Raw genomic sequence first — 144,179 nt, forward strand, 5'->3', positions numbered from 1 at the left:
TTACAGCATGTTTTGAAATCTAAATTTCGGATATTTACTCGGAGACATGAATTTCAAAAATATCATATTAGTGATCACGGGTATCTGTCTTTTATGAAATCACCAATGATCATTCCAAAACGTCTCCGATAACCCTAGAATCGTTTAGAATGTTTTGGAAAAAACGAAAACACGAACGCCGAAGTGAACTTTCCGCCATATTGGATAGTGTTTACAAAATCACGTTTCAGGTACACCGGTTATGAGACGCCTGTAACATCACGTATATTTCAAACTTATCTGCGATACCTACATCCTTGAAATCCTCATACATTTTAGAATCAAATGACCAGTGGTCTTTGTCACCAATACAAAGTGGCTAGATGAAATCAAGCAAAATAACTTAGGTGTGAAAACGAACGCTGTGCTCGAAAAACTGCACATGGTTGAAATGTAAACAAAGCAAAATTCAGATTTTACACAGTGTAGCATATTCTCCTATTTTGAGCTATCCATTCGTCTATTCGTTCAAGATATTGGCTCAACATTTTCAGAATATGCATGGGAAGAGAATCGTAGGAAGAATTAGGGAATTTCAAATAGATACATTGCAATGATTTGATATTTTCAACAGAAGTTGTCAAAGTTACCGTTCTGGTTGACGCCATGACTGACGCAAAATCACGCACAACGACAACGGTATTTATCGGAATTTCTGACTATATCCGTTTGTTTCAATGAAAATTTTGACAACAAATAACAGTTCATAGATTGTCAGAATGTTTCTGATTACTTACATGTCACATGTATGTTTATACGATCCCTGAATCAACGAAAGTCCCCTCGTACAATCCCGCGTACTGTTGAAAGTGTACACGCCATTTTGTAAAAGTGGGTCACAGATATTGATGTCATACGTCAACATTGTTGTACATATTTGGTAATTTCTTTGAGGTGAAGGTCCTTGAATGGGAGTGCACACGATCACTGTATCATGCTGTTTACAGTTTCAGTTATGGTGTATATTTTGCATGTCTTTTATACATTTGTTCACACAATTAATTTCACTTTGGATATTTGTCAATGTTCAAAATGAAATCATACGTACATATAGGCCACAACATGTATGAACGAACCTTTGATAATCTCCTGTTTGTTTGAACATTGTTTACATAACAATGTGATAGGTTATAGTGTCGACTACGATATTTATTTCCTTTGGACAAGTGTTACAAGATGAAGTGTAAATGTAACTGCAGCATGTACGTATTTCTTGGGATGTGTAATAAGTCAATATTATAAGTTCATATAACCAATGTCCATGAATAGCCGTTTCATTTTATTTTATAACTAAAACTGAATATATTATTTTAACAAAATTGGTAATATTTTTCGGTAAAATATATGCACACATTTCTGAAATGTCTTGGTCTTGGATTTGTCTTTTATGTCGTTGGATACAGATATATTTTATAACTAAACGTGTACAGTTTCAATATCGATATTTGTGTTGGAATAGTTTGGTTCCTCCTGAACAAAACACCACGAAAATATATTGTCCTTACCCACAGCTAATTCTCACCAAGTGACCAGAGTTACAACAAACTAGAGCTAAGCATAGCGGAGTTATGCCCCCTTTTCTTTGTACGTGTGTAACCTCTCTGTCACCTTTTGACGTCATAGAGAAAAATCAGTTTTCGTCATTTACGGCATGCTATTTTTGGAATTGAATGTATGTCGTTATACATACGCATATAACTCCATTTGATATGTAGTTATGTCGTTCAGATATTAGGCAGTATTTTGTTCGCTCACCGTTTCCGTAAAGCTTCTTAATAATTTTTTTTGTCGCACAGTACTTTTATCGGTGTACGATAAAAAGCCGAGAAATTTACTGTTTTTCAACGCAGAAACAATTCTCGGACAACACTTAGGAGTGTCTTTCTTAAAAACCGGTTTGATATTTACAGTTAAATTTACACTATCAAATAAGAAATTTAATATTCTCCACCTCTGCGTAATTTTATAGCCAGAGGTAGATCCAGTTCCGCGTGAGCGCAATTCTCGCACAACCTTCACTTTTCCGATCTTAAAAAAATGTGCGTCAGAAAAAAAACTCCAGACAGACAGGGTAACAAAAAGTACCATCTTTTTTCACGTCTTTTGGTATGACGCTCTCCGGGCGGACGCTCTACCACTAGACCACGGAGGCGGTCGTGTACAATGATAAGCCAATCGGGAACATGTATCTGTATAAATCTATCCTTCGAGCATTAATCCTTCCGTCAAGAGATATATAAATGCAATTATATATAGATATAAAAAACAATAACGTATTATGTCATACAGTCAAAATGAAATTATATATATAGATCTATATACAGTCAAAATGAAATTTTCATTTCGTTTTTGAATGGAACTGAAAATATTTTACTCATCTAATTTTACTCCATTGCATACATAAGCGAATGAGTGAATATTGCTGATAGAAATACGTGTTATTAAAACTTTAGTAAGCCATCCGTTTAGGGCTATGAGACACTATCATTTAACTTAAAAAATACATGGACTATTTACACAAAATTCGGTCAGCACAGTAGTATTTATAATTGTAAAAATAAATAATAAACAAAACAAACTATAGCCACCACGGGATAATTTAAAAAAATCGTTTGAAGGGATCAAGGATCGTAATGTTTACTTTGATAACATAGGGACCGTGTCACTAGCGGGGACCAGTGAACTGACGTTGCCGACGAACAGGGCCCACTTGCACAAAGCGATCTTAGCGCTAAGATGATCGTAACTCCCATACTTTAACATAGGCTTACAATAGTCTTAGCGCTAAGGTCGCTTTGTGCAAGTGGGCCCAGGTCCCTGTAACGCAAAAGATAGCAGCTACAAGATATATGGTTACAAGAGTGGCTCTGGTTGTGGCCTGGGCCCACATGCACAAAGCGATCTTAGCGCTAAGACTGGTGTAAGCCTATGCATGCTGAAGTATGGCAGTTACGATCATCTTAGCGCTAAGATCGCTTTGTGCAAGTGGGCCCAGATATCTTATGCGACGAAAGCCCCTATGCGTTTATCAGTATAGTTTCTTGAAATGCTGCATTTTGAGTGAGCTAGAATTACCCATACTCGTTAGTCGGCTCTTTCGGACTTTTTTCAAAATGTTGCAGAAGCTGGGATGGGGACAGTCGATGTAGTTCAACTGTGAGCCAGATACTAACAGTGAGTGATTATGGGTTTTTTTCACCGCTTTTAGCAGTAATCCAGCAATATCACGAAAGGTGACACCAGAAATGGGCTTCACACATTGTACCTATGCACCATGTGGGGAATCGAACCTGGGTCGTCGGTGTGACGAGCGAACGCTTTAACCACTAGGCTACCCCACCGCTCTAGATATTCACAGATAACACCTCGCCTGTTCTTCAAATATACCGCTCAAAATAAAAATGTGGGATTTGTATTTTTTGTTGTTGTTTTGTTTTGTTTTTTGTTTGTTGTTTTTTGTTTGTTTTTTTTGTTTTTTGTTTTTTTTGTTTTGTTTTTTTTGGGGGGGGGCTCATCCGAAGCGCGGATGCAGGAGCGCATTTTATAAAATATAATATTTGGCAAATCGCGTTTTAAGTCGCGTGACTGTTTAAAAGTACATCGCCAGCTGAGTTAGTCATAAGTTACTATAGCTTTACCATACCTTTACTTACTCCTTATACGAACTCTTAGAACCTGTACCTGAGGAATATCTAGACTTGCTTTATTTAGGGCTTTAATGTAACAGAAAGTGAGTGCGTGAGTGAGTTGGGTTTAACGCCGCTTTTAACAGTATTCCAGTTATGTCACGGCGTGTCAGCTTAATGTGGGAGGAAAGCCCTAAGTGATGCAGGTCGCAGACGTTAACCACTTCGGTGAAACCCAGGAGCACGTTATGGTGCTGACAAACCTAGAAACATAATTGGGGCGAACCGGGATTCGAACCCACAATCATAGGTTTCTGGCGTGCCCAAGAGACGCAACTCTGCACAGCGAATCGCGGCGCCTTAGACGACTGGGCCACCCGTGCCCCCCTGTTACAGAAAGAGCTGGACGGAAGGGAAAAGTGAGATAGACTACTAACTCGTATATACCCAATCACATTCACAATTTTCGAATGTATACACGCTTCGTAATCTCATTGTTCACCCGACCGCCTCCGTGGTCTAGTGGTAGAGTGTCCGCCCGGAGAGCGGAAGGTCCGGGGTTCGATCCCCGGCCGCGTCATACAAAAAGACGTTAAAAGATGGTACTTGTTGTTACCCTGTCTGGCGCTCGGCATTAAGGGGCTAAAACAAGGACTGGTCGGTTCGGAGTCAGTATACTGTGTCTGAGTGGGATATTCATGTTAAACTGCGGCATGGTATCTCAGTGGGCTAGCACTATAAATCGGCATCAGTCTGGACTAGTACAAGCAGCCACACACACACACACGTGCATGCACGTCGCTATATAAGTGCAATAATCTTGACGCGACGTTAAACCCCATTTCACCTCACATCACCACCTCATTGTTCACCCCTGAAATTCAAATCATACTTAATGCAAATCTCGAAACCAGTGAGAAAAGGGTCTGATTACAAGTCAAATCACTGAAACAATATCGATGAAATAAAACATATAAAAGGAAATGTTTACCTACGCCATTATTATCTCATCAATGTTGTATCTGCCAACAAAACACGGTTGAGACCCGAATACCCTCTAAGTATACCAGCGAATACCGCGTACTATATTTAAAGGGGCCGGGTTGGCAGACTCTTCGGGAAAGCTGTGATGGTTCATCCACCTGCACACTCCTGGATCCGGGTCATTAGGGCGCATGCGCTGTGCTTTGTACATATACTTGTACATATCCTGAATCCTTGTTGCCTGTTTGGTTGTAGTGTGCATCCTATTGTGCTGAATGCGTGTCGTCTAGTGCCGAAAATTGTCAGCAATATTTACATTTTTGTCCATCAATGTTACTTTTCATTGACATAATAGAACAGAAAATTATCACTCATACTGTCAGCGAAATCAGTGGTACATACATTCCATCAATATATGTATTGAATCATATGTTTTTATGTACATATAAATAGTATATAAATATATCATATATATATATATATATATATATATATATATATATATATATTGTGCTGACGAAGTAATGTTTTTGTTTTAAAATTCAATACTTGAAGACCTGTAGATTAAATTAATTATCAAACGTTTTCATTTCAGTACCCGTAAGAGGCGACTAACGGGATCGGGGGGTCAGGCTCGCTGACTTGGTTGATACATGTCATCGTATCCCAGTTGCGTGGATCGATGCTCATGATATTAGTCACTGGATTGTCTGGTCTCGATTATTTACAGACAGCTGGAATATTGCTGAGTGAGGCGTTAAACAAACGAAGAAACGAAACTTTTCAGTACCCACGTAAATATATTTACCCTGAATAAACTACCTTATGAATTCATACCAAATCAGATAGATCTATAGGCATATTAAACCAACCCAACATAATATACAGTGTATGTCTGCTCTTGGTACGCTATCCAGGCACTTAAACCAGGACCATATACCGATATAGGGTCTCTGCTAAAAGGTACGTACACATGGATTGTTCTGTGCTTGGGAAAAAAACCATTCTATATCCGTTTGCTTTTAACTTATTCTCTTATTCGCTGAATGTCATACATTGTGCGCATTGCATAAACCATCCGCATTTAGATCCTGTCGGAAACGGTCGCGCCAAACGCGTAGATCCTGTGTCGTCTAACGAAATTGATCGAATATTCGTGCACCTGTACTGTTCGTTTCTAACATGAAACAGCAACTTTACTGTGACGTCAGAAAGTCACGTGACGGACGGCAAGAGCTCAGTGTTCACAAGGCTGTCGCTGAGTGAACAATATATAAAATAATGTGAGTATGACACAGATTTATCAACGTTGCTTGATAGCCATTAACCTATTTTATTTCCTTGTTTTGTATTTGTTTCTATAGTTATATTTGGGGAGATCTGAACCAATGTAAACACGTGTGTTAGGCCTAGCCTAGTTTTTGTCTTGTAAGGTTCGCGACGATCTGTGAGTGTGTGAGAAGGTATCCTGTTTGACATTGCTTGGATATTGGTTATACGAAGTTCAGTCGGGTCACGATAGCTGTGCGTGCCCTATCTGGACTAGGCGTTATCGTGTGTCGTGTAATCTGTCCACTTTCATATGAACGATGACAAGCACATTTTAGCATGTCAACCTCGTTCTTTTCCCGCCGATATGTCTGCGGTATCGATTTGAGAATCTGTTTACGTTGAAGAGAAAAGGTAATTTGATTTAATGTCTTGTTGATATCAGTTTCAGTTTATTATTGTGGATAATCATTTGACTGAATTCCAAGACTGAATTCTTTAAACAAACCTCTCATCCCTCATATGTACCGGAGTTACCTCCCTTTGCTTCGGCTCCCACCAGCAATTTCTGTTCTTTTTGTATTTATTATGTTTTGTTACTGAAGCTTATGATTATATAACTTTATTATAAGGCAGTGCCTAATTTTATGTGAAATAAGAAGTCAGTGTACACGGATAAGAGTGGGCTAAACTTTTGGGTGTTTTAAATATAAACAACATATAGAGATCTCAAGGGCGGATCAAACAAAATAATATAAATGTTTTTATAAAATAAAAGATGTTATTTTCCCCTGTCATGTGTTTCAAAGGCATGAAAATCCCTGAAACAAAATATTTACATGGATCCAGTATTAATACAAAGTTAGGTTTGGGATTTTGAAAAAAGTTGGATGTATAATACCCAAGTCACAATGTGAACAGATCACGATACTTTGATAGAACTAGACGACAGGTTAACACATAATGTCTAAGCGTTGCTCAACCCTATGTCCCCATCTAGTTCTTCAAAGTATAATATATATGTATAATATTATTTAAATTTTCTTTGTTTCAGTGATCATAGTAATCTGGAAGCACTTGGAGCTTGAGTCTACCTTGTGGCCAGGATGCCACCTCTCACAGTCAACGGGGACATGAAGTCCACCCTGCAAGACTACATAAGCAAAAACAAGGTTATGATCTTCAGCAAGACAACATGTCCATTCTGTCAGAAGGTAATTCATCCACTGAGTCCTGCAGAGTTTTTTTGTATAGCTAGCCATCAAGCACTTGTTGCCTGTCAGAACAATGCACATGTTTGTTTCCCGGGTGGTCCGGTCGTCTAAGGCGCCGCGATTTGCTGTGAAGAGTTGCGAGAAACCTATGGTTGTGGGTTCGAATCCCAGTTCACCCCGATTATGTTTCTAGGTTCGTCAGCGCCATACCCGTGCTCGTGGGTTTCACCAAAGTGATAAATGTCTGAAACCTGCATCACTTCAACATTCCTCCCAAATTAAGCTGACACGCCGTGATATGACTGGAATACTATTAAAAGCAGTGTTAAACACACCTCACTCATGCTCGTTGAGTTTACCAAGGTGTAAACGTTTAAGACCGGCATTACTTCAGGCTTTCCTCCACATCAAGTTCTCATGTTGCAGTGTTGCATACTTAAAATAAGCTTCCCCTAGATCACAGGACTGGCTACTTGAAAAACTTTCCAGTCCTTCTCAAAAGTTGTCAGTCCCAAATATATGCATATCATTTTCTTTGTCTATTACTTAGAATTTGAATTAGGGTTATTTATGGATATATGTATCATTAATTGAAAGAAAATATGTGACTGTCCACAGGATGGATAGACTTTGTATTTCATTTGTCTTTCCTGAAATTAACCCTCCACGGACGGTGTGACAGGCTATTATTTTCAACTCTGCATGTTGTGATATAACTGAAATTCTGTTTAAGTGGCGTTAAACCAAACCTTGCCAGTCATCTCAAATTCTGATGGCAGGGATAGTGATATTATGTATGTAACGGGAATTCTTGTGGGCACACTTACATTCCTAAAAGCATACACATGTACATGATAAAGGACCCGTGAAGATCCGGGGTAGATTAGGTCTTCAGCCACCCATGCTTGACGTAAAAGGCGACTATGCTTGTCGTAAGAGGTGACTAACGGGATCGGGTGGTCAGGCTCGCTGACTTGGTTGATGCATGTCATCGTATCCCAATTGCATGGATCGATCCTCATGGTGTCAATCACTGGATTGTCTAGTCCAGACTCGATTGTGTACAGACAGCCGTTATATCTGGAATATTGCTGATTGAGGTGTTACACAAAAACAAACAAGACTTGGTTAAAAAAGTAAATTTCTGAGCCTGGCTTGAATATGTTTTTTAACTATTGTAGGTGAAGGACTTGTTCAAGACGCTGAATGTTGAATACACAGCTCTTGAAATAGACAAGTTAGGTAAGTGGTCTGATTCAGCTATTGACTGATAGGTGAGGTGAAATGGGGTTTAATGTCGCATCCAAGATTATTGCCCTTATAGCGACGTGCATGCATGTGTGTGTGTGAGTGGCTGCTTGTACTACTCCGGACAAATGCCAATTTTATAGAGCTAGCCCACTGAGATACCAGTGAATGCCTCACTCAGACACAGTATGCTGACTCTGAGCTGCCAGTCCTTGTTTTAGCCCCTTAATGCCGAGCGCCAGGCAGGGTAACAACAAGTACTATCTTTTAACCTCTTTTGGTATGACACGTCCGTGGTTTGAACACCCGACCTTAGGCTCTCCGATTGGACGCTCAACCACAAGACCACGGAGGCAGTCTCACTAACTGAAAGGAAGATGTGTGATGGTGTGACTTGATTGATTTACCTGGCCTATTTTGGCATGCATGGTATAGCTGGAATAATGCTTGTGTGTGAGCTGACACACACAGACACACGTACATTTTACAGGGTGTTTGGCCAGAGGACCCTCAATGATCACTTGTAAGGGTCCCTACAGGCAATGTGAGGGTCCTGTAAAGTAACGTAATGGTGTACTGTACGTTCAGATAATTACTTCAGAGCCTGGACAGAATCAATGATCATGTGGACAGTGGTCATGATTGATGGATGAAATAACAGACCCCCATAACTGCTCTTACTGCACTGTAGGTACAGTGTATATAATTGTGCATCGCGAGGGACGGAGTGTATAATTTTTCTACATTTGTGCATACTGGACGCACATTTGTGCATCACGTAAAACCCTGACTTTAGTTAAAATATGGGCATATATTATCTTTTTTCTAGTTTCATCATATTCATAGTTATTCCCTTTTTTAATTATACTTGATGCTGTCTGAAAAAGAATGATTTGTTTTTCTAAACATCCTAAATGGCATTAGTTTGTAATAATGGAAATGGCATACACATCGTCTTCTTTATTTAGCATCATCAGCTGAGACTGAGGCTGTAGATAAGTTGGTATATATTGTTACAGACAACATGAGCGCTATCCAGGCCGGTCTGTTCGAGCTCACAGGACAGAAAACTGTGCCTAACGTCTTCATCAATGGAAACCATATTGGTGAGTCAATGACAGGGGAGGTAACTCTTTGGATGCCCTGTGTGAGACAGCCATTGATTTGGACTACCGTATTTGACGTAATAAGCGCCCAGGGCGCTCTCAAAATTAGGAATAGGGGGCTCTTATTAGAATATTTTTTTGGTGAAAAAAACCAGAGTTGAAAGATAAATTTCGTGGTTTATGCTGACAGCCTGAAGTGTTTATGTACGACAGATATATTTTTCCAGAATTAAATTGCCCATAATTAAGGATGCATATAACACACGAGTGTGTATTATACGCGAATAAATAAGTCTTGTGTACATTGATCAGTTGGAAGGGGTGCTAATTGGGATTGTTCACTTGCCAATATATTAACAAATACCGCCCTGGGCGCTTATTGGAGTGGGGCGCTTATTCCGTCGAATACGGTATTTACTATTTGTAAATATGAAAAACCTTTATGAGAAAAGATTATGTTAAATATTTTGAAGAAAAAAAGGTATTACCTTGGAAAGCAATATTTGCAGAGGTAAATAAGCAAATCCCATGTTATGCTTCATACCCCTGCCTACAAGTAGAAAAGTGCTTTTTGAATGTAGGCTGCTGTGAACAGCTGATGTGGCGTTAAGCAATTCTGTATTCGACGTAATAAGCGCCCTGGGCACTCTCAAATTTAGAAATAGGGGGCTATTATTAGAATATCATTTTGGTGAAAAAAAACGGAGTTGAAAGATAAATTTCGTGGTTTATGCTGACAGCCTGAAATGTTTATGTGAAACATATTTTTCCAGAATTTAATTCCCCATAATTAACGATGCATATAACACACGAGTGCGTATTATACATGAATAAATAAGTCTTGTGTACATTGATCAATCGGAAGGGGATTGTTCACAAGCCAATATATTAGCAAATATCGCCCCGGGCGCTACTAGAGCTGGGCGCTTATTACGTCAAATACGCTAACCGCTTACTCACTGAGTGTAGGAGTTGCTTCTAAAGGTCTCATCTCGATCGCTGACTTGGTTGATGCATGCCATCGTATCACAGTTGCGTGGATCGATGCTCATGATGTCAGTCACTGGATTGTCTGGTCCAGACTCGATTAGGGGCGCCTTCGGGTAGCCTAGTGGTTAAAGCGTTGGCTCGTCACGCCGAAGACCCGGGTTCAATTCCCAACATGGGTACAATGTGTGAAGCCCATTTCTGGTGTCCCCCGCCGTGATATTGCTGGAATATTGCTAAAAGCGGCGTAAAACCATACTCACTCACTCACTCAGACTCGATTATTTACAGACTGCTGTCATATAGCAGGAATATTGCTGAGTGCGGTGTAAACAACAAACAAACAAACATTATTGCAATATGAATGTCAGGACAACACCCATCACAAGCTGTTGGTATATATAGTGTTGATGTAGTGTATGTTGAAGGCTCTGTTCATTGCCAGGTGGGTGTGACTCTGTGCTGAAGCTCCACTCCGACAACAGGCTGATGGTGACGGTGTCCACACCAAGCACTGCCTATGAATATGATCTGGTTGTGATAGGAGGGGGGTCAGGTGGACTCGCTGCTGCCAAGGTAAGAGGACCGATCATTGTGGGACAGGGTTGTTGCACCAGTTTACAGTGTTAAAGGAAATAAGTCAAGGAGTCCAAGGATAAACTTAATGTTAAAAATTAAGATAAAAGGTTCCATGGATTTGAAAACTATTACATTAGACCCAGAGGACTCCCCTTTTCATTTTGAACAATGAGTTCTCATTTTCTACTCCTGCTGAGAACACTTATCTTTAAAAACATCTAACCTTCAGTATTATCTTTATTATGCAAGAAAAATAGAAATGTTCAATTTTACCAAGGCAAAGGCAGCAATTTTAACTGTTTTAAAGTCACTGTTTGAAAATAAGGGTTTGGATCTAGGATGGTAATTGAAACGCCTTAATTTTTAACTTTTAACAACGGGGTTCTGACCCCTCGACTTTCATGGTTAATTTCGAACACTGACCTTATTCTGGTGACAGTGTGTATGGAATCACTCACTGTCGCATAGTATAAGCAAGAAGATTAAATACTTTCAAATGTAAATTTATTGGACAGAATTTTTAGTTAAAATGTATCTACAGTCAAGTCTCGTTAATCCGACACTCGGCTTTATCCGACACAAATGATGGGAACCGATTGATTCAGTGCTATTTAGTCCCGTTAATCCGACATTCTCGCATTCCGACTCCGACACACCTAATTTGCAACAATTACCGAAATCACTCATTAATCAGTCTCGTTAATCCGACACAGTGGTCAGCGTAGTCCGTGGTCATCTGCCCGCGAGTACACAACCCCATGTTTTGACACGCACTGGCTGCAGAGATTAACTTAACAATTAACAGGAAAAAGCTATTCAATCCTGTATGTATGTCATTAATTATAATGAATGAATAAACAACATAACAATATAAATATTCCTTTTTTAATGATTTTATTACAAGGTACACAGGGTTATTATCTATCGTGAAGACGTCCAATTTTCGATCACAAATCACTTAATTTCGTTAATCCGACATACTCGTTAATCCGACACAATCATGTGCAACCAACGATGTCGGATTAACGAGACTTGACTGTATGTAGCTATGTGTAAGTGCAATAGAATGAAGGCAACGTTAAACCCCATTTCTCCTCAACCTTTCCTAAACTTGTATTCCAGGAAGCTGCACAGTTAGGAAAGAAAGTTGCCCTTCTAGACTTTGTAAAACCAAGCCCGCAGGGAACAGCATGGGGTGAGTACATGTGTATTAAAAGGGGAAAAAATAATGATATTAACAATTCCATAATCATGATAAACCACATAGACTCGTCATTGAATTTCATTCTATTGTCACGGACAGTAGTGTCAGGACTCTGGTGTTGTGATGACACGGAGGTGACTATGCTTGTCGTAAGATTCGACCAACAGGATCCGGTTGTCAATCACTGGACTGTCTGGTCCAGTCTTATGTAACAAATGTTATATTTGGGATAACACTTTCTTAGTAAAGTACAGATTCTCGTACTTTTTGGGGTTGAGTCCGTCTGGGATTTGAACTCACACTTGCCAGAGTGAGGCTCAGAGGGGTACTCAAAGTACGTGATCTAGACTACCATTTGTCAGACTTTCATTTTTGTGGAAGCCTCGGTGGCTGAGTGGGTTAGATCTCTGACTTTGTGTGCTGGCGATTAGGTGCCTCACTCTGGCAAGTGTGGGTTTGAATCCCGGACGGGACTCAACCCCCCAAAAGTACGAGAATCTGTACTTTACTGAGAAAGTGTTATCCCAAATATAACATTTGTTACATTTGACCACTTTCTAAATGGTATTGTGTATTCATGGTCCAGTCTTGATTATTTACAGACCACCATCATATAGCTGGAATATTGCTGAGTGCGACGATAAACAACAAACAAAATAAACACTCACAGACAGTAGCGTCATCATGGTCATGATTCTGGCATTGTGATGATTTATTTTGCTTTCTCCCACATTTAGGAAATAGTGTTGTGAATACAGGCTTTAGTGCTAGGATGTTACTAAGGTATTGTTAAACCTAACTACTGTCATGATCTATAACATACAGTGTCTGAAATACCTGCCTGCCTGCTGTCCAATGGTTGGTAACATGTTATGTTGGAATAGGTGAAATTTAATCGTACATGCCCAACTGTTTTTGAAATGTCACTCACTTTCAAGAGCACAAGAGCTACCTGTGGTCATGAATGCAGAATTTTAGACAGGCTAGTTACATTCATGAGTCACCAGCCCTCCTCGTTAGTGGGATTAAAAAAGGATTTATGACACTGATAACATTATCGGTATTAAATAAGTTTATGTATTGTTTGGAATATTTTCTTTGTATTGAATATGAGAACAATTTCCTGTAGATGCTTGTGATATATACCATGTTCTTCTGTGCCCAGGATTGGGAGGAACGTGTGTAAATGTCGGATGCATCCCGAAGAAGCTGATGCACCGGGCGTCGGTACTAGGTAAGGTTGTTTATAATATGCTTCAATTTTTATCCCCCGCCGCGCGAAAGCGCGAAGCGGGGGATATAGTATTCACGACCGTCCGTACGTCCCACCTGTTTGTTGCCGCGATATCTCAAGAACTAAACACTGGATTGTCTTCATATTTGGAACTATGGTGTATATACAGACTCCGCAGACACCAGTCGGTTTTGGTGACCTTGATCCCATTTTCAAGGTCACAGCAGACAAATCTGCTTTTAGAGTTGGAAAACGGTGTTGCCGCGATATCTCAAGAACTAAACACTGGATTGTCTTCATATTTGGAACTATGGTGTATATACAGACTCTGCAGACACCAGTCGGTTTTGGTGACCTTGATCCCATTTTCAAGGTCACAGCAGACAAATCTGCTTTTAGAGTTGGAAAACGGTGTTGCCGCGATATCTCAAGAACTAAACACTGGATTGTCTTCATATTTGGAACTATGGTGTATATACAGACACCGCAGACACCAGTCGGTTTTGGTGACCTTGACCCCATTTTCAAGGTCACAGCAGGCAAATCTGCTTTTGGAGTTGGAAAACGGTGTTGCCGCGATATCTCAAGAACTAAACACTGGATTGTCTTCATATTTGGAACTATAGTGTATATACAGACACCGCATACACCTGTCAGATTTGGTGACCTTGACCCCATTTTCAAGGTCACAGCAGGCAAATCTGTTTTTGGAGTTGGAAAACGGTGTTGCCACAATATCTCAAGAACTAATCGCTGGATTGTCTTCATATTTGGTACTATGGTGTATATGGCGGGGGATATTTCGTCACTCTGTGACAAATACTTGTTCTCCTTCTGATAAAGATGCCGTGATATAATGTTAAAAGCAGCGTTAAACCCAACTCACTCACTCCTTGTGATAACTAGTCAGGGCTATGATTTTATCACATGATTTAACCTAGCCTCTTAATAACAAAGGACATAAGCTTACTGATGCAATATGCTTGTGTGTGCAACATTTGATTTAAACTGTTGATTTTGTGATGGAAAGCATAAATTTAGCTCTCCAAATAATCATGATAATGTGCTGTTTGATAATGAAAGTGGGTCCTTTATTGGTTGCCGTTTCTTTGCTGATGTATTGGTGTATCAATGTTGTAACCATGGTAACATAAGGCTCTACCTCAAACTCGTGTAACAATGTGACATGCACCAATACGCATGTTGATCATATTGATATCAATACAAGATCAGGTATTATTCTCTCTGATATGTGTTCTGATCAACAACTTCTTTGCCCCGCGAAGATTCTGGGTTAGAATTGATCTTCAGCAAGCCATGCTTGTCATAAGAGGCGATTAACGGGATCGGCTGGTCTGACTCGCTGACTTGGTTGATTGTGTAGATCGATGCTCATGATGTCAATCACTGGATTGTCTGGTCCAGCCTGTATTATTTACAGACCGCCGTCATATAACTGTGACATTGCAGAGGGTGGTGTCAATCAACAAACAAACAAGCAAAAATCTTAGTGTTAGAAGAACTGGCATTGAAATGACTTAATAATGTTGACAGCTAGGGTGAAGGGGGTGCATAGTAATGCAATGTTCTGAACTCAACCTTAGTTGTCTCCCTTAGCTACACCAGGATCCAGTGGTCACAGGTGTTGGAAGATTTGCTCTGATTTGGTTGCACAATACCAAATGAAGGCCTGAGCCAGCATCAGCTATCGATCAAAATCTGGCTTGCCATGATATGACTGAAATACTGGGAATAGCAACATGTAACGCACTCACATCCACTCAAGACGTATTGCACTTACATGTGTATTGCATTCCTTGTTGCAGGAGAGGAACACGAAGACTCCAAGAAGTTCGGCTGGGACTATGGGGAAACAAGTACGTCGGCTGAAAATAACTGGACTTAAATGCTGTGAATAGTTGTTTTAGTTATTACAAATTTAGTGGTTAAAAGTATGTAAGACGTTTCAGACCATGTTTATTACAAACGATTCTGATCCATGGACAGCATGATAATAAATCATTTTCAAATATTTTTATTGCAGAGCCAAATCACAAATGGGACGTCATGCGGGACGGCATTCAGGTAACTATTGTGTGGTTGCTCAAAGCTTTGCTTGGTAACGCTATAAAAAATAATAGTCTTGGTTCTCAGGCACCGCCCACATCATCATAAAGTTTGCAGCATGTTTCTTTTAATTTCCATTTTTAAGAAAAACAAGAAAATCCTTAAAGATTCCAAGTCCAACAGTTGTCAGATACTGTATTCCAGTTATTACGCATCAAGAAAAACATTTATGTAGGGTGGCCCTTTCCCAAGTTGATTGTACACAACTGTTTCTTTGGTTAAGTACTAGTTTGAACAAAAAAAAAAACAAACAAAAACACTGCCTGCCCGCACTGTATTTTCAAAAGACATTGCCTGAGAACCAATTTGTTTCATTTTTTTAAGCCTAAGGAAGGTTTAAGCATGTTAAAGTACATTTGTGAAGTGAACACTATGCAGTGGGTATTATATCGCTGATTTGGCAGTTGTTTGATCAACGGGGCAATCAATTAGCCTTCTGGTTAAAGCGTTCGCTCGTCATGCCGAAAACCCGGATTCGATTCCTGACATGGATACAATGTATGAAGCCCATTTCTGTACTCCCTCGCCCTGATATTGCTAGAATATTGCTAAAAGCGGTGACCAGATTGTTTAATACATGTATCTAAATACATTTTGCAAGGGCTATGCTTAAGAAGTTCCCAATTGGACGTTTTGAGACATCTCCTGAGACCTACAGTGGGTACCCGGGTAGGGTAGGGTAATAGGGGGGCGGGTACCCGGTTAGTGAATTTGGACTCGTCCCAGCCCTAGTGTTTAGTGTATTCCCCTAGATAGTAACAGCCCAAGACCTACCTCTGTCTCCCACTTGAACCTGACAAATTGGGAATAGACTGAAATACTGTTCAAAGTTGAGGTCAACCAATCTAAGCAGTTTGTCCTCGTGGGTTTCACATCAGTCTTTGTTAACAGATCTGTGATATGACATTTACTTTGTTGATGTTTCGGGGCGGTCGGGTAGCCTAGTGGTTAAAGCGTTCGCTCGTCACGCCGAAGACCCGGGTTTGATTCCCGACATGGGTACAGTGTGTGAAGCCCATTTCTGGTGTCCCCCGCTGTGATATTGCTGGAATATTGCTAAAAGCGGCTTAAACCATACTCACTCACTCACTCATTGTTAATGTTTCAGGATTACATCGGTTCTCTCAACTGGGGTTACCGGGTGCAGCTCCGGGAAAAGGACGTCACCTACATCAACGGATATGGGGAAATCCTCACCCCTCACAAAATCAAGGTTTGTCTCCTGAACATCGATCAAATCTTGTTCTTGTTATGTTGTAGTAGCATACCGTGACGTGTGAAAATGGAACTTTGGAGATCTGGGTTATCCTATATTTTCCAAGAAACATTGTTCCCACATATTACCTGCAAGTGTCAATTATTTACCACGGAATAATCAGTCCTTAAGGCTGAAAAAAATAATAGTCTTCGTTCTCAGGCACCGCCCACATAATCAGAAGGTCTGCCGAATGTTTCGTTTTTATTTCCTTTTATAGCACACAGTTCTTCGATCCCCGGCTGTGTCATACTAAAATACGTTAAAAGATGGTACTTGTTGTTACCCTGTCTGGCGCTCGGCAGTAGGGGCCAGGACAAGTGTGTCTGAGCGAGGTATTCGTGTTAAACTGCGGCATGGTATCTCAGTGGGCTTACACTTTCAAGTCGGCATTAGTCGTGACTTGTACAAGCAGACACACACACACGTCATCACATCTCACCACACCACACGCATCGCAACACAATCACAATCCAATGCATCGCATCGCAGCCCAGCCCAGCCCATGATTGTTGACAGGCTGGTTTACATTTAAGTTTCAAGGAGGTAGTTTTATCTCATAACGGATGCATGATAGGCTCCTCAGATTGTTGTGAAAGTTTTTTCTGATGGGGTGCCGATGTTTGTTTACAGTCCACAAACAAGCGAGGGAAAGTCCAGGAAATCACCACAGAGACCATCGTCATTGCCACGGGTGAAAGACCTCGCTACCCGGACATCCCTGGGGTCAAGGAGTACAGTATAACAAGGTACAGGGGAGACATCGGGACAACCTTACTGCTTGTGTCACAATAGCCAGATCCACTACAGCTTCACTGAACTTAGTTAATCCTCTCCTGTTAATCTCACCGTCTTCGTCATCATATTGTTACCATTGTACATTATGTTGTTATCTTTGTACATTCATCCCATCTTGTGTTGTGTTAACATCATGATATATATAAAGTACTCTATGCACTTGCTAGGCACATAGATATTCATGGAAAATATAAAGCAGACTCACTGGCGAAGCTAGCTCTAGACAAAGCAGATATACAGCCTATTCCCTTTAGTAAACTAGAGATAAAAAGCAAAATCAAAGCCTCCATAGCAGAAAGATGGCAAGCCCAGTGGGACGCAAGTAAGATCGGCAGATGCCTATACAACATTCAACCCAAGATCCACCAAAAGCCAAACTTATACTCAAATGAAAGAGAAATTGAAATTGCCATCTCACGCCTCAGACTCGGTCACAAAAAGCACTATGACAAGGTTTGTTTATCTTGCAATCAGGCTGAAACCATTGCTCACGTGTTACTAGAATGTCAAGACGATGCACCAGCCCGGGCTAGGTTAAAACAAGAATTGCAGTTAGATCCGCTATCTGTCATAGATCTCCTAAAGCTAAGAGATGCAATAGCGAAGGCCAAACTAACTCTATTTCCTAGAGATGGACAGCTAGTCGAACGTATATAAACAGAGCAGCCAAGGATAAAAATGAAATCATACCAATATAAGAAAATAGAAATCATATCAATACAAAACCAGAAATTATGTGAATACCAAACTCACAATAGATATGTGTACCCTACTCACACACAGGACAGGTCAGCCTAAATTGCTTAGGCAGAAGGCGACCTCTTTAACACTTAATGCATCAACAACAACACTTGCTAGGCATTCACCTGATGAAGGAGCAAGAAGTAGCTCTGAAACGTTGTACAGAGAATAAAAGAAGTTGCTATCCATAAAAAGTGTCATGTATTCAAGTTCTCCCAACTTCTAAATGCCTATCAAAGATTTCAACAAAATATTTGGTGGTTATAGCAACTGCATATTAAATTATCCCTTGTTTATATTGCAGGACAAATTTACAAAGCTAAAAATTATTTACCAATCAAAATGCTTGTTTCTGAGTAAAATAGGTGGTTTCCTATGAGTTCATGCTTGGTGAACTGTTGATGCTACATAAATGTTCATGTAACCAATGACGATATTACCATGGATCATGTGATCACATTTGATTACGTCATTTCAGTGACGATCTCTTCTCGCTGCCGTACTGTCCAGGCAAGACACTCTGTGTTGGGGCCTCGTATGTGTCGCTAGAGTGCGCTGGCTTCCTCCACGGGCTGGGACTGGACACAACGGTCATGGTCAGGTCAATCCTCCTCCGAGGGTTTGACCAACAGATGGCAGAGAAAATTGGGATCTTTATGGAGAAGGGCGGAATGAAGTTTGTCTGGAACGCTGTGCCACAGAAGATAGAGCGACTCGAGGAGGGCACACCGGGGAGGTACAGAGTTACTGCCCTTGGACGAGAGGGCCAGGAGATTGTGGAGGAGTATAACACTGTAGGTTGATAACTTTAGACCCCTGTACTTACTTCCCTTGGACGAGAGGGCCATGGGATTGTAGGTTGATTACTTTAGACCCCAGGAGTTACTTCCCTTGGACGAGAGGGCCAGGCGATTGTAGGTTGATTACATTAGACCCCAGGAGTTACTGCCCTTGGTCGAGATGGCAAGGCGATTGTAGGTTGATAACTTTAGACCCGAGGAGTTACTGCCCTTGGACAAGAGGTCCAGGCAATTGTAGTGATATTGATCCAAGGTGTCAAAATGAGTAGTTTCAAATTTTGTATGTAATAAAATTCCTTATGTTTCCTGCTAAATCTCTGATCATTATTATTGTCATGGCAATGCGCTTATAAATACAATACTATTTGTATTCTGCTTTGTGTGAGTTATCGCTGTTTGTTGCAGATCCTGTACGCTATTGGCAGAGACCCTTGTACCTCAGGCATCGGACTGGAGAACGTCGGTGTTAAAGTCAACCCCAAGTAAGTAGGGCACAGGTAGCCAATTGGTGGATCACTGAGATGTGCTTGTCCTCGGTTGAATATCGGGTTAGCACTGATCCTTGGTCTGTGGCAACCATACCTGTGCTAGTTTCAGGATGGATGTAGAGGTGCATGCCAGTATGATTTTATCACAAATAATTACAGTAAAAATATATACATCATATTATTAAAAAAAACATACCCATAAAGATCCGGGTTAGAATGGGTCTTCAGCATGCATGTGGTAAAAGGCGACTATGCTTGTTGTAAGAGGTGACTAACGGGATCGGGTGGTCAGATTCGCTCGCTTGGTTGATGCATGTCAACGATCCCAATTGCGTGGATCAATGCTCATGGTGTCAATCACTGGATTGTCTGGTCCAAACTCGATTATTTACAGACTGCCATCATATAGGTTGAATATTGCTGAGTGGGGCGTTAAACAACAAACAAACAACAAAAGTATCAGTATCAACTGACTAATTATTTTCAGTTAAAGACATGATTGTGTTGTTGTTCCAGAAATGGGCGAGTGATCTGTGATGACCGGGAACAGACCAGTGTCCCCAACATCTACGCCATTGGTGATATTGTAGACGGGAAGCTGCAGCTGACTCCCGTGGCCATCCAGGCAGGGAAGCTCCTGGCTCGGAGATTGTATGCTGGCTCGAAACTCCTGGTTAGTAGTCATAGTCTTGTTTTTGCAAACATTTCAGGCGTTTAACCATCAATGCGTTTCTCTTGCTGAGAGACTGATATTCTGTAGTTATTGTAATGGCAAGAAATGGCGAAGGATTCACACCTCTGCTTCCTGGATTGCTTAACGCTATGTCTATCCTCCCAAGTCCCAAGTGCGCTACAGACCTCCTCCCTAATACCAGGAAACGACAACAGGCTCATCGCCTCAACTCCTGTCCGAGCCCAGGCATAAGATTTGTTTGTTTGTTTGTTTGTTTGTTGTTTAACCCCGCGGTCAGCAATATTTCAGCTATATGACAGCGGTCTGTAAACAATCAAGCCTGGACCAGACAATCCAGTGATTAATATGAGCATCGATCCACACAAATGGAATCGATGACATGATCAACAAAGTCAGTGAGCCTGATCACCCGATCCCATTAGTCGCCTCTTACAGGCATAGTCGCCTTTTACGGCAAGCGTGGGTTGCTGAAGACCTATTCTACCCTGGATCTTCACGGGTCGCCCAGGCATAAGACATGATCCAAGCCTACCAAAGGCCTGTCACCTGGGCTCTACAATTGATGGGACAATTCCAAACGCTGTTACCTAAGGTGGCAGCAGTTAGAAAACCAACAACTCACCGGACAGGCGTACCCTCAACCCTCTTTAATAATGCCACAGCGCCAGTGGCAGAACAAGTCGAGAGAAGTGAAGATCGCCAGGCCACTCTCTCCAACCTCAAGGTTATGAAGGATAATTTCAGCAGCCGCCATGAAGGCAACCAGCCACACCGTAATCTTACCAAACGGGTTAAGGAGAGACACGACAAGGATTCTTTTTGAGGCAAGGATTGTGGCGTCTACCCCAGGAGCGGATCTAGCCATAGCTGCTGATCGGGGTTCTCCGGGAGGATAGGCTCGAAGAAGTGACTTACCAGGGGACAGGCAAGACTAGGAACTTCCTCCCCTGGCCGTCCCTATGCGCAACTCACTGTAAGACTCTGGTTTGGCAAAATTGGATTCCTCTTGGGGACCACTTGTAATAAAGTTATTAAAACACAGCTATCAACTCGCATTCCTAGATGACACCCCCATTTCAGGTTCAGTTCAGATCACGCCCAGCTCCTTGCCACCAAAATCAGTCATCCTGCTGGAGAAGGAGGCCAAAGATGACCTGGACCAACAACTACGGTCCCCAGTATTTTCGTCCGCAAGAATAATTCAGAGAAACTATACATAATTCACAACATGACAATGTTCAGTCAGCGCCATTTAGAGCCTCCAGCGTGGTTCAGGATGACGGCGCTTCTGCTGCTACGTCTGTCCATCACTCCTGACGAGTATCTCATCTCCCCAGACATCCGAGATGCCTACCTCCATGTCCCAATCCATAAACGGGAGGTACCTGAGATTCACCTTCAACAACCACCACTACCACTGGGCCGATCACGTGGTTGTACGCACGTTATGTACGCCGATCGTCTCTACCTACACCTGAGGGGATCGGCTTCATGTCGTACATCCTCCCCATGAACCACCTAGAGATACAACAACTCATTTCTCAACGAGATTTCATGATGCGCCTGTGTTCAAAGCGTCTCAGGGCTGTGGTCTGCAGGAGAAAAACAGTGCCACAAGGCACAACACTCAGTAACCTACGTTAATGTCTCCAATCCCTAACCCTCAGGCCTGGACTGTCGATGCCCTGCCCTTAAACTGAGAAGATCTCAGCGCCTATGAGTTTCCCCCACAAGGGCTCCTACCCGGGTGATCCAAATGATCAACAACCAACCTGTCCATGATCCTTTTGGCACTGCATTGGTCGACAAGAACCTGGTTCCCAGACCTCTTCCACATCGCCTGGAGGACCTACACAGCTACCGCCACCAGACATTCCTTCTTTGGCCTTGCAGTGTCATGTTCCATGAATGAAGCTTCGATGAATGCATTTAAAATATACGCAGACAGACTGTGAAAGAAAGTTTTTGTGTTGGGAATTTAGGGTTGTACCAATGAATAGAAATGTTGCAAGTAATTTTTGGCATTGGATTGGTTAACCAAGCAATTATTTTCACATTATGTTTCTATGAACTGATAAAAATAATTAGGCCACGCCCACCAATGTTCTACTGTTTTCTGATTGGCCTATGTTAGAATGGTAGGGGCATGTGTTCCATTATTGTGCTGACTGATGTCACCGATGTCGTACTGTTGTCTACAGTTTTGTGTGTGTTAATGGCTAAACAAGCAGTCTGTGAAGTTACTGTTGTTGGTATTTATTTATAAGAATCGACCTCAGTATTTTTGCATGTTTATGGAGGTATGATCGTAAATAACAGTGTGCACCTTTTGTGTTGATATAACTGTTTATGTTATGAGACTTACCTTATATATATCGTTTCAGTGTGACTATGTGAACGTAGCTACAACAGTGTTATATATATCGTTTCAGTGTGACTATGTGAACGTAGCTACAACAGTGTTATGTATATCGTTTCAGTGTGACTATGTGAACGTAGCTACAACAGTGTTATATATATCGTTTCAGTGTGACTATGTGAACGTAGCTACAACAGTGGTATATATATCGTTTCAGTGTGACTATGTGAACGTAGCTACAACAGTGTTATATATATCGTTTCAGTGTGACTATGTGAACGTAGCTACAACAGTGTTATATATATCGTTTCAGTGTGACTATGTGAACGTAGCTACAACAGTGTTATGTATATCGTTTCAGTGTGACTATGTGAACGTAGCTACAACAGTGTTATATATATCGTTTCAGTGTGACTATGTGAACGTAGCTACAACAGTGTTTTATATATCGTTTCAGTGTGACTATGTGAACGTAGCTACAACAGTGTTATATATATCGTTTCAGTGTGACTATGTGAACGTAGCTACAACAGTGTTATATATATCGTTTCAGTGTGACTATGTGAACGTAGCTACAACAGTGTTATATATATCGTTTCAGTGTGACTATGTGAACGTAGCTACAACAGTGTTATGTATATCGTTTCAGTGTGACTATGTGAACGTAGCTACAACAGTGTTATATATATCGTTTCAGTGTGACTATGTGAACGTAGCTACAACAGTGTTTTATATATCGTTTCAGTGTGACTGTGAACGTAGCTACAACAGTGTTTTATATATCGTTTCAGTGTGACTATGTGAACGTAGCTACAACAGTGTTATATATATCGTTTCAGTGTGACTGTGAACGTAGCTACAACAGTGTTATGTATATCGTTTCAGTGTGACTATGTGAACGTAGCTACAACAGTGTTATATATATCGTTTCAGTGTGACTATGTGAACGTAGCTACAACAGTGTTATGTATATCGTTTCAGTGTGACTATGTGAACGTAGCTACAACAGTGTTATATATATCGTTTCAGTGTGACTATGTGAACGTAGCTACAACAGTGTTATGTATATCGTTTCAGTGTGACTATGTGAACGTAGCTACAACAGTGTTATATATATCGTTTCAGTGTGACTATGTGAACGTAGCTACAACAGTGTTATGTATATCGTTTCAGTGTGACTATGTGAACGTAGCTACAACAGTGTTATGTATATCGTTTCAGTGTGACTATGTGAACGTAGCTACAACAGTGTTATGTATATCGTTTCAGTGTGACTATGTGAACGTAGCTACAACAGTGTTATATATATCGTTTCAGTGTGACTATGTGAACGTAGCTACAACAGTGTTATATATATCGTTTCAGTGTGACTATGTGAACGTAGCTACAACAGTGTTCACTCCTCTGGAGTATGGTGCCATCGGCTACGCGGAGGAAGATGCCATTGACAAGTTTGGATTTGAAAATATTGAGGTGTGTACCTACAGTATTGTGATCTACATGGTCTAGATGTGTACCTACAGTATTGTGATCTACATGGGTCTAGATGTGTACCTATAGTATTGTGATCTACATGGGTCTGGATGTGTACCTATAGTATTGTGATCTACATGGGTCTGGATGTGTACCACCAGTATTGTGATCTACATGGGTCTAGATGTGTACCTACAGTATTGTGATCTACATGGGTCTAGATGTGTACCTACAGTATTGTGATCTACATGGGTCTAGATGTGTACCTATAGTATTGTGATCTACATGGGTCTAGATGTGTACCTATAGTATTGTGATCTACATGGGTCTAGATGTGTATCTACAGTATTGTGATCTACATGGGTCTAGATGTGTACCTATAGTATTGTGATCTACATGGGTCTAGATGTGTACCTATAGTATTGGGATCTACATGGGTCTAGATGTGTATCTACAGTATTGGGATCTACATGGGTCTAGATGTGTATCTACAGTATTGGGATCTACATTGGTCTAGAACAATACAATACAACTTACAGAACAATACTTATCTTTAATGTCAAATACATTGTAATTTGTATGTGTATCATGTTTGGGAAAGGCATTCAGATAAGCAAAATTTGCTTGTTTGCCAATCCCACCACCTTATGGAAATAAATATGTTTATATCATATGATAATCAGGCGGTTTTGATGAGTTACTTAATTAACAAAATCAATTTAGGGAAATTGTAATGTTTCTGATCTTTTGGTTCGGTCTCAAATGACGGGACAGTGCAGTTATTTGTCTTATCATTCAACAAATATTTAAGGTGAGGTGAGGTGAAATGGGGTTTAACGTCGCGTCAAGATTATTGCACTTATATAGCGACTTGCATGCACGTGTATGTGTGTGGCTGCTTGTACTAGTCCGGACTGATGCCGATTTATAGTGCTAGCACACTGAGATACCATGCCGCAGTTTAACATGAATACCCCACTCAGACACAGTATACTGACTCTGAGCCGACCAGTCCTTGTTTTAGCCCCTTAATGCCGAGCGCCAGACAGGGTAACAACAAGTACCATCTTATAACGTCTTTTTGTATGACACGGCTGGGGATCGAACCCCGGACCTTCCTCTTTCCGGGCGGATGCTCTACCATTAGACCACGGAGGCGGTCTACAAATATTTTAAGATATTCTGGTGTAATCATGTTATTAACACTAGGAAAGTAAGGTCAATCTCAGGAACTAGCAGACATCATTTGAATGTTTAAAGGTCACGTTTTTAACTGCTGGAATAGTACTGTTTGTGGAGTTAAACAACAAACAACAAATCAGCCGATTTAAGAGGTCAAATGACAAAGACTTGTTTCAACAAACACTGACTGTGATGTGACATTTGTCTAATCCATAAAAAAATGTCCATCACTCTAATGTAAAATCTGTTATGTTTGCCTTGGGGCGGCGTTATTGGAGAACACCCTTCCAAAATAGTTCTGGTTGTAATGCCATTATGACAATGCAAATTTCTAATGCAGGTGTACCATTCCAACTTCAACCCATTGGAATGGACAGTGCCGGGTCGGGCAGAAAATGCCTGCTATGCCAAGATTATCTGCCTTTTGTCAGAAAATGTAAGTAGGAAATGTACAAAGATTTGGCTTAAAATTGGTCATCAGCAACCCATGCTTGTCGTCAGGCTCGCTGATTTTGTTGATGCATAATGTATCCTGATTGCTTAGATCGATGCTCATGATGTCACTCACTGGATCGTCTGGTCCATACTTGATGATTTATGGACAGCCATCATGTAGCTGGAATATTGCTGAGTGCGCATTAAACAACAAACAAACCAACAAACCCTATCAGTAATATCTGGATAAAATAGAAGTACAATACTGAGGAAAAACATATTATAAAGTGGTGATATATATATTCCATAATGGTGTATTTGTTGGTGACCTGTGAAGATTCCGGGGTAGAATAGGTCTTCAGCAACCCATACTTGCCGTAAAAGGCGACTATGCTTGTCGTAAAAGGCGACTAACGTGATCGGGTGGTCAGGCTCGCTGACTTGGTTGATACATGTCATCGATCCCAATTGCGTGGATCGATGCTCATGATGTCATTCACTGGATTATCTGGTCCAGACTCGATTATTTTACAGACTGCCGTCATATAGCTGGAATATTGCAGAGTGTGGCGTTAAACAACAAACCAAACCAACCATACTTGTTGGTAAGATGAAGTCAACATTGAAGACCAATGTCCTGGCAAACCTTACCACATTAACCTCTTTGTTTATAGGAGAGAGTGATAGGATTCCATGTTGTTGGACCTAATGCAGGGGAGATAACTCAGGGATATGCCATTGCTATGAAGAAGGGGGCGACGAAGGAAGACTTTGACAATGCGATAGGCATTCATCCAACATGTTCGGAGGTGAGGTGTATTTGTATGTTTGGGTACTTGGTTGCTTGTACCAGTGTTGTGATAAGAACGAACTGCTATGCTAGAAAACTATCAACAGTGTTTTATGCTTGTCAGTCCCAGACGAATTCTGTGATGTTGCAGAATTTGCCTCTTTCTTTTTTTTAATCACTCTGCGCTAATTTTCATTATTTTCAAACTGTTCTATCAAATTTTGCACTTGTATTATGCCCAAACATTTAATATACGATTCAAATATGAAAGATATGAATCATAATAAATTTAAATTTGAAATGAATAATTGTCTTTCAAAGGTTCTTTTGTTATGACTACATTAACAATGTTTACATCTAACCTTAAACTAACAGGGGGCACGCCAGGCCCAGTCGTCTAAGGCGCGGCGATTCGCTGTGCAGAGTTGTGTCCCTTGGGCACGCCAGAAAACTATGATTGTGGGTTTGAATCCCGGTTCGCCCCAATTATGTTTCTAGGTTTGTCAGCACCATACCCGAAGTGGTAAACGTCAGTGACCTGCATCACTTCGGGCTTTCCTCCCACATTAAGCTGACACGCCCTGATATAACTGGAATACTGTAAAAAGCGGCGTTAAACCCAACTCACCATGCTCACTCACTCACTTTATCTAACATCAGTGACACTATGCATATTTGGTTGCATAATTTTATGTCTTATCCAATGATAACTGTTTATGATGACAGAATTTTGATAATTGTACCGCAGAATTCGTCTGGGACTGCCCTATTAGGTTTGAAATGCGGCATATGCAATGTAATTCCTGCCAGTCTGTTGTTCTATGACTAATTTAGTATTGAGTCCTCATCCTGCTTGTGCTGCATCAAAGATGTTGAAAAATAGGTTGTTTTCCTATAACCATGATTACAGACCAATCTCGTTAACATCAGATCTGTTACGCCGATACAATACCTCTCTGCGTGAGGATCCGATGACTCCTCCATAGGATGTTGATCAGGTGTACTTCTAATCAGTCAAGACCCATGAAGGTCTGGGGTAGAATAGGTCTTCAGCAACCCATTCTTGCTGTAAAAGACAACTATGCTTGTCATAAGAGGCGACTAACGGGATCGGGTGGTCAGGCTCGCTGACTTGGTTGATGCATGTCATCGTATCTAAATTGCGAAGATCAATGCTCATGATGTCAGTCACTGTATTGTCTGGCCCAGACTCGATTATTTACAGACCACCGTCATATAGCTGGAATATTGCTGAGTGTGGTGTTAAACAACAAACAAATCTAATCAGTCAAATCAGGTTCGAGGCTTCTAAATTGGCTTAACTTAAGTGTCATAAGACAGTCATGAAACAACTTGAAACATCTCTTGAGCATGTTGATATTATGATAGCATTGATGAAGGCGTACTTCTTATCAGTCAATCAGGGTCGAGGGTTTAAAATAGGTTTTATCAGGTGTCATAAAACAGTTATTTTGTAACAACTTGAAACATTTCTGGAGCATTATTAAGATTGTGATGGCATTGAAAGCAGCATGAAACCAACCTCACTCCCTCACTTGATCTTTGGAAATTCAGTCACTTTCTTTTAATGTTAAGATTGAGGCATAGGAAACAATAATTACTTATACTGTTGTTTTTGTTTGCAGATTTTCACGACATTGAGCGTGACAAAACGTAGCGGGGCGGACACCGCGGTGTCGGGCTGCTGAGGTTAATTCCCTGCTGCTAACGTCTCTCACTCCTAACACTGTACCTGCAGACAGCACCAGTATCATGGCCGGCGGAACTTGTTAACAAGACTGGAAGATAATGCTTGACCGAAAACCCAGAAACTCTTTTCTGTTCTTTTAGAAAGAACAGACGTGCTATGGGTGGTGGTTTTGGGGTTCATATATCATGCATATTTTGTTATCAATAAGTGTACACATGAATAAGAAAAAATCAACACTATTCAGGAAAAACAAACGGTTTTATGGGTTAGGGTGAAATTTGACCAGAAACCAAACCCTTTGTAGTTTTTCAGAAAGAACATGTTTGGTGGTGGTTTTAGGTCCTGATATATCCTGCATATTTGTTAATCAATAAGTAGAAAAATATTGGCACTATTCAGGAAAACATACAAAAAAGGTTCATATATTATGGCAGTATTTGTGATTTTGTTATTTGCTTACTGAGTTGATCTTAATACTCAAGCATGGTCTTTCAGTATAGCGTCATGGTACTATGTGCAGGACTTGAAGGTATGTGGAGTTTGAGAGACGAGCAGCAGGGGAGATAACTCGCTTGTGTGAAGACAGAGGGCGCTAGTGTGGCGCCATTATGACGGCTAACATCGTAAACCCAACAGGGAGATGTGGCTTGACCACTCTGTCGACATACAGGCACCGATGAACAGAATATAGCGACGTCAGCAAATATATTTGAAGACATCTGCTACCTGTTTGAAGCCAGAGATCGGACAGATGTCGTGTCTGTTGGTGTCTGGTTATTGTGTATTTGTACAGATATAGTGATACTGTTTATTTCTCTGTGGATAAAACTCTGAAGTTTGTACAGAACAGTGTGAGATCGTCACATTCTCATCGTGTCTATGTTGATCATGTCTAATTCTGTGTGGTTGTCTGTGATAGGACTAGTCTGCCTGAGAGCAACAAAGCAATAATTATCGAATATATAGATCTGCCAGCAGGTTGTTCTTTTTTCAAATGACAATAATTATTATATACCGTATTCGACATAATGAGCGCCCCGGGCACTCTCAAAATTAAAAATAGGGGGTTCTTATTAGAATAAAATTTTAGTGGAAAAATCGTAAATTTCGTGGTTTATGCTGCCAGTCTGAAATGATACAAAAGAAAAGTCTGTGCGTATTATATTTTTCCAGAATTTAATTGCCCATTATTAAGGGTGCATATAACACACGAGTGCGTATGATACACAAATAAATAAGTCTTGTGTACATTGATCTATTGAAAGGGGTGCTAATTGGGATTGTTCACTAGCCAATATATTGGCAAATATCGCTGTGGGCGCTTATTACGTCGAATACAGTAATGCAAATTTTCACCATATTCATTTGCCAAGAAGTGGCCGGGTCATTCTAAAGAAATACATATTGACTCCAAACTCAGGTCTGATAATTTACAATATTGACTGGAGTCGCCGCAATTTGCCGTGCAGAGTTGCGTCCCTTGGGCACGCCAGAAACCTATGATTGTGGGTTCGAATCCCGGTTTGCCCCCATTATGTTTCTAGGTTTGTCAGCACGATACCCGAAGTGGTAAACGTCTGAGACCTGCATGCATTTGGGCTTTCCTCCCACATTAAGCTGACATGCCGTGATATAAGTGGAATACTCTGAAAAGCAACATTAAATACAACTCACTCACTCATATCACAGGGTCTGTAATAACCAGACCTGTATTTATACCCCCTGCTGGGCTCATATGGCTTGTCAATGCAGTTTTAATGAGCTATCAATATCAGCCCGGGTGGTAAGGATTTAGAGTTACGTCCCTTGGTGCATTGGTGATCTCCCCCTGTGACAATGTCTTCAAACAAGGTGAACATGTTTTTTTCTGACTGTTTTACGGACTTGCACAGAATTTAAGACATATTGTATGAATGGATACGTTTCACAATTATGATCTGTGATAAAAAGGTTATTTTATGGCAGTTTTCATATCATACTCCATATCAACCCTTGACCCCCTTATCAACCCACTTGCCATCGGTCCTCTGGGTGATATGGGGCTCTTGGGTTGATATGAGGTTTGATATGAAAACTGCCTCTAAATATCAACCTCACACGAGATCGATGTTGCTATTTTCAGGTCCATAAAAACAGGTACTGATCTCATATTAAGTCTATAAATATTGCCTCAATAGGCAAATTCTGGGAGGGGATATTTGTCTATGCAAATTTTTATTTGTAAATCTTTGAGTTATTAACAATTACCATGAATATTAGGCATGTCAAGTTTCAGATCTGATGTAAAGAGCGTTCTTTCTTGATGTAAATTAATGCTTGCAACATCATTGCAAAATGTGGTTGCATTGAATAAGACATTTGCAAAAAATATTATGCATATTGCCACATTTTAGTAGCTGTTATGACACAAACTGAGCTTGAAAATGTTATTCTGCATAACATTATTATCAAGTGTAGCAGACTCTAAGTCTATATATAGTATCAAAAATCGGTGGGATGTTATAGTCAATCTACCCATTGGCAGCAAATAACTGTAAATTTGTGGCTGTAATTGTTTTGTCACAGGTTGTCATAGTTACATGAAGGGTGTTTACAGCCAGGAATACATGACATATTGTTGCCTCATCTTTGAACTGTACATGGCATCTCACCAATTTGTGAATAAAGATTCATGACTACGTATTGTGTGTTTTAAGAAATGGGTAGAAATTGTGACCCCTCTTGATTTTTGCGGGGGCACGGGTGGCCCAGTCGTCTAAGGCACGGCGATTCGCTGTGCAGAGTTAAGCCCCTTGGGCACGCAACAAACGTATGATTGTGGGTTCGAATCCCAGTTCGCCCCGATTATGTTTCTAGGTTTGTCAGCACCATACCCATGCTCGTGGGTTTCACCGAAGTGGTAAACGTCTGAGACCTGCATTGCTTTGGGCTTTCCTCCCACATTAAGCTGACACGCCGCGATATAACTGTAATACTGTTAAAAGCGGCGTAAAACCCATCTCACTCACTCACTCACTTGATTTTTGCAGCGAATAGCTGTGAAGTTGCTGAAGTGATGCAAAGTAATATTCATTCACTCAATCACGATTACTGATGTCTGTCTGTCTCCAGTACTGTCTCCGTAACCCTCACATATTGACTTTAGGCTCATGAAGGCAGAGTTGTGTCCCCTGGTCGGGCCAGTATCACAGTCCACGCTATGCCCATCCTTGTAAGTTTCCTTATACATGTATTGCCGACCACCGCCTCCGTGGTCTAGTGGAAGAGCATCCGCCCGGAGAGCGGAAGGTCCGGGGTTCGATCCCCGGCCGCGTCATACCAAAAGACATTAAAAGATGGTACTTGTTACCCTGTCTGGCGCTCGGCATTAAGGGGCTAAAACAAGGACTGGTCGGCTCGGAGTCAGTATACTGTGTCTGAGTGGAGTGTTTATGTTAAACTGCGGCATGGTATCTCAGTGGGCTAGCACTATAAATCGGACTAGTACAAGCAGCCACACAAACACACACACATACGTCGCTATATAAGTGCAATAATCTTGGATGCGACGTGAAACCCCATTTCACCTCACCCACCTCACCTTAAGTTTCAGTCTACAAATTAAGGTAACATCTCCAGCAACGCATGTATTTCATGCAGTTCTTTTTTACATTAATTAACAAACTTTGGATCAAAATGTGAAACCTCAACTATAACAGAGCTCCAGATAACTTTTTGAGCAATTGAGTTTTTACTCTGGGGTTTCTATTTTAATTGGGTTATTACATTTTTCTTTGGGTGACCAATATTTTTTCACTCATCTATTTGTCACTCTATTGGGTTTTCCCCAAAATTAGTGAACATTTTGAGATTTAAAAAAAATGAAATAATGTTCTAAATATATAGGCTTGACTCGGAAAGTAAATTAGCTCATAATTGTGTTTCAGAAATTAGGTCCTTAAAAAGCTTCATTGGGTATTTATGCGTGCTGTTTTTATACATTTGAGTTTAATGCATGCGTTTCTGTATGCAAGTTAATTGGAAGTAAATGGGTTTTGAATATTTTTGGGGGGTATTTAACACAGATACGCAGCTTATCTGTAGCTCTGATATAAACTGCTAATCTCTACCCTTGTCTGGTTAATACTATGACGTGAACACTGTCACACAGTGTACACACAGGACCAATGCTGTAGTGAGTAAGTGAGTTTGGTTTTACGCCGCTTTTAGCAATATTCCAGCAATATCACGGCGGGGGACACCAGAAATGGGCTTCACACATTGTACCCATGTCGGGAATTGAACCCGGGTGTTCGACCTGACGAGCGAACGCTTTAACCACTAGGCTACCTGACCGGCCCCCAATGCTGGAAAAAGCTGATGGTGGGAAAAGAGGTTTTTACTGACCATTTATTTCTGGTATAAACAAGAAAACATATTTCATTCTCTCCCTTAATGTTTTAACAACTGTATACATAGCATACATAACAAAGTATTATAATTCAACTGACATCAAGATTTGTCCTTGGCGGGAAGAGTAACATTTGGCACAATGGGCTTCAAGAAATGCAGTTTCTTTGTTTTCTTCGATTTCACCTCCGCTCCTGGGAAAACCTTTTTGAACTTTTCAATCTGGACCTTGGAGAGAAAGTCTGCAGCGACATTATCAACACGGTAGACGTGGGATCCCTTGAGACGGATGTTGTACGTCTGACACATGCTCACCATCACCTGGAACAACTTGCCGTACTGACCGTGTAGAATCAGAGGTAAACCGGTCAGTCGGCAGTTGACCAGTGTGGCGGCCTGGAGATTGTCTGTCCAGCACAGTACTCGTTGATCGACAAACTTGTGTTTCCATGTGTAACACGCTGTGAGGAGGGCATAGAACTCGTAGAAAGAAGAATCAAAATGTTTTCGGTCTCCCCATGGAAGAGCTGTGTTGAAGTGATCTGTCCACGATTCAGACATCCATCGTACTCTGTTGTCGGTCTTCGTGAGGAGATACGCTCCAAAGCCGATCAGCGAGGCGTCCACGTAGATCTGGTAGTGGGGATCAAAGTCTTCGACTCTTACACGTGTAGGCGGAAGAGGGGAGTACTTCGGGTGGATGTTTTCGTGTAGGTTATTTTTGGCGGTCATGAGATGAAGAAGCTGAAATAAAATCATGAAATGCTAGAACTCTCCAATCCTTTATTGTGATGTATGCACTAAGGCTGGGACGGGTAACTCTTGCATTCGATACGAGTGCATAGGCAGATCCAGAAGGGAGGGGGGTTGGTCCAGGAGGTCCCCCTTTTGAAAACCGACCCGTGAAGATTCCGGGGTAGAATAGGTCTCCAGCACCCCATACTTGCCGTAAAAGGCGACTATGCTTGTCGTTAAAGGCGACTAACGGGATCGGGTGGTCAGGCTCGCTGTCTTGGTTGATGCATGTCATCAATCCCGATTGCATGCATGCTCATGATATTAATCACTGGATTGTCTGTTCCAGACACGATTATTTACAGACCGCCCTCATATAGCTGGAATATTGCTCAGTGCGGCGTTAAACAACAAACCAACCAACCAACCTTTTGAAAACCAAATTTAAATGTATGTTTTTTGCAGTAAAACTGACCGAGCGAGGATTTTGATATTTTGGACCCCTCACTTTTCAAAATGCCCGCCCTTGTCGTGAGTACTTAGTAATACCTGTGGTAGTCACATGATATAGTGTTTAATGACAAAAATTCACTATAACTCCATGGTTACACTTCCAGCTACTAATGTTTGCATTTCTTTCTGACTATGCAGCAATTCCTTTTGACTTTCATGTTTGAGTAAGGATAAAGCATCAGTCAATTTCAGTGTACGTATCACCAGATGGTTTTATGCATGCGTCTAAATACTTTTTCAATTCAATTCCCATTTTGTACTGAACTCGGGTAATAGGGGGTTGGGTACCCGAGAAGTGAATCTGGACTCGCCCTAGCCCATGTATATATACTTTACAACTCTATACCGGAGTGATTCATAAGGAAATCGTTTTTCTTGCTAAACATAAAAATACCTTGTGGTAAGCTTGACCTCATGCTATTGATCAATACAGTTGCCAGTTGCACTTCACAGAACTCATGACAGGATATCGATGGCGAAATCGGCAGCTCCGGAAGCACTCGTTAAAACGTTCGCTCATCACGACAAAGACCCGGGTTCGATTCCCCACATGGGTACAATGTGTGAAGCCCATTTCTGGTGTCCCCCGCCGTGATCTTGCTGGAATATTGCTAAAAGCGGCGTAAAACCATACTCACTCACTCACCATGTTGCTATTAAGTGCTAAGCAGCAGTCACCTTGAGTTTCGTGCAAGCCATCAGACACGCAATGTAGACGGAGGATTGCTTTGTAAGCCCTGTTGCGGTCACTGCAAACTTTTGTGGCCAAGGAACGGTCATCCTGGACGTCCACGCAGCATCTCCCTGCTTGCTGCCCACCCTGCTGGTCTCCAGGTGGTAAACATCCCTCGTCACGTCGGCTGCCCCGAAGACGTTCTTCTTGGCCAGCTGTTCCAGCAGTTGTAGAACGTGGGCCTGGGAGGCGGCGTGGACGATGCTGTCATCATCAACATACAGCAGACCAACACTCTGTGAAGTACAGAATGTCAACCCTACATGATAGTGTCTTAATTCAGACCTGGACTGTACATGTTCATCTTCTAAATATCAGGACTTTTGTTTTGGTGAAGCCCTGTTAATCAGGACTATTCTTCCTGTGACATCCTGTAAATTGTGATATTGTCGGGGACTGACCATTTGATATTCTGGTGGAAGCCTGGGATTTTATCGAAAAAAATAAATTGTCCCAGAAAATTCTTGAAAAAAGTAATTATGCTTCAGACTGTCAAAAAAAAATAGAACTTGACTGCCACAAAAATTCCACTGATGCAAGGTGTTTTACTTGAAAAGATATTCAGGTTCATAATTTTAATTAAAAATATATCTTGTAGCTGTTACTGAAAAATTAACTGATCCCCAGACAAAATCCTTTTGACTGGTATATGTTTGAGAAAAGATGAAGTTTCAGTGATCTGAGCGTTTGATAATGTATCTAAACAGTTTTTGCCAGGGCTGCGGTAAAACAATTCACAATCAGACCTACAGTGGGTACCCGGGTAGGGTCAGGTAATAGGGGGTAGGGTACCCAGGTAGTAAATTTGGACTCGTCCCAGCCCTACTTCGTGTATATGCAGGCCCAGTTGTAACTGGACAGAGACTAACAGAACTTAACTGACTTATCCATACATCATACAATTACCACTATCACTTTCCTGTTAAGCGGGTCCCTCACTCTAACAACAAGCATGGGGTACAGGCCACCTATTCTCCTTGACTAACCTTGTACAGCTCGCATGCAATGAGATATGCATTCTCTTCTGCTTGGGTCACACAGCTGTGGACTCCAGTGAAGGTCAAAGCGTAAGGCCAGTTCACCTTGACCTTCGCCTTCCAGTATTGCCCATTGAGTTTCGGAATAAACTTGGTTCTCTGTTCCAGGATATCATTCGAGTTCTCCAACGGCCTCAGTAAGTCTGTGACAAGTTCTTTAGGATTTGGATACTTTGACTTTAGGTCGATCACTGTAAGAGAAACGTTGCATGAGTTACAGAATTTCAGATAAGCTGCGTATTTGCGTAAAATGCCCCCACAAAATATCCGAAACCCAATTACTTTAATTAACTTGCGCACAGAAACGCATGCATTAAAGGTAAAACTCAACTGTATAAAAACAGCACACGTAAATACCCAATGAAGTTTTTTCAGCATGCGTAAAACGGAGCGTATTTCCGAAACACAATTACAAGCTAATTTACTTTCCGAGTCAAGCCTATATTTAGAACCGTTATATACAAAAAAAACCAATAGAGATGAATAGGTAAGTTACCAAATGAAAAATGTAATAACCCAATTAAAACAGAAATCTTCGAGTCAATTGCTCAAAAAGTTATCTGGAGCTTGGAGTTACCATACTTGATATATTACCGTTAAATACCCAAGCACTCCCAAGAATAAGGTTTTTGGAGATGACAAGTTCCACTTAGTTTTAGCTTCTGAATACTTGATCATGACAGAAATTAATGAAAATTATGGATGTGTGTGTGTGTGTGTGTGTGTGTGTGTGTGCGTGCCTGCGCGTGTGTTAGCACAATGATTATGGAGAGAACATGCATTAATGAACATGATGAATGCGACCTATGACCTTAGTTGTTTTTAATTACACAAAATCTTGCTCTTTTTTTCTCCCTTTTTGTTTCTGTTGCATATTGCAATATCAATATACAAGTATCATGGTTCTATAACTAATAACAACATTGTGATATGTATACAAAGCACACACATATAAACAGTTATCAAACAAACAATGAATGACAATTTGTCCAAAATTTGTTTAAAAAGTCTGTGTTAGCATATACAGTGTATTTGGTTTTGATAAATGTAGGCAGTTTCGTTAAACAGTCAGGGTGGCCTCTCTGGGATGTGGATTTTAGAGTGTTCCTTAAGCATTTGCGATTCTAATGATATATGTTTCATAACAAAATTCAGTTACCAGATGAAATTACCCTACCTTTTTGCATGATTTTTTAAAACATTTTCCCTTTCTAAGTCAAGATTACTGTTAATTATTTTTCAAAAACACATTAATACATGCATAATGAATATATGTTACTATTTTGTCTTTCTTCAAGTAAGTTAATACTTTTTTTATAACAAAAAGTGTAAAAAATGCAAAAACAAGCCAATTTGAATTTCTACACAGAGTTATGGGAATATAATTTTTCGCGTAGACAAGAGGCCACCCTGACTGTTAAAACAATATATCCATAAATCATATAATTTTATACAATGATTAGTGCATTTATGGGCTGGATAACCTATTAAGACAATATGTTTAGTAATTATATTTTTGACCTGTGTTTTATTTAATGTCAAGTTTTCTAAATTAATCCAGAAATAGCTTAATTTTCTATATGACCAAAACATGTCCAAACATAATCTTGGAAATCATTTATCTACTTTGTGTCTACTTTGTAAACAAGACAGAGATAGGAAATTCAATATTCTACATCTCTGCATAGTTAATGGTAGACCCAGTGTTAAAATAAATGTACGTCAGAAAATTAACTCCATAGCCAGGGGGTAATCTATGCGATGTTACGATTAATTATACAAAACAGCTGCGATATGAGAGAATGTAAATGTCCATGTTTGAAACCAGAGAAAAATAACATTTAACATACAATTTATTCCCATTTTATACATATTTATTTACTTACACACTACGTATACATAATTTATTTACATATTATGTATACAAGATACATATTTACATATGTATACATATTTTAGTTATTTACACCTTATGTATACATAATTACATACTATGTACACACAATAAATATTTACATATTACATATATAGTTATTTACACATTACGTATACAAAATACATATTTACATATACATAAAACATAAACATATTTACGGTCCTTTGGGTTAGTTGTGTTAGGGATATGGTAGGTTACCCCTAATCTGTCCTTAGTCCTTGGATTCCTTGAAGGAAAACTGTGGCGAACATATTCTATTGCTGCTGCTAAAACTTACAAAATGATTTGTAATCAGATTCCGAATCATCTCTTGCAGACTTTATAACAGGTCCCTATATATATATAGATTAAAATGTGCTGACTGTCAAAAAAATCGCACTCAGTCATCAGTCACTCATGCTATATATATATATATATATATATATATATATATATATATATATATATATAGCATATATAATAAAAAAAATCAATCTTGGTCGATCACAGGGTGTTATTCTATCTGACCATCTAGATTAAAATGTGCTGACTGTCGACAAAATCGCACTCAGTCATCAGTCACTCATGCTATATATATATATATCTAGATTAAAATGTGCTGACTGTCGAAAAAATCGCACTCAGTCATCAGTCACTCATGCTATTCAGCACATTTTAATCTAGATGGTCAGATAGAATAACACCCTGTGATCGACCAAGATTGATTTTTTTTATTATTTCCATACTTGTGTATGAATATACTAGTAACTGTGATCATTAGGCCTAACCTAAGTTATATTTGCCAAACGCATACCAAAATATTATATATATATTTTTTAGGCGAGTCGAGTCACATGTTTTTAGGCGAGTCGGGTGCAACTCACAGTGAATCGCTAAAAAACACAGTGTATGCATCGGCATGCCAGTAAAATGTGAAAAACACACATCCCTGGTGACCTTTTCAGGTTACCGATTACAGGTGTTGGAGAAAATATGCCCCGAATTGTCGTGTGTACGTGTGGTACTTTGTAAACACTACCTCACCTTCGCTTTCACCTGGGACGTCGAATATTCGATGGGCTGCAACGGTTTTGCTGATGTGTCTTATTGTTCTGATTCTTTGACAATGTGATAAACATATTTGTTTACATAGACCAACACTTATACTTGAGTAAGGAACAGTCAGAAATCTGGTCCCCAACATTCTAGGTCCATGACAGGACAACGTTTACGTACAGAGGAAGCTAAATATAGTTATAACCGCCATTGTTGTTTACGTCACGTGATTTGAGGTGTTTCACATCGGCTCGTGATTGTCAAGCTCAGTGTCAGCGCGTGCTACATTTATTATGCTGGCGGGGAAGGACGATAATGCTGCGAGGAGCCTACATATCCGCGCGCGATGCTCCTGATGTCAACAGTAGCTGCAATAAAACATCTTGATCTTGATGTCAATATATTGCAAGAAATAATAACACTACTCATATCTGAGTACATATGCATTGGGTTATTATTCCTTTATCTAAAAAACAAAATTGCCTTTTGTACATAGATACGTATTGTGCCATTTACGTGAATTTGACTGTTGAGGTGTCCACGAAATTCGCCATCTATGTATATTGCGCAAGTAAGAGCAAGTATATAGTCTTGTAATTCTCGATAGTTCTAGGTAACGATTCACAAACTATTATTGACAGTGCTACGACCCCAGCATGTCTGACAGCATGAAAACATCCAAATTTTTATCCTACGTCACTGTGCGAGGCGGTTAACCGCTAATGAAAGGGGATTCCCCAGTTATAAATAGACATTAGCTATACGCTGGTATGATGGTTGGTCGTGAAATAGGCATTGCACAACCGTTACAGGAGATTATCGTTAGCTATAAACTGCCCGGTGTGTGATATTCTCACCATATAGAATCTAAATACGACTAGGTATTGATGTGCTGAACGTGCCACTGCCGTAAGCTGCTAATAATCGAGATGAAAACGAAATACACCCAAGTTCCCTATCCCGGAGGCGCGAGACGCTTGCCCGACCTCTTCACTGTCAACACCAACGGCATCGACGATGCCGGTGTTGATACAATTCTAGACATGACAGGTCTTTCTTCGTGGAAAACCGCCACCCAGAATGTCAATCTGTCACTGAACAAAAAGGGTCGCTGGAAAATAATCGAGTCTCTAAAAAAGGAAATGGAGAGTGATGTTTACAACGAGGAAGAGTTTACCTTGTATGTTGTAGAGAGGCTCTGGATAAACGGGGCTGCCAACTGCGAGTCTATAACAGGGAGCAAAGGCAGTGAAAAAACTTACTATGGCGGTTCGTGTTTTTTTAATGCCGATGATTTTTTACGAAAGCCGAAAGACATAGTGAACGGTAAACGTAAAAAGAAGGCAGGGGGAGATAAGTCTGTCTCACCCCAAGCCTCGGAGAGTGACATCCCTTCCGCCACGCCCGAGATACGGATAGAGGTAGTTCAACCTCACTGGAAGATTAGGACGTCGTCGGCCCCTGTGACAACGAGGCGTAGACGCAGACGCGCAGAATACAATGCCGTAAAACCGATTGAAGGTAAGACCCCGTTAATACATATATGGTAACCGTGGGCTCGAATCCCAGACTCTTCCTGATCATGTTTAACGGTTTAGGTCCATACCGTGGGTTTTACCAAATACGGATAATAATCATGTTGACGTATTATATTCCACAAACATACCAAATCATTTATTTACGGGATTTGTTTTAATTTTTTTTGTTAAAAATACTTTATTTGTATCTCAATTTTGGAAATGTGTCCCACTTCACGAAAGACTTTAACCCCTCTCGACTCAAGCGATAATCGTCTGAGACCTGCATCACTTCGGGCTTTCCTCCCACATCAATCAGACACGCCCTGACATAACTGAAATACTGTTTAACGCAGCACTAAATTCAACTCACTCACTAATACATAGACAATCGTTCAGTAGGTTCCATTTTGGTAACGGTTAATTGTTACGTCACACTTTTTTAATGAAAAAATGCGTGATCGAACGGATGGATTATTTGTTTTTGTAATGGATTTGATTAATTTAATACTTTTCATAGAATAATGCTTCATCGCGATAGATTAATTTAATATGTTTATGCGAAGCGTATATACATCTGTACATGTATATAGTGGCTGCCATTATAAAATCGAGGACGTCTTACTGACAAACCAGTGGTTATTGAATGAGCAACGATCAACAACATCGGAAACTTTGTATATAAAAAAAGCCATGCCAGGTCACGCTGGATTTTGCAAACGGATAAACTCATCTGAGCCTGAAGGGGGATAAGAGTTAACAAGCGGATTATACAGTTCCCTTTATATTCTACTAATCATTCACACATATCGAGCAATGTAGTCTTGGGTATAGCAAAAGAGTGATAATATATATTATTAGACGTCAGTCGCATTATTGGTCAGTTCACCGAAGAATGCGTGTGCTCAACTAATTTTAGGTTTTTTTCCAACTCGGATTTATGTTTCGGATCAAGAATATTGAAAAACGTCAACAAAACAAATGTTTGTTTTTTCTCAAATTCATATACACTGTATATGTGACAAAATATTACTGTTTAGTGTTTAATTACCTCCACTTTAGTTTTATTTTGAACATTTATTTAATGATGCATTCAAATAAATATAAAATTTATTGTATATGACTAACTAACTAACTTTAAACACTGAATTCGACCTTGCACAATGGCCGCGTTTGACCCCTCGATCTGTTTGGTCGCCTCTTACTAGCGGTATAGGTTGCTGGGGACCAATTGTAACTAACTAATTAAATATATATAACACCTGAGTGTGTTCACACTTTCCAGCGAATACAGTTTGGCCGGACTGGTCGACTGAAAGCAAACCAAAGACCACATCTAAGCCAAAGAGTGAAAACAAGAAACGACTACCAGTTCTGTCGTGGGATTCAGATCATGATGTTGAACTCCCGCATGCCGAGTCACAGGATGAAGATGAGAATAATGAACATCCAAAGTTCAGTAAGGATGTTGAGTTTGAAGAACTTTTCGTGAAGAGTCTACCTTGCACCCGTAGGAAAAGAACTCTTAATCCCAGAAACGTGCTATCTCGGACAAATAAGGGTAAAATCATATACACTGACAAGGATGAATTTGCAATGAAAGGTGTAGATGTCACAGAAGCAAAAACTGATGAAGATTCAGATTCTGGTCTTGGAACTACTGATGTAATTGGAGAAACGAACAATGTTGTGCCAGAAGAGGATGATGTTACTGTGGTGTTCAAACCGGATGATGTTGCACCTGAAGCGTTGACTGCAATCTTTGGTGAACGGTACGTCGAGTGCGCATGTCACCCACGTCGCTTCCTGTTGGTTGCTATCCGCGAAGTTCCCCACTTGCTTTTGACCCCACATATAAGAAAGAATCGCTCCAGGAATGAAGGGTGGAGGTTCGTCACTTCATTTTCACAGACAACCCGCAACGTAACGAAAACTGGCTTCTTGTTGTTTGAAGAAAAGGATGACGGTAAATTTAGGTAAGCGGCACCGTGAGTTTGTTTTTGTTTTATACATTCTTTTTATACATCAGTACAAAAAGTCATGGCAACTAGAGAGACGTGTTAAACTCCTTTTTGCCAAGTGTTTCTCATGTGCAAGGAGGATACATAGAGTTAAGTCCCTGTTTAGCCCACTGAAAATGTCAAATTGTAAAGGCGCGGAAAAGTTTTCAAATATTTGTGGGAAAAGCCGATGTTTCCCAACGCCAAGAGGACATCGAGGAATGCAATCATGAGCCGTGACCCAAAGTAGATTTACTTGTTTGTGTTTTTTGTTTTTACCTATCTCCTAAGAAATGTTAGTGTTCAAATGATAGAAAACGCAACCCGAAAACCTAAAAAATCAGCCTAATTTACCCATTTGAATGTAGCCTTGCTTCATCAATATACTGCACGGGTTTGAATGTGTACTCCACTCTTCCATCAGTAAACGTAGTGTATACAAGATGGTGAAGTATTGACGATGGCCTTACCTAAGAGATCAAGATGGTTGCTTGCAGTTGTTGAAGGGAACAAAGTCTAATTCTCATTCATATGATTGATTGTTTGTTGTTTAACGTCGCACTCAGCAATATTCCAACTATAGGACAGCGGTCTGTAAATAATCGAGTCTGGACCGGACAATCCAGTGATTGACATCATGAGCAGCGATCCACACAATTGGGATACGATGACATGTATCAATCTTGTCAGCGAGCCTGACCACCCGATCCTATTAGTCGGCTCTTCCGACAAGCATAGTCGTCTTTTACGGCAAGCGTTGCTGAAGACCTATTCTACCCCGAATCTTCCCGCGTCTCATTCATATGAATGAACGCATTTGATATCTTTCATAAATATTTGTAAAGGGTTTCCTGTTTTTTAAATTATGAATTCCCAGTGGGCAAACAGGGACGGCAGGCTCAACACAGAAGCTATATAATTATGTGGTCGTATATCGAATCTCTGCTACAGATAACACGGCGATCTGCTATCGTTATTTTAAATGACAAAAAGATAAAAGTTCAGACATGACATTTTCAAAAGACTACACAATTCAAATATTCTTGTCTTGTATGCTGCAGCTTCCGGCTGGAGACTGATGCAGATCTGAACAAGCCCCTGTGGGTGGGGGCAGCCCAGGAGACGGAAAACTGGTCCCCATCGGCTCTGGTCGACTGCATGTGCGATCTGCTCCAAAAGCACACCAGCACAAGGTAGTCTTGGAACAAGCAATGCATTCAATACAAATATACAGTGAAATTAATAATAAACAAATACTTTTGCTGACATAATTATTACCGAATATAAAATATATGCTTCAGTGATGGGATGCACATAGACATACATAAAATTATATGGGCGTCTATACTTGTAATTGATTAAGTCCGCTTGGCTCCAACTGAGAACGATGAATTGCAAAATAACTCAAAATCGGGAATAGCCTATTACATGTCAATACGGTACACGGCAATGAATATTCCCATGAATGGAAAAGTTGTAATGTTATGTGTACGAGTTGACATTTTGAACGGAGGGGGACACAACGGTAGAGGGAACACATGGACTGCAGGTTATTCAACATTCTTCAGAATAATAACTTTTTTGTTTTCCTTTTCTCTCTAACAATTTCTTATAAAGTACCATTATATTTGTTCACAGCACGAGACTCAAACCCTTCAGTGTCGAACGACCAAGCCCCACGTTCCCTACTTTGAGTAATCTCCTGAGCTGGCCCAAGACTGAGAGTTATCTCCCTTCCACGTTCCCTGCCATACCGTCGAGGGAGGAGCCAGTACGTTGAACATCAGATACCATGCAATCTCATTAAAATCAGATCTCAGTTCTCGCTACCGCTAAACAAAGATCTGAGGACCTCCCATTACGGGTCACGTCAGACCGACCTTGCGCGAACTTTGACCGACCAATGGAATGACCAATCAGAAGGCAGCCTTCTCGTGCTTTACGGCACTAATTTCAAATTGGCGACTACGCTTCGAAACATATTTTGACAAATTCTCGATTAAAAATTTGAAACCTGAACAAAAGAACATTCTGGAATGGGTAATAGATGGTCTAGATTGTATGGATTCAGTCGTTAAACCAGTAACTATCGTTGGGAGTTAAAGTTTTCGAGGTTGCATGATTAGAAATCACATTCCGACTGTCACTTTCATAATCTGGTAAGCGATGCTCCGATTGGTTGGATGAAAGGTCGTTCTGACGTGACCCCTAGTGGGATGTCCTCAGATCTTTGTTTAGCGGTAGCGAGAACTGAGGTCTGATTTTAATGAGATTGGATACCATGTGTTTTGCAAACTCGCCAAAGCTGTTTCAGAGTGTGAACAGAATAAAGGATTCCGATTATTAGCTTTCTTTACCTTGCCACGAAGAGTGTAAATGCAGAGACTACTTGACATATTTGTTTTATTTTCTCGTGTGACCCGAAACTGTCAATTTTAATTATAGGTCACGAATTATTTCATTACAGTGAAACAACAATTTTACATGCGCAATATACATAGTATTTCATCACAAAAATATAAGAAAAGATGCATTTCTACTGTATACGGACATGTTGACATGTTATTAAACTGATCATTCATACGTTTATTGTTTCCATATCATTATCAGGTTTCCAAGGTTACCGATGTCCCTGACTGCTGCAACGTTTGCTATGACGTCATAGACATGTCCTCACGAAACGCTAGAGGAATGGCACTCGCCATGTGCGGACATTGGTTCTGTCATACCTGTTGGGAGGGTCACGTGACCGCCAGCCTGGAGAGCGGCTCTATCCACATGACATGCCCAGTATGTCTCATTTCATGATCTACCGGTAGTCGAGTAGATGCGTCCAAACAATGCAGAAGATCTTAGTTCGATTCCCTACATTTGAACAAATAATTCTATTATTTTTTTTATCTAAAACAAAAACTGATGGTGTTTTTGAGGTGGCAGCCATCTTGATTTCCTAAACCCATATACCGTATTCGACGTAAACCACGAAATTTACGATCTTTCCACTAAAAATTTATTCTAATAAGAACCCCCTATTTCTAATTTTATTACGCCGAATACGGTACTAATTTTGTTTTCGATCTGGAATCCCAAGTTATTCGAAGTTCACTTTGTTCTTACATATTTGCAACAGTTTAAGATATTATGTAGCACCCAGGAGGCTGAAGATGTAAGGATGTAAACGTTCAAGGAAATATAAGAGCGAATTTAATTCTAAATTATATTTTTGGGGAAAAATGAAAGATTATTTCCAGTCTACTTGTGTATCAAAGTCTTATAACATAATTATGTGTGCTCTCAAATAAAATTCTAACTGCTACAGAAATATGTCTACCAGGAAGGACGATTTAAAATCGTGTTATTCCAACTTATTCGTATTCCATTTAAAAAGTGTATATATTTTCAGAAATGTATGTTTCAATGGTATTTCTTTTGTACTTTAGGAATTCGGCTGTAAAGTCCGTCTGGATGTCGGCACGATGACATCCGTTATGAGCATGCGCCAACTGAAGGTGTACATGTCCCGCCTGGACGATGTGGAGGTTGAGACATCCGGGTCCAAGTCATGGTGCCCGAGACCCGGATGCACTCGCATTGTATCAGTTCCAAAAGGTAGGTAACCGTAACGATAACCGTACAATTAATAACCGTGTTAATTACAATACGCTTACTGTCAAAACTATGTTCGTCAAGTACACAGTATATAATGAGAACATCTTATGCCAGTACACAATATTGAGCATGGAAACAATGCACGTCGAGTTCATCTCCTGAATCTCAAGTTCTGATTAAAGAATGAAATTGCATGCCTCGTTAGTGTTAGTGAGTGAGTTTGTTTAAACGTATATCACGGTGTCAGCTTAATGGGGGAGGAAAGCCCAAAGTGATGCATATCTTAGACGTTTACCAGTTGGTGAAACCCACGAGCACGGGTATGGTGCTGACACTCATGGTTCTACATAATCGGTCGAACCGGGATTCGAACCCTCGATCATAAGTTTCTGGCGTCCCATCCGTAGCCTCATGACTATTTAACACCCATCACTACATATGTTTCTGTTTTTAAAGAAGGTATTTGGTTGTGGAAAGTCATACCTTTTCATTATTTTAATCAGAACTTGAGGTTCCCGTCACTGCACTTTATTAACCCAATAGGGCGGTCGGGTAGCCTAGTGGTTAAAGCGTTGGCTCGTCACGCCGAAGACCCGGGTTCGATTCCCGACATGGGTACAATGTGTGAAGCCCATTTCTGGTGTCCCCCGCCGTGATATTGCTGGAATATTGCTAAAAGCGGCGTAAAACCATACTCACTCACTCACTCACTTTTAACCCAATAAGACAATTACAGTTAAAGTTTAAAGTTATAGTTTAAATACTTGTTAAAACCAATGAGACAATGTAGGTTAATTACATCGACTGTGTATTTAATGTAAGTAATGACTATATTACTTTTGAAATATTGCACACAAAACTGCACAGTATTTATCACTGATGTGAAGTCAGGTGTAGACACTATAACTGTAATCCAACTAATCCACATTTCGTTGAGTTGGGGACAAGTGGTTCATTACGTTGGGATAGTAGTCAGTTCAGCTGTTAACTGGTGTCTGGAGTAGTCCGTCATTTACCCTGACTATATGTCACATATATACCATCTTCCCGAGGCAAGTGAGTTAACTGACTATAAAAGTCCAGTTTCCACCCTTGCCGAACTTAGCTGGTATTATGGAGTTACATTTTGGCCGAAATAACGAGTCTATGCATAGTCCAATCAAAATGCGCATCGAAATCCGGTTCGTAAACTGTCGTGCAGATTTCGGTCGATTGCATAATTTGCAAATCATGTGCAACACCAACTCGTTGTCAACAGATATTTTCAAAACCTTTTCATGTTTTATTCAAAGTGCTCGCGTGATCTGATGCACTTCGCGATGTTGGACCCGTTTTATCACAATATAGATCTTGATTATCGATCAGATCTTCTTGACTGGGCGCCGCCATTTTGTTTGAAACAAATGCAAGTGATGGGATGGGATTGGTCCATAGGAGAGGCTCAAAGGGACATAACTCATAATTACCACTGGTGGTGGAAACTGGACTTTTTAAGTCAGTTAACTCCCTTGCCTCGGGAAGATGCATATTTTTCAGAAGACTATTTACCATTGATAAATTACAATTTCACATCCGAATACTGTACTTCTGAACTGATACAGACACATGGTCTATGATCTGATCACACTAATATGCCACTGCCCTGATTTAGATCTATATGACGTATTTGTCTCTTACAGGTGGCGCTGAAACCGGATGTGTCCAGTGCAGCTGTGGCGCCACCTTCTGTGTCCAGTGCCACAGTCATCCACACTGGCCGGCCGCCTGCTCCAACCTGGCAAGATACACTACAGACCTGAAACATTTTAGTACGTATTGGTCACTCGCCAAACTTCTACTCAGACTTCTAAATAGACAGATTATCATGAATGAAATGAAGTCCCTATGAGGATCGGGTGCTCCAGCGTTAGAAATTGACACTAGTCCTGTAGTCCTTGCCAAACTGCCTTATAGTTAAGGTATCATAAGGACTTGCCAATTTTAAAGGTTTTGCTATATGTTATCATTATAAGGACCAGTTGACTAGAACTGTTGGTTTCTACCACTGTGGTCAAAAATCGCCGTCTGTGTGTCGTCGTACGCTGAGGATAAGGTAGGTCAATGCTCATGTTACCAACCATAGGTTTGCCCGATCCAGATCCAGTAATCTTACTGTTCATCGTAATAAAGCTGAAATATTTGTGAATGCTGCTTATAGTGAGTGAGTGAGTATGGTTTTACGCCGCCTTTAGCAATATTCCAGCAATATCACGGTGTGGGCACCGGAAATGGGCTTCACGCATTGTACCCATGTCAGGAATCGAACCTGGGTCTTCGGCGTGACGAGCGAACGCTTTAACCACTAGGTTACAGACCGCCCCGTATGTTGCTTATAACTCGATCGCCACCTGCTCATACTCACGTAGGGGGCACGGGTGGCCCAGTCGTCTAAGGCGCCGCGATTCGCTGTGCAGAGTTGCGTCCCTTGGGCAAGCCAGAAACCTATGATTGTGGGTTCGAATCCCGGTTCGCCCCAATTATGTTTCTAGGTTTGTCAGCACCATACCCGTGCTCGTGGGTTTCACCGAAGTGGTAAACGTCGGAGACCTGCATCACTTCGGGCTTTCCTCCCACATTAAGCTCACACGCCGTGATATAACTAGAATACTGTTAAAAGCGGCGTTAAACCCAACTCACTCACTCACTAACTCATACTCACGTAAGGCAGCTGTTATGATTATTCATAAGTTCAGACTTCCAATTCATGGGTACACCACTGTTTTTTATTGTTTTATTTACCTGTACTTCACATATTTTTACAGATGATTACAAATTGGTGTCATGGTTACCAAGTGCGGGTCCTCAAGTGAAAGGTAAACGGTGTCCAAAGTGCAAACATTTCATCCAGAAGAACGGAGGCTGTCCCAACATGGTCTGTAGATGTGACTACAGTTTCTGCTGGCAGTGCTTAGAACCGTGGGACAAGCACATCACCAGAGATTGTTACTCCAAGAAAGACGATGAGGACTCCAAGGTAGGGCCCTTAATCATGGTAGAGGGATTAACTACACCACTTCATATTTCGCTGGCGGGCAAGTTGAGAAAAAATATTTCATATTTTCAAGAGGTATAATACTATTGCATTCATATATTTAGATGAATTGGGAATATAGTTTTATTCCAATTTTGGATTTTTTTATTGACATTTATGCACACTTGGGGCCGGAAATCATCCTCTTCCCCATTCAAGATGTGTGGTCGGTCAAGCACAGGGATTAGAGCTGTTTACAATTGTATCTTTTAGGACCCATTTTGTTACGAATCACTGTAATTGAGGTAGAATACCGTGACCATGCACATGAAGGGTGATATCAAGGGAGTTAACTCCATATGCACTAAACACTCGCTCATATAGTTGTCTCCCCTTTCAGATTATTTTAACAGCTTATACTATCTTACAGTTTTTTAAGTCTGATCTGTGACAACGCTAGAAAATGAGCTTTTGTTTTCATTTGCAGCTCATGCAGGACGTGTATTTTGATACCATTTCTGAGCGTCCCGAGTCCAGGAGCCCAGCCTACATGTTGGCCCTGAGAAGCAGGCGGAACCAACAGGCGGCGCAGGGATATGGCATGGCACGTCACGTGACTAAGATGAAGCGGAAACTGAAGGTAAGATGTTGTTTATCTGTAAATAATCAAGTCTGGACCAGACAATGCAGAGATTGATATCATGAGCATCGATTCGCTCCGATGATTATTTATTCGGTCATAGATTTAACCAAAGTGGTTTGCTTTGCTCTCACATTAGGGGCGGTCGGGTAGCCTAGTGGTTAAAGCGTTCGCTCATCACGCAGAAGACCCAGGTTAGATTCCCGACATGGGTACAATGTGTGAAGCCAATTTCTGGTGTCCCTCGCCGTGATATTAATGAAATACTGCTAAAAGCGGTGTTGCCCTACTCACTCAATGGTTAATACCAACATGTGATGTGCATGTTACCATCTGTATCCAAATGTAGTTGTACCCCATCCTGCCTCAACAAAACAATGTGATAAGCAATATTCCATCACCCTACCTAGTTGCCAAAAACATGAAGGAAAGAGACCTGTGAAGATACAGGGTAGAATAGTTCTTCAGCAAACCATACTTGCCTCAAAGGCAACTATGCTTATCGTAAGAGGCGACTAACGGGATCGGCTGGTCAGGCTCGCTGATTTGGTTGATGCAAGTCATTGTATCCCAATTGCGTGGATCGATGCTCATGATGTCACTGGATTATCTGGTCCAGACCGATTTACAGACCACCGTCATATAACTCGAACATTGCTGAGTGTTTAAGGCTTCATGTCTGTCTTAGACAAAGACATGAATCTTAGGGTTCTAACATACCACAAACAGTGAGAGTTTGGTGGACATACTTTACTCAGTCGGCAAGATGGCGGAACACCCAAAGTTGTGACGTCATACACATGACGTTATACAAATGACGTCATACACAAATGCTGCTAGTAGTGAGACTACTTGTCACATCTCCCTTTCAATAAACAAATTAAAGTTCGCATGGAATGTAGGGTGTATTGATGGATGACTAGAGTCATTAGTTAAAGTCAAAATATTTGGCGCAACTGTTCCTTGTATATCGCATTTCTTGTATGTCACTGTTGTTAACTTTCACTTGCTCAAGAGTCATCATGGCACAGTAGGGAAGATTATGAACACCTTCATGTCTCTGGTGACTGTCCAACATAACAATGAGAAACATTAACTTTAACAGAATGGACAACAAACGTAAGACTGAAAGTCGGTTAGTTGACCCACTTAAATTAAGTTTAACTGCTAACATTTTTATTTTATTTTTTTAACACTTTAACTTGATATGTCCTATTCTGTGTAGTCCTTGCGATATTCTGGTTTGCGTATCTCTCTACCTGACCGTGTTGTAACACGCTGCTGGGGTTCATGGGTTTGGTACCCATGTTCTGTCTGTGACTTCGCAGGTGTGTGTGCAGGACTGTGATGCACACCTCTGGAAGGTACATTTACACTTGTCGTCTCAGGTGAGCTGATGTCTGTCAGCTTTGGAGATTTCCTTGTTACCTCGAGTGTTTCACGACTTGGTGATTCAGATGTTTTTCTCAGATGTCTGCGATTTTGTCTCAGGATCTGATTGTCCTCTGTAATGACCTCGTAGGAACGGGGTCTGTCTTTGATTGATCCCAAGACTTCTGCTTTCCGCCACAGTTTGTCACCAATTGTTTTGGGTGAGATTCTCACGCTATCACCTCTCTGAAGAAAAGGAAGCTGTTTCGTACCCTGGTTGTAGTATTGAGCTGCCTTGTACTTGAGGTTTCTCATCTTTTCAGTAGTTCCTGAAACAGTCTCCGGAATCAGCAGATTTTCAGGGATAGGTAACAATGTTCGTCTTCGCCTGCTCATGAGCCTTTGAGCAGGACTCGAGTCAAGACCCTGTGTTGGTGTGTTACGAAAGTTCAGTATGGCCAAGTAAGGGTCACTCTTGGCCTGTTTGGCTTTCTTCAGTAATTGTTTTGCAGTTTTCACTGCCTGTTCTGCCTTTCCGTTGCTCTGAGGGTAGGCTGGAGAGGATGTTACATGATTAATTTCTTGAATTCCTCTGCTGAGAACTGTGGACCGTTGTCAGATATGCAAGTGTCTTGTATGCCATGTCGTGCGTACTGTCCCTTTTAGCTTGTTCACTACTGTGGCTGACCTGGTATCTGTAAGGTAATCAATTTCCCAATAGTTTGAGAAGTAATCTACAGTGATGAGATAGTTGTTGCCATCTAGAACGAACAGGTCTGCTCCAACTTTGGACCATGGTCGGTCTGCTACTGCGTGTGACAACAAGGGTTCCTTAGCTTGTTCCCTGTCGCTTCCACGGCAGATGTCACATTTTGCGACATAATCTTTGACTGCCCCATTCATCCCAGGCCAGTAAATACATTCCCTTGCACGTCGGAGACATCCTTCTGCTCCAATGTGTGAAGAATGAATTTGCACTAACAAGTCTCTTCTCAGGATTCGGGGAATCACTACTCTTTGACCTCAGTAGATAATTCCATCTTGTACAGTCAACTCATCTCGACAGTGGAAGTATGGTCTTGCAGCGTCAGGAACATCTTTCAACTGATCCGGCCAGCCCTTCCAAATGATGTCATACACTTGTTGTAGATCTGCGTCCGACTTGACTTTCTCCCGTATCTGTTCCATTCTTGGTTTAGCAATTGGGACGTAGTCTATCATGTTGATGAATTCCTGGTCCATTCCTGTATCTTCAAGTTCAGGCAGTGGTGCTCTGCTTAATGTGTCGGCTAACTGCATCTGTTTCCCAGGCCTGTATGCGAGCTGTATGTCGTAGCGCTGCAGTCTTAGCAACATTCTCTGGAGACGCTTGGGTGCACTGTGTAGTGGCTTCCTAACTATAGTCTCAAGTGGCTTGTGGTCAGATTGAACGTCAACTGGCCTTCCGTACGTGTATTGGTGGGACTTTTCCAGCCCATATACAACTGCCAACAATTCCTTCTCGATTTGGGCATACCTGGTTTCGGCGTCTGTCAATGCCCTACTAGCATAGGCCACAGGTTGACCATCTTGGAGAAGAGCTGCGCCCAAACCTGACATAGATGCATCACACTGAATCGTGACCTGACTCTGTGTGTCGAAGAACTTGAGCACAGGGTACTTGCTTACAAGCCTCTTGATATCATCGACGGCGTCATCATGAATCTGTTCCCAATGCCACTCAACATCCTGTCAGCTGCCTTAGCGGTTCACAGGCACTGCTTAGATGTGGGAGGAACTTGCTTAGATAGTTCACGAATCCAACGAAGCGAAGTACACCTTGTACATCTGTTGGTTTCGGCATATCGAGAACAGCTTTGGTCTTTGCTGGGTCAGGCTCTAGGCCATTGGATGTAAGACGATGTCCGATGAAGGTAACTTCCTGTACTTTGAATGTTATCTTGTTGGGGTTGATCAGCAGGTTGCGAGCTCTGCAGCGTTCCATGAGCGCTCTGAAGTTTGCATCATGATCTACAGATGCTTCTTCAATGGAGTCTCCTTCGCCATAGATGAGAATATCATCCGCAACTCCTCGTACACCCTTGAGCCCTTCTATGACCTGATCTTGCCGTCGCTGGAATTCCTCTGGAGCGGAGGATATACCAAACGGCATACGTAACCAACGAAAACGTCCAAACGGGGTGTTGAAGGTAGTGAGGTATGAACTACTGTCTTCCATAGCCACATGCCAAAACCCATTCTTTGCGTCCACAACGCTAAACACTTTAGCTTTGCCAAGGTCCGGTAAGATATCCTCAATAGTTGGTAGTGGGTAGTGACTGCGGAGAATTGCCCGGTTTAGGTCTTTTGGATCAATGCAAATCCTAAGTTTATTGGGTTTCTCCACGATGACGAGACTAGATACCCAAGGTGTTGGTTCAGTGACAGGAGCGAGTATTTTAAGGTTCACCAGACGCTCTAGTTCAGCCTTCAGCTTCGGCTTCAGTGCTAGTGGCACTTTCCTTGGAGGGTGAACGACTGATGCCACCGATGTGTCAAGTCGGATCTTGTATGCTCCTTCAAACTCTCCTGTTCCCGTGAAGACATCTTTGAATTCCTCTTTTACTCCCTTCAATGTTAGATTCTGAGGAATATTAATTGAGTGCATGGATGCTGTCATTACTTTATCAACCATAGTAATGGGTTCATGATCCACTCTTATCAACTTCATACTCATAGACGCGTGACTGCCTAATATTGGCGTAGCACAAGGGTCACTGAGGACAATAAAGTCTACCTTGTACTTTCTTCCATCCTTGGGGTTGACTACTTTTACAGGGCATTTGCCTAAAGGCTTGACGACAGTCTTGTCGTACATTCTCAACAACTGGGATGTCTGCTGTAATTCTGTAGTAGGAGGTAGTAGAGAACTTGGTATCAGGTGGCTCCCGTGACTACTTGAAATGAAACTGGTTTACCTGCAATGTTCATGGATGCGAATATTTGTCTGGGACTCCTCTTGCACCTGATGCACATCTATCACTGGCTCTGTGAGAGTGAGTGAGTTGATGGTGAAATATTCATCCGAGTCTTCATCTTCATGGATGATATTTACACGTGGTCTAGAGTGGCGAGGTGATTGCATTGTGCGACACATGGCTGGACTGTGGTTCTTCTGCTTACATCTGGAGCAAGTTTTTCCAAATGCAGGGCAGACACTTCGTTTCCTCTCATGTTCTCGCCCACAGAATCTGCACTGTATTGTGTTGCTACTTACAATTGGTTTCACTTGAGTGGCCCGTTGACTGTGCAATCTATAATTCTTTTTCTGTGAGTGATGCCCGCCGGCATGTCCAGTGTTCCAATTCATTGGTTTATTTGACCAGTTCTTTTCTCTAACTGTGTGAACTGTTTGCGCATTGTCCAAGGTTTCTAACTTTTCCTTAGAAATTTCTGATGCTCTACATAAGCGTACACACTTCTCCAGATCCAAACCATCCTCTCTCAAGAGTCGTTCACGAAGTCTGTAACTCCACAGACAATGCGGTCTCTAATCAGTGATTCACTCAATGTACCAAGGTTACATGTGGTAGCTAGGATTTTCAGGTCAGTAATGTATACATCATAGCTCTCACTAGTGTCCTGATTCCTGGTAAAGAATTTATACCTCTCCACAGTTTCTGATTTCTTTGGATTACAATACAGTTCAAACGCATCAAAAACATGTTGTAATGTTCTTTTACCCGCTACCAAGGTGAAGGTTTCATACACTTCCCTACCTTGGGGCCCGATCAGATATCGAAAGTACTTTATTTTCGATTCTGCAGACTTGCCTTCCATAGAAAGATCAAGGTACAGCTCCGCCTCTTCTCTCCACTTCTTCCATCTGTGTTGAAGATTAGGGGAGTGAAAATCCAACTGATTTGGAGGTTTGAGATGTATGGGTCCTCTCACAACACTCACGTGGTGGCCGCCATTTTCTATGATCTCTTGCGCCTCCTCGTCTCCCATGACGATCCAATGCTGTTTGAAAACGAACGTACGACTCTCCTCACTGTAATACGTGATGAATGACGTCCGCTTACACTTCTGACACCATGTTTAAGGCTTCATGTCTGTCTTAGACAAAGACATGAATCTTGGGGTTCTAAGATACCACAAACAGTGAGAGTTTGGTGGACATACTTTACTCAGTCGGCAAGATGGCGGAACACCCAAAGTTGTGACGTCATACACATGACGTTATACAAATGACGTCATACACAAATGCTGCTAGTAGTGAGACTACTTGTCACACTGAGTGCTCTGATGGTATACCACCTTTGATCTTCTCAGTATATTTGGTTAGGCACTGATCTTTCAAAGGAATGAGGTTTCTAAAACAAGGTAGACTAATCATATGTGTTTTTTCAGGTACTGGCCGTCAGACATCGGAGAGCTCAGTCCTCACGCTCGAAATATCAGCCTCTGTCAGAGCGGAAGTCACATGACTTGGAGGAATTGTCCCGGATGTTGGAGGACACGGACATGAGAGGAGGACGTCATTTGCTTGACTGGGCACTCAACCTTATTTTCGAGGTAGACAGGATCATTTTACTGAAGTACAATGGACAATATGTTTAAGAATCATCTTTTCCGAAACTGAATTGCCTGAGAGCTGAAAACTTGTGCTTGTAACATTGGCAAAATTAGAAGTGCAAAAGAAGCATTATTCTAAACAATCAATCAATAATAACAAATGTGGAAAAAAATCTATCGCAAAAAGGGTTGGTTCAGGTGGGAAAACTATTACCTCAGTTTTAACAAATTAAACTTATTCCTGCGTTTTAGGTCCACCATGTGATCGAATATACTGCTGTGCTGGTGGACCAGACGTCTTGCAGTCCGAGGCTGTATCAGATGGTGAAGTCGCTGGGGTTCTTGGTGTCAAGAATGGAACAGGTAAGTGTTTGTTTGTTTGTTTGTTTTTTAACGCCGCACTCTGCAATATTTCAGCTATATGACGGCGGTCTATAAATAATTGAGTCTGGACCAGACAATCCACTGATTGACATCATGGGCATCGATCCACGCAATTGGGATACGATGACATGCATCAACCAAGTCAGCGAGACTGATCCCGTTAGTCGCCTCTTACGACAAGCATAGTCGCCTTTTACGGCAAGCGTGGGTTGCTGAAGACCTATTCTACCCCGGATCTTCAAGTTGTAAATATGGGTGCGTGGTGTTAACATGACATTGTTTGTGTGTGAGTGTTGAGTGATGATGAATTGATGACTCCAGCGTTAGTTATCTTGGTTGTTTATTGTTTAACACGGGCGTTTAGCAGTATTGGGTTTGGTGGGAGACCAACATCAAGGGATCCCACGATTTTGAATTGTCACTAAAGGATAGTCGTGGATGGGAAAATGACTGAAATGAGTTTTTGGTTTATTTTTCTGAATCCCGAGACAGATGAAAAGGTGGTTTTCTTTAAAAAAATATTGGTCATTGGATTACGAAATGTGACATTTACCGTCAATCTCATTAAAATCAGATTTTAGTTCTCGCTACCGCTAAACAAAGATCTGAGGACATCTCATTACGGGTCACATCAGACCGACCTTGCACGAACTTTGACCGACCAATGGAATGACCAATCAGAAGGCAGCTTTCTCGTGCTTTACGGCATTATTTTCAAATTGGCGACAACGCTTCGAAACATATTTTGACAAATTCTCGATTACAAATTTGAAACCTGAACAAAAGAACATTCTGGAATCGCTAACAGATGGTCTAGATTGTATGGATTCAGTCGTTAAACCCGTAACTATCGTTCGGAGTTCCCCGTGTTAAAGTAAGGCAGTTTAAGCTTAGCACGAGGTAGTAGTTACGTTATATTAGTATGATTTATAAATACACATGTTGCTGAACCTTGAGATGATGTTGTATTTTGTGCAACTCTAGGTGTTCCAGGATGGTGTGGATCAGAAGGTTATAGAGGTACCCGCCAAACTGACCCGTCTCGGTAGCAAGGTGATGGAACATCTCATGGAGCTCCGTGCTCAGAAGTTACACCAGCCTCTGAAGGTCATCGAGGAGGAAGTGACGTCATGAAATACTGGGATACTTGAACGTTTACTTAAGACTCAAGTGTGTTGCAGCAGACGTATTGGTGCAGGCACACATGCCTATTTCCAGACGAGATTTGATTGATGACGTTGCACGCGTCGACTTGGTTATCAAGTATTGTGTTCAGAGGAACAATCCTAATAACGTATTGGTGCTGACAGTGTTATATCAAAATAAAATACCACCATTGTATTAACGGTGCTTAAAATATGTGGTGGATATAGTTTCAAGAAGAGTGGTTTGAGAGAATGTGACCCTTTCTGCCTCCCTAAACGTCTCGGATGCAGAGTTGTCCCACACTTTCAAGGAATCAACCGATCTAAGTTTGTTTTGGGGTATCAGAAGTCATACCTACCAGCCATCAGTATTTTCTACCAGCAATGGAATACCAGGTCATTTGTTGTCACTCGTGATGGTTACGGAAAGGGGCGACAAATGACATACCAAAAGAACAAATATTTGTATACACGCGTCGTGAACATAGGCGTAAAGTGTAAGGCAACGGTGCTAAAGCGCAGACTGTGTGTGTGTGTGTGTGTGTGTGTGTGTGTGTCTGTGTGTGTCTGTGTGTGTCTGTGTCTTCCATGTGGACATTTTTGTTATTGTTGATTATATTACTAACTCTTTATGTTGGCTGTGCAAAACTTACCAAATACTCGATGGCACATGTTATTGTTTGTGCTTCCCTTGTGTATTTTATGTCAATATTGAAATACACTGATGTTTATATGTATATCGAGTTGGGTTTTTTGTAAACAAAACACCAAGGACGCTACAAGGGAGGGTTTGGGTATGCACAACTAGAATCTTCTACTTCAAAGGACAAACTCACTGGTTCAGTAAATAAGAGCAGACGCAAAACTAAATACTATATAGATGGTTATTGTCAAACGCTCATTCTGCAGATCCCGATGAGGATTCCAATGTAGTTCTGTGTCTGTCTTAGAAATGGGGTGGGGAGTCGGGCATGTAATGTCTGCTGTTGGAAAAGACCCCAGTACCCCCATTCGTGTTGACAGATCCGGGAAACATTATGGATCGGACACCTCGAATGGGTTTCACACACTGTATGTATGTTAGGAATCGAACCCGAAAAGGACCGCCTCCGTGGTCTAGTGGTAGAGCGTCCGCCCGGAGAGCGGAAGGTCCGGGGTTCGATCCCCGGCCGCGTCATACCTAGAGACGTTAAAATATGTTACTTGTTGTTACCCTGTCTGGCGCTCGGCATTAAGGGGCTAAAACAAGGACTGGTCAGCTCGGAGTCAGTATACTGTGTCTGAGTATGTATTCATGTTAAACTGCGACATGGTATCTCAGTGGGCTAGCACTATCAATCGGCATCAGTCCGGACTAGTACAAGCAGCCACAAAAACACACACACGTACATGCACGTCGCTATATAAGTGCAATAATCTTGGACGCGACGTTAAACCCCATTTCACCTTCTTCCAGATGAGAGAGGACTTTAACCAACGCCCCAGAAACATACGAGAGATTGTTTAGAAAATAATTGTATGCGTCAGTGTAGACTGCCACGAGGTCAGTTTGGCAAAAGCGGGGGAGATGAGACACACAAGATCATGGCAAGAGGTTGTCAAATCAGTTCGTGGATTATCTACCCTTGGTAGGCAAATTTGGGAAAATCGTTATTTTGTTCAAAATTGGATTCTCCAGAGGTATTTCATGCCTAAAGCACAATGCCATGTGTCATAAACGTTTTAAGGACGTTGAGTGACATGTCAAAAAACACAGATGTAAGTGGAATCCTATTTTCACCAGAAATATATGTTATGGGCATATTATTTTCCAATATTTTCATATATAGAGAAATATGTGTGCAAAGCTGATATGTTACGGTTTTTATAGAAATATTACATATTGATATTGAGACAATCTTTGAGAATTTAATTATTTCTTTCTTTTTTCTGAACCTCCCCAATCCTCAAGCTGTCCAACGGGGCGGTCGGGTAGCCTAGGGGTTAAAGCGTTGGCTCGTCACGCCGAAGACCCGGGTTCGTTTTCCCACATGGGTACAATGTGTGAAGCCCCTTTCTGGTGTCCCCCGCCGTGATATTGCGGGAATATTGCTAAAAGCGGCGTAAAACCATGCTCACTCACTCACTCACTAAAGCTGTCCAACGCATCTGTATATTATACCATGTACAAGGGCAGTATGTGCATTGTTGATTTAACCCATACTATAAATTGGTGTGAGTATAAAAAACGGTGTGTCCTGAATCTAAATCAATACTAGTTATATTTATTCAGTGACCAGTATTTGTATGACCTTGCCCAATATCGTGTATATTTTTTACAACCCTCTACCTGCGCCCGACATGTTAACGTTCACTCTCGTAAACAATAAGCGTAAATAATTGATATCTTTTGGTACGTGTAACTAGTGTACGAAATACCTGCCTGCGATCCCGGTAACTATCTGAAAAGGGACAGGTGAAATGTATTCCTACCTGCCCGATTGTTTAGTTGGAAATTCCATGGCTACACCCGACACTGACAATTTTAATTTTTATTTGTGATTCACTTTCCAGAGAGTAAGAGCTACCTTTGTGATTATATATGTATAAATGTTACAGCCACAGTGATAAGTATGAGAAATATGTATATGATTATCTATTTTTAGCTATTACTATAGCGGGCCTGCAATTGTCAACACGGGCTGGTTTTATTTATGAGTCACCAGTTTGCCTGACTTGTTTGGTTTGGTTTGGTTTGTCTGACAATCCAGTGATTGATATCATGAGCATCGATCCACGCAATTGGGATCGATGACATGCATCAACCAAGTCAGCGAGCCTGACCACCCGATCCCGTTGGTCGCCTTTTACAAGCACAGTCGCCTTTTACGGCGGGCCGCTCTCACTGCCAGGCCCGCTCCGGACACAGTGCGTCTGACATAGCCCCATGAAGGTGACTGGAATACATTCATGAAACGGTACAGGTTCAACTAGCCCGTGTTTTAAGCAGTTGTAAATACTAGTGTTATGCTAAACTTCTTTTTTATTTAAAATATAACTTTATATTCATGACATGCTTGTAGATATAAAACAACTTGTTCTCGTCGTTGTATGGCTGAAATAATGCTCAAAAAATTTACGGTCATCGCATCCCTGATAAGAACATTGTAATCCACGTAAAGAGAGGACTTCCTCGTATTCTAACGGAGAACATTACAAAAAAACTTCTTTTTTTTAAATAAAAAAAAACAAAAACATTTCGCGCACTCAGATTGATAAATTAAAAAATAATTGAACAATATTTTACATATTGTTATTTGAGTGGGAACGTCTTTCATGTTCGGGGATGCACTGTCATCCTTTTAATGTGGACTGCTGTTTCGATGTCACACCGCAGCAGAAAGGTTGTCAAGCGGTGTTCGTGAGTTGAGCCAGGCAGGTGGTTTTAGGATTTGAGCCGTAAAAGGGTATTGGGTATGTGTGTCATTTAATACACAATTTGAATAAAGCCTAAAAAAACCCATCTAACTATTGCCATAGACTCAACAGAGCGACAGACAGGGGGGAATTTCAAATTGACAAAGCTTTGTAGGAATGCCGTTCGAATACTTAGAATGCGCTTCGAACCCGCCTCAAATGATTCTTGCACATTCCGGGTGTATTAAGCTCTCGAATGCAGCTCGAATGTAGTCGGAACACAATAGGAATATTTAGAATGCTGTTAGAATGCATTCAGAATATTTAGAATGCACTTCGAATGCCATACGAGTGCGGTTCGATTGCTGACCGAATACCGACCGTAGTCTGGTTGGAAGGTGCCTTAAATGCTGTACGAATTCACCTCGAATGCAGTCAGAACGCTCCCGAAATGGGCGCCGGATATGGTTCGAACGTCCAAGAATTCAAACAGAATGCAGCTCGAATACTTAGAATGTACTTCGAAAGTACTTAGAATATAACGCGAATGTCCCAGGCGTATCAAGAATGCCGTCAGAATGGTCCCCGATAGGATATAAAATGCGGCCGAATCTAGCATTTTCATCAGTCTCAGCCTCAGCCCAACCATCGTAGAGTATGGACCCCGTGCACCATGTTGCTGTGCTCGAGATTGCTGTCCTCCAGCAAGACCTGCTTGAAAGAGATGTGAAGGAGGCCAAGAGAAGAAACAGGAGGAGATGACCCAGAAGATATCAGACCCGACCATGGCTGGCAGAGGAGAGGAGGAGGTTGTATGGACATAACGCCAGACGGATGGAGGAGCTCAGAGTAGAAGACTCCACAGTCATTATTCAACTCCCTCAGGTTGGTTGGTTTGGTTGGTTAGTTGTTTAACGCCGCACTCAGCAATATTCCAGCTATATGACGGCGGTCTGTAAATAATCGAGTCTGGACCAGACAACCCAGTGATTAATATCATGAGCATCGATCCACGCAATTGGGATCGATGACATGCATCAAGCAAGTCAGCGAGCCCGACCACCTGATCCGGTTGGTCGCCTTTTACGACAAGCATAGTCACCTTTTACGGCAAGCATGGGTTGCTGAAGACCTATTCTACCCCGGAATCTTCACGGGTCTATGGATGGAGCCTGCCATGTTTGATGAGATGGTGCAGAGAGTGGACCATGGATAGAGAAGCAGAATGCCAAGATGAAGAAGGCGTTACCTCCAGGCTTGAAGCTGGCCATCATTGTGAGGTTCCTGGCTTCAGGTGACAAGTACCCCAGCCTATGTACAGCTTCCGTGTGGCAAGGAACACCATCAGCCTCATCATCCCTGAAGTCTGCCAAGTCATTGTGGATTAATACAAGGATGATGTCATCACCTGCCCCACCACTCCAGACGACAGGACACCTATTGGGGAGGTCTTCAAAAACAGGTGGAATGTTCCTCATGCTGTGAAGCTCTAGATGGCAGTCATGTGGCCATCAGGAACCTGGCAAGAGCGACTCCTTGTACCACAGTGAGTGAGTTGGGTTTAACGCCGCTTTTAACAGTATTCCAGTTATATCGCGGCGTGTCAGCTTAATGTGGGAGGAAAGCCCGAAGTGATGCAGGTCTCAGACGTTTACCACTTCGGTGAAACCCACGAGCATGGGTATGGTGCTGACAAACCTAGAAACATGATCTGGCGGACCGGGATTCGAACCTTCATAGGTTTCTGGCGTACCCAAGGGAGGCAACTCTGCATAGCGAATCGTGGCGCCTTAGACGACTGGGCCACCCGTGCCCCCTTGTACCACAACTACAAGGGGTTCTTCTCTGTGGTCCCCTTTGCTCTTGTGGATGGAGACTACAAGTTCCTGTGGGTGGACATCAGTGCATATGGAAGTGTGTCTGATGCTCAGATCTTCTACGAGCTCAAGGACTGCTTTGAGGACGGGAGCATAGGATTTCCTGAGACATCCCCCATACCCCAACATGACGAGCCTGTGCCATACTTTATCATGGGAGATGATGCCTCTGGAATAAGGACCTTCTTGATGAAGCCATATGGTCACATGAATCTCCAGAGGGACGAGAGATCTAACTACAGGATCTCCAGGGGCAGACGTGTGGTGGAGAATGCATTTGGAATCCTGCCCCAGAGATGGCAAGTCCTCCTCACCACCATGCAGCCAATGCCTTCCATTGCGCTGGACATCGTTGAATGCTGTGTCTGCCTGCACAACCTGATGAGGATCCGTTAACCTGCTCTCCACAATGGTATGGTGGATGAGGAAGATGACAAGCACAACGAGTTGGCTTTAAGATGTGCAGCGTGTTGTAGGAGTGAGTGAGTGAGTTGGGTTTTACGCCGCTTTTAACAGTATTCCAGTTATATCACGGCGTGTCAGCTTAATGTGGGAGGAAAGCCCGATGTGATGCAGGTCTCCGATGTTACCACTTCGGTGAAACCCAGGCCACGAGAACGGGTATGGTGCTGACAAACCTAGAAACATAATCGGGGCGAACCGGGATTCGAACCCACAATCATAGGTTTCTGGTCCTCTACTTACATATAGGGGGTATATATTTATATTTACTGACCAATAACGAGTTCCTGTGGTGAAACTCTCGACAACTAGAAACAAAACCTTCCGTTTTCAAGTTATCCAAGCGGAAAACTAATAAATACCGAAATCAAAGAACCTAAAAGACATTAATTCAATAATTTGGTGGCGAATGCTTGCTACGTTCGCAAAAATGACTCACAAATCAAGATAGAAAGTAACAGATGGAACAAACTCAAGTGATGTGAGACAGTGAATTCAACAACAAAATGGCGTCGTTTGACTGAAACGTCACCAAGGAGACATGATCTCGCGAGAGGAAAGGAAATCACGTAATATTGGTGGTTCTTGGACGTCTTGGCGCTCGTTACACATGCGCATCGTGGCCTAGTCGTGTTCTAATCTCCTAGCACCAACCTCCACAGTTTTACGTCAACATGATATTGAGACGCAGAGGAACAAATGTTCCAGTCTACCAATGTCACTAAAAGAGCACCTTTAGAATACAGTATCACAACTTCTCGTGAGGACGTTCTCTGCCATATCTCAAAGACAAGCAACCAGTTTTTGTGAGAATCCGTCGGACGCGAACCCGCGACGACCTTCGGATTGTTAGCCTGACAGCTAACCGACTGAGCTACGTCCACACTGTTAAACATAGTGCAAATTTACCTAGTCATGCCTATGACGTTACGGAACTGAACGAAAAGGGTCGAATAGGTAACGGACACTTACGAAGGTTACGGGTAGGCATGGTGTCTCGCGACTTTAGTCTACGGACACTTACGAATGATCCCGATGCCATTTGGCACACACGTCCCATTCCGTAATCTACAAGATACCGAGTGGTGGGGAATGAGCCGATATGCCGCGAACTGAAAACGGCCTAGGCGTCAGACAAAATCTGGGTATCCCTACCACACTTTTCTGTCACAAAATCCACCCGACGAATTATTAAATAACACGTCATTCATGCGTACTCTCGTGTTCGACGTCTGACGCCTGGAACCGTTTTCAGTTCGCGCCATATCGGATCATTCCTCGCCACTCAGTATCTTGTAGATTACGGAATGGGACGAGTGTGCCAAATGGGATCGGGATCATTCGTAAGTCACGAGACACCATGCCTACCCGTTACCTTCGTAAGGGTCCATCACCAAAACATTAATTGAGAACAACACATCAAGATACTATTTATAAACAGACGACATAACATGACACTGGATATACGATCGCGACAAGGAGGCGTTATTTTTAATAAAAAATATAAAGCCCATCGTGCAGGTTTGAAAGTGACGCGCCAATACCCGAGAAACATTTCTAACAGCTTATCATCAACATGTACCAGATGCATGTAACCATGGACGCTATATAATGAAGTATTTTGAGTATCCATGATTTAACTTACAGAATTCAACTTCAATAGTGGCTTTAATTCACTTTTTTTTAAAAGGTCTCATAAGGATCGATTATAACCATGATAACTGAATGAAGTTATCGAATTATGAGGATAATATTCGTTCATGACAACATTTGCCTTATACTTTCACAACACAAAAATATCAAAATAGGCATTATATGTTTATATATACTAGCCGAAAAAAATAATTGTGCTTCATCTTAGTGGTGTAAATGTTATGTTACTGAACATAACAGGTTTTGGTCATTCGCCTGATCAATGTTTTATCATAACAAATTCATTGACAAATACCTGGTAACGGGAGACAGGGCGACGTCTTAAAAGGGAGGTGGTGTAACAACTCAATTAACAATGTCAATATAGGGTGTGGCCACCATTTGCGTTGATACAGGAGAGGCAGTGCACTTAAGACACCGGATGATTGAAAACACCCTGGGGGAGGTTGTTCCGAATGTCAATCAAAGATTGGTCCAGCTGAGCTCGCGTTACATCGCCCGGTTCTGGTCCTGTCGTTGGCGTCGTTTCGTAGCATCCCAGAATTGTTCGGGGTTGGGCTGGGGTTGAGGGTCAGGAGAAACAGCCGGCCATGGCAGTTCGGCAATGTTGTACTACCTCCAAAAGTCTGTTACAACACGTGCAACTTGTGATCGGGCAATATCCTGCTGCAACGCCCCTGCATTTGCACAAAAGGAACATGATCTCGAAATATGTCGTACCGGTAGCGTACGCCATTGCAATTAACAATGATGAGTCGTGTTCTCCCATGTGTTGTAATGCCATCCCATATTATTACACTTCCACCCTCAAACTGACAACGTTGAGCAACGCAAGCGTCGCTAAAACGTTCCCCTGTAGACCATTGCCCGTCTATCAGAGTTGTCCAGATGAAACCTGGGCCCACTTGCACAAAGTGATCTTAGTGATAAGATGATCTTAACTCCCATACTTTAACATAGGCTTACAATAGACTTAGCGCTAAGATCGTTTTGTGCAAGTGGGCCCTGGACTCAATTGTGTACAGTGTACTGTCCCATCTGCCCAAGCTTGGCGAGACTGGCGGTGACATTCAGGCGAAATTTGGGCGCTTCTATGGCAAGCCGTTTTCACATTTATTACGGAATGGCAGATATCTTCAATTGTTTTAAAGATATCGTTATTTTATTTAAAGATATCAATAATGTTTTTAAGATATAAAAAAATAATTAAAGATATCTTAAATTCATTTCTGATATCCATAATACAATTACTGATATCTTAAAATGTTACGGTGATATCAACAAATTAGTTTGGAATATCTCTAAATGTATTTAAGATATCATTAAACAATTACCATCCTACAGTACATAAATATATTAGAAATAAATTCAAGATATCTTGAAATAAGTTATACATATCCACAAATGCATTACAGATATCTTTCATTCAATTAGAGATATCTTTAACTCAATTCAAGATATCATTAATTCTGACCGTTACTGATATCAAAAATCCAATTAAAGATATCATTAATAATTTTGATGATATCTTCATATCAATTATTGATATCAGTTATCTAATTTAAGTAACATTATTAATGTTACATCTTTAATAATGGCAACAATTGAAGATATCAATAATTAATTATTGATATCTGTATTTAGTTTCAAGATATCAGGAATTGAATTAATGACATAACAAAACATCACATTTTGATATCTTTAAATCATATTTTGATATCAATAATCGAATTAAAGATATCAGCAATTCTTTTCAAGATATCAGTAATACGCTTCACCATATCCTTAATTCATTTCGTGATATCTTAAATTTTATTGCAGATATCTACAATTATCTGCATTTAAGATATCTCTTTAATTCCATTCAATATATCTTCAATTCGATTCAAGATATCTTCAATTCAATTCAAGATATCTTCAATTCATTTCAAGATATCTTTATAACAATTGAAGATATCTGTAATTCCGTAATATATGTGAAAACGGCTTGCCATACGCTTCGCAGGATGTCGGAGCCGGTTGTTGTGCCGAATCAACCGGTAACGTACGGGTCTCAACCCAGGAATTGCCCGAGCTGTTAATGTGGCAGTTTGGTATCGATTCCGTAGATGCACCAACCGAATATGGTTGTCTTGTTAATATGACGTTACATTTGGACGACCGACCCGTGGCAAGTCATGAGTTTTGTCCTGCTCATGATAACGCCTTCAAAACGATAATAGTGTGCTTCAAAATGTCTGGCAACTTCGTTTTAAACCACTCCTGTTTGCAGCATACCCGCGGCGCGTAGACATTTATTTTCAGCAAACCGTGGCATTGCGTAAGCGCTTTTTAAGGTTTAACAAAAGTGTTTTTATGAGCAACTGATAGCTAAACAATCATTGTGGGCAGTTCACATTAAAAAAATACGTTTATGAGTATTGTGTTCCAAAAGAATTGTGCGCCGTGCATTAACATGCACGTGCAAATTATGTTTCACGACCTTAAAGTCGGGGAGGTGTCTTCATGCATATGTATTGAAAGATGCATTTTATATTAACAGAACAAAATCATTTTATTGAACCTTATATCAGAGACCATATAATATATATTATATGGTCTCTGCTTATATGAAGCACAGTTACTTTTTTTCCTTCAATATATATTTTTCTCACTGGCCCAATCCCTAACGTAAGTTAATGTATCGCCTAATAAAAATTGTCATGGTGACCGGTTTCTAAATTGACTTGTTGAACTCTAACACGACAAACAAACCAAATACTAAGACAAAAGCGATGACGATACAGAGATATTTGACTTGGCATAGATTTGGTGTAAGTTCGGGGCACAGGAACTCGTTATTGGTCAGTAAATAAAAATATATACCCCCTATATGTAAGTAAAGGGGGTATGTATTTTTATTTACTTACCAATAACGAGTTCCTGTGGTTCGGGGACCATGCAGGCGATTGACTTGTCCCCTGTCTACTAAAACAAGTAAATACCTAGATGACTGCGTATTACATCTCTGAAACCAGTTTACGCTCTAAGGGAATCCTCAGCCTCGTTCTGACATAATATTTGACATCACACAGGGGTTTCCCAAATCATGTGCCTGTGAGCAGAAAATACATGAAAACAGTTTGCACAAGCGTTTCCTCTTCACAGAATCTACTCTGAACACAAGTCTTATCTACACTTTGAACTGCGCTTGGCAGTTTGCCTTCTAGCTGATGTTATTGCGCTACAAAGACATTTCTAGCTTGACGATTAAGCTAATCGTCTGTCGAGTCTCGATCACCCCAGAGCAACGTTGACGTTCAGAGCTACCAACTCGTACCGTACAGCTGCTGTCTTTCAATGTCCTGCTGGTGTTAGACCGGCGATATAACATACCGTGTGTCACACGCAAGACAGGTCGTATTGGGCTTTGACAGGTGAAGAAAGTGTGGCAAGACGACAAGACAGAGTTGTCTTCAATGAAAACTGTGACTGATGAGATGAACACATGATCGGTTAGTTTGGCAGTTTTCAAAACAACATTTTCAATTATTGCAAAAACCAGTTGATCATATCATACCATATGTCCATGGGTAGACAACCCTTGGAATATCCGGATAATACTGTGTTCGACGTAATAAGCGCCCCGCTCTAATAAGTGCCCACGGCGTTATTTGCTTAAATATTAATTATTGGCTAGTGAACAATCCCAATTAGCACCCTTCAGATTGATCAATGTTCACAAGACCTATTTATTCGCGTACAATACGCATCCGTGTGTTATATGCACCCTTAATTATGGACAGTTAAATTCTAGAAAAATATATCTGTCGTACATAAACATTTCAGGGTGTCAGCATAAACCATGAAATTTATCTTTCAACTTTCAACCAAAATAATATTCTAATAAGAGCCCCCTATTTCTAATTTCAAGAGCGCCCTGGGCGCTTATTACGTCGAATATGGTATAGGTCCCCAGCAACCTGTGCTTGTCATAAGAGGCGACTAAATGGATTGGGTGGTCAGGCTCGGTGACTTTGTTCACTGCTTGTCCTTGTATCCCAATTCCAGGGACTGATGCTCCTGATGTCATCACTGGATTGTCTGGTCCAGAATCAACCGCTGTCATATAGCTGGTGAGGTGAGGTGGTGAGGTGAAATTGGGTTTAACATCGCATCCAAGATTATTGCACTTATATAGCGACATGCATGCATGTGTGTGTGGCTGCTTGTACTAGTCCGGACTGATGCCGATTTATAGTGCTAGCACACTGAGATACCATGCCGCAGTTTAACATGAATACCTCACTCAGACACAGTATACTGACTTCGAGCCGACCAGTCCTTGTTTTAGCCCCTTAATGCCGAGCGCCAGACAGGGTAACAACAAGTACCATCTTTTAACGTTTTTTGGTATGACGCGGCCGGGGATCGAACCCTGGACCTTCCGCTCTCCGGGCGGACGCTCTACCTCTAGACCATGGAGGCGGTCTCATATAGCTGGAATACAAAAACACATAGGTATACATGACAGGGTTAGATGCCATGATCATATTGGACTAGTCTGCTACACATTTCGATTCCATGGTTTATGTACAATAACTTGATTTGTGATAAAAGTTCTTCGACCAAATTTTACAAGTCTCGGACATGTAACATGGTCAACAAACTTGTGGTCGGGTTTAACCCTGCACCTAACACTGGGTGCGAAATAAGCATTAGTCCACCTGTCCAAGATGAGTAGCGTTCAGGAGGGACTACATATAATGACATTTCCTTGTGGAGTGGCACGTTTATCATTATGTAGATGACAATAATGATTTCTCTCTCCCAAATTTGACTGCCAGGGGCATTTAGTGTAGAATCCTTGATAAATGGCCTTTTTTTGTTTCAATTCTTAGAAAGGTTTGCATTTTGTAGTTCAAGTTTCCCACATCAATATTAATATTCAGTGTTTTGGACAGCCATTTATATATGTTGATAATATGCTTTAGATAATTACTATTTACATTACTATAAGGTCCCGGTGAGCCTATGGGGTGGGGTGTGAGTCTGTCCCTGTTGTATTCTGCGATTCTTGTATTCTGCATTTTTTCACTCAACTATTCATCACTCTATTGGGCTTTTTTCCAAAATTAGTGACCATTTTAAGATTATAATAAACAAAAAATAATGTTTTAGATGTATATAACTGTTCTAAATATATAGGTTAGACTCGAAAACTAAATTAGCTCGTAATTATGTTTCGGAAATTAGGTCCTTTGTACGCATGATGAAAAAGCTTCATTGTGTTTTTACTGCTGTTTTTATACATTTGAGTTTTTCTTTTAATGCATGCATGAGTTTCTGTACGCAAGTTTATTGAAAGTAATTGGGTTTTGAATATTTGGGGTGGGGGGCGGGAGCAAATACGCTGCTTATCTGTAGCTCTGCTAACTACATGTCTGGGTAATCCTGTGGGTACTTAGTGTCCACCAGTCAGGAGTACCCGAGTTACCCGTCCCCATCTTCCCGAGGCAAGAGAGTTAACTGACTTTAAAAGTCCAGTTTCCACCCTTGCCGAACTAGGCTGGAATTCCTGGGCTAGATCGTAGCGCCACCAGTGGCTGTTACCAGTTATGTCCCTTCTAAGCCTCTCCTATGGACCAATCAGATTCCACCTCTCGTATCACTTGCATTTTCTTCAAACAAAATGGCGGCACCAAGTCAGGATGATCTGCTCGATAATCAAGATCGATGTTGTGATAAAACGAGTCTTACATCGCGAAATGCAGCAAATCACGTGAGCACCTTGATTAAAAACATGAAAAGATTTGGAAAATATCTGTTGACAATGAGTGGGCGGTGCACATGTTTTGCAAATCCTGCAATCGACCGAAATCTGCATGACAGTTTACGAACCGAATTTCGATTTTGTTGCGCTATTTTGATTGGCCTATGCATAGACTTGTTAGTCCAGACAAAATGTAACTCCATTATACCAGCCTAGTTCGACAAGGGTGGAAACTGGACTTTTATAGTCAGTTAACTCACTTGCCTTGGGAAGATGCCCTTCCCAGCTCTACTAGTGATTTATTTTTATGTTGTCTTGTTGAAAGGGTTTTCAGAATAACCTTGAACTTTCTGTCTAGGTATTGTGTGAGCCGCGCCAGGGTGAGTGACGGAGAGTTGAGATCAGGAGACAAGGATGATACGAGGATATGAAGATCCCGCTGAGAAGCCATTGTTCGGGGAACCCAGGCCGGTGGTATGTGCAGATAATTACGTTTGTTTGAACAAGTGTGCTACTCGGAGCACACTTGTTAGTTTTGCATCCAAACCATTTACTCTGAGGAAATCTGAATAACTTTTTGACAATTAAACGAAACTCTCTCCCTCACTCTTGTCGTTGTATGATGATCCTAACTGTGTAATAATAATAATAATCTGTTTCAGGACCGGGTGTTGAATCTTGTGGTCGGTTCATTTACTGGTTTAGTGGTTTTGGTGAGTTTATTGTAGATAACTTGTCAACATTAGATGTTCTAACTAGGGATGGATATTGGATGTTTAAAGTGTATACAATACTTCACAGTGCACAAGTCCGTATTGGGATACATATCATAATATATTGTATAATTCAAAATTTTGAATTCAGAAGTAATTTGAAAAATTAATGTAGGAATTGAAGTTTATGAATTGAACAAAACAAGATGCTGGAACAGCAGAATGTTTACTCATCAGCCATAGAAACTAAGTTTTTGTCCACTAGTCCTTATAATGATAACATATAGCAAAACTCCTAAAAATGGCAAATTTCTACTTGTCCTTATGATACCTTTACTATTGTGCAGTTTGGCAAGGAATACAGGACTAGTGCCCATTTCTAACGCTGCTCTTTCAATAAATATGCAAAGGTGCACACTGTTGTGTATAAATATTGCAATACTTGCTCATCTCTGTTTGTATGTGTCATGTTGGTCAAATTGACACTTGAGGTATCTATTTGCAGGTGACTTTAGTTGGTGCTATTGCAGCCAAATGGCCCCCTAATGGAGTGAATGTCTTCTTTGCCTGTGCGATTGTCCTTATTTGTGGATCCCACTTGGTGTTGGTGAGTTGTCAGTACCTGCCTGACATGTAGCAGTTAACACTCAGAGCTACAGATAAGATGCGTATTTGCGGGAACCCCCCCCCCCCCAAATATTCGAAACCCAGTTACTTTCAATTAACTTGCGTACTTGCATGCATTATATGAAAAGGGGCGGTCGGGTAGCCTAGTGGTTAAAGCGTTCGCTCGTCACGCCGAAGACCCGGGTTCGATTCCCGACATGGGTACAATGTTTGAAGCCCATTTCTGGTGTCCCCCGCCGTGATATTGCTGGAATATTGCTAAAAGCGTCGTAAAACCAAACTCACTCACTCACTCACATTATATGAAAAACTCAAATGTATGAAAACAGCACGCCTAAATACCCGATCCAGATTCCATTCTCGGGGAAGAACATTGCTGCAGCTTTAGGGCTGGGACGGGTAACTCGGGTACTCGGGTCGGTTGGGTAATGAGTAGAACCCGGGTACCCACAGGACGACCCGTGGTCAGTCACGTGATATGTTGTTTAAAGACACAAATTATCTGGGACTGTATGTTTTAACTACAAGTCACATTTCTTTCTTTCTGACTACTTTGCCATTCCTTCTGACTTTTATGTGTTTGAATAAAAATAGAACTTCAGTCAACTTCAGTGTATACACCAGCATGTATCTAAACACATTTTGCCAGAGCTACGGTCAAACTTTTCTCAATCGGACAGTTTGTACCTACCTCTTGAGACGTACAGCGGGTACCCGGGTAGGGTCGGGTAATAAGGGGATGGGTACCTGGATAGTATATTGGGACTCATCCCAGTCCTAGTTTGCTTACTTGACATTAAATGTAGCAAAGCATGAATTCAAAATAAGGAATTTATTTTGGATTAAATTATTTCCATGTGTCTGATCTGTGACTGGTTGGTAAATACTATTGCTATTAAAATATTGGTTACCCAGTGAAAAATGTGGTAACCCAGTTAAAATAGAAACCTTTGAGTAAAAACTCAATTGCTCAAAAAGTTATCTGGAGCTCTGAAACACTGCAAAGTCCTGTCAGGAATAGTACTCAGTACACCATGCTTGATGTGAACATCCCTGCACTCCCGTCACATGGTGATCAAGACCATTCAGCTTGTAAAATCCTCACTCCCTAAACAAGTAAAAATATTCAAATAGGAACTTTTGGTTGTTGTTCTTGTGAAACTTTGTAGATAATGTTTATTTAAATCATGGAGGTACAGTAAACTTTGTTTATAGCGAACTGACGGATATAACAAACTGTTTTGTTTTGACCCTGCTATTTGCTGTATATATGTTTATAACGTTACTATGGTTATAACGAGTCCGTATATTTTTGCACAGACTGTATAAAAGGTGTGGATTGATATGAAAGTCAGACACTGGTGCTAAAATGAAATTTGAGTTGAAAACTCATTTCTGAACGTTGCTTACATATTAAGTAATTATTTTGTATGTGAGCAGACAGGTCATGGGAAGTGATGTAAACAACCTCTTGAGAAAATACCACAAATCTAGTTTTATTATTTGTAGAAAAAAATGAAGGTTATCATTTTATGGAGTCCTTAGGGAATCACACATCATAATGTCTTTATGGGTTTTTTTCAGATTTACTGGTACCGTCAAGGGGACCTAGAGCCAAGGTTCCGATCGATGATTTACTACAACGCCTTCAGCATAATTCTGTTGTGTGTGTGTGGCAATCTGTATATATATGGGATAGGATGCAAGAAGTGACGACGAGCGGGGATACATGGCGGTGTTGCCATGTCAACCACTGGATCAACAAGGGATTCTCCATCATTGGCCAGTGTGGTGCAGTTGAAGGAACATGTCAGTTTGTGAGACTCTCACTGGCTGATAAAGATGGGTTGGGGTTGTAGGGGTGGGGGGTGAAAAGCAACCCCTGTTTTCAGTCAACTTGACAACCTGATGGTGTGTTATTCTTTCTTCTTCAAAGGGGCGGTCGGGTAGCCTTGTGGTTAAAGCATTTGCTCGTCACGCCGAAGACCCTACATAGGTACAATGTGTGAAGCCCATTTCTGGTGTCCCCCCTCACTGGACCAACTATGAGAGGTGGTGACCTGTGTCTGTTATTAGTCAAGTAATGAATTGAGGCCCGAATTAAAGTCAAATGATCCTAAATAGGGCTGTAACGATTCAAGATACCTACGATATCATCGATAGTTAGGTACACACGTCAGATTGTAAGATCGCGATACGCTATCACTAGAACAGTATAGAGTTACCTCCCATTATGGCAGAAGTAGCACAGCGCCACCTGTAGGCATGGCAGAACACAAGGAGTGGTAGCTGAGACGAGGACTAACTGCTACATTTAATAACCATCCCTTCATTTAAAACTGTTTTGTTCTTGTGGTTTTCTTTGTTCAAGTTTTTTAGATGTCAATACATAAATGTATGAACAAAGAGGCTTTAAAGCTGTATTTCAGTGATTTCATCATTTCTTACTATTTGATGTGGTTTGTTGTGATACCAGTAGTATCCTCAGTCCATGTCGTGATGCAAATTGTATCGCAACATACAAAGTAATACTCAGCTCGAATCCTAACTGTGTGCATGAATTTTGTATGAACTGAACCTTTGCCGGATATTGAACAAGAAATGTTTAGAATAGATAGCCACAAGACTGTGAATACATGTATTGCTGTTTGTCCAACGTATTCTTAGTGCTAATTGGTCTGAACACACGTAAGCTTCCCTCCAAATTAGCGACCTCACTGCATCACATGCACAGATGATGGAAATATGAACTTATTGATGCGGCTAACAAAAAGCCTTACTGCATTTGGAAAGTTTTATAAGAACCTGTTATCGAGATTACTAGTCATCAAAGCTACTGTTGCACATATTATTTTGGATGAGTAGGAAGCGTCATGATGATGCGAGCTCCATGACAGTCAGTGTTTTTTAAACTTAGATGCAGTTGTTGTTTACAAGCAAGGTTAGAGGAGCTGGTTTATTTAACAATAGTTTTTTTTGGCTGGCGTATGTCTGGACTACTCAGAGCTTGATGAGATGCATCTTCCAGAGGCAAGAGAGTTAACTGACTTTAAAAGTCCAGTTTCCACTCTTACTGAACTAGGCTGGAATTACTGGGCTCGATCGTAGCACCGCCAGTGGCTATTACCAGGTATGTCCCTTCTAAGCCTCTCCTATGGACCAATCAGATTCCACCTCTCGTATCACTTGCGTTTGCTTCACCCAAAATGGTGGCGCCCAGTCAGGACGATTCGATCGATAATCAAGAGCTATATTGTGATAAAAGGGTCTTACATCGCGAAATGCATCAAATCACGCGAGCACCTTGATTAAAAATATGAAAAGATTTGGAAAAATCTGCCGACAACGAGTTGGTGGTGCACTTGCTTTGCAAATCCTGCACTCACCCGAAATCTGCACGACGGTTTACGAACCGGATTTTGATTTCGGTGCGATTTTGATTGGACTATGCATAGACTCGTTAGTCCAGCCAAAATGTAACTCCATAATACCAGCCTAGTTCAGCAAGGGTGGAAACTGGACTTTTATAGTCAGTTAACTCTCTTGCCTCGGGAAGATGGACGAGATGTGGCAGATTAGGGATGCTGTAGTTCAGAGCTCCAGGTAAACTGTGTATTTGCTGAAAATATGAAAACTTAGCCACCTAACTCAATTAAATTTTTGAATCGCTTGCATACAAACATACCCGTGAAGTTAGAATTTGCCTTCAGCAACCCATGCTTGTATTGAATTCTATAGGACTTATACCCGTGATGTCTGTCAGGAAATGGTGCCTTCTGTATTGGTAGATTCCCTGTGTAGTGGAACTGAAAGGCATGATCAGACAGGAGGGAATGGTGGGAGCCTAGTCAAGGATTCGGAGTGGGATATTTGGTGTATTACCCATGGTATATATTGGGAACAAAACGTTGGAAATGTGAGTTCAGTGGTCACAATAGGCTTGTTCGTTTAATCGTATATGATGATGAGCTGTGTTAAGATCAAACAGTTCAAACTGCACTTGTCCAAGCCTCATGAACACTCAACTTATACTGCTTAAAAAATGTTAAGTACCCTCCGATGCCATGACAGATTAACTATAGTAATATGAATGAATCGGGTGGTCCTTAACTTTTTTAGAGCAGTATACTCCAAACATTGGTCATGTCTTGCAGTTCTTTATCAAAGAGACCTACATGTTTATTTTGTGTTGCACCTTTCGAAGATTTTTTTATTTTTCTAGTCATGTCATAGAAAGTGCTATTGTGTTTATTCCACTGTAGGTGAGGTGAAGTGGGGTTTAACGTCGCGTCCAAGATTATTGCACTTATATAGCGACGTGTATGTACTTGTGTGTGTTTGTGTGGCTGCTTGTACTAATCCGGACTGATGCCGACTTATAGTGCTAGCTCACTGAGATACCATGCCGCAGTTTAACATGAATATCCCACTCAGACACAGTATACTGACTCCGAACCGACCAGTCCTTGTTTTAGCCCCTTAATGTCGAGCGCCAGACAGGGTAACAACAAGTACCATCTTTTAACGTCTTTTGGTATGACGCGGCCGGGGATCGAACCCCGGACCTTCCGCTCTCAGGGCGGACGCTCTACCACTAGACCACGGAGGCAGTCTATTCCACTGTATCACAGTTATCAGTGATGAAGAAGATCAGTATGTCAGGTGTAGTCAGCTAGGATGGAGTTGACAGTAAGATCTGTCCTGTCCATGTCCCAGTCAACGATGGATCCAATGTAACAATTCTGCTGTCTGTGTCAGGAGACATTTGGGGTTCTTCTTCCATGGACTTCTTTGAAGTGACCCTGGGGATTTAAAAAAGGTCAGAGGTCAAGGTCAAAAGAAAGGAAAATACTCATTTAAGCTGGTGTATACATTCTTTGGGATGTGACCCTGCTTTGTATATGTTTGGATTGAGATTAGTGATAGGTCGTGGTCATCAGTCTGTTATTTTGAAAACATAGTTGTATCGGGGTCAACTTCTGAGGCATTGGTACCTCTACAGGCATGGGACGATATACTTACATGTTTCTGAAATAAATCCGACCACATCAAATGTCAGTGGCATTTATGTTAAAGGTCAAGATCACCCTCAAAAGAAGTATAATACTTTCTTTTGAAAACTGTAAAAAGATTGAAATTAAAGGATTTCATGCAATGGACATTTACCTGGGAGTGTTAGTGAGTGAGTTGGGTTTAACACCGCTTCTAACAGTATTCCAGTTATATCGCAGCATGTCAGCTTAATTGGGGTGGGGGGTGGGGAGCCTGAAATGATGCAGGTCTCTGACGTTTACCACTTCGGTGAAACCCACAAGCACCATTTACCTGGGAAGTTCATTTGGTACATGTTAAAAGGTTAAAGGCAAAGGTCATGATAGAAAAATCTCTCAAAAGTTTGTTGTTTTACTTTCTCTAAAAGTATTACAATTGTCGTTACACTTGGTATGTACCTTCTCTAGGGTATCTTCACAAATATTATGTCTATCAAAGGTCAAGGTCATGTTTGAGGTTATTGGTTATCATTTGTTGCCAGTTACTGTTGCACTTTCACTTAAACAATCTTGAGATTTTGTATTTGTTGGATTTTAAGTTGTCAAGATGGCTTGATAAAGGTCAAGGTCAAAGTGATGTTTTTGGACTGGAAGTACCTGGTGGTATGTTAATATGTTAGAAGCTTTGAGTAAATGGACAGTGCATGTCAACACCTCCAATTAACACCTGTCTACATTTTGGCTTTCAATACGTATGTTGTATTGCACAGTGAACCTCTACCACTCGGAGGGGCGGTCGGGTAGCCTAGTGGTTAAAGCATTCGCTCGTCACGCCGAAGACCCGGGTTCGATTCCTGACATGGGTACAATGTGTGAAGCCCATTTCTGGTGTCCCCCGCCGTGATATTGCTGGAATATTGCTAAAAGCGGCGTAAAGCCATACTCACTGACTCTACCACTCGGAACCCCCACTCTTGTCAGAGTTTTACATGGACGCAATGTATAATTCTGTGGCATGACAAGTCACTGAAAGTAAGATATTTCTACAACATGAAACATAACATCCATGGGAGTAGCATCTTTTTGTTTGTTTCTTTATGAATTTGTGACACTGGAGATTATTGGGATATCATGGTATTGATGACTGTTGTTGCCGAGGCTTTGCTTGTTGTTACCGAGGTTTAGCTCATTGTTACTGTATTTAGCTTGTTACATGTTGTTCACTGAAATGAAACCTGTATGGAACTATACGCTTACCGTATTCGACGTAATAAGCGCCCCGCTCTAATAATTTTGAGAGCGCCCTGGGCGCTTATTACGTCGAATACGGTATTTACAAATGTTCAACCCTTTCCAATGCGAGTGCTAGAAGGGGCACATTAATTGACAAACATTTTGACTTCAGCAAAATAAATTTTTTTCCTTTGCAGTTTGGTTGCATGTTTCTGTGATTGTGACTCGCTGTGCATGCTTGTAGTTAGAGGTTTCTTGTGAATGTTTGAACTACATCCTCTGATCTCATTGTAAGTTGGACTTCATGTCATGAACGCCAGCGTTAATTGACCAGGGTATCAATGTATCCTTTTAATAACAACGATTTCGCTCCAGTAGGAGCATAAAGTACTCACGGAAATGAAAAAAACCTGTTTCTCAATTTAAAAATCGACACAAAGTGTTACGTAGCTGTAAATACGAAATAACAAAACAACTCGAAAAGTACTAGTCTGATCTCAGTGAACAATACAAAATGTACTTTACAGGAGGTAATTTGTCGGCACTTTCAACATTCAAAAATATAACTAAGTCCAAATTGACATAGCAGAAACAGACTATAGGCATTATGCACCTGTTCTCACCTGTCGTCAAGGTGTCATAGGTCACCTTGATCTACTTACACCTGGTTATGCCCTGTTTCACAATAGTCTGTTTTATTCACATTTTTACACACTTTTATGTGTAAAAAGGCATAAAAACATTTGATACGCTGTATTTGTGCCATGGCCCAATTAGTACTAATTTAGTTGTTTGAATATTTACCTATTTTGTATATTAACTGCATTTATTTAAGATCTGAGGTCGAAAAAACAGGGTTTTTTTCATTTCCGTGAGTACTTTAGTATCCAAACAAGATGCAGGTTTCATGTCATGAAGGGCACAAAAAATAAAGTGTTTTGATATCGACTTTCTCAGAATATCACCCATCCATGAATTGTCCATGCTGACTTCATGCCAGCCAAGGAGTGTGTATTTCATTTTCACGGGGGGTCATGGGTGAACCAGTCGTCTAGGGCACCGCGATTCGCTGAACAGAGTTGCGTCCCTTGAGCACGCCAGAAACCTATGATTGTGGGTTCGAATCCCGGTTCACCTCGATTATGTTTCTAGGTTTGTCAGCACCATAACCGTGCTCGTGGGTTTCACCGAAGTGGTAAACGTCTGAGACCTGCATGACTTCGGGCTTTCCTCCCACATTAAGCTGACACGCAGTGACATAACTGGAATAATTTTAAAAGCGGCTTTAAATTGAGAATCTCACCCGAGTGTCTTTTGATATCAAATATATCAACACGAGTTGATAAAAGTGGAAACATTCCGAGGCCGAGGATTTTTGCCACTTTTATCAACGAGTGTTGATATATTTGATATCAAAAGACATGAGGGTGAGATTTTATTTATCATCCAACATCATTCTTCCAACTTTTTCAGTTTGTAAACAGTAATTAGCAGTGTCTTCAGTGTAAAAAGTACTGCTAACAGCTTCAGTAGCAGAGCCATTAGTGATGTCATTTGATTGTGACGTCATGGTAACCAGTGACGTCACAATGGTCTGCAAAACATTGTGATGCAATTTCATTGCAGCGATATCTACAATGTAGATATCGCTTGATCTAACCCAAGGATATCTCCTGTGGGAGCCAGTTTTGGATGATAAACCCAAATCACTCACTTTTCACTGTAGGACCAGGGTGAGAGTGTGTTCCCAGCATCCCACTGCTGGTCACAAGGGATGTCTAAATTGGATCTGTTGGTCAGGCACTCTGACTTTGCTGTGTCGACGATTGTTTCTCATGTTTTCAGACACTGGTTTGTCTGGTCCGGACTTGATATTGACAGGCTGTGTGATAAAGCTGGGATATTGTGACTACAGCCCACAACGACATTCACTCAAAAGCCACACTAACAGCCAGGACATTGCTCCTCCTCCCTTGGTCATGTAACCATGGTAACAGCTTCCCAATGTCATCTTCCTGATTCCTTTCATAAAGTTGGGATTTAGCATGAAATATTTTCTGTCAAGTGCTGAATCAGACGTGAGTAAATCAGTTGACAGCTCAAAAAGACACCATGCCAGACAGGATGACCTGTCAAGAAAATGGTTCACAATGCCAAGTGTTCTTTTTGTCAAAGCAGCATTTTATATGTTTGTTAAGTATCCCATTTTTCAGCCACTGAAAAGGTTGACGGTCTTCTGCAGGTTTGAAAATTGTTATATTATTGATAAACAGAAGACCCCTCAGTGCCCCAAAGCACAAAGCGATCCTGGCACTACAATTATCGTACATCTGTGTAACGGTATTGGATTTACGACAGTCGTAGTGCTAAAACGCTTTGTGCAACAATACCTTGAACTTTTTCACAACATGTCACCCATGACAGTGCTGTAAATACACGTTGTGGTTAAGTTCCGTCTCGTTTTCAATGTGTGCAGCAAAAGAGCAATATTCTACCATGTCCTTTGTCTTTGAGTGCAAACATATGGCTTGCAGAGACCCACGAAGTGCTTGATATGCAAAGCATAATACGCTCCATTTAACATAACTTGTGTGACGAGTGTCACCTTAAGTCTATAGCATCATTATTGTACAGTATTTATCTTTCCGTTCTGATGTTCTGTAATGTACATAAACCTTGTATCAATATTGATGGTTGTGTTTTTGTTATTTTACCTGGGTAAATATAAATATTTCTGGGACGATGAAATAACCAATCAGCCACCTCAGTTCGTCATGATGGGAATGAATAAAGTCGGCATGAACCCCAAAACATTTACCGACATATACTGTCAAGTCTTGTTAATCTGACAATTGGCTTTATCCGACACTAATGATGGGAACCGATTAAATCAGTGCTATTTAGACCTGTCAATCCGAGAGTCTCGCACTCCGACTCCGACTCCGACTCTGACACACCTAATTTGCAACGAATTACCGAAACCACTCATTCGGTCTCGTTAATCCAACACAATGATCAGCGTACTCCGTGGTCATCTGCCCGCGAGTACACAGCCCGTGTTTTGTTGCAAGACGAATCGGCTGGTCATACAGTCTGTAACAGTTGTTTTGTGTTAAACTTTAGAGGCTGGATGATTAGAAAACATATTCCGCTAACAATGTAACACAACTATATGAATATTTGTATTTATTTTATATTTTTTTTATTACGTGTTTGAATCGTTTTCTATCATGTAGTTGTCCGATTTCCGATCACGAACGTTGATACTACTTAATTTCGTTTATCCGACATACTTGTTAATCCGACATAATCATATGCAACCATAGATGTCGGATTAATGGGACTTGACTGTACATGGAATATAATGTTCCTGTATCCTGGTATAAGAAAACATATTTCAATATTTTCAGTTACTTTTTTTTTTATTCACAAACTTGTCTACCAAGGCCATTAGAAAAACATGTTTCGGGCACCGGAACCAGTTACACAGTTTGGTAGGTAGGGAGGTGTTTTTTTATATTCATCCATAACAATATATGATCACAGAATGTGGCCAAACTTACTTCTGTATTAAAGTGTAAAAACTAAAACTAGTCAATGCTTGAAGTTTCAATGTAACTGTTGAGAACATTCTGGGTTGTGGGGATTCCCTCATAGAACTGGTCCCCAGCAGCCTGTGCTTGTTGTAAGAGACATAATGGATCGGTTGGTCAGACTCGGTTAATTGTATTTATTTGTTTGTTGTTTAATGCCGCACTCAGCAATATTCAAGCTATATGACGGCGGTCAGTAAATAATCAAATCTGGACCAGACAATCCAGTGATTGACATCATGAGCATAGATCCACGTAATTGGGATTGATGACATGCACCAACTAAGTCAGCGAGCCTGACCACCCGATCCCGTCGCCTCTTAAGGCAAGCATGGGATGCTGAAGACCTATTCTACCCCGGATCTTTACGGGTCCGGTTATTTGTACCATACCCTGGTGCATGTGACAATGTCTGTGATATTGATCACTGTTTTGTCTGGCCCTGACTATTTTCAGGCTGCCATCATGAAGCTGGAATATCTGGCATTAAGTCACATCACACATGACAAGTCAAAATTTCCCAAAATAGCCATGCAGAAAGTTACTATTTGAACTATCTTGATGCACATTGTTACCTCAACAAATATCAGGACATTGTTTAACATGTTTATTTTCAAAATCAAATGTATTAGTACACAAACTCAATATTTTGAACCTTTGCATATGTATGAAAAATGATATTCATGAGGGCATAATAAATATGAAGTAGCAGGTGGGTACAGGGGTGATTGTTAACAAGATGAAATGAACAAATCCTTTCTGGTCGCACTCTAGCATGACTGATAAACACGGATCTACAACTCCACCACACTGAGTATACATAGAGGGGAATGTCCGAGTAACTCCATTCCTTTAAAACAAAGGGAGCCCAGAATTTTTAAGGAATGAAGAGTTACGAGGATAATCCCCAATTCATAACACATCCCTACTCTTACACTTTGATATAACATTCTAAAGAGCCATGTACCATGCATTATAAAGATCAGCTTGCAACGGAGCTTGGCGCACGTGCAACCAACTGTCTATCCTGCTGCTAGTACAACCAAGGAGAGCCAAAAGGATGTTTAAATAACATGATTAAAGTACACAAAATGTCAAACTTCTAGTTGCAAGACAAGATAATGCAATACTTTGACAGGCAAACAATTCCGATGTACAATGTATATGAAAAATATACAAAACATCATATACATGGTAACACCTCACTTGTAAACAAAATCTTTATTTCATCGTCAGAGATGGTTGAATACCAAATCCATGATTAACATGTACCTGATCTACTTTACAAATCTCGCCAAAATGTTACAATCACAAAATTCATTGATATATTTCTATGACCATATGACAAAAACATCTTCATCAGGTAGTTCGAACAATTTACACAATTAGTAATTTCCAGCACTTTCAGATGGTAAATAGTTAAAAGAAAACATGAAATGGGTATCTCTAATAATTAATATCATGGCACATGTACCTAATGCGCGAATAAATACTTAAGAGTGTACACAATTATACAGAAGCTTTGACCGGATCACAGCTGACTGCAATACCCGACACTGCAGTATAGACATGTACGCATCGAACACCTCCATACATATATAGCGATTGTGACACCAAGGCCATAACAAATACTACCTTTGTTCTGTACAAACTTGCATGTAAGAACTCGATGTTCGTTCCTAAATATTTAAGTAGGGCAAACTTTTATAATCTTATAACAGCCAACAAATACAAAATAAGAATTGTGTTTTGATTAGTTAACACCACAAACACTGTAGTTTGACACTGGACGGTGCAAAATCATCCCCTTACATCCACCTATTTAACATATACATTTATCATAATCGCTTATTCACTAGATCACAAGGAACCACTGGCTGTAACTGTTGTGAAAGCAACATGGATCTAGGCAACTCATTACTTTGTCTCAAGACTGGTAAATTGTTGAAACACTTTTGCTCAGGTTAATGTATAATCATTTTGATACCATCAAAGGGTATGCAAGGAAATGAAAATTGTCGTTTCCCGCACATAGCTTAACGACACACGAATCATTGCAGCCCAACAACAGAAGTCTGTAAATACAACAAAGACTTCTGCATATCACAGAAAGATATATTTCCACACCGAAAGTAAAGACATCTGTCACACAGAAAGTTTGCTGCATAATCATGAATGAGAGTTGTTCACAGATCTGCAGGTCAATGGCGATACACACCATTACAATATACTCATAAAGTACCCCAGATCCCAGCTAACCTTCATTGTTTTTATAAAACAAAAAAACATTCTCATTGATACAGCCACACCCATACAAACATCTGCACAGAGACTACCATCCCTGCATCCAGCTTGGCACATGTAGAAAACAAAATCACAATTGTCGTACCGTGACACGCTTCATCACTAATCAGTTCGCATAATGCCTCCTTGTGACCATCAGGTATGTGGCCTTGACAAAGTGCCTGGTTCAAGTGCTGTGACCTTGACCCAGGGGGAAGTGTCACTGTATGTCTTCACTAAGCCCTGTCTGACTCTTGTCGTTCTCACAGTCGGACGCTGACCCCATTAGTTCGGTGGCATCGGACGTGAGGATTGGATCTGTCAATATAATACGATATGAAAGCATGAGGTATGATAAGGGCCCTATTTGGCACACAGTAAATCTCAAGGTAGACACAATTTTATGGATAACAGCCTCTTTAATACTGTAAAAAAGCGACGTTTCGGTATAGATCCTTATACTGTTGTCAAGCAAGTGAGTGAGTGAGTATGGTATTACGCAGCTTTTATCAATATTCCAGCAATATCATGGCGGGGGACACCAGATTTCGGCTTCACACATTGTACCCATGTCAGGAATCGAACCCGGGTCTTCAGCGTGACGAGCAAACGCTTTAACCACAAGGCTACCCGACCGCCCCGTTGTCAAGCAGGACTGAATGAGGGACATAGTACAGAATATATGACAACGGTATAAGGATCTATACCAAAACATTGTTTTTACAGTATTAAAGAAGTTGTTATCCATAAAATTGTTGTCATCCGTCAACTTCTAAGTAATGCCTATCAAACAACTTAAGTAAATGTCAAATATTAAAAATTTCGGTTTAAAATTATTGGACATGTTCCAATGGCTGACAACTAGCCTTTTCTCATTCGTTCAAAATGGTTGACAACTAGCCTTTTCTCATTCGTTCAAAATGGTTGACAACTAGCCTTTTCTCATTCGTTCAAAATGGCTGACAACTAGCCTTTTCTCTTTAATTCAAAATGGCTGGCAACTAACCTTTTCTCTTTCGTTCAAAATGGCTGGCAACTAGCCTTTTCTCTTTCGTTCAAAATGGATGACAACTAGCCTTTTCTCATTCGTTCAAAATGGTTGACAACTAGCCTTTTCTCATTCGTTCAAAATGGTTGACAACTAGCCTTTTCTCATTCGTTCAAAATGGTTGACAACTAGCCTTTTCTCATTCGTTCAAAATGGCTGACAACTAGCCTTTTCTCTTTAATTCAAAATGGCTGGCAACTAACCTTTTCTCTTTCGTTCAAAATGGCTGGCAACTAGCCTTTTCTCTTTCGTTCAAAATGGATGACAACTAGCCTTTTCTCTTTCATTCAAAATGGCTGACAACTAGCCTTTTCTCTTTCGTTCAAAATGGCTGGCAACTAGCCTTTTCTCTTTCGTTCAAAATGGATGACAACTAGCCTTTTCTCTTTCATTCAAAATGGCTGACAACTAGCCTTTTCTCTTTCGTTCAAAATGGCTGACAACTAGCCTTTTCTCTTTGTTCAAAATGGCTGGCAACTAGCCTTTTCTCTTTCGTTCAAAATGGTTGGCAACTAGCCTTTTCTCATTCATTCGAAATGGCTGACATCTAGCCTTTTCTCTTTCGTTCAAAATGGCTGGCAACTAGCCTTTTCTCTTTCGTTCAAAATGGCTGGCAACTAGCCTTTTCTCTTTCTTACACTTGCATGTTTTGGACTTCTGACATGACCAAATACATAAGCTAAGGTGAGTTACAAAAAGTGGATTTTTATGACTTCAAGAGTAAGAGTATGAGCAAGCCTGAAGTTTATATATGTCTGTACTGGGTTTATCTACCCAAATAGCAAACATACTTGGCTATGTTCAAATAAGAGAAAAGCACTTCCAGAAAACCTGTAGTGTTGTCACAAATCCAAAACATGCGATTGTTGAAATGAACAAAGTCAAGTTCTCATTCATTTGAACAAATTTGATAACTTTCAAAAAAGGCCCTTATCCTACTCTCCCCTTCCCTCTGTAGCAATCCCTCCATTCCATACAAGTTAGGGGCGGTCGGGTAGCCTAGTGGTTAAAGCGTTCGCTCGTCATGCCGAAGACCCAGGTTTGATTTATGACATGGGTACAATGTGTGAAGCCCATTTCCTGTGTCCCCTGCCGTGATATTGCTGGAATATTGCTAAAAGCAGCGTAAAACCATACTCACTCACTCACTCAATTTGTTTCTAATCCGAAATCATGAAAAGGGACCAATTCACCACTAGACTGATCTGCATAACAAGTCTCATCAAGAAATGTTCAACAGTTTGGAAGTTCTGCTCTGGAATCCTTTCAGTAGCACACAAAGGAAAAGCATGTATGAAACTTGTCATAATCATGATAATAGTTACTTCTGATTTAGAACCACAAATATTATCTAATTTGCAGGTTAATTGGGAGAATAAACTTGACTGAAATCAGACAAGACAAGCATTGCTCTTCAATTTATTTGTGAATTAAAAAAATTCAAAATTCTATTAAGGAACAAGAAAAAAAAGTGAGCGTGGCTCACTAATACCCCCGACCTGCCTAGTGTGTCAGTAGTTTCAAATTAAATAGCTAGGATAGGATTAGCATGGTTAGGGTTTGAAAAATTCATAAAAAAATGGAAAATTAAATTTTTTCTTTTGACTGCACCCCTTCCATATGACACAGATTATATGTACTAAGTTTGAGAAGAATCCACTGAATAGTTTAAGAGAAATTGCGCGGAAAAAGTTTTCTGACGGACAGATGGAACCTTGGTATAACTGTGTACCCACGACCTAAAAGTCGGGGGTACAATTAGGGTCAAGTTGTTCTGAAATGATTCAATTGAAAGTGGTGATAAAATTCTTGATACTTTTCCTACCTGAGAAGCCACTCATGAGTTCATTGCCGTCGTTACTATTTGACTGTGAGAAATGCGGCGGGGACGTTGGCTCCAGGACCACGATGTCAGCCCCCGATGCTCCAGAGCTCAACACCGACTGGGCCACATCAGCATGGAGATCTGCTGCTGACACAGCCTGTCAAGGGAGGTAACCAAACATCAACATCACCCTCCTTACATACACTATTAGTTGGTTGGTTTGTTGTTTAACGCCGCACTCAGCAATATTCATGCTATATGACGGCGGTCTGTAAATAATCGAGTCTGGACCACACAATCCAGTGATTAATATCATGAGCATCGATCCACGTAATTGGGATTGATGACATGGATCAACCAAGTCAGCGAGCCTGACCACCCGATCCCGTTAGTCGCCTTTTATGACAAGCATAGTTGCCTTTTACGGCAAGCATGGTTTGCTGAAGACCTATTCTACCCCGGAATCTTCACGGGTTCCATACACTATTAAACAATGTGATAAAACTTACATGTACTTGGAAAGAGCCAAAGACATGAGAAGACATAAAAAACTAGAAAAGTGTTTGCAATAAATACAAAAGCATTTCCAAACTCGCTTTGCGTGACAATTGGTTGTACTTGATGTACATTAACCAAAATAAGTAAAATATATACTGAATATATAAGCACTTATTTCCGTAGTATCTAGTATAATGTACACTTTCTTACTGTCGTTGAAAACTGTCCTGTTATTATCTCCCCTTGACTATCAATCATCTGACAGGCCTCGCTGGACAGCTGGTACTGGTGGCACTCTGCAACAGATTCACCCAATTCATAACACAGACAGAGCAACAACCTGTATCAGATCATGTTGTCCCTCAAATCTATTACAACTCTTAATGAATCCAACATGAGTCATAGATCTGCAACATGAGTGAGTGAGTGAGTGAGTGAGTGAGTGAGGTTTAACGCCGCTTTTAACAGTATTCCAGTTATATTGCGGCATGTCAGCTTAATGTGGGAGGAAAGCCCGAAGTGATGCAGGTCTCAGACGTTTACCACTTCGGTGAAACCCACGAGCACGGGTATGGTGCTGACAAACCTAGAAACATAATCGGGGCGAACCGGGATTCGAACCCACAATCATAGATTTCTGGCGTGCCCAAGGGACGCAACACTGCACAGCGAATTGCGGCGCCTTGGACAAGGGCCACCCGTGCCCCCTCTTCAACATGATCGAATTTAAACCAGAAACACAGAAAACTATTTTGTTTGTTTAATGCCACAATCAGCAATATGCCATGTAATTGATGATACAGCTGATGGGGCCCTATATTCTAACCTGAAGTTTCCCCAGGCTTCAATGAAAGAAAGACGGACAAGTTAAAAAGAACAAAAAGGTCAGGCATGACTCGGTGATTTTGATCGAGACAAATGGCATTAGACATGTTCATGATCTAATCAACTTTTGATAGCACATTATTATGTTTGAAAAACTCCATGGGACATTTGGGGTTACAGTCTGTCTGTGTCCTAGAAAATATACAGGGGCCCGTTTCACAAAGAGATCGTAGGGCTAAGACGGTCATAAGTCTATATTAAAGTATAGGAGTTACAGTAGTCGTAGCACTACGATCGCTTTGTGAAACGGGCCCCTGATATCTAAAACCCTGATGAGTTTCAAAAGATGAACAGAAAGCAATGATGTGATGTTTCTTTTATTCATATATATTTGTTTCTGTATGAAAGCTAACCTTGTTCTGATGAGTCCATGCCATCCGGGAGCTGAATGGAAGTGGTAATGACGGACCCGTCCAGTGAGCCGTCATCACTGGCGGCACTGATGATGACATGAGGCTGGTGGTTCATCTGCACCGTCACGTTCTCCCCGCTCTTAACATGGCCGTCCGACTGATGGAGAAAGTGACAGCATTCTCATACAAACAAGCATTCTCATAATACGAACAAACCATTCTTGTAACATAAACCCGTTTTAAAAATTATGGCACTTCTTGGGGGTCACTGGTCTGATGAAACTTAATGCTTTTCTTTTGAATTTTCATTGACACTGCAGCTTTTAGCCTTCATGTTGAACACAGTAAACCAAATACTCATTCAAAATGACAACAGAGATATCATACACAGAAGTAGAGTTCATAATGATTCTTTGACTTGGTGCCAATTCAATATAGATCCTGTATACTGGCATTTTATCCCATATAGAGATAGAGAAGTAAGGATAACATATATGGATGAACAACTTCTTTATTACAATTAGGAGCAACGTTTTAGTGTTGGTTCTAAAACTGTTATGGAGCAAGTGAGGTACAGAGTGTGGTTGACAAGCATATACAGTGATCGCTCGCTATTGCGCTCTTCGATAAAGCGCTACTTCGGTTATTACGCGCGGTAACGCATGGCTCCCAAAATTTATGTACACTTTTAATATTGAGAGTTTTACACAGACATGATTGTATTGTTGTTCGTTGTTTATTTGCACATAACGCTTCTCATTGCATAATCAACGGTTTATCGCTGAATGGAGTTCTAATAATCTGTTTGAAAACATCCGCGGCAGGTCCCGGAAATACGATTGTTCTACTAGTTAACTTTTCACACTATACATCCTTTGATCTTAGAAGCGCATGCATGCAATAAAAGAGAGCCACAAGTGAAGTTTATATTCTTAATTAGTGGGCAATCCAATTTAAGGCTAAACTGTCACACACACATAGTTGCTGTCACAACACGGCGGTCATTCCTTTCGTAATCGCGCTTTCGTAACATCGCCTGTTTTTTTCCCCGTAGTTATAACAAGCGATTTCATTGGATTAAAATTTGTTTCTAATGACGCTTTCTTGCCGAAATCTGCTATAAGTTTCGTGATTGGTCAATTTTGAGCACGTGACCTCAGGCAGCCAATCAAGCTGTGATACAAAGCTCGTGTTTGATAAATTTCAGAAGTTAGCGAAAGATTTTTTGTTAAATCGTGTTATTCTGAACGTTTTAAGCAGGAAATCACGTTATATATTAAAAATATGGAACTTTGCGAATGTATCGTGCTAGGTTACGAGCTGTGACAAAGATTTTTCATGCATATATTTTTGCATTAAACGTTGTGTCCGAGCCGAGAATTCAAGGCGACGAAAGCCGAGATGTCATTTGACTTACATTACACGCGATCGCACGAAACGATGGAAATAATAACTTAGATGTAAGTTTGATTACTTTTAGATATATTTTTGTTGATTTTATTTATCACTTTGTATAATATATTTAAAGATTTGCTTAAAATAGTCTTTATTTTGCTCTTTGACATGTTCGATGCGGACCCGTTGTCGAAATGTGTGTCCGAGAATTTTATTTTCAATAACATCGCGGGAAATAGTGAATAATTTTTTAATTTATTGATAAAAAATGATAAATTAGAATGGAATACGTATTTCAGACATTGTGAAATATGACAGATTTAATAAATGAATGATATTACAGGTAGATCTAGGTCCATAAAAATATATACTATTTTGACGTGACGTGAGATAAACACATAGGCCTATTGATGATTTGAGATTTGCCGAGCGCGCTCCCCCGCCTCGGCCTCGGTTAAACGGCTCATCGTCTATAACGCCCACCAATTATTTGGACCCCATTGGTAGCGCAATAGCGAGCGATCACTGTATACATGTAGGAGGCAGTTGATTATTATACAGTATCATACAGTTGAGTAGGTTGGGATGTAGTTACACTGGAGTGGAGAAGCCTGTTATATTGGTTGGTTGGTTGGTTGTTTTACGCCACACTCAGCAATATTCCAGCTATATGACAGCGGTCTGTAAATAATTGAGTCTGGACCAGACAATACAGTGATTGATATCATGAGCATCAACCATGCAATTGGGATTGACATGCTTCAACCAAGTCAGCGAGCCTGACCGCCCAATCGCGTTAATCGCCTCTTATGACAAGAAAAGTTGCCTTTTACGGCAAGCATGGTTTGCTGAAGACCTATTCTACCCCGGATCTTCACGGGTCGCCTGTTATGTACACAAAGGGGGTGATATAAGGTAAACACCTTACCAGGTGAAGCCAGTAGTATAAACAAAAGGATTATGACTGAGGGGTTTGTAATAGCCTTGATTACAGTTGATGGGTGGTTGCTCCTTTAAACGTTGATCCTAATCCATATATCTTATCCTTACTTAGTACTCCAATTTCTGAATGCCTCTCAAAGTTGTCCTACCTGTGACACTGGCAGTGTGTGTACGATGATGTGGTCCGTGGACATGGTGCTGGCGCCGCTGAAGGAGACAGCAGGGTTGTTGTGCGGTTGTGTGATCAGCAGTGCATTGGAGTTGCCAGGTGTCCACTGTTGCAGGACTTCGTAGGCCTGGAATGTAGACTCGGAGTCCTCCCCGTCTAGAGACACGCCAGGCTGCAGACTCAAGGGGACCTGGAGGCCGATCTCACCATTGGCCTGTCGACCCTGCACTCTCAACCTCACCCCTGGGCTCTTGATGCGAACATTCTGGTAATGCATCGTCTTCAGGATTTCAATGATATCTTTGAATGGTCAAAAAGAAAAACATATCACATACAATATGTTAAACATTTTTTTATCGTCTTAACACCTATATACATCAGTGAGGAATCCGGAATGCCAACAGACAAAAACAGTATCCATGGACAAGGGCGGATCCAGCATTTATAAAAGGGAGGGGTCAAAAATATCAAAATCCTCTCTCAGTCAAATTTACTGCATACAACATACTACATTTGGCTTTCAAAGCGGAGGAGGGAGAGGGGTAGGGGTAGGGGGGTAGGGGTGGTGGTGTCCAGACCTCCTGGACACCCCCTCCCTCTGGATCCACCGATGATGGGGGTCATATTCAGATAAATATGTAAACATAAAAGATAGGGTAGGTACTATTTTCAGTGTTTACAAACAAACATGGCATCTCTCCTCTATCGCTGACTTTTGACCAGAGTTCCTTGCGGTCAACCTAGTACCTCTGCCACTGGCCAGTGAGATTCATCATATCTTACATAGCCCATTCAATACATTACATTTTTCATCTATTTCATTTTTGAAAAGTCCAATAAATTTAGATAAACATATGTAAGAAAAAACTTGAGAAAATATCCTTAAAGAGGTTGCATACAAAAAACAAAAAAATGGGTATATTTGGTATCATTTTGTGGGAAAATATGTCCTGAATCAAATTACGCAATAAAAAAACTAAGTCACCACGGTATTTTTTTAATAAGTGGCGCCATCTAGAGGCACCGGATGATAAAATCATTTTGCCAATAAAATGGTCATTTTAAAGTTTGATTATTAAATGAGTGTTTTAAAATAGACATATTACAGTATTGATATGACACAAAACAGAAAAATGAAAATTCAAGTCAAAACATTTTTAATTTCACACATCATTTGACTTTAAAAAAAGCACATTTTCCCCAAAAATTGATTCATCAGTCAAAAAAGCATTTTACAAAATCAAGATATTTTTCAAACTGGCTTATTTCTAATGTTTATTCATTGTAAAATAAAATTATAAAATAAAAACAACATGTTACCAGAGGATATTCAATTTCACTCAATACACTATTTCCATCTGCATATTGATCCTTTGTTTACATTTGTTGTACATACTATCAAGGCTTTTCAAGACATTTTGACGATTTCCAAGGCTTTTCAGGAGGAACCTGAACATTCAATGCCTTTTTAAGCCTGCTTACCTGCAAAGACAAGGTCCTGATAGTCGGGCACATGTCTCTTGAGGGACCACCACTTGCCTCGTAGCCATTGGGGTGAACGCACACTGAAAACAGGATCATAGACTTAACAATCTTGTGTTAGAGAACCAACAATATTCTGACAACCAAAGTATGATCAATGTAAATATCTGCTCAAATATGATCACATAAATATGCAAAGAATTCAGACAGTTCATCTATCTAGCAGTGAATTTAATACCGTCTATTAGTTGTTGTGTTACCTTGACCAGTCACTAGAAAGTTCATTCCAGTCGATCTCAGTATCATCCGAGGCTCCCAGGCTAGCGATTCTGAAACAAACATTACATTCATGTGGAAGTAATATCAGTGGTGGTTGAAACTGTCGTAAATATATCTATTATTTATCACTGGCAGCATTTACATCACATTTACTTACGAAAGAATATAATTCAAGCTCTTATGTTGGGTCAAGCTCCCCCCAAACCCCGTCATTTTAGCTAAGTGACAATAGGGCATCGGAAAAACTTGCAGAAGGCGTCCAGTATACATGGCATAATGCATTCTTGTTGAAACACGCAGTCAAAGCTCCACACCTTCATTAAAGTCACCATGTGACAATACATTATTAAATGTATTACTTAAAGACAATGTGGTGTTTTGAGTTCCAAAGAAATATCAGTGTATATGCAATTAACTCCCTGTAGAATGCGCCATGTGACAGGTGCATTAACAGTTTCGTGAAAAAAAATGGGAAAATAGTACTTTGGGGAGGACAAGCGTAATAGCTTAATTTTAAAATAGGCTCAAAAGAGTAATGTTAAGCATCTCTGCAAGATGTTTCTGGCTGGGAAAGTTCCAAGACTGGCTGTACTTTTACAAGAACGATAAGAGGGTGAATTGAGGCTTTTTTCGACTGGACTTGTTTCTAATCTGATTGCCAAGTGCAGTTTGGATCTTATAAAACATTTAACAGTGACAATATTCTGGACACGAACATCAATTCTGGGGCCTGTGACTTATTGTTGCTGCCACTTATCTAACCTTGACCCATGGTTCTGACTTTTTGAAAGATAACCTGAATCTGTCTTTCATTCTAATTTATTGATTATTTATTGACTACAAACTATAACTATTACACTGTATAGTGCGACAAGCTAAAATCAGTCTCAAAGCAACTTGACAACCATGTAGTGACTGTATAATGTGCTTTCTGAAGTTGGTTGGTTGGTTGGTTATTTTACGCCGCACTCAGCAATATTCCAGCTCTATGACGGCAGTCTGTAAATAATCGAGTCCGGACCAGACAATCCAGTGATTGACATCATGAGCATCGATCCACGCAATTGGGATCGATGACATGCATCAACCAAGTCAGCGGGGCTGACCACCCGATCCCGTTAGTCGCCTCTTACGAAAAGCATAGTTGCCTTTTACAGCAAGCATGGGTTGCTGAAGGCCTATTCTACCCCGGATCTTTACGGGGGACAAGCATGGGTTACTGAAGACCTATTCTACCCCCGATCTTTACGGGTTGGTTTCTGAAGAGAGTTTAAGATATGTTGTGCATGATGGAATGAGCTGATGTTGCCCTCCAAACCAAACATTTTCTTTAGCAAGGTACAAGATTTTGTTGATCGCAGAAACAAAACCGTTGATTTTGTCACATTGGTTATACTGTTTCTTGTTTGTTTGGTGCCAATATATTCCAGCAATATTCCACCTGTCTGGGCCATGACCATAGTGATTGACATTATGAGCATCGATCCCCACAGTTGGGATATGATGACATCAGTTAACAAAGTCACTGAGTCTGACCACCAATCCACTTAGTTGCCTCTTACAACAAGCATAGGTTACTGGGGACCTTTATTCTCACCCTAAATCCCCATGGAATAGTTGTATTGTGAGATATTCTGTTGTGAAACTGTTAACAATACCATATCTCACTTGAGTATTAGATTAATGTCATCTTGGCGAGTCCACTCAGACCCGCCTTTCTGCTTCCAGTTGAGGTAGTTGAGCCACTTGGTCCTACACTGCTTCTCTGACCTTGTCCCCACTCTCTCCGCCACAGCAGCCCAGGACAAGCCATGCGTGACACTCTCGCCTACGAAACATTATACAAACTGTACCACGTGTTGTTATTCAGGGTTTTGATGAAACTCATTTACACTTTCTTAAACAAGGTTAAAAACCTTTCAACCAGTGAAGGTACATACTACAAATCTGTGCCAAAACGTCTACAGAATTTCGGGATTATTTTTAGTAGTTTTAAGTCTCAGCATATGGACCAGTACAAGCTTATTATACAAGACAAGAATTTTTTTTCTATAATCGGGCTTCGGACAATGGCTAAAGTCATGCCCTTCTTACTCACTTAAACAGCGTCAGAAATTGGCACTAGTCCTGTAGTCCTTGCAAAACTACCCAATACTTAAGGTATCCTGAGGACTAGTTGAAATTTGCCATTTTTAAGGGATTTACTTTATGTTATTATAAGGACTAGTGGACTAAAAATGTTAGCTTCTAACGCTGTTAAAGCTTAACAATAATAGTTACGACAAACAATGATTGTTTAAAGGTGGCAGCCTATAGATATTACTAGTGCGAGTTGCTAGCATCAACAAGATCGATATTAACAGCAGAGAAACCAAATATTTGTCTTCCAACATGCTGAAGAGCTAGTGATGTTCAGGTGATTGCTTAGGTACTACCTATGATTGATATGTTACTCTCCCTGATGCAACTATCTATTCGAAGTGACTAATCAATAAAATAACATAGGCAATAATTCCTCAGATCAGTAACTAGTCACACAGAAAACATGTTTATCGTAATTTTCAATGAATCAAGTGGAATTTTAAAATCTCAGACTTATAAGCTGGGCTAGAGTGAGTGAGTGAGTGAGTGAGTGAGTGAGGGAGGTTTTACGCCGCTTTTAGCAATATTCCAGCAATATCATGGCGGGGGACACCAGAAATGGGCTTCACACATTGTACCCATGTCAGGAATCGAACCCAGGTCTTTGGCGTGACGAGCAAACGCTTTAACCACTAGCCTACCTGACCGACCCCTTGAATATACACACAAAAGGACAAGTGATCATTATTGACTTTTAATATCAGTCAGAAAAAAGACTATGAACAATAAAGGATGAAAATTTCACACCAATTTCAAACAGTTTACACTATCAAGAACACTACCTACCCATCTTGACTCCTGCTAGCTCGTATACAGCTGAGGCTAGTCTCCTCTCTTCCTCGGGGAGCCATTTTCCTTCAAACAGATATGGATACAGATAAAGACAAATCGTCAGTTGAAAATATTTGTCTGAAAAAGTTGTTAGATTAAATTAGTCCAAAGGAAATTTCTGAGACAGCTCCTGATTGTATTCCTCACCAGCATTGCAGGTGTCCTTCATCAAGCGGCATTTGTCCTTCACGGAGGATGCACTTCGACCAAGTACTGCTCCAATAGCTGCCCAGTCATTACCGTGCTTCATACGCAATCTGAAGTAGACAACATTAGTATGTGAGTGAGTGAGTGAGTTGGGTTTAACTCCGCTTTTAACAGTATTCCAGTTATACCACGGCGTGTCAGCTTAATGTGGGAGGAAAGCCTGAAGTGATGCAGGTCTCAGACGTTTACCACTTCGGTGAAACCGACGAGAACGGTTATGGTGCTGACAAACCTAGAAACATAATCGGGGCGAACCGGGATTCGAACCCACAATCATAGGTTTCTGGCGTGCCCAAGGGACGCAACTCTGCACAGCGAATCACGGCACCTTAGACGACTGGGCCACCCGTTCCCCCACATTAATATGTATACAAAAAAAACATCAAAGCAAACTAACATTTAACAGATTTGCATCATCACATCATGAAGGTTTTGTAAATCTTCAGAAATAAACTTAACAATTTTAATCAGTGTAAATTTAAAAGGCGACCAAGCATGTCGTAAGAGGTACTAACTGTATCAGGTGGTCAGACTCGCTGACTTGGTTGATGAATGTCATCATATCCCAATTGAGTGAATTGATACTCATGACATCAATCACTGTATTGTCTGGTCCAGACACGATTATTTACAGACCGCATTCATATAGCTGGAATATTGCTGAGTATGGCGTTAAACAACAAACAAACTGTAAATTACTTGTGATATCTTAACACAAGGAAACGTAACTTATCCTAATACAACAACAAGATGTGAGAAAACGAAACATGTATTATACGCACTCCCTAAGTTTCGCCATCTCCTCGGGGGTATATTTGCCCATGTGGTTCTTCTGGTCGTACATGCGAGTCACGCGTCGGTACACGGAGAACAGAGGCCGCTGTAAGCCTCGGGCTATGGTGCGGTAGAAATCCTTTCTTTCATCTTTTGTCATCTCAAAGATGATCTCTGTTGGGTCCTTGATGCCGCGTTCCTGTTGGGAGGTTCAACTTCAAGTCACATGTTCAACTGGCATTCACACTCCTCCTCACATATCTGCAAGTTTAACCACTAACCCAAAGCCCTAGTCTACAGACCTGTGAAGGTCCGGGGTAGAATAGGTCTTCAGCAACCCATGCTTGTCGTAAAAGGCGACTAACGGGATCGGGTGGTCAGGCTCGCTGACTTGGTTGATGCACGGTCATCAATCCCATTTGCGTGGATCGATGCTCATGATATCAATCACTGGATTGTCTGGTCCAGACTCGATTATTTACAGACTGCCGTCATATAGCTGCAATATTGCTGAGTGCGGCGTTAAACAACAAACCAACCAACCAACCCTAGTCTAAATCAAAATTATCATCTGATCATTCTGCAAGGAAATTTATTTATTTTAATCCAAATATAAAATTACAAAAGGAAGTCTTTTGTACATGCATGGAAAGTCATCGAGTATAAACAAAGTCAGGTGACATTTCCCCAGAATCATGATTCCACCATACTGATGCTGTAAACAGACAAATTTAAGTCTAACAAATGAATTAAATTTCAAGCCAATGGAAAAGTGCTGGAAAAGTTAATTGTGAGACATGTTTACATTTGAGACAAGAACAGTGGGAGTTACACCACTGTTACTCACTTTGCAGTATGAATCAATATTCTCCATCAACAGATCTGTCTCGTCCTTCGTCCATTGCCCTTGTTTCCAGGTATGGCCTGTAAAATAAGGTGATTTCAATTATCAAGTCTTGAAGCTTCAATAGATCAGGTCTGAAGCTGAGAACTACTTATCCCTTTATTAAAAGTGCTAAAAGAGCTGCCACCAAAACACATTGATAAGGGAAGTAACTGTCCGACATAACCTCAATATCCTCAAAGGCATTTGAAAAGAACACAAATTTTATATAAATTGATCCGGTCTTTTTTTTCACAACTACCCACATCCTTTACCAAAATCCAGCAAAGTTGATAAAACATCTTGTACGACTAAAGCTTACTGTATTAAGGGTCACACGATGCTAATTTTTGGGAGGAAAGCCAGAAGTAAGGCAGGTCTTAGTACATGTAGATGTTCACCAATTGAAACCCACGAGCACAAATCTAGAAACATAATCAAGGCAAATATGGGATTCAAACTATCTCAGACATCTGGCAAGCCTATGGGATGCAGCTCTGTGGCACCAAAGATGACTAGGCCATCTGTGACCCCGATTTTTACTGCATATTCAAATGAGGCCTTACAACTTTACACAAATGAGTTATTCTATTCATTTCTGTGAATGCTGACATGGTTTTGTCCTGCTCTCCATATTACAGTGAGCTCACACTTACCTTTACTCTGCAAGACCCGCTTATCATCCCTGGTTGTGAACCAAGCTTGTGTGACATCTTCAGCCGAGTTGGACGACTTCTTGCTGGGGCCAGCTATCCCAGACTTCTCTGTCTTCACCTTGTCACATTGACGGGAACATATTACTCTGCACGACTAGTAATGAGTGAGTTGTGTTTAATGCCACTTCAAACAATATTTCAGTTATATCATGGCATGTCAACTTCATGTGGGGAAAAGCCTGAAGTGATGCAGGTCTGACGTTTACTACTTTGGTGAAACCCACGACCATGGGGATATAGCGGACAAACCAAGAAACATAATCAGGGTGAACCGGGATTCGAACCCTCAATCACAGGTTTCTGGCGTGCCCAAGGGACGCAACTCTGCACAGCGAATTGCTTAGCCTTAGACGACTGGGCCAACCATGCCTCTTGCAGGATTAGTAATCACATATATTCCTTACATGAAGGTTTATACCAGGAATATTCAATTATGGCTAAGATTCCAGTGCATGAAACACACACTTAGAAATCACATTCTTTTACAACAATACCTATTGTGTTCAAACTTGCGCCAAGCCCCTTGATTGTATCAAGAGTTCAGCAATGACAGAACACTCCATTTACTATCCACAGAAGTTGGAACTGACATACACCGGTAAGTGTTGGAATGTTCCCCTACCTGAGTGATAGTGGCCGACACATCTGAGATGTCAGCATTGACAGTTTCCGTCTTCTGGAGCTCTGTAATACCAGCTGCATCTCCTGACACACCTGGAATAAAACTGTAACCTGATCAATACAATAACAGTTTCATCTAATCAATGCGATAACACTGTAACCTGATCAATATAACACTGTAACCTGATCTATACAATAACACTGTAACCTGATCAATACGATAAGTTTCATCTAATCAATGCGATAACACTGTAACCTGATCAATATAACTCTGTAACCTGATCTATACAATAACACTGTAACCTGATCAATACGATAACAGTTTCATCTAATCAATGCGATAACACTGTAACCTGATCAATATAACACTGTAACCTGATCAATACAATAACACTGTAACCTGATCAATACGATAACAGTTTCATCTAATCAATGCGATAACACTGTAACCTGATCAATATAACACTGTAACCTGATCAACATAACACTGTATTTCAACACTTCCATGTTTGGGACTTTAAATGACAACACTAAAAGCTGGTGTAAGGTTAAAAAAAACATGTAAAAGTGTGAGCTCTCTAGGAGTGGAATGGTGGACAGATGGTGAACGACTGGACACACCAGGTGACCAATCAATGATGGACATAAAAAGTTAAAGTATTTTCATACTGCATACCTGCAACTGCCAACACATATGTTTGGCCATCTTCTCCCTCAAGGCGGATCAGTTTTGAAGCTGGTTCACCAACAGCATCATTTTGCACACCAACTGTTAGGGGACCTGAAGTCATTTAGAGATAATGAAGACACAATGAAAATGACAAACACATCAAATTTAAAGGAATGAACGAGTTTTACACCACTTTTAGCAAATTTCAAGCAACATCACGGCATGGAACACAAAACATTGTTTGCCATGAACTTGATGAAGAGCAAATGGTTCAATGCAATACCTACCCAAAATACTATTTTTCATAAATCAAATTATTTCTCACTCAGCAAGAAGAATGGCACTTGGTTTATTTTTAACATGGTTAAGCTGATATTACTAAATATACTAATCAAAATGAAGTAAAAGAACACCTGAATTTGTATCACATTAGTTAATCTGTCATGCCATGAGGTTATGTGAGGTGAGGCGAGGTGAGGCGAGGTGAGGAGAAATTGGGTTTAACGTCGCGTCCAAGATACGTGTGTGTGTGTGTGTGTGTGTGTGTATGGCTGCTTGTACTAGTCCGGACTGATGCCGATTTATAGTGCTAGCCCACTGAGATACCATGCCGCAGTTTAACATGAATACCCCACTCAGACACAGTATACTGACTCCGAGCCGACCAGTCCTTGTTTTAGCCCCTTAATGCCGAGCGCCAGACAGGGTAACAACAAGTACCATCTTTTAACGTCTTTTGGTATGACGCGGCCGGGGATCCAACCCCGGACCTTCCGCTCTCCGGGCGGACGCTCTACCACTAGACCACGGAGGTGGTACTGTCATGCCATGAAAACATCAGGTGTTCTTAATAAATTTGTTTTAGTGGTATATAATCATCAATATGTACTTCATAATTATTCAAATTCTTTAACAGCATAAATGCAGGGATGAGAATGGATATTTTCCTTTTCAGCTGAAACGTCTTTTCAATGGAGCGTGGTCCATAATTTGGGGGTGTTTGTAGGGGGTTCATCAGAATTTAACAAATTTGGGCTCACTAAAATTCGCGGATCAGCTGAAGGTTCTCATCCCTGTACATGACAGTTATCACAAAATATCATCGTGGAGCAATAGCTAGATGAGCTAAAATACAATCGTTTCCTTCTTGTTTGGCCTGACTATAACATACAGCAATGGTTGGTTACCCACGTTCATCATGTACACATGGTATGTTGACAACACAAAAGTCAAGACAAATAAATTGTAAATGGCATTCGGTGTACACTAGACTTGCTTGAGGAATTGCATCATTGCTTCAAATTTCCTCAATCAAAACATGAAATACAAAAGACTTATCAGTGATTATCTTGATAGAAAAATAAAACAAATGTAAAGGTCAAGCATCAACACTAAACACAATTCAGATATTTGATATTTAGATATTCAACTGGAATCACTGATTAGGTGTTTACTCACCATTTCCAGGCTGTGATAGCAATATAAACTGTTGAGCCGGAGTATCGTTGGATGCAGGTACTGTGACGACTGTACCGGTTTGAGTTGAGCTGGCTTCTGTATGTAATCCACTTGTCGTTTCACTGTCCTTTTCTGTGTTCAAATCGTCATCCATTGACTGGAAATAATGTGCGTAAACATATCAAAACATGTATATATCACGTACATAATAGACCTCAGACAATATTCAAAACCTCAGAATTCTGCAAAGTTGCAAAGTTAACCATGTTAACAACGTTTAAAAAAACTAATGTTATGAAGTGTCACCACGGTAATATCAACATCTTGTTCTTGGACACCCATGTCAATATCCACAGGTCTGCTAAACATGCTAAGGTGACATTTTCTTTATTTCTTGGTTTACGGATGCGCCGCTCTTTTAACATGTTTAAAGTCCAATTGTTGAAAAAAAAATACAAATACAAATTACTCCTTTATTTATTACCAACGATTCATACTTAAAAAAAAATGCATAAAAAGTTCAACAAAAAAAGGTTTTGTTTCCTCGTTGAGTGTAAAGCAAAGGGAAGTCACTCTGATATTTCTCGCTGGGATCCTTCTCTAATACCATCAAACCTTGCCGACGCAAAGTGCTGTAGTGACAAGTTTAATTGTCGCCCATGCTGCCAAAATGGTGGCGTCTTTCATGCATTTCACCATGACATGAATATTATTATATAGCCATTCGTGCACAAGCTGTGTGCCAGGGATATAATAAAATGTTCTTGAAAAATTTAGTTGTTTTTTTACTTTTGTTACCGGTACTCCAGAATATATTTTTTTACACCTGGCCTAACATTTTACGACAAAAGTCAAGTGTTTGTTTTTTTTAATTAGCCTACCTCACTTTGGAAATGAGTTTGAAATTCGTAAACCAAGAAATAAAAAAAATGTCGCCAAAAGAAACTATTTCAAATCCCTTTAAGTTTACTGCTAAAACTGACTATGGTTTTTCTATATTTAGTGCTGTCTTTTTCAACACGATGACTTATGCTGAATCTGACCACAGATATTTTCAAGCAAGTAACATTTGGTGCAGAACTGGGTATGGTGTGTTTAGCTTCCTTCGGAAAAGGAACTGGCTAAGCCAGTCATTTTTGGTGGTGATTTTTTATTGCTGCTTTAAGGCCAAACTGTGAACACATGTGCAGATAATAGATGTTGACTGCTTAGTTATTTAAAAATAAAAATATTACGTTACTATAGAAAACATTTGGTTGTGTGTAACCTATTTCAGTAATTAATACTTTATAGGCTTTCCCGTTTATATTTCCCCATGGACACATATTGGCATGAATGTAAAAGCAAATTTAAAAGTAATGACAGTGAAGTTGGGGACATTTTGGGTTGAATGGATCGGTTGGAAGACCTGGAAATGAATGTTGCTTCGAATTGTGGTCGAACTCTGCACGAGTCCCTAGGGTAGCGCTGTCCATCAACACATGATCAAGTCATGGACCCCCTGCCTGCTGAATTTGTTTGAACTTCAGAATTTGACAACAAATTAGGATAAAGTTACCACTGCTACAACAATTTGTGTCTGTGATAATCTCCTGCTGGTCAAGTCACATGATGCAGGTATCTTGAGTATGAAGCGTGTACACTGCTGACAGCAGAATATGGCACAAGCCCTCCTATTCAATGTAAACAATGTAGCATACCATCAGTCCTCTCTGTGAGGTGCATTTTGTGTGCATGGATGATGCTAGTTTTCTATTAGATTTCATAAAAAAGACTTGTTCACTAATATCACTTTTATAATTATTTCATAATTTATAATTATGATCGACAACCGTTATTTTGCCTTGCTACGCTCATTCACCTTGTAGAAGATGTGGTACTTTGACATGTAGGTACATGTAAGACCCTCAGTCCAGTTGAGGCCTCTGTTTCTCACTATCAAGTTCCATTATAAGATCACCCTCATGTATTGGAAATTTCTGACAGTGCCCCCTAAATCGCAATTTTCCCAAGTGCAGAAGGATACATTGGCTTATTTCTCAAGAGTGAGTGAGTATAGTTTTACGCCACTTTCAGCAATATTCAAGCAATCTTACAGCTGGGGACACCAGAAAAGGGCTTCCCACATTGTACCCATGTAGGGAATCGAACCCGGGTCTTTGGCATGACAAGCGAACGCTTTAACCATTAGGCTACCTGACCGCCCCTATTTCTTAGAGAGTTATTATACTAATGTCGTTTTAAATTTGTCATGCATACTTGCAATGGTCATGATGGTAATTTATTTGGTGATAAGCAAATACAGCTTATCTGGGGCCCTGGAACATGTACAATTTCTTGCACATTAAGTATTGCAATATCCATAGCCTTGTGTATCGATATGTGAGGCAGGAACATTATCATGATTATGACACGCTACTGAATACTGACAAGAGTCATGAATAAAAGGTTAATGTCATTTAGTTTGTTTATCAGTCCCCGCTGTATTCTGTCATTCCATGGTCGCTGAATATTTTGCAGAAATAGTGCAGTGCAGAAATGGACCGGTCTGGCACAAAATTTGTGCAGAAATGCATTTATCTGCCTAAGAATTCGTCAAATATATTGCAGAATTTTAACATGCGAGTCGAAAGCTGGTTTTACACATGTAAACCGATATTTATTTCATTTCGAGGTGATGTTGCCTTTTGTATTATTGCTTACCGAAAGTGCATGTCTGTATGTTTACTAGTTATCTCCAGAAAATTCTGGACTGGCAACAGTCCATCTGCATGGTCTGTTAACTTTGCAAAGTTGCCAGTCCAGTTGTCTGACTGAAATTTTGGAGACTTTTGTACACTGATAATTTACAAATGTAACATACAAAAGCAACATCACCATGTACACATACTTGGACCATATTGATTTCCATTTTTTTCACACAGTAATATTTTTATCATGATCATGATGATAACGCTCATTCCTAATAAGTAGATAGACTAAGTATAATAAAATTTGACAGGCAGATTATTTATGCTGTATTGTTTTGACTACTAAATGATTAAATACATTTTGTCATCTCAGCAGCTAGGCCTATAGATAGATGTTTGCTACAATTTGTGTTCTGTATGCTAACAAAAAGTTCGTGTCTCAATCTTAACATAGCTTTCCAAGAACTGTCAGCTTATGACTGCTATCAATGCTGTGGTTTGATTAATATACACTGCCATTCTCAAACCACCATGCCATCTTTAGAGACATAGTTTGCCTATCCAACCTGGTGACATGAAATATCACAATAATTGTTTAAAGAAAGATTACAGTATACACAGGTGTAGAATCAAAGAACATAGACCCCTCCATGCCCTGGATATATACACACCGGTGTCTTGCAACGACAAATCTGTTCTAACAACCGCCATTTTGCAATTCTTGACTTTTGGCAAAGTCACAATCATTATAAATTCACGAAACATAATTGCCATTCACTTTCTATCCTGAACTAAGGAACGCCACACTGACTGACAGCGTCCACGTGTTTTAGAGGACCGACCTTGTGCTGATGTTTTCGTCCGGGTAGTTTAGGAAGAACCAGGATGACAGAGAACCAGGATGGAGGCCACTGGGCGTAGTAATAACATATCACGGAACTACTTGCGTCGGACACAACTATGGAGATCTTGTTTGGATCAGGCGAACTGTAACGCCCACAACTACTTTACATAATAGTGATGTTAATATTGTTTAGAAATACAATTGAGGAAGAAAAATGTCAAAAACATTATATGAACGGATACTGAAATATAAAAGTGCATTTCTGTATTATTACTGAATATAAGACTTATTTTCCAACCAAATGGTTTCTCGAATTCGCTATAAAATATATTAATTTAGGGGTAACTGTTTTAGATGCATATCTGACAATTCTATGAGACCCTCATTCTTAAAACGAAGATGTAATGATTTTCATTAGTAAATAGTTCTTTTCCGGACCCTTAAAAGAATGTTAATTAATGGTTATAATACAACCTTGGAGAATCTACAATGAGATACAAGTACTAATTGATGTTTTATAATATGAATGAGGAAGTTATTTTTTTACTATATAGATTGAATTCTACGTGAAAACTGGTGATTTAAAATAACGATATTAATTCATGAAATAAACTAGATCTATACTTAAATACTCGAAACTAACTTTTCTGTATGGTCTCTGATTCTAGGTACGTGGTATTATCCTGACTACAAATTATAATGGACGTTTCTCATTGACTTTTATTTTCAAAGATGTTATATAAAATATATGTTATTGTTTGTCTAGGTTGTGTATTTAAACGAAGCCTACAAAACACAGAAGGAGAACAAGGTATGTAGTTGCTCGGTTTTCGAGTCGGGCCAGACCGTGACATATATATATATAGCTATCAATACTCTCTGTTCACTTCAGTATCGACGACCGTGTATTGTGGTTATTATAGCAGCTCACACACGTGACATGAGATAGTATTTACACACGAAATATGTTAACAATATTAAGCTTATTTCAGGTAAAAAGAAAGATGCAGAATTTCGTAGCGCGAAACGGAGATGGTTATATGTAAAAGGCGAATCGTCAAACGAAATATGACTAGGATCGTAAACAATAAGTTAAACGCCTATGAAACAATTATTATAAGTCGAATGTAGTTGTGTCAAAACATATGACATTACTGTTACATAATACGTGGTATGAAGTGCAGACAACGTAGTTGAAGTGAAGTGTTTTTCTCAATTCACTCAACCACATGCTTGTGTTACAGTTACTGTGTATACAGATGTTTATGGTCATAACATCCTCCATCGGTATTGTAGGTACATAATATTGAATACTGTGACTCAGTATTAGCCCAGTTGGACGTGGCCAGTTTCACTTGATCCGGGGAGTTTGCTTGTCTGTTTTTTAACTCCTCACTCGGCAATATTCCAGCTACGGTCTGTAAATATTCGAGTGTGTACCAGACAATCCAGTGATTGACATTATGATCATCGACCTACGAAATTGGGATACGATGACATGCATCAACCAAGTCAGCGAGCCTGACCACCCGCAACGCCGCTTAGGTTTCATTAATAAATGTACAGTAAACTACGTTTATAACGAACACGCTTATAACGAACTGACGGATATAACGAACTTATTTTTAGTCCCGACCATTTGTTGTATATATGCTGTATGTATGCTTATAACGAACTACGGTTATTCCGAACTAAAATTAGTGGTCCCCTCGAGTTCGTTTTAACCGTAGTCTACTGTATCACACTAAAATCTCCGAACCCCAGATTGGCCTTGATACTATTTCAAGGTATATCAGCGCCATACGTGCTTGTGGGTTTCATCAAAAGATAAATGTTCAAGATCTGCATCCCTTCGGATTTTCCTCCCGCATCAAGCTGACACGCTGTGATGTAACTGAAATACTGTTCAAAGCGGCGTCAAACCCAACTCACTCACTCACTCTATGAGAAGTGTGTTCCGACTTACCCTGGTACTCTTACCCCACGGGAAATCCACCCACCACGAACAACCACGGTATGTGTAGAATTACGTGCATGTGCTATAGGTATCTTAATCAAATATGACACAGCAGATTAATTAGCAGTGCCGCCCAACACTATTAATCATGATTATATATTGCACAACCTCTTGAGGAGGGAGCGGTGTCACACCCATACATGAACCACAAAAGAACTATCAATTTCAACAAATCGTATGATCAAGACGTTTCATTAACCACGTATTGTGCTACAGAGTAACACCAGTACTAATTTCTATTATCACAAATTATTTACAAATTTTAATTAGATTCGTAATCGCTTATTCACTTAATTGCACTCGAGTAATTGAAATTAAGCAGGTATTGTTACCGATCAACACGAAGTTGATGGTTGTTCTTAATTGCGTATTGTGGTTGCTAATCGATTTAATCCGGCGACTGTCATACCAATAGGTCTAGAATGACAATGAAATATACGACCACAGTTGGCTGGTGATTGAGTTATATATATGTTGCTGCAGCATCTGTGGCGTTAATTCAATGCGTACCGTATTTCCTCTATTAGACACTCGGGCTTCTATTTATTTCGGACAAGCCTTTGACCCGGCGTCAATTAGAGGCCCGGCTTCTATTAATACTTGTAAGGGAGTCCTCATTATGTAATTTAGGTCCCAAAAAGGGATAATTGTATCAATTGATCAACCCGGCGTCTATTAGAGGCCCGACTTCTATTTTTTGCACTGAACAATTGACCCGGCTTCTATTAGAGGCCGGCTTATAGAGGAAATACGGTATGTTGAGTTGTTGTATCAACAAAAAACAAAACAGGTTGAGCATATACACCACGCTTTTAATATGAGCAACAATTCGTATCCTATTCAGTTTCAACGAATATGATTTGGTTTCCTTTTCTTTCCCAGATTCAATAAATCTATATATCATTTTCACACTAAAGCATGTTTCATTATATTTTCCGTGGTCCAGTTTTACAATAAACACGCGGGTTCGGCCCCTGAATACAACTGACAAGAATATGTTCTTAAAACATATTGTCAGTACCTCGTTCCCGAGGTCGATATGATGTTTATAGTGTACACTTGAATTATATAAGCTAACATACTTATCTGTTATACATAATATAACTCATTTCAGTTTCAACGCAACATTGTGTCACTATTTGTACAACATTTTCAGGTAATATAGTTGGTGTGACGTTTGTAATTGTCCAAATACCGATTTCGATTCCTAATTTCAAATGGTTGGTAAACATGGTTGTTAAATAGAAAATTCTGTTCCCTTTCTCAAGACATACATAACTAATGCATATATGTTAGTTGATGAGATGTTAGGTTTAAAAAGAGAAAATATCTCGACATTTCAGTTTTGGGAAGACATTAATTGCGATTAGGCTATATTTCTATGTGATCTACATACATGTCCCAAATACATTGGAAATAATTATCCCCAAAACACGAGATTATGTGTTGCATATTGACCACAACGTTAAAAAATGCGGCAAGTCATCTATGGATACATGGATGTATAGATCTAGTAATTCTTAGTCAGTCAGCATCCCTTACTCGTGTCATTATATTTTACCGATTTACCTATATAGGTCATTTACATGAAAAAGAAACGAGAGCGTGAATTTGCGCATGCGGGCTCTTTGTAACAGTATATCATGTAGGTTCTATTAATATGCATTACTGTCGCATGGGTGATATTTGTTTATAACAGCACTTGCATATTTTACCTCGCAATAAATTATTATCTAGAACCAAATTTTTGACAACTGAAAAACGTTTTTGGTGTGTTCGTTGGTATTTCAGTCAGTGTACGTATTTAGAAACAAGGAAATGGTATCCAAATGGTGCGAGTCAGTTTAAACAAACTGCTCAGCATGTCGACTGAACGGGACTCGCGTTGAGATTAAATGTCCCTTGGACTATATTTCCTCCACGGTTGTGATGCGGTCTCTCTCCCGTTAGCCGGACTGTGCAGTGATGTTGCGACGTGTGTTGAGGGCAGAACGTCTGCGAACGCTGAAACAGGTTTACTTTTGCATTTACAACCTGTGTCTACGGAAAGCACTCACAAAAATCACTTACTTATGTCATGCTAAGAAATATTCAAAGTTGTTACATATTTATTTTATCCCATGTAAAGACACGAGTCGAAGAGCACCTGTTAAGGGGAAAGAACTCCAAATTTATGACATGTGCTCGCCACTAGAAAAAAACAACAAAAACAGTTTTTGACCTCTCAAACATTTTTTGTCGTCCACTCTACGCTCTCATTTACAACTAAGTTTAAAAAGATAGTTCGTGTTACCACAAATGCGATATGAAAATGGATGGTAATAAAGATTTGTGTATTCAGAAAACAGTTTACAATGCTAGCATTGGAAGATAAATTGTAAAAACACACTATTTAAAGATAACGATAATATTACTTACATGATTTAAATTTTCATTTGTTTTTGTTGAATAATGTGTTTACATATCAGATGTTGCAACAGAATTAATCCAAAACTTTTCAGTTATGCCACAGGAGTTTTACATAAAATATTAATTTTCAAGATATGTATTCAATCAGGTCAAATGTATATACTATTTTGGAACATGGAGTAGGGCTTGAGGAATATGTTTTGTTTTACACATATTTTAGATTTTGTACTCATTTTGACCTTTGTGCTTTGGACGTACTCTTAAGTTCTTACAAATGCATTTCGTTGCATTGTGATCATCATCTGAGACAACAATGAGGCAATGAAGCTGAAACCTCACATGCTGCTCTCCACCAATGGGAAGCCTTGTATGTGGTCAAGAGTTTCAAATATCAATTTCAACATGGCTGCCACAGCAGCCATATTGGGTAAATTATTCATTGCCATTACTTGTAAAAAAAAGTAGCAAAAGTTTGTGCTTGTTTACTTTTTTGTGGGACTCAAACGCATATAAATGTTCCAGTTTATTTTTGCAATTTATGACGTTGTCAACATGCTCTTTCATGCTCAACATGTCAACAAGTTCTTTCAAAATGCATGTTTGGTTCTGCAATTGCCAGACTTAGGGATTCCTAACTCAGCCATTTAACATTACATTTTGTTCAAATCATAAAAATTCAGTATTTATGCAGAAATTATTTGAATGTCAATGCTGACAGCAGTTGTTTTTTTAAAGTGATTGTCTTTTTTGACATTGTGAACTGTTGGCTATATGCCCAGGTGAGCTACAGTGCCATGGCACTATTTAGAATTTTCCTCACCACAATTTAGTATCCTCAGGTAAGGGGAATAATGAGGTTTGAGGCTGTGAATGAGGACTTAGTAACCAGGAAATGTCGGGGGGAATAAAAGAAGAGCAGAACGTTCGCCAGACTGTGGCAGCTCTAGAAGCAGATGACATGTTTGCCTTGTCCCTTCAGCTGCCAGTGGTGAGTGTGCCGGCGAGATGGCTCAATCTCCAGGAGTTCCAGAGCAAGCGTCTCATGGCCGATCATGACATTGCTGTGCAGAAGTTTGAAGTGGCCAAGTCCGCGTCCGATGCAGGCTCCATCACGGACCGACTACGTAATTACATTCTGATACATGATACAAGCCCCGTGTTTGTTTGTTTGTTTGTTTGTTTGTTGTTTAATGCCGCACTCAGCAATATTCCAGCTATGTAACGGCGGTCTGTAAATGATCGCGTCTTGACCAGACAATCCAGTGACAAGCCCTGTGAAGATCCGGGGTAGAATAGGTCTTCAGCAACCTATTCTTGCTTTAACAGGCGACTATGCTTGTTGCTAGAAGCGACTGATGGGGTCGGGTGGTCAAGCTTGCTGACTTGGTTGATGCATGTCATCATATCCCAATTGCGTGGATCGATGATCATGATGTCAATCACTGGATTGTCTGGTTGAGACTCGATTATTTACAGACCGCCATCATATAGCTGGAATATTACTGAGTGCGGCATTAAACAAAAAAACCCCAAACCAATCAAGAAATACCCGGGGGCACGGGTGGCCCAGTTGTCTAAGGCGCCGCGATTCGCTGTGCAGAGTTGCGTCCCTCGGGTATGCCAGAAACCTATGATTGTGGGTTCGAATCCCGGTTCGCCCAGATTATGTTTCAAGGTTTGTCAGCACCATACCCGTGCTCATGGGTTTCACCTAAGTGGTAAACATCTGAGACCTGCATCACTTCGGGCTTTCCTCCCACATTTAGTTGACACGCCGTGATATAACTGGTATTCTGTTAAAAGCGGCGTTAAACCCAACTCACTCCCTCACTCTGTTTCAAGAATGTATAGATAAACAGTGATCTGGCCTATATTAAAACTAGATCAATTTCTAACGTTCCAATAGGTACTTTGAAATCCATTAAATTGAAACTTGATTCATCCTTTACTACAGTTTGGGAATCAAGTTAAGAAAACTTTGTGTCTATTGATAATTGGTTTGCAGGAGTGCCTGAATATGTCATCAAAGCTCAGATCCTGGCCGGAGGTCGGGGCAAAGGTGTTTTCAAAAGTGGCTTCAAAGGTGGAGTGCACCTAACAAAAGAGTAAGCTTTTGTTTGTTACTTTATTTGTTTGTTTTTTGTTTAATGATGTACTCCGCAATATTCAAGCGATATAACGGCAGTCAAGTCTGGACCAGATCCAGATAAAATGACATTCAGTCAACTAAGTCAGCGAGCATGACCACCCGATCCATTTATTCACATCAAGCATCAGCTGTGAGGGACCAATATTCTTACCTGGAATCACAGGTGTAAAGTTCCACTCTAAACACAGGCAGAGTACATTGAGATTCTTAGTAACAATTCCACAATAAGGGGGGGCACGGGTGGCCCAGTTGTCTAAGGCACTGCAATTTGCTTTGCAGAGTTGCAGAGTTGCGTCCCTTGGGCACGCCAGAAACCTATGATTGTGGGTTTGAATTCCCGTTCGCCCCGATTAAGTTTCTAGGTTTGTCAGCACCATACCTGTGCTCGTGGGTTTCACCGAAGTGGTAAACGTCTGAAACCTGCATCACTTCAGGCTTTCCTCCCACATTAAGCTGACACGCCATGATATAACTGGAATACTGTTAAAAGCAGCGTTAAACCCGACTCACTCACTCCACAATATGGCTACGTGGAATAAATGCAGTATCAGTAGTATTATTAATTTTGAAATTTTGAGTTAGGTTAGGGAACCCGTGTTTAATCTAGTCAATATAGGTAGGTATGTGTGTCCAGTAGAATGTGCCCTTACCTATTAAATTAGTATTAATCTAGTCAATGTAGAGTTATGTTAGCAACCAGTCTGTTTGACAACAGCATACTGCTAAATGACGACCCAGTTCAATCGAAATGGATTCTTCCGATGCATGTGGAATACCTACTGTCACAAAATACCATTTTTTTTATTTATGTTTGTTTACCAGTTACAGATTGTTTACATTCTGTGAAGGGAAAGTCGCGTTGTGGATGGAAATGTGTACACACACATCAGTGACATCATGATCAGTGGCACTCATAATGAATGAGGGTGTCAGCGTTGCACATGCGGTTGTAAAATAATACATATACAATGTATATACCGTATTCGACGTAATAAGTGCCCTGCTCTAATAAGCGCCCACGGCGATATTTGCTAATATATTGGCCAGTGAACAATACCAGTTAGCACCCCTTCCGATTGATCAATGTACACAAGACTTAATTATTCGCGTATAATACGCACTCGTGTGTTATATGCATTCTTAATTATGGGCAATTAAATTCTGGAAATATGTATCAGTGGCATATAAACATTTCAGTGTGTCAGCATAAACCACAAAATTTATCTTTCAACTCTCTTTTTTCCACCAAAATAATATTCTAATAAGAGGCCCCTATTTCTAATTTTGAGAGCGCCCTGGGCGCTTATTACGTCGAATTTGGTAATGTTGTGGAATATTATTATGCGAAGCTGATGTTACATTTGTAAGTGAGTAGAGGAGGCTGGTGGAGTACCCTCCTGGCTCGTTCCCCCACATTGGTCTCTCTGATGTGTCCCCTACTGCAATATTGCTGGAATATTGCCAAAAGAGGAAAAGAGGCCATACTCACTCACTCCTGAAATTGGGGGTGGTGGGGTAGCCTAGTGGTTAAAGCGTTCGCTCGTCACTCCGAAGACCCGGGTTCGATACCGACATGGGTACAATGTGTGAAGCCCATTTCTTGAGTTCCCCTCTGTGATAATGCTGGAATATTGCTAAAAGCGGCGTAAAACAATACTCACTCACTCAATCCTGAAATAAGAATGGTTTTATATTTTGCTTTTGACAATATTCATGTCCTGTCAACCCTCTTTAATCATCTCATCATTAACTTTTCATCAAATTTAAACCACTGACCAAAACGACTTTCAGTTTATTTATTAACAATATATATTTACATATGTCATTGACCTGGTCCCCTGGTTTCAGTGCTGGGCAAGTGTCGGGTCTCGTCAAGAGTATGATTGGTCAAAGTCTCGTCACTAAGCAGACGCCAACAGGTGGGGTGAAGGTCAACACCGTGATGGTAGCCGAGGCACTGGACATCGAGCGGGAGACCTACTTCGCCATCTTGATGGACCGGAAGTACGACGGCCCGGTGATGGTGGGGAGTCCGCAGGGAGGGATGGACATCGAAGAGGTTGCTGAGAAAGACCCGGGAGCCATCTTCACAGTGAGTATATTCCAGTACTGCAACATCCTTCATAGGGCGGTCGGGTAGCCTAGTGGTTAAAGCGTTCGCTTGTCACGCCGAAGACCCTGGTTCAATTCCCGACATGGGTACAATGTGTGAAGCTCATTTCTGGTGTCCCCCGGCGTGATATTGCTGGAATATTACTAAAAGCGGCGTAAAACCATACTCACTCACTCTCATTCTCTACTATACCTTTGAACGGAACAACCCTAAATATAACCGGTTTTTCAATTTACTGTGCTATGAGCAATGGGCGTGTTGTTTTCCAATATTTCATCATAATAGAATGGATACATACACTGGATAATGGACGGCGGTACCGGAATGTCAGAACAGTCAGTCACATGATACTGTAAATCTTGAAATTAACGCGAGCGTGAATTAAATGCGAAAAATGCGTGTGGTCTTTGCTTGCATTTTTAAACATCGCATTTATATCAACAATATTAAGCCAAAAATACCAACTTAGACATACGCTGATGTATTCCACACCACTGTTTATTGAGCAGCACTTGTATATTAAGTATATAAACAATGTCATTCAAACACTAATTACATCCTGTGAATTGTCACTGCTGGGGCCAAGACCAAGAGTTCTACTCACTTTTGTCATCACTGATCACACCTGCAAGTCTAGACAGATGCCACCCTTTGTTCTTTTCGACTGCATCAAAGGCCGAGACGAACCAGCGCGCATGTATTGTTTTTGCAGAAGTAATCAGCAGTGCTATTTGGTGTGTGATTGGATTAATGTAAGGTTGGATTAAGGTGAGGATTCTAAACCTGACTGAGGACATCTTTAGATAGAAATCCACTGATGCTTGAGAGGAGGGGTTGTCGCATTCATATTGAGTCGCATTTTTGGCTAGGGTCCAGTGGTTGCATTCTTTTGGAGACGCATTAAATTCACGATTTACAGTACTACATACAGTGGAATCTCTATGTATTTTCACCATTAGGCTAAAAAAGATAATAGCCTTGGTTCTCAGGCACTGCCCACATCATCAGAACGTCTGCCGCACGTTTCGTTTTTATTTAAAAAAAAATCCTACTACTTAAAAACAAGGTGATCCAATATAGCACACAGTTACTTCCCTTTACATTCGCACTGCTGTACTGTGCATCTCGTGTTATGGTCATGGCGGCAATAGGAGTTTGTAAGCTTGTTTATGTAGGGAGGCCCTTTCCCATGTTGATGGTACACAACTGTTTATTTGTTACTATTTTGAACAAGCAACAAACAAAAAACACCACCACCCGCTTGCACCATATTTTCAAAAAAGTCATTGCCGGAGAACCAGTTCTTTCATTTTTTTAAGCCTTCATAATATTTCAAACTGTCAGTAGATTGAGATGAGTGGTGTGCTTTTAACAGACAATAGCGATAATAGAGATGCTTTAACTGTTATAAACAATCCATGGAGTTCTGAGTTAAGGTCTCACTGTATGAACGTGTGATGTTAGCATATTTCTGTTGCAAGAACTGTGTTAACTTTAACAATGATAATGTCAACATATTTCTATTTTAGCTTTTTATTGTTTCCACTGACCTATAATTTACAATGCAGAAGTTATTAAGTTAAAAGTCAGTTAACAGGTTTCTGTCTTTAAATCCTTCATCCCCGATTCACTGCCTCCGTGGTCTAGTGGTAGAGCGTCTGCCCGGAGAGCGGAAGGTCCGGGGTTCGATCCCCGACCGTGTCATCCCAAAAGATGTTAAAAGATGGTACTTGTTGTTACCCTGTCTGGCGCTCGGCATTAAGGGGCTAAAACAAGGACTGGTCGGCACGGAGTCAGTATACTGTGTCTGAGTGGGGTATTCATGTTAAACTGCGGCATGGTATCTCAGTGAGCTAGCACTATTAATCAGCATCAATCCGGACTAGTACAAGCAGCCAAACAAACACACAAACACACACACGTACATGCACGTCGCTATAGTGCAATAGTCTTGGACGCGACGTTAAACCCCATTTCACCTCACCTCACCTCACCTCATCCCCTATTCTAGTAGGAAGGGAAGTAACTCTTGTATTCAAGGAAACACCTCACCCAGCATGCTGCTATCAATACCATTCTGTAAGTGACTGCAGTTTATCAGTGAACTATTTCAAACCAAATGACTCACAATAGAAGAGCCTTGCTGGACTTTAGGTGTTTCATTTGAGGATTAATTAATTTATGTTACAGTAAACTAAGGTTATAACGAACACGCTTATAACGAACTGACGGATATAACGAGCTTACTTTATTGGCCCCGACTATTTGCTGTGGTTATGCTGTATATATACTTATAACGAACTACGGTTATAACGAACTAACATTGCTTAGTGCGGCGTTAAACCAAAAAAAACAAAAAACAAAAACAAACCACTTGTTTTTTTATCATTTACAGGACCCTATTGACATCACAACTGGATTGGCAGATGGTCAGTCGATGAAGATGGCGCTCAATCTTGGCTTCACTGGCACGAAGCAGACAGAGGTAGGTGGCCACACTAGTTTGTTGATGTGTAAATACATGTTGCAGTACAGAGGGTCAACATTCTGGGGATTCTGGGTAAGATTATACCTCCCCACCAGCCTGTGTTTGTCGTAAGAGGCGTCTAAATTGATTGGTGGTCAGGCTCGACGCCATGGTTGATGCATGTTATTGTTTCCTAATTGTGTGAATTGAAGCTCATGATCGGTCTCCTTGATGTCAGGGACTCCTTGATGTCAGTACCCGTGAAGATCCGGGGTAGAATAGGTCTTCAGCAACCCATGCCTGCCGTAAAAGGTGACTATGCTTGTCGTAAAAGGCTACTAACGGGATCGGGTGGTCAGGCTCGCTGACTTGGTTGATGCATGTCATTGTATCCCATGTATCGACCATTTACAGACCGCCGTCATATAGCTGGAATATTGCTGAGTGTGGCGTAAAACAAAAAACCAACCAACCAAAAAACCAACCTTGATTGTCTGGTCCAGACTCTCTATACTGACTGTCCAGACTGTCATGGGGGCGGTTGGGTAGCCTGGTGGTTTAAGAGTTCGCTCGTCACGCCGAAGACTGTCATGTAGCTAAAATATTGCTGAGTGCGGCGTTAAACAAGAAAAACACACACATAAGGTCATTGTGAGAAACTGACTTTGCAAAGTAGCTATTACTTTCAATCTATCATGTGTTCCCTATTTTGACTTTGATGGTTAACAAATTCAAACATTTGAGACAAACTTAGTTAATTATGAAAAAACAGTTATTATATTGCTTTCCATTGATTTGTTAATTAACACTGTGTATTTACAAGTTATATTGTAACTTGGCCCAGTCGTCTAAGGCGCCGCCATTCTCTGTTCAGAGGTGCGTCCCTTGGGCATGCCAGAAACCTATGATTGTGGGTTTTGAATCCCGGTTCGCCCAAATTATGTTTCTAGGTTTGTCAGCACCATACCCGTGCTCGTGGGTTTCACCGAAGTGGTAAACGTCGGAGACCTGCATCACTTCGGGCTTTCCTCCCACATTAAGCTGACACGCCGTGATATAACTGGAATACTGTTAAAAGCAGCGTTAAACCCAACTCACTCAATCACTTTAAGTTATTTTGTCATGAAGTAATCACATACAGCGTAGGCGGTCGGGTAGCCTTGTGGTTAAAGCGTTCGCTCGTCACGCTGAAGCCCCGGGTTCGATTGCCGACATGGGTACAATGTGTGAAGCCCATTTCTGGTGTCCCCCGCCGTGATATTGCTGGAATATTGCTAAAAGCGTAAAAGCATACTCACTCACTCACTCACATACAGTGTGAATATTGCTAAGACATGAATCCAACAATGTCCACTAAGATTTATTTGGTGAATCAAAAGATCTTAGCCTTGTTTATTTTGTTATATGTAACACTAGAATATTGGAAATATTTGATTTTAGCAATGGTTCTTCATTTCAGGCTGCCAAGCAGATAGAGCGACTCTATGACCTGTTTGTGAAGGTGGATGCCACACAGGTGGAAATCAACCCATTCGGGGAAACTCCAGATGGCCGAGGTACGGTCGTGTAGCTGGTGTGACAGATGGTGTAGAGGTAGTCCGCTAAGTTAAATCAGATTGGTTGGTTTGTTGTTTAACGCCGCACTCAGCAATATTCCAGCTCTATGACGGCGGTCTGTAAATAATCGAATCTGGACCAGACAATCCAGTGATTGACATCATGAGCATCGGTCCACGCAATTGGGATCGATGACTTGCATCAACCAAGTCAGCGAGCCTGACCACCCGATCCCGTTAGTCGCCTCTTGCGACAAGCATAGTCACCTTTTACGGCAAGCATGGGTTGCTGAAGACCCATTCTACCCCGGAATCTTCATGGGTCAGTTGAATCAGAAGAAGGTGCAGTTTATCTCGTATGGTTTGGTCAGTTGTTTGACCCTGGCATACTGAAAGGCGTTATGAGATGGTTCTAAAACAAGGACTGTCGGCTCGGAGTACACTGTGTTGAAGTACTACCTTGTTTGTTGTTTAACGCCGCACTCAGCAGTGTACCAGCTATATGATGGTCTGTAAATATTCGAGTCTGAACCAGACAATCCAGTGATTGACAGCATGAGCATCGATCCATGCAACTGGGATACGATGACATGCATCAACCAAGTCAGCGCTGTCATTTAGCTGGAATAATGCTGAGTGCGGCATTAAACAACAAACAAAACAAACATGAGACAAATTTTCACATGAGTGTTTACACAAAAGGATAAACATTTACTGCATAAATTAAACAACTTTCACTGGATAAGGAAAGGGTAAGATATATGGATGAACAACTTGTTTGTTACAATAAGGAGTGACGTTTCAGTATAAGTTCTAACACCAGTATCAAGAAAGTGTTAGAACCTACACCAAAACGTTGCTCCTAATTGTAATAAAGAAGTTGTTCATCCATATATGTTATCCTTACTTAGTACTCCAACTTTTAAATGCCCGTCAAGGAAGCTATTCACTGGATACATAACCTTCACCCATCTTCCCGAGGCAGGGGAGTTAACTGACTATAAAAGTCCAGTTTCCACCCTTGCTGAACTAGGCTGGTATTATGGAGTTACATTTTGGCTGGACTAACAAGTCTATGCATAGTCCAATCAAAATCGCACCGAAATCAAAATCCAGATTGCGGTCGACTGCAGGATTTGCAAAGCATGTGCATTGCTAACTCGTTGTCAAGAGATATTTTCTATATCTGTTCATGTTTTTAATCAAGGTGCTCACGTGATTTGATGCACTTCGCTATGTAAGACTCGTTTGATCACAATATGGATCTTGATTATCGATCAGATCGTCTTGACTGGGCGCCACCGTTTTGTTTGAAGCAAATGCAAGGGATACGAGAGGTTGAATCTGATTGGTCAATAGGAGAGGCATAGAAAGGACATAACTCGTAATAGCCACTGGTGGCGCTACGATCGAGCCCAGGAATTCCAGCCTAGTTCGGCAAGGGTGGAAACTGGACTTTTTAAGTCAGTTAACGCTCTTGCCTCGGGAAGATGAACCTTCACTCTGATATGTGAGCAAGCAGTGTCAACCATATAGCGATCAGCATGTCCCTCCATGTGTCCGCCAATCTCATTAAAATCAGATCTAAGTTCTCGCTGCCGCTAAACAAAGATCTGAGGACATCCCATTACGGGTCACGTCAGACCGACCTATCGCAAACTCTGACCGACGAATGGAATTACTGACAAGAAGTCGACATTAGCCAATCAGAAGGCAGCTTTCTCGTGCTTTTCGGCACTAATTTCAAATTGGCGGCTACGCTTCGAAACATATTTTGACAAATTCTCAGATTCAGTCGTTAAGCCCGTAACTATCGTTCGGAATACCCCGTTTTAAAGTTTTCAAGGCTGCATGATGAGAAATCACATTCCGACTGTCACTTTCATGATCTGGTAAACGACGCTCTGATTGGTCGGATGAAAGGTCGCTCTGACGTAGCGAGAACTAAGATCCACTTGCACAAAGCAATCTTAGTGCTAAGCCTTAAAGAATGGGAGTTATGATCATCTTAGCGCTAAGATCGCTTTGTGCAAGTGGGCCCTGATTTTAATGAGATTGTGTGTCTGCCTGTTTTCCGTTTCCAGAGCAGAACTCCTAAACCTTTAAATACTTCTTGTTGAAACTTGCTATACAGATCAGTGGGGAACTGGTACCTGAGATGACTTGGGATTTTAGTTTTTCATTTTTATTTTATTTTCGTGATGACAAGTTGGCTGAAAATGAGTGCTTGCTTCCAGAGCAGAACTTCCAAACTGTTGAACATTTCTTGATGAGACTTGTTATGCAGATCAGTCTAGTGGTGAATTGGTCCCTTTTCATGATTTCGGATTAGAAACAAATTGAGTGAGTGAGTGAGTTTGGTTTTACGCCGCTTTTAGCAGTATTCCAGCAATATCACGTCGGGGGACACCAGAAATGGGCTTCACACATTGTACCCATGTCGGGAATCGAACCCGGGTCTTTGGCGTGATGAGCAAACACTTTAACCACTAGGCTACCCGTCGCTCTGAAACAAATTGAACAACTTTTTTCTTTTTTTCTGAACTGAATGTATCCAATGGCAATGAATCAAAAGCGGGGTATTAGTAGCCAAACTCCATTTCCAATTTGCACCAGACCAGGGGGGTATGTCCTCTCCTGATGACTCTTGTTCTCTTCGTGTTTGATTCCAGCATTAAAACGATATTCATGTTTTCAATTACAGTTGTGTGTTTTGATGCCAAGATCAACTTCGATGACAATGCAGCATTCCGGCAGAAGGATGTGTTTGCGCTGGACGACATGTCAGAGAACGACCCCCGAGAGGTCGAGGCTGCCAAGGCCAACCTCAACTACATCGGCATGGATGGCAACATCGCCTGTCTGGGTAGGCACAGTAATCCATGTTACACATACTAAGTTGGGGTAGGTAATTGTCTAGTAGTTATCAGTGAGATAACTGCGAACAATTCTGGAAATAATCATCTCCATGGGACCTGTTTGTTTGTTTGTTTGTTTAACGCTGCACTCAGCAATATTCCAGCTATATGACGGCGGTCTGTAAATAATCGAGTCTGGACCAGACAGTCCAGTGATTGACATCATGAGCATTAATCCACACGATTGGGATATGATGACATGCATCAACCAAGTCAGGGAGCCTGACCACCCGACGTTTGTCGCCTCCTACAACAAGCATAGTCACCTTTTACGGCAAGCATGGGTTGCTGAAAACCTACTCTACCCCGGATCTGGGGTCCCATGGGACCTGTAAAATATCTAGTTTGGATAATACATCTGAAAGTTGCTAATCACATGAGAATTCTAGTCTAAGATAATTTTTAACTGCCCCATGTAAATTGGATGCTTTATGTTTTTTGTCTAAATTTGACTGCTGCAACCACCAACACACTTTGTTTTTTATATATAGATGTGTGCGTGCGTTTTATGAAGATATATGTAGGCATAGGACTTTCTCTTTCAAAGTTGTAATACATTATGTGTGTTTTTTTTTACCCCAAACAAGTGCTTAACAAGTCAGTAATGTAGCTAGAGGCATAATTTGTTGTTTTTATGAGGACAAGATGAGGATGAGGCTACCTCTGTTTTTGAATGTAATGAACACACCTAAAATTAGAATTTGTTAAATGATTTCCGTCATGCAAATCATTTCAAATAGGTCACCATTGTTGTGGAGGTCATTCTTTAATCCCTGACAGACGTAGGGATGGATATTGGAGGTTTCAAGTGAGTGAGTGAGAATGGTTTTACGCCGCTTTTAGCAATATTCCAGCAATTCACAGCAGGGGACACCAGTAATGGGCTTCACACATTGTACCCATGTCAGGAATCGAACCCGGGTCTTCTGCATGAAAAGCGAACACTTTAACCACTAGGCTACCCGACCGGCCCGTTTCAAGTGTATCACAATATTTTGCAGTACACAAGGCCGTATTGCACTTGTATCACGATATATTGTATTATTATTCCCCGCCCAACAAAGTTGGCGGGGGATATAGAAACGGGTTCCGTCCGTCCGTCCATCCGTCATGTTTCGTTTCCGGAGCATAACTCAGAAACCGTTCAATATTTTTTCATCAAACTTTGCAGGTTTGTCAGGTACATGCTAAACTGGTGCCTTTTGCTATTTAGAAATTTTAGATTTTTTTATTTTTTTATGTTTCCATGGCAGCAAGATGATCTTAGGTTCCAAACTCTTCTTTTTTTTACAATTTCCATGACAAGTTCCACCTCGGTTAAAAAAGGTTAGGGTTTGTTTAGATTTAATTATGTCATAAATTCTACAACAGGGGCGGGGGATATAGCCACGTTAGTGGCAAACTCTTGTTCTAAATTTGTAATTCTGAAGCCATCTGATACATCTAGGAATGAACTGAAGTTCAAAAATGGAACAAAACAAGATGCTGGTACAACATACTGTTCACTCATTCGATAAATACCCAGCTATCTTGGGGCTCCGGATGCTATCTCCTGGGCCGCGAAGCCATTGATAAAAAAAACCAGTTTGAAATCACCTGATATATCGAGCATGAAAAAATGATATTGTGATACGTATCGTGGAAAGAATTAACCTCAATTTTCCAAAATACCAGTAATACTTCACACCCTTAGTCAGATATAGCATGCCATTTTTGTGATCAAAATGGTCCCTGATATGTAATTATTATTTCAGTTAATGGCGCCGGTCTGGCAATGGCAACGATGGACATCATCAAGCTCCACGGCGGCAACCCAGCCAACTTCCTGGACGTGGGCGGCGGGGTCACGGAGGAACAGGTGAAGTCGGCCTTCCAGCTCCTCACAGCGGACACGCAGGTCAAGGCCATTCTCGTCAACATCTTCGGGGGCATCGTCAACTGTGCCACCATCGCTAATGGCATCACCAACGCCTGCCGCACCATCAACCTCTCTCTACCTCTCATTGTCAGACTGGAAGGTAAGTTGATGATTGAGGTGATGATGATGATTGATGATGATGATGATTATGATTGATGATAATGATTGATGATTATGATTGATGATGATGATTATGATTGATGATGATTATGATTGATGATAATGATTGATGATAATGATTGATGATTATGATTGATGATAATGATGATGATTGATGATAATGATGATGATGGTGGTGATTGATGATGATGATGATGATGATTGATGATGATGATGATGATGATGATATTTCCATATTTCGCACATGGTCACTGATTGTGTGTAGTTTGAGTAGCTATGCATACACAGCTATTTCCTCTGCTGATGTTGTTTGTCGTTTAGGTCATGTATTGTACAATTATATCCGGATACAATTATATCCTGATTATGTACAATAATTTTATCTGTGCAACATGTTGTTTGAGGTTTACACAGATGCCCTGAGCTTTTGCCCAATGGTCGTTGAGAGGAAATAAAAGGAGCTCAGGGCTTGATATAAAACATGCACCAGTGCAACCTGTTAGTGAAAAGTGCAACCTAATAGTTATGTCTTCATGCACTAAATACATGCCCAAAAATTTCAAATTTGTGTCTGAATATCGCATACTTTTTCACACATTTTGATCTTTGAACACTCTCAATACCTCTAAGATTTATTTACATACTACATCACTAGTACCTGTGTTACGTGTAACTCTTCATGCTTTCTTGGGCTTGATGTCATCAAACTGTAGGTATTTCAAGATTATGTGCCTAGTGGTTAAAGCATTCTCTCGTCACGCCGAAGACCCGGGTTCGATTCCCTATATGGGTACAATGTGTGAAGCCCATTTCTTGTGTCCCCCGCCGTGAAATTGCGGGAATGTTACTAAAAGCGGCGTAAAATCAAACTCCCTCACTCACTCTCCCTTCAAACAGTTGTACTCACTGAATCTTCTTTTTCTCCAGGCACCAATGTTGATGAGGCCAAGAAGATTCTCCGCGAGAGTAATCTCCCCATAACAGCTGCCAACGACCTTGATGACGCAGCCCAGAAAGCTGTAGCCAGCATCAGATGATCACATGACAACTAGTCTAAAATTTGTGATCATGTGAATTATCTGGGAAATCTATACAAATGATGTGAACTGAAGGACTCAGTTCCACATCAGACCAATACAGAACTGACTGAATTTGACCTTGGAAACAGCTTGCCAGCCAGATTGTGTGTCAAGGTCAAGGACAGACCCAGAATGAAAGAGTTGATTAGTGCCCAGGGGTTGCAGTCAGGAAAGAGGATGTACGAAATGTGTGCTGTCATTCACAATACTGGTGAACAATTATGATGGCAGTTTCAGAGCTGAAACAATACACCAGTCCTATCAAATACTTTTTTCACATTTTGTTCACAATACTGATATTTTAATGTTACTCTGTTCCAGAAAAGAAATTTATGAATATATTCTAATTTTGATAAATCTAACCTGATCTAACCTTTAGTAAAATCATTTTTTGATGTCTTATATGTTTAAGACAACGCCGTAATGATTTATATAATCCTCAAAATGAACCAAAATATCAAGTGTTTTTTGGGGACCATCTGCAGATTATTAATGTGTGTACCCCCCCTGGTAATGTATTGTCAGTATTTCAAACGTTTGTGCATATCTATTACAGATAGCAGACATAAAAGTCTAGTTATTTATATTGTGGGTCTGTCATTGGTCAGCTTTTTTTGATTGACATGTCAGTATTTCAAACGTTGTGCATATCTATTACAGATAGCAAACATAAAAGTCTAGGTATTTATATTCTGGGTCTGTCATTGGTCAGCTTCTTTTGATTGACATGTGATTCTGTCATTAATAGATTGATTGACAGGTGATGGATTGTGATGATTGATGTGTGATTGGAAGATGTGTCTGCATGTGTATGGGGTGTACATGTTAGTGCATTAAGGATGTAGTAGAGTCATGACAATAGTACTTCATCATCGTCACCATGGATACTGTTGGTATGGCATTATATTGCCAATATTTATTTCATTATATTCGGAGGGATAGTTAAAAGGGATAGTTAAAAAGGATAGTGCAGAACAGGACATTTTTTTTTCAAATGATGTAGAGATCTGGCATGCTTACAATAATTTGATGTTGCTTATAACTTTGTTTAGTGTTTAGGCAATTTTGGTTCTTCTTTTTGACTACATGTATTTAGAAAAGGATAAATTCTTGTTTTTTGGTGTTAGAGGATGAATATATTTTGTTCTGTAATGTTTGGTTATGCATATATAGAAGATGCATGAATGAGTGTTATATCTAAAGAATTCCAAAGTGACCCATCTATTTCAGTGCCTATTAACATGAAGAAAGATGAAAGCAGTAGAAATCACTTGTAGAGGAAATAAAAACATCCATTAATCATTTAACTGGCATATTATATTTTTTATTTTGTTAAAATACTGTCCACTGCTCAGAAGTGATTGAAATATGATCATTAGAGTCATGAAGTATAAAGTTTGGGTAAAACCATTATTCAAATACTAATAGCATGTTCTATGAGTTTGATTACAATGGAATGTGTGAGTCAGAGTTTACTCATCTCTGAACAAGCTGCAATGGTGTTCACAGTATTTCAAACTGTAATAGTGTAGTAACTGCTCAATAAAAGTATACAAAGCTATCACTGTTTCTGTTTCATTAGGGGCGGTCGGGTAGCCTAGTTGTTAAAGCGTTCGCTCATCACGCCGAAAACCCGGGTTCGATTCCCGACATGGGTACAATGTGTGAAGCCCATTTCTGGTGTCCCCTGCCGTGATATTGCTGGAATATTGCTAAAAGTGGCATAAAACCATACTCACTCACTCACTCTGTTTCATTAATCCTGGTTGCTCTGGGAAACATCCTGCGCCAGGATCCGCTGTAAGATGGTCTGAATCTCATATTGGTCCTCAGTACAAACTTTGGTCATGCTCGCCGCGATTTGCTGTGCAGAGTTGCGTCCCTTGGACACGCTTGAAACCTATGATTGTGGGTTCGAATCCCCGTTCGCCCTGATTATGTTTCTAGGTTTGTCAGCACCATACCTGTGCTCGTGGGTTTCACCGAAGTTGTAAACGTTTTAGACCTGCATCACTTCGGGCTATCCTCCCACATTAAGCTGACATGCCGCAATATAACTGGAATATTGTTAAAAGCGGCTTTAAACCCAACTCACTCACTCACTCATACTCACGTAAGGCAGCTGTCATGCCACTCCGTGTAGAGAATAGGTCTTCAGGAACACATGATTGCCATAAAATGTGACTATGCTTGTCGTAAGAGGCGATTAACCGGATCAGGTGGTCAGGCTCGCTGACTTGGTTGATGCATGGGATCATATCCCAATTTCGTGTATCAGTGCTCATGATATCAATCACTGGATTATCTGGTTCAGACTTGATTACAGACCGCTGTCATAAAGCTGGAATTGCTGAGTATGGCTTCAAACAAACAAACAAACAAACAAACTTTGGTCATGCCTATGGCATACAGATCCAGTGCGTGAGTGAGTATGTTTTTTTGCTGCTGTTAACAATATCCCAGCAATATTATGGCGGGGAACACCAGAAATGGGCTTCACACATTGTACCCATGTTGGGATTCGAATCGGGGCTTCGGTGTGCTTTAATCACTAGGCTACCGGACCGCCCCTCCCGCAGATCCAATATTTTTCGAGTTTCCAAAGCAACGATTTTGACTGAAAATGGCGCTAGTGCTTGTTTTCGTAGCAGATCGTGCCTTGCACACAACCGGACATGTCATATTGGCGGGGTTATTTCATGCTTGTTATTATTTTTTGTCTGTCAGCATCATATCCATGCTGTGTGATAACAGAAAAGTAATGTTCAAATCTGTGTTAAACCCAACTCTCTCGCTGGTCTGCCTGCCTTGTGAGGGATGACCCAGCTCTGGGGTGCTGCAATCTCCAGTGTGGAACTGTGTTCATTAGCTATGCTATGCCAGTATGTTGTTTGTTGTTGGTGGCCATCACTGGGTTGAGGTGGCCAGAATAGCTGAACGTTATGGCTGATTATGGAGAGATAATTTGAGGTGAAATGGGGTTTAACATCGCGTCCAAGATTATTGCACTAAAACAGCGACGTGCATGTACGTGTGTGTGTTTGTGTGGCTGCTTGTACTAGTCCGGACTGATGCCGATTTATAGTGCTAGCTCACTGAGATACCATGCCGCAGTTTAACATGAATACCCCACTCAGACACAGTATACTGACTCCGAGCCGATCAGTCCTTGTTTTAGCCCCTTAATGCCGAACGCCAGACAGGGTAACAACAAGTACCATCTTTTAACGTCTTTTGGTATGACGCGGCCGGGGATCGAACCCCGGACCTTCTGCTCTACGGCGGACGCTCTACCACTAGACCACTATATTCCAGCTATATGACGGCGGTCTGTAAATACTCGAGTCTGGACCAGACAATCTAGTAGTTGACATTATGAGCATCGATCAACGATCTACGCAATTAGGATCGATGACATGCATCAACCAAGTCAGCGAGCCTGACCACCCGGTCCCGTCAGTCGCCTCTTACGACAAGCATAGTCGCCTTTTACGGCAAGCATGAGTTGCTGAAGACCTATTCTACCCCGGATATTCCGGGTAACCAGTTTGGTAACACTGCATGTAATCATTGCCATGGTGGTACCTGATGTTTGTAAATTTCTTGAACAAACTTTTAAAGGAATATCTGCATTAACAGTTCGTTTCTTACAAATTGTTTGACCATTGTAAATAACATTTCCTTAGAGTTTGCAGTTTCACAATTATCAGAAAACTGAAATTTGTTAACCTTTTTATTCTTCTTCCTTATTTATTATCATAAAGCATTTTATAGAAAAATGCTATTTTTCAAAAGCTGCCATTTCCAACGATGCAAGGTCTGGAATGAGGGAAATAGCACCTCAGTGCATACAGTTTTGAAAATTCCCGAATTCATACCTGATTTACCCAGTCCTACACACCTGCAAGGCCTACAGTTGATCCAAGTTTTATAACCGGGCTAATGCCCCCTCACCATTGGCTGTCTCATCCAACGTGAGTTGGAGTGACTGTAGTGCACGTGCTGCACGAGATTCACGTGGTTGAAATATGACACGACACCTGAGAGAAGTCGAACAGCGAAAGAATTGCAATTGACAATCGTGTCGTCTATTAAACAAGCTACCCGAGAAGGGGAATCTGTTTTTTTACTCTTGAATGTCCCGGATCCCCATATAATGTGGGTTGATTGTTGTTTAACGCCGCACTTAGCAATATTCCAGCTGTATAACCGCGGCCCCCGACCCCAGCAGACATATACACGTTCATGCACGATGCACAATTTGGATGCGTGCGTGTTTGTTGGGAGCATGGTATACATTTATTTTTTTTAATGTGAACAGCATAAAATGAATATTTAGCTATCAGGTGCTCATTTAAATAACTTTTATTTCACCGTAAAAAACGCTTACGTTATGCCACGGCTTGCTGAAAATAAACGTCTACGCGTCGTGGGTATGTTGCAACAGGAATGGCGCAAAATAAATTTTCATCTAAAAACAATATTATCTCTTTGGAGACATTATCTGCAGCGGGGCAACACTAATGACCCGCCACGGTCCGGTCGTCTACGTGTGACGTCACGTCAACAAGACAACCATATTCGGTTGGTACATCTACGGAATCAATAACAAACTGCCTCATTAACAGATCATGAGTGAACACAACCGGCTGAGGGAGCACAACATGCGCCTCTGACATTCAGCAATACGCTCACTATTCCGTCTACGTCACCGCCAGGCATAGCTTGGTCTAGACAGCACCTGACGTATACTGTTCACAGATAAGCACAGCTTTCATCTGGACAGGACACATCCGTGGTAAAGTGTCCGCCCGGAGAGCGGGCGGTCCGGGGTTCGATTCCAGGCCGCGTCATACCAAAATATGTTAAAAGATGGTACTTGTCGTTACCCTGTCTGGCGCTCGGCATTAAGGGGCTTAAACCAAGGCTGGTCGGCTCGTAGTCAGTGTACCGTGTCTGAGTGGGGTGGCGCTCTCTCTCCCTCTCTCTCTCTCTCTCTATATATATATATATAGACGTCCAGGAGAACGTTTTAGAGGAGTTGGTTCGAGGATGGAAGTGCGATGGTATGGGGTGGCATCACCATTCATAGGAGAACAACTCATCATTGTTAATAGCAATTTCAATGGCGTACGCTACCGGGACGACATTGTTCGCGATCATGTAACTTTTTGAGACAGCATAACATTGCTGTACTGTCATAGTCTGCTGTTCCTCCCGACCACTCCCCCACAGAACATGTCTAGGATGAGATGGAAGACACCTACGACAGGAACCCCTACGTCAGGAACAGTGCCAGCCAGTAACGCTAGCTTAGTTGGGCCAATCTTGGGTTGACATTTGGAACATCTGCCAGGCTATTTTCACTGGTCTTCACTGCGCAACCAGGTATAGGTGTTGTCAATGAATTTGTTGATAAAACAATGATCAGACGAATTACCAAATATCATGAGGTTATTTTCAGTAACAACATTTACAGCACTATATATGATGCACAGTTACTTTTTTTATCAGTTAGTATATGAGAAAGCCGATGGTGACAAATGTTCTTGTATGTAGTGTTGAACGGGATATTGAACAAGGTTTGAATGCATTTTAACCGGTGTAGCAATTTCAAAAAGTGGAATAAACCCAAGTGAGTGAGTGAGTTGTGTTTAACGCCGCTTTTAACAGTATTCCAGTTATATCGCGGCGTGTCAGCTTAATGTGGGAGGAAAGCCCGAAGTGATGCAGGTCTCAGACGTATACCACTTCGGTGAAACCCACGACCACGGTTATGGTGCTGACAAACCTAGAAACATAATCGGGGCGAACCGGGATTCGAACCCACAATCATAGGTTTCTGGCGTGCTCAAGGGACGCAACTCTGCACAGCGAATCGCGGCGTCTTAGACGACTGGGCCACCCGTGCCCCCGGAATAAACACAAACGATATAGGGAATAAAAGAATCCCTACCTAAACAGGTGTCACAGGTTACTGGGTGGCCGTGCAGAGCGGTGTCTAAGAATCGTAATATACTATGAACGCGGGTTCGAATCCCAAATTCGCTCTTATTGTGGTTCTTGGTTTTTCTGCGCCGCACTGCGCTTTCCTTCTACATGAAACTGTTCAAAGCGTCTCATTCTTCCTCCATAGATAACCAGAGGAAAAAACAGCTGTACATTGAGATATTTATTCACATTCAAGATCAAGTCTAAGCCATTTCTAAAACAAATATTTTCAAGATAAAAACAATAAAATTCAAATGTGTAGGAAAGTCGTTATAAACAGCACGCCCACGTCAAGAAAATGTTATTGCTGGTTTAAACAAGAAGGTACAATACTGGTCATATTAAAATACAATAGCTCCATGACATTTGGATAAAAAGTCAAACATAATCCATGTGATCATACAAACAAGGCAATGCATAAATAGCACAACTGTCAACAAAAAATAAACAGAAATAAACAAATGAAGAAATAACTGCAGCGAGACATTTTAAACAACCACTGTCATCACAAAGGTTGTAAAGACCTGTGGATTGATCCATTTGTAACGAACATTAATATAGTGAACAAAAATGTTAGGAGTCGTGATACTCTTGGGAATATTTGTATGAAATTCTATGCCAAGTCTTCACTACAAAAATATTCCAACAAAATATTCATGAAACTTAACTTGTTTTGTTCCGTATATATCTACATTTATCTATATAGAGGTCATTACTGAGGACTAATTTAATGACCTGCAATTAAAACCTTTGCAACTTATAACAAGGCAAGTGACTGGTGCTCGTGTGTAAAAAACAAGGCCTTGACACTATATACAGTCAAACAGGTGTACAATTACTTAAAACAATTAGTATATATGATTAGGTGTAACACGTCCGGCAGAGTGCGTTTTCTGTGAAGGCAGCTGCAGAATCTCACAGCCTTGTCGAACGTAGCCAAAGTTGGCCTGGACTTCTGTTTTGATTGTCTGGCAATCAGAAACGAAGTTTATCTCAGAGTGTCCACTGTTCTGAAGACTTGGTAGGAAGTTGAAGAGGTTCTGGAAACGTTCTTCTATGCATTTCTTCATCAGCAGGGCTTCCGTGACGGAGCTGTGAGAGAGCACCCTGTCAATGAACTGCACGCCTTGGTTCAGGGTATGGGTGCTACTCTGAATCTGCTGGGCCACGGTACTGATGGCGACCTGCTTCGTGTTGAACGCCTGATGAAGTTCTATCATGGCTTCAGTCCTGCGTCTATCTAACATGGAGCTATAGAAGGCGAAGGTATCGTTGATGCCAGATTTGGAATTCCTGTGCTGTTGAGCCAACGTTGATGAAATATAGGCAGCTCGTTTGGCTAAGGCCCGCAAGTGATTAATTTTGCTGCTTGCATTTGCCACTAGGTGGCGCAACGAGTTCACGTGGTCGTCTGCTACATCAGTGAGTGGCTTACATACGTGACCTTCATTGTGTTCTAATATGCACTCGCTGCACAAAGGCTTTGCACAGGAAGTGCAGAAATGATCAGCCACGTTGTTGGCGTGTCTTGGACATATGTCCGGCTTCTCTGCCATGAAACCCTCGTCGGTGTTCTTTTGTAGATTTCCAAGGCTTAAAACACGATGTCCTTTAAAGCGGTTCATAAACTGATGCGCCATTATACAGTTTGCGCACAAGAAGTTCCCACAGTCAAAACAAATGGCAGAAGCGGCTGCCCCCTTGATTTTACATCCGGTGCAATGAACGACGTCGGCGTCTCGAGACCAGGCGTCAAAGACGTCTCTTCTCGTTGGTTGTTTGAGCCCCGTGACGTCATGGCCGCCGATGTAAACGTCCAGTGGACAGAGTGGGCAGTGGGCAGCGCCTGTCTCGTGCAGTGCCCGCTCCATGCATGGCTGGCACAGGGTGTGGTGGCAGCTGAGCATTCTGGGTAAGAAGATGGAGTTGCTGCAGAGGTCACAGCGCGTGCCGTGGTAGGCGGAGTCCATCTCGTAGTCGGAGGAGCTGGAGGTGGTGAAGGTGCCACAGTCGGAGGGGGTAGGTGAAGCCATCACGAGATACAGAGATGATCAGTAGGTGGATTGAAACAATCTGCAGCAATAAAAACAAATAAATAGTAATATGGTTTTGCAGAAGTAGCTGAAGAAAATAGTTAGTCTTCATACAAAATTCCAAAATCCCCCAACACACCCTCCCGGAGGGTTCGGGGTTCGATCCCTGGTTACCTCATACCAAATTACGTTTAAAGATTGTACTTTTTGTTACCATGCCTGGCGCTCGGCATTAAAGGGGGAAAAAACAAGGAGTGGTCGATTCAGTGTCATCATAATGTGTCCGAGTGGGGTGTCCATGTTAAACTGGACCCGTGAAGATACGGGGTAGAAAGAGATCTTCAGCAACCCATGCTTGCTGTAAAAGGAGACTATATGGATCGGGTGGTCAGGCTCGCTGACTTGGTTGATGCATGTCATCGATCCCAAATGCGTTGATCGATGTTGATGATGTCAGCTACTGGATTGTCTGGTCCAAACTCGATTATTTACAGACCGCCGTCATATACCTGGAATATTGCTGAGTGCGGCGTTAAACAACAAACAAACAAACAAAACAAAATTGGCGTGTATAGACTGCACATATTTAAAACCTGACAAAATCATGTATGTCAAAACATTGAACAACGTAGTAATATTGTAACTGTGGAGTCATTGTGAAAACCTAAATCAATCAACTTGTAATACTTGAACTGATACTGGGAGAATACTGATCAAAATCAACCCATGATGCGCTGTGGGGCGGTCGGGTAGCCTAATGGTTAAAGCGTTCGCTCGTCACGCCGAAGACCCGGGTTCGATTCCCGACATGGGTACAATGTGTGAAGCCCATTTCTGGTGTCCCACGCCATGATATTGCTGGAATATTGCTAAAAGCGGCGTCAAAACCATACTCACTCACTCACTCACTCACTCATTCACTCAAGCAACATTAGTTATTGACCTTCCCGTGATGACGTTACATTGAAGGAACTGAAATTATTTCTGGGGTATTCATCAACAATATCGCGGGATTAGCTTTACCGGTTTGTTTTAAAGTCTGTTGAACTTAGTATATGATAAATTAGTAGCATGTTTACAACTGTGAATAGATTGTAACTAGAGCAGCAGTAACGATGTTGTGGTGCAACTTCGTCCCCATGTATATTTCCTCACAAATTACTAAGTTGATTTAGAATAAATTATGCTATTACAATACACCATCTTTAACAAATACGTTAACAGACGTAACTTGTTGTTACCCTGCCTAGCGCTCTGTATTAAGGGGAAAACAAGGGCTGGTCGGCTCAGAGTTAGTACACTGTGTCTGAGTGGGGTATCCATGTTAAACTGCGGCATGGTATCTCAGTAATCTGATAGCCACACACACGTGCATGCATGTCGCTATATAAGTGCAATAATCTTGAACGCGACGCTTAACTCAATTTCACCTCATTAACCAGGATTGCAAAAGTGTTGGTACATAGAATAATTAAAGTATAGACTAACATTAAAACTTAACGTATGAACACTTTAAGTAGAATAGAAATTTCATGTACTCTCTTGTCAAGAAATATGATGTTTCAATGAAACTTAAACTCACCTTGTTTTATAAACGTGGGAACTTGAAACACAGCCAATAATAGCACTGGGATATTCCTTTTCACAATGAAAGCTGGAACACTGTTTCTTGCGTGTCCGGAGTAATAGAGTACCTTCACAACATTCACGCTCCGCGCCTGACCTGTTTGAACTGACTGGGATTGAACATGGACGAAAAATCCACAGCAAAAGCAATGACTCACTGAGCGCTTACTGTAAAGCAATCAGTGTTTCGCTTTCCCAAAGCATAAGCAGCGCTTTCGTACTTTTATGTATGTTGCAATGGGCGTCTGACACCAGCGTGGAATTCCGAGTCTGCCTGGTGCCTAATCACCTCGGACTCTAACTAATCATTTCAACGTTTAGACAGAAGGGTGCCAATGCTCAAACCAATATAAACCATGGTTAATATTCAAAGAACCTTAGCACCTAAAATGTTTAAACAACATTATTTTTATAATCGCATTTAAAACGATATTCAAGAACTCTATGTTTAACCGTGAGACACTGTGTGAGTCGGCCCTGCGTGATGCACGTGAAATGTGTTCCGCGTGGCTTTGGCACGTGCATCTCGCTCTTTGCCGACTCGGGTTATGAAATAAACGTCCGGGGCAAGTTTTCAAACCATATAAGACCAACTCGAGCACATTTATCAGTCACATGAAGATTATTTGCCTACATGGAGGGGCATATTATAAAGAAATATATCCCTAATATAAAATAGTAATACATATCTCAGTTTATGTAAATTTCAGTGTTCGCGTCAGTAAATATGTCAATTCCACGATATGTCGCCGTTTCAGAAGACTACATTCGTTTGCCTTCGGACAGATTTCGCGGGTCGAATCGTGAAATTGTTCTATCATCTAGGTAAATTGAAGGGAAACAAATCAGTTGGAAACTAAGATTTTGTTTAGTTAATGCACCTTCAAAAAGGAGCCATGGTTTAATAATATATTGAACCGCCTCCGTGGTCTAGAGGTAGAGCGTCCGCCCGGGGAGCGGAAGGTCCGGTGTTCGATCCCCGTACTTGTTGTTACCCTGTCTGGTGCTCGGCATTGAGGGGCTAAAACAAGGACAGGTCGGCTCGGAGTCAGTATACTGTGTCTGAGTGGGGTATTCATGTGAAACTGCGGCATGGTATCTCAGTGTGCTCGCACTATAAATCGGCATCAGTCCGGACTAGTACAAGCAGCCACACACACAGAAGTGCAATAATCTTGGACACGACGTTAAACCCAATTTCACCTCACCTAATAATATATTGATTGACATTCTGGAAGAAACATACAACTGTATGGATAACAACTTCTGGTTTGTTGCCTTGACGACGTCTTCGTGTAGATTCAACCAAGTGATAAGAAGCAAACGTCAATGCAAACAAGCATGAAATACTCATATCCCCCGCCAATATGACATGTCCGGTTGTGTGCAATGCATTAGCTCCTGTGAACTATGTTCACTGTGCCTTTTTGTTAATGGCCTAACTGCAGCACTAAAAAAAGTTACTACTGGTGTTGTTTTGCCATCTGCAGTTTATGAAAGAATACGTAACTGTATTTGTAATGAGTAAGGATGAGACGAATGGACAAACAACTTCTTTATTACAATTAGGAGCGATGGTTTCGGTGTAGGTTCTAACACCGCTATCAAGCAAGTAGAGTACAGAGTATGGTTGACAAGAATATATACAGGATAGGAGGAAGTGTTTATACAGATGAGTAGGTTTAAGATCAGTTACACTGTTGTATTTGTAATGAGTTTTGTTTCTGTATGAAGTTAGTCAGTGAATGCAACAACTGTGTCAATGACACTTTTGGAGGAACATACACTCAAGCAATGCAGAACTTACCGACAAGAAAGGAAATGTATTCAATACTGTGAGATGACATTATGTGCCAAGTTTGGTGAAGAAATATGGTACGGTTTTCAAGATCTGCTCCGGAAACGAGGACTACCGCCATTTTCAGTCTAAGTCAAAGTCGTTGCCATGGAAACTCAAAAAATTCTTTTTAAAAAAATAATTAACTATCAAAAGACACCAGTTCACCACTATACCTATCTATGTGCCAAGTTTGGTGAAGAAATATGGTACGGTTTTGAAGATCTGCTCCGGGAACGAAATGTGACGGACGGACGGAAGGATGGAACTTGGAAGGACGGACGGACGGACGGACGGACGGCACCCATTCCTATATCCCCCTTCCACTTCGTGGCGGGGAAAACATTTCATGAACATAATGAGAAGCGTCCATAAAATCTTGTAATAAACGCATTAACGCGAAAATATGTGGTATTATTGGTCTTGAAACAATATAATGCAGCCTTTGAGCCATATAAGGAATCGAGATAAGATATGTTTTCAGCTGTAGCTGCAAAACAAGATATTCTGTTGAAAACTAAGAGCCTGTTTAAAAAAAACAAAAAAACAAAACAACCGAAAAAAAACCCACCATGCAACAATATGTTTTTGTGGTAGGCAGTTTCATATTTTTCAAAGGTCTGACGCAAAATATCTTTTTTTAAACTTTTTTTCATGAACAATTTTTCTTCGACATCCAAGAATATCTAATGATAGGTCCCTAACGACGGGGTGGAGGTGCAATATTGAGCTGGAGGTACTAGGGCACCAAAGAGAGATTCCAACTCAGGTTTTCGATTTTAAAAAATGACATGAACAGCACACGCTCAATACAGCAAAATATTATCGAATATCCTTTCGGAGGCTATAAGTGATATTTGGTATTATTATTTATTTAATCAATGAGTGTGTCAAAGCTATTAATTTGAAACTGCAAAAAGCGGCCCGCAAATGTTAACACGTATGTTTTGTAGACGTTCGTGCTGTTGTATTTCAACCTGATGTTATCAGCTCTTCCTGTCTTTTTTTAAAAAAAAATAATATTTTTTAAAAATAATTTGTTAGAATTGATCTTCAGCAACCCACGCTTGTGGTAAGAGGCGATTAACGGGTTTGGGGGGTCAGGCTCGCTGACTTGGTTGACGCATGTCATCGATCCCAACTGCGTGGATCAATGCGCATGATGTCAATCACTTGATTGTCTGGTCCAGACTGGATTGTTCACAGACCGCTGTCATATAGCTGGAATATTGCTGAGTGCGGCGTTAAACAACAAACCAACAAACAAACTAGACTCTCTGCTGACATCCAGTTCGAGCTACTTTATAGCGCTATATCCGTTACTGGACAGACCTGCTACTGTTTATTAATGGTTTCTCGTCACCGTTGACAGTCATTGTCACGCGCAGCCGTCACACACCCGTACATACCTCTACCACCGAGATCCTCAATTCGTTAGATATGTTGTCAGCAAACACTTTTCTATTCTCTGTGAATGTTATGACTCGCTAATCGGCAAGGTCATCCTAATACTAGGGGTAAATAAGGCTTGTTGTGTACTCCTAGCTCTGGGCGAGCTGTACAGAAAATCTTGGATGTTTTGTTGTTGTTGTTTGTTGTTTAACGCCATACTCAGCAATATTCCAGCTATGTGGTGGCTGGCTGTAAATAGTCAATTCTGGACCAGACAATCCAGTGATTGACATCTTGAAAGAGGAGACGTAATAGCCAGGCTCCTTGACTTGGTTGATGGTGTGTATTGTTAATCACTTTTGCCGGTCCAGACTAGAATATTTACGGGTCGCTGTGTCACACCTCAAATACTGATGACTGTGGCGGTACAGCAAGTGAGTATAGTTTTACGCCGCTTTTAGCAATATTCCAGCAATATTACGGAAGGGAACGCCAGAAATGGGCTTCACACACTGTCGGGAATCGAACCCGGGTCTTCGGCGTGACGTGCGAACGCTTACATCACTAGGCTACCCGACCGCCCCCAGTACAACAAACAAATACAATCGCAGTTACTTTTTTGCCTTGTTTGATCGTTGGTTATTTAATGCCACACACAGCAATACCCGAGCTATATGACGGCGGTCTGTAAATAATCGAGTCTGGACAAGACAATCCAGTGATTGACATCATGAGAATCGATCTAATGGGATCGGGTGGTCAGGCTTGCTGACTTGGTTGGTGCATGTCATCGTATCTCAGCCGCGTGGATCAACGCTCATGATGCCAATCACTGGATTGTCTGGTCCAGACTCGATTATTTACAGACCGCCGTCATATAGCTGCAATATTGCTGAGTGCGGCGTTAAACAACAACAAAATAAATAGGGGGCACGGGTGGCCCGGTCGTCTAAGGCGCCGCAATCCGCTGTGCAGAGTTGCGTCCCTTGGGCACGCCAGAAACCTATGATTGTGGGTTCGAATCCCGGTTCGCCCCGATTGTGTTTCTAGGTTTGTCAGCACCATACCCATGCTCGTGGGTTTCACCGAAGTTGTAAACGTCTGAGACCTGCATCACTTCGGGCTTTCCTCCCACATTAAGCTGACACGCCACGATATAACTGGAATACTGTTAAAAGCGGCGTTAAACCCAACTCACTCACTCACAAAATAAATAAATCACTCACTCACTTGTATCACACTCTCACTCACTCAATCACTTGTAGCACTCACTCACTCACATGTAGCAGATTCACTCTCTTTCTTGTACCGCTTGTTCGTACTATTCTGTGTTTTGCCCATGTTCAGTGTACAGTACAACACCATTCAAAACGGGAGCGTCACAGTTCGGCACCAACTCGCCCTGACGGACTGTCGGCCACGACTTGCGTGCTGGTGTAAGACTTGGCAGTGACTCAAGTGCACACAATGGAGCGAGTAAACTGACTACAGTCATGTAGCAGTATCTAAACGGACGCCTGGGGCTGCCTTTTCTATAGACACAGGCGCTTGTCCCGCTAGACTCGGCGGGGAGGAAGACAGGTGCTCCAACTTCAATATAACAGATAACAGCTCGTGCTTTTGTGTACCCCTACATCGCTGTTGTCGACGTAAACCGCCGGGCCGTCGTGACTCGCCTCAATCACTTTATCGCGACAGCCGAATAAACATTGGAGTTTAAAGAAGCAGAATTTCATTTGAATTTGACGTTGTTGTTTCCGTCCCATTCAGACACGTGTGTATTTTTGGACGCCCTTTGCTGCTGACACCCACCCAGCGTCACCCCTTGTATCAACCAGTGTCAGTTCTACCCCTAATACACCCGAACTGTAACCCCGACCCCCACCCCTTGTATCAACCAGTGTCAGTTCTACCCCTAATACATCCGAACTGTAACCCCGACCCCCACCCCTTGTATTAGCAAGTGGGTCAGTTCTACCCCTAATACACCCGAACTGTAACCCCGACCCCCACCCCTTGTATTAGCCAGTGGGTCAGTTGTACCCCTAATACACCCGAACTGTGACCCCGACCCCCACCCCTTGTATTAGCCAGTGGGTCAGTTGTACCCCTAATACACCCGAACTGTAACCCCGACCCCCACCCCTTGTATTAGCCAGTGGGTCAGTTGTACCCCTAATACACCCGAACTGTAACCCCGACCCCCACCCCTTGTATCAGCCAGTGGGTCAGTTGTACCCTGTTTTGTCCCCCACCCTCACCCCCACCCCCCTCCCCCGCATTCAGCCCTTTACCCTCAACATTCGATATTCAGGCAATCGAGTTTTATGAATGAAATCTATAAAAATTACATGTTCGTGCACCCCTACCCCTACCCACAGGCCTCGTCTATGATTTTTTTGCGACTTTTTTAAATTTTTATTGTTACATGGTCCTATGCCCTACCACACCCCGACCATGCTTTGCCCCACCCTGCTCTCGACCTCAACAACTCTGTCACATTAGCAATCCCGTCTCTTCCAACCAACACTTCTTCACTATAAGTCATTATGTAAATCTGTTACCATGGCGACTCCACAATGCATCTTGACAATCAATAAGAACCAATGTAACATATACCCTTCCTCCTGTCCCTACCCTGAAGCCTAACCCTACCCCACGGGTAGGCCACATCCGTTTCGAAGCAGGGTAGGCTGCCAAGACGCGTGTGAAGGGCTTGGACGGGGTGGAGATCGGTGTAAGGAGCTTTTCGGCTATTTAGTATTGTGTTGAATTGAGTGGTAGGTATCGACCAGCAACTGCAGTGTGTGGAGCTGCGGGTGTATCGACCTATGAAGGTTCTATACAGAAGGACTTGAGACGAGATCTAGCAAACGGGGTTATCAGCTCTCGTGGACCTTACTGACGTCATCCATGAGCACCGACAGCAACCCCGAACTCAGGTAGGAAAGTATTACCTCGTTTTACATTCATAACTTGCTTCATCAGGATCAACGTGCCTTTAACGAACCCAACACGCCCGTCACCCGCCAAGGTGTGCAGAAATGCCATACCAGTAGCAGTATTATATATCACTAGAACATTTAACCCAGGGATTAACGTAGCTGTATTTAGTTCATCTAAGAAAGCTGTATTATAAACCAACACTGCCAGGAATGGCATCGATAGAGGAATATAGGGATAGTATTGACGGGACGATGACATTCGTTCTCAGGTCACAGAATTTTTGATAGATGTTCCAGCTCTATGTTGAGTGATCGTAGGTTATGTTAAACCAATATTTTGGTTTAGTCAGAGATAACGTGTGTACGATAGACCAAGATGTGTGTATATATAGATTTCTATTCGGGGCCAGATATATTCCTGACCTCCAGTATCGAACATTTCGAGTATCGAACATTCGAGATATATATTTAGGTCGTGTTATATCTAGGACTGACGGTGAAACCATCTTTTTTTTACCAATTTATTCTTATAACAATTTCAATTATCTAACATGTACATGTTTGTGTTTACATTCTGAAATATTAGTTACAGTCAAACATATATCATATGTATATATGTGTGTCGGTAGGAGCGATAATAGGCAAAAAAACTGCGTTATTATTAAGTCTTTGAATGTCATTTAGAAGTGATACATATAAGGAACAGAATTTGAGGATGTCAGCTTCTTTATTATGATAAACCCATAATTAAGTAGTTAACATCCATAAATTCTCTTCCTGATGCGTTTTTATTTATATTAACATGGGAAATAATATTTGAATGAACTAAAATGTATTTTATCATATCTGAATGATTCAAGGGCACTACTTGACCTTATCACATATAGTTCCTGTGGGGGTCAAAAGCATGCATCATCTGTTCAGCTGTGAGTCAAGCAGTGGTTATGTAAGAGGTGTGAATAATTATTTAGTTCAATACAAGTGAAGCATTGTAAAATGTATGAATTAATTTCTATACAAATGTAAGCAAATATATTTGATATTGTGCATCAGATATTGATATGACTGCACACATCTACACATAGTATTTTAATATGTAGTTTGATATTTAGTAATATGTGTTTGAGGTAGACTTTAATACTACAGTACTCATAATATAATACTACAATAACACAATACTAGTGATTTATTTCCATGTTGATGAAGCAGTATTTATTTCCACACAAGGGGTCCTCCCTCTGCTCTGCGTGGGTGGGGAGTAATTCTTTGATCTTAAGTGACCCATTCATTTAACCTTCATCTTGTTTTTTACTCCCAGTGAAAACTGATTCGGTAAATATCAACACTGATTGTACTCTTGCTTGGGCGTTATATATGTATTTGAAAGGGTTCAAATAAAGTATTACTGAAATTCAGTCTTCTCAGATAGTCAAATACAAGGGGTTCGATATTCCAAAAACATTAACAATAGTAAGGTTTTTGACCCATCACAAATTATGTGATTGACCACATATTTAATCCTGCAGAGACTAATTTCTGATCGATTTGAACATAACCCTTGTGTGTAGTCATAATTCTGTCATTCACGTGACAGACACTTGAAACTAGCTTCACTTGTATGTGTCAGTGTCATTGGTTTGTTCAGCGCAACAAATAATAATATTTATGTGACGTCATAACCAATTTGGTCGTGTATAAACTTAACATCAGGCTTCGTTGTAACATTGGTATGCTGACCATTATTGATATATTTGTAGAATATTAATAAATAAAAAAATAATTGTAAATCATGTCGCTACAGGATATGTTGTTGGTTTATTACATATCGAGACTATAGAATTTCATTTGAAGTAAATACCACCAAATCATTTTACCAAGTTCATTTTGAAATCTTGTAGCTTACCGCCTTGAGTACAAGACAAGCCGACATAAGCCCTTCTGTGCAGAGGTCATACAAAAATTACCAAAATGGTCCTAAATGATCAAAACCATATCATATGGTGGTCAATATCGTTACTTATCAAATATCGATAATATAATATAATATATTACTAAATATTTTTATTTATTGATAACGTAAGTCATAGGTACAGTTTCCTTTCTTCAATTCATCTCCTGTTAAAATCCACTTTACTTGTGTAATATCATTCTTCAAAATTGACTTTTAAGAACATGACATGACATGACAATTTTTAGAACTTCATATTACTCCATTTTACTTAGATTGTTTCATCATAGATTTAATAAAACCGCAGTCACGTCAAATCCCAATCCTTCCACGTACTTTCGCACATCCTGCCAAACTATTTCATTAATTGAAGACTCCCAGCATCATAAACTGTCCAATATTGTCCAATATTTATTGGCATTTAGACATAAATTTTGTCTGGTGCTGTATATTCATTAATATTGATGTTGAAATATCTCGGAATATGAGGATAAATATGCATTAGTTGTGATTGGTGACTGTCATTTGAATATACAGAATTAATTTGTAACATAACACAACACTCTCTGCGGACACCATATGAAACATATCTCACATTGGTTCAGACATTTCTATAGACATCGTACCATTGTGTTTAAGCATCTATTATTTACGCTGTGTAAACAGAAAACTATCAAATATGTAAATATCTGTGACAACGCTACATGGAGTTGATAAATACACAAAGCTAGTGTTTTTTTATGGAATATGTTAAAAATTGTACGATGGAACAATGTTATTCTTTTGTCAATATTCTAACTCTATCCCCAGGGTGAACCATTTTAAAGCATATATTTAATATTATTTCTATTTCATCCTCATCAATACTCAGTTTTTGAATTATATTGCTATTATTTGTTATGAAATATTTAATATTAAAAAATCACCGCCAAAGAAATTGGAACTTTATATGTTATAATTGTAAACATTATGATTAAAGTGTATGTTATAGTGTTGAATAGACTTGTGTATACGACTTTTGTAACATGTTTGCAATTAACGATTTACATACAAACAAATCTCATACGAAGACAACCCCAAGAACACCTGCGCCATTGAATTATGTCCTCTGCCAATAGTCCGCCATGTTAGAACCGGATGCCTGGAGTAATGAATACCGGCGCTATACAATTGAGCTTGGCGAAAATGAAAGCATTTTAAGGCGTTTCCCAGTCTTCGACACCTTCAACTATCTTATAACGTATTCAATTATCTGCGCGACGTTTGCAATTCGTTCGTTTGCGCATGGATCAATTTTCACAATGCCACAGCATCTCTCATAGTGCCTACCTATATTATCGATCCACTTAGGCATGTAATGCGATAACTTGCAGCATCTCAGTGTATATATTACCATATCCTTTATAATATATTAAATTATATTTGGTGATACGTGTTACCTCATTATAACCTCCTACGCGACATTATATTCAGTTTTTGAAAAGTTGCCTTTTTGATGTGCCGTTTATACAAAGGTTGTTTCACACTGTGTGAGGGTTAATACCACCCCATTGAGATTTGCGTCGTAAACTCGTAAACATTTTCATAAAGTTACCCTTTCAGTTTCCTGTATGTTCACTTCTGATTATTTCTGATTTGCATTAATCGGCAATTCCAAATCTCCCTTTCATCAGATCCAAAAATTTATTACACTTTAAAATTATATTTTCCTAGTTTAACTTAATATCATCAACATTATAGAACGATTTAATTTTAACACGATTCGGGTGCTATCATTTGGACAGGAGACACACACCTTTTCGCGAACACTTGGTATAATCACTATCTGATAGAGATTTATAAACACGTGCTTATGACTTAGTCTGAATTGTACAATGGATTTTACATTAAGCAGAGATTTCTTGTGATTATGGAAAGGTGTTTGTCGCTTTTATTCATATTAATTTAATTTTTCATTTTGTAAGGATCCGTTTAGAGCCGGGATATGATATGTGATGGTTCTATTTGATTAGGTGTTAGGAGTGTTGCAAACCGTCTTCCTCCAGAGGACAAAGTAAGTGAATATTGCGTAACGCCGCACCAGCAAATTTGCATCTGGTCGCGGCAAGCAGTGTATGGAGCAATGCATTCCATCCGATGCTTTATGTTTATAAATATTAATGTTTTAATGTCTAGGAATATCAGGTGTGTTGTGATTTGTGGCTGTCATATGAACATGAATTAATTTTGCGTGGATCGAGGCTCATGATATCAAACACTGGATTGTCTGGTCCAGACTCGATTATTTACAGACCGCCGTCATATAGCTGGACTATTGCTGAGTGCGGCGTTAAAAGAACAAACCAACAACAACAAACAATAATTTTGTAACACAACGCTGTCATGCGTATTGCATCTACTCGCGGCAGGCAGAGCATGGATTGATGCATCACATTCCTTGTATTAGACCTATCTATCTAGACCAATACGCGTGTATGTGAATATTCCATTTCTATTAGATATTTCGGTAGTAGATTTCTAAAATGCCCCGATATGATAAATTATGGATTTAATTGTTTTCGTTTGACACAACACTATAGAATAACATCTAGTCTCTGAAATGAACATATCGTACAGAAAAAAACCGGTTGTTCGGTTATCTTAATAAAAATATAATAAAAGGGAGCCCAGTGACTCTAGACTTGCCAAACATTATAGACTTGCATGGGCTGTATTTGATATATATTTGTATCAAGGTCTGTAAGACAGACTAAGAACACTATTGAATATGCTATTCACATTAACGCCTACGTATGCTGCATGGTATTATAATATGAAATCTTACGCCTTTTGGCGTCAGGAATATGTAGCGAACCATTAACTATTCATTGAAACACACCAGAGTCTACCTTCACCAAGCGATTGTAGTCCGACGACCAGCGCAACCAACACTATTTATCATATACGTTGAATATTCGTATAATTTTAAGATCGTCTCATGAAACCTGTTACTAACATTTCAAAATTGAAACCTATTCATTAAATAAATATGATAATACTATCACTTTGTGTAACCCTTATGTTCAAACAGCCTTCCAAGCTAACGGCACAGTTACAAAATTCACATAAAGCTTGAAAAACTATTATGTTACGAAATGGGGCTATGAATACCGTGGAGTCATTTGATCTCGTTAAAACATAATGTTAGCACTTTACAAAAAGAAGATGGACACACATTTACCGACGAACAGTTTATATTTATGATTTTGTACTTAACTGTCGGGCAAGGGAAAGTATACATTTGAAAATTGAATTTTATAAAAAATAACGTATCACAACGTACGTAACTCCACTGAAAAGAGTCGCTACACACTGCAAACGTTTGTCCAACTCTCAACTCTGCTAACCGTCTCAAATACATCACCATCGAATAAAC

General features: G+C 40.8%; 9 protein-coding genes across 13 annotated transcripts in view; 6 read left to right on the top strand and 3 right to left on the bottom strand.

Moving 5' to 3' along the window:
* Window positions 1-5,520: 5,520 nt before the first annotated feature.
* LOC124133795 (thioredoxin reductase 1, cytoplasmic-like) lies at window positions 5,521-31,025 on the top strand. 3 transcript variants are annotated; one of them, XM_046498331.2, is made up of 18 exons: window positions 5,602-5,932; window positions 6,973-7,132; window positions 8,314-8,374; window positions 9,400-9,486; window positions 10,919-11,049; window positions 12,175-12,247; window positions 13,422-13,490; window positions 15,317-15,367; window positions 15,535-15,575; window positions 16,726-16,830; window positions 17,506-17,621; window positions 18,890-19,205; window positions 19,617-19,693; window positions 20,216-20,372; window positions 24,118-24,225; window positions 25,748-25,843; window positions 26,517-26,651; window positions 28,279-31,025. In XM_046498331.2, the coding sequence occupies exons 2-18, from the start codon at window positions 7,025-7,027 to the stop codon at window positions 28,339-28,341; spliced, it is 1,794 nt and encodes a 597-aa protein (XP_046354287.2). In that variant the 5' UTR covers window positions 5,602-5,932; window positions 6,973-7,024; the 3' UTR covers window positions 28,342-31,025. The 3 variants fall into 3 exon arrangements, with proteins under 3 accessions (XP_046354291.2, XP_046354287.2, XP_048252995.1); XM_046498335.2 differs by lacking the exons at window positions 24,118-24,225; window positions 25,748-25,843; window positions 26,517-26,651; window positions 28,279-31,025 and adding an exon at window positions 22,778-24,111 and having other exon boundaries at window positions 5,521-5,932; XM_048397038.1 differs by lacking the exons at window positions 5,602-5,932; window positions 24,118-24,225; window positions 25,748-25,843; window positions 26,517-26,651; window positions 28,279-31,025 and adding exons at window positions 6,046-6,332; window positions 22,778-24,111.
* Window positions 31,026-32,716: 1,691 nt separating this feature from the next.
* LOC124133794 lies at window positions 32,717-38,932 on the bottom strand. The gene is made up of 5 exons (XM_048396623.1): window positions 38,927-38,932; window positions 37,964-38,018; window positions 35,700-35,941; window positions 34,659-34,949; window positions 32,717-33,476 (listed from the first exon to the last, which is right to left on the bottom strand). The coding sequence occupies exons 1-5, from the start codon at window positions 38,930-38,932 to the stop codon at window positions 32,835-32,837; spliced, it is 1,236 nt and encodes a 411-aa protein (XP_048252580.1). The 3' UTR covers window positions 32,717-32,834.
* A 568-nt stretch (window positions 38,933-39,500) lies between these two features.
* Window positions 39,501-57,666, top strand: LOC124133793. Its single transcript, XM_046498329.2, has 12 exons — window positions 39,501-40,242; window positions 41,524-42,214; window positions 43,300-43,431; window positions 43,877-44,009; window positions 44,849-45,028; window positions 45,679-45,847; window positions 47,527-47,655; window positions 48,649-48,860; window positions 49,345-49,497; window positions 55,261-55,425; window positions 55,678-55,788; window positions 56,794-57,666. The coding sequence occupies exons 1-12, from the start codon at window positions 39,651-39,653 to the stop codon at window positions 56,941-56,943; spliced, it is 2,817 nt and encodes a 938-aa protein (XP_046354285.2). The 5' UTR covers window positions 39,501-39,650; the 3' UTR covers window positions 56,944-57,666.
* Window positions 57,667-61,583: 3,917 nt separating this feature from the next.
* Window positions 61,584-62,623, top strand: LOC124133867. The gene is made up of 2 exons (XM_046498454.2): window positions 61,584-61,665; window positions 62,226-62,623. The coding sequence occupies exons 1-2, from the start codon at window positions 61,584-61,586 to the stop codon at window positions 62,621-62,623; spliced, it is 480 nt and encodes a 159-aa protein (XP_046354410.2).
* A 4,765-nt stretch (window positions 62,624-67,388) lies between these two features.
* LOC124133790 (transmembrane protein 243-like) lies at window positions 67,389-74,192 on the top strand. Its single transcript, XM_046498327.2, has 5 exons — window positions 67,389-67,836; window positions 70,453-70,568; window positions 70,757-70,807; window positions 71,313-71,414; window positions 73,019-74,192. Exons 2-5 carry the CDS (start codon window positions 70,509-70,511, stop codon window positions 73,145-73,147), a joined length of 342 nt encoding a protein of 113 aa, XP_046354283.1. The 5' UTR covers window positions 67,389-67,836; window positions 70,453-70,508; the 3' UTR covers window positions 73,148-74,192.
* Window positions 74,193-81,843: 7,651 nt separating this feature from the next.
* LOC124133789 (cyclin-D-binding Myb-like transcription factor 1) lies at window positions 81,844-104,335 on the bottom strand. Of its 2 annotated transcripts, none has more exons than XM_046498325.2 (17): window positions 104,245-104,335; window positions 100,713-100,869; window positions 99,261-99,365; window positions 98,586-98,677; window positions 97,904-98,021; window positions 97,212-97,288; window positions 96,373-96,563; window positions 95,531-95,640; window positions 95,339-95,407; window positions 94,079-94,238; window positions 92,392-92,460; window positions 92,132-92,214; window positions 90,630-90,949; window positions 88,144-88,300; window positions 87,116-87,201; window positions 86,408-86,564; window positions 81,844-83,852 (listed from the first exon to the last, which is right to left on the bottom strand). In XM_046498325.2, exons 2-17 carry the CDS (start codon window positions 100,864-100,866, stop codon window positions 83,755-83,757), a joined length of 2,046 nt encoding a protein of 681 aa, XP_046354281.1. In that variant the 5' UTR covers window positions 100,867-100,869; window positions 104,245-104,335; the 3' UTR covers window positions 81,844-83,754. The 2 variants fall into 2 exon arrangements, with proteins under 2 accessions (XP_046354281.1, XP_046354280.1); XM_046498324.2 differs by lacking the exon at window positions 104,245-104,335 and adding an exon at window positions 104,074-104,213.
* Window positions 104,336-108,143: 3,808 nt separating this feature from the next.
* LOC124133788 (succinate--CoA ligase [GDP-forming] subunit beta, mitochondrial-like) lies at window positions 108,144-124,553 on the top strand. Its single transcript, XM_046498323.2, has 9 exons — window positions 108,144-108,276; window positions 109,652-109,796; window positions 110,678-110,777; window positions 112,670-112,913; window positions 115,330-115,419; window positions 116,861-116,957; window positions 119,662-119,823; window positions 121,630-121,893; window positions 122,841-124,553. Exons 1-9 carry the CDS (start codon window positions 108,229-108,231, stop codon window positions 122,948-122,950), a joined length of 1,260 nt encoding a protein of 419 aa, XP_046354279.2. The 5' UTR covers window positions 108,144-108,228; the 3' UTR covers window positions 122,951-124,553.
* A 4,596-nt stretch (window positions 124,554-129,149) lies between these two features.
* On the bottom strand, window positions 129,150-133,120 carry LOC124133787 (brain tumor protein-like). Its single transcript, XM_046498322.2, has 2 exons — window positions 132,599-133,120; window positions 129,150-131,056 (listed from the first exon to the last, which is right to left on the bottom strand). Exon 2 carries the CDS (start codon window positions 131,014-131,016, stop codon window positions 129,832-129,834), a length of 1,185 nt encoding a protein of 394 aa, XP_046354278.2. The 5' UTR covers window positions 131,017-131,056; window positions 132,599-133,120; the 3' UTR covers window positions 129,150-129,831.
* Window positions 133,121-138,658: 5,538 nt separating this feature from the next.
* The window catches only part of LOC124133785, a 78,561-nt gene continuing 73,040 nt past the window's right edge, over window positions 138,659-144,179 (top strand). Inside the window, exon 1 of one of the 2 annotated variants that reach the window (XM_046498321.2) lies at window positions 138,659-138,813. The gene's annotated coding sequence lies outside the window, so the exon portion shown is untranslated. The remainder of the gene's footprint in view (window positions 138,814-144,179) is intronic. The other variant, XM_046498319.2, reaches the window with a different exon arrangement.

This window comes from Haliotis rufescens, unplaced genomic scaffold (assembly GCF_023055435.1).
Source record: "Haliotis rufescens isolate VD_foot unplaced genomic scaffold, xgHalRufe1.0.p SCAF_16, whole genome shotgun sequence".
Classification (NCBI taxonomy): Eukaryota; Metazoa; Mollusca; class Gastropoda; order Lepetellida; family Haliotidae; genus Haliotis; species Haliotis rufescens.

Excerpts from the sequence above, each read along its gene's own strand:
- LOC124133867 (XM_046498454.2), top strand. The coding sequence starts at position 61,584 with ATGAAGAAGGCGTTACCTCCAGGCTTGAAGCTGGCCATCATTGTGAGG. Across the intron at positions 61,666-62,225 it reads TGACAAGTACCCCAGCCTAT|ACTACAAGTTCCTGTGGGTG; the intron begins GTACAGCTTCCG and ends TTGTGGATGGAG.
- LOC124133794 (XM_048396623.1), bottom strand. Across the intron at positions 34,950-35,699 it reads TTGCATGCGAGCTGTACAAG|AGTGTTGGTCTGCTGTATGT; the intron begins GTTAGTCAAGGA and ends TGTACTTCACAG. Across the intron at positions 33,477-34,658 it reads TGGCTTGCACGAAACTCAAG|CTTCTTCATCTCATGACCGC; the intron begins GTGACTGCTGCT and ends ATTTTATTTCAG.
- LOC124133789 (XM_046498325.2), bottom strand. The coding sequence starts at position 100,866 with ATGGATGACGATTTGAACACAGAAAAGGACAGTGAAACGACAAGTGGA. Across the intron at positions 98,022-98,585 it reads TGTCGGCCACTATCACTCAG|GTGAAGACAGAGAAGTCTGG; the intron begins GTAGGGGAACAT and ends CAATGTGACAAG. Across the intron at positions 95,641-96,372 it reads GAGATGGCGAAACTTAGGGA|ATTGCGTATGAAGCACGGTA; the intron begins GTGCGTATAATA and ends TGTCTACTTCAG.
- LOC124133787 (XM_046498322.2), bottom strand. The coding sequence starts at position 131,016 with ATGGCTTCACCTACCCCCTCCGACTGTGGCACCTTCACCACCTCCAGC.
- LOC124133795 (XM_046498335.2), top strand. The coding sequence starts at position 7,025 with ATGCCACCTCTCACAGTCAACGGGGACATGAAGTCCACCCTGCAAGAC. Across the intron at positions 12,248-13,421 it reads CCCGCAGGGAACAGCATGGG|GATTGGGAGGAACGTGTGTA; the intron begins GTGAGTACATGT and ends TTCTGTGCCCAG. Across the intron at positions 15,368-15,534 it reads CTGGGACTATGGGGAAACAA|AGCCAAATCACAAATGGGAC; the intron begins GTACGTCGGCTG and ends TTTTTATTGCAG.
- LOC124133793 (XM_046498329.2), top strand. The coding sequence starts at position 39,651 with ATGAAAACGAAATACACCCAAGTTCCCTATCCCGGAGGCGCGAGACGC. Across the intron at positions 43,432-43,876 it reads CAAAAGCACACCAGCACAAG|CACGAGACTCAAACCCTTCA; the intron begins GTAGTCTTGGAA and ends ATTTGTTCACAG. Across the intron at positions 55,789-56,793 it reads TGGTGTCAAGAATGGAACAG|GTGTTCCAGGATGGTGTGGA; the intron begins GTAAGTGTTTGT and ends GTGCAACTCTAG.
- LOC124133790 (XM_046498327.2), top strand. The coding sequence starts at position 70,509 with ATGATACGAGGATATGAAGATCCCGCTGAGAAGCCATTGTTCGGGGAA. Across the intron at positions 70,808-71,312 it reads TTACTGGTTTAGTGGTTTTG|GTGACTTTAGTTGGTGCTAT; the intron begins GTGAGTTTATTG and ends ATCTATTTGCAG. Across the intron at positions 71,415-73,018 it reads GTGGATCCCACTTGGTGTTG|ATTTACTGGTACCGTCAAGG; the intron begins GTGAGTTGTCAG and ends GGTTTTTTTCAG.
- LOC124133788 (XM_046498323.2), top strand. The coding sequence starts at position 108,229 with ATGTTGCGACGTGTGTTGAGGGCAGAACGTCTGCGAACGCTGAAACAG. Across the intron at positions 109,797-110,677 it reads CTCCATCACGGACCGACTAC|GAGTGCCTGAATATGTCATC; the intron begins GTAATTACATTC and ends ATTGGTTTGCAG. Across the intron at positions 121,894-122,840 it reads TCTCATTGTCAGACTGGAAG|GCACCAATGTTGATGAGGCC; the intron begins GTAAGTTGATGA and ends CTTTTTCTCCAG.